Source organism: Mus musculus, chromosome 6, assembly GCF_000001635.26.
Source record: "Mus musculus strain C57BL/6J chromosome 6, GRCm38.p6 C57BL/6J".
NCBI classification, from domain to species: domain Eukaryota; kingdom Metazoa; phylum Chordata; class Mammalia; order Rodentia; family Muridae; genus Mus; species Mus musculus.
The window spans coordinates 113,507,677-113,620,164 of record NC_000072.6 but is presented as its reverse complement, the minus strand read 5'-3'; the positions used below and the strand labels follow the sequence as shown (position 1 = coordinate 113,620,164).

The following is a 112,488-nucleotide window of genomic DNA, read 5'->3' as shown; positions in this document are numbered from 1 at the left end:
GTGACCCTGTCTCAAAAAAAAAAAAAAGATCTTAAACTTCCTACACACAGTAAGGAGGTTACCTGGAGAAGCACCCGGACACCTCAAAGCACCACATGGGATGAGGAAATTGCCAGTGTAAGAGGCCAGATTCCTTAGTTTCCTACAACCAATGTTACCAACTGCTCTTTGCAACCAGGACCTTATGATATAGCAACGTGGCTCTAACCGACTTGGCATTACCACCAACACATAAACATCCTATTATCTGTAAGATAAACACTGAGCATTCAGGTATAATCCACCGAGTGCTTGCAAAGACCATCGTTTTGCCTTATTATCTTGTGGTACAGTCCCTATTCATGGCAGGAGCCACTATTAAGCCAACTGCAGAGTACAGGTAAATAACACAGCTTTAGAAGTGGTCCTTTATTCAGGACGATATGCAGATAATGAACTTGAGTGTCTGCTAAAGGCATGCTACAATGAGCTTAGTAATACTGAAAAGAGAACTTAGCCCATGAGAACATGAGATGTCTCCATTATAAGATTCTATTTTTAAATGAAAACACTGGTTCAGTATCCCTTAGGCAAAATGCCTGTGATCAGATAGGACCCAGGTTTAAACATTTCATATACCTTAACCGCAGCTTGACATTATTTACAGTATTCATGTATTTGTATGCAGGCCAGAAGTGGACCTTGGTTATCTTCCTCTCACGCTATACCTTGTTTTTTTTATGGACTCTCACTGAACCTGGAGCTGTGGTTCAGTTAAACTGATAGGCAGGAAGGCCCCAGGGATCCTCTCACCTAGGCCTCCTCAGCACAGGGAAAATAGAACCACTATTATAGTTTTTATGTGGGTGTTGGGGATCCAACTCAGGTTTCTGTTTGGATAGCAATTTTTTGTTTTGTTTTTTTAAAGATTTAATGTATGAGTACATTGTTGCTGTCTTCAAACACACCAGAAGGGGGCACCTGATCCCATTACAAATGGTTGTGAGCCACCATGTGGTTGCTGGGATTTGAACTCAGGACCTCTGGAAGAGCAGCAGTCAGTGCTCTTAACCGCTGAGCCATCTCTCCAGCCCAATAGCAAGTATTTTACCAATGAGTCTATCTTCCCAGCTCCTTTATACAGATTTTTGGGCTGCCTGTTTTGACTGCAACTTACCATGTCTCTCCCTTTTGAGCAATGGACTCCAAAACCAAGAAATCTCATGCTGGGAAAAGGATGGGTTCCTGGTGTCAGGCAGCAGGGGAGCTTGTCTCCTGGGAATATCACAGCATTCTGACTTCCAGGAGACCAAAGCCAAGACAATGACCAGCAGGAATCAGATCTTAACTTAGTTGTCTCAACCAGTGGATCAAGACCCCTGGGGTCTAACAACCCATGTCACTTATTAGATATCCTGCATATCTATCTGCACATACTATTCATAACAGTAGCAAAATTTCACTTCATCAAGGAGCAACAAAAATAATTTTATGGTTGGGGGGGGTCACCACAACACGATGGGCAAAGATGATGGGCAGGTATATCACACACAGCATTAGGAAGTTGAGAACCCCTGCTTTAACTGCGACAGTTATGGGCACCTTTTTTCCTTTCTTTTCATGTCCAAGTATCAGAGCCATGCTTTTACATTGCAGCCTGGGAGCTAGTTCCTTGGAGGTAGGAATCTGGCACAGTCACTCTTGTCTGGAAACATTTTCCTGTGAGGCCCCGGAGGTCTTGGAACTTGATGTAGACCAAGTGGCCTGACACTCAAGAGATCTACCAACCTCTGCCTCCCCAGAGCTGGAATTAAATGTATGCACCACTCTGCCTGGCCAATGTACACCCTCTTGGCTGTTTAAACTTGAGCTTCATGGAAGAATCCCCAAGATGATGGCAGCCCTATTTACTTCCTCTTCCCCAGTGTGGCCACCCTGGGGAGACCTTTTCTACTTTCACCATTACTTAATTGGCTTACTGAAGACAGGGTAACAACTCGATTGTCAGGGCTGCCAGGGCCCCAGGCTCTGACCGTAACCACTCAGGTAACAACTGTGTGAGTCAGGTGTGAAAAGGCTCACCTGTGCTGTTACTATTTAGAAGGCCTTGGATTTTGGAGAATGTTGGATAAGAGAGACTCAGGCAGTACTACTTACAGTGCCCAAGGTGTACCACATGAATACAACACAGCTTGAACCCTCCTAATCTGGCTCATCACTGACCAAGGCAACCTGCCTTCCTCAAAGCAGCCAGCTGACTTAATCCAGGGAAGGGGACGCAGGTACTTTTTAGGTTACATATGTGGTTTGACTATACTTGACCCATGTGACTGGCACTATTAGGAGGTGTAGCCTTGTGGAGGTGGGCCTTTGGGGTCTAATACATGCTGGCCAGTGTGCGGAGACGCTCCTCCTGGCTGCACGCTGAAGACAGTCTCTTCTTAGCTGCCTTCATATCATGATGTAGGACTCTTGCTTCCTCCAGCATCATGTCTGCCTGCAGGCAGCCATGTGTTCTGTAATGATAATGGACTAAACCTCTAAAACTGTAAGCCAGCTCCAATGAAATGTTTGCCTTATAAGAGTTGTCTTGGTCTTGGTGTCTCTTCACAGCAACAAAAACCCTAAGACAATATACTCTGAAAATGTTCCAAATAATTCAAGGTGAACTCTGGTGAAGATGCAAGCCAGGAAGTCTGAGAAAGGGCAGTACTGAAAGTGCTTATCTGGGAGAACAATGGGGAATTGTAACCTGAGCTGGACTTTGCATGTCAAACAGGCCTTGAATAGAGAGAAATGAGTGTCCACAGAGCATGATAAATGCTACCCTACTCAAGGGGAAGCTCTCTGTGGGGAAAAGCCTTTAGCAGTAAGTTGGCTGAAGTGTAAAGGAAGCACAGTAAGTCTTTGATTCTTCTGTATAAACTGCAGTATCTGCTTGAGAAGATTGGTGTTTACATTGTGCGCACGTGTACACCACGCACAGGAATGCCACCGCATGCCCACAGAGATCAGAGGACAGCCTCCAAGAACAGGTTCTTTCCTTCCACCATGTTGGTCCTAGAGACAGAACTCAGGGCTCCAAGTTTTGAGGCAAGCACCCCACTTGTCAGACCATCTCACAAGCCTCCGTATTTACAGTCACAGGCTGTTTACCTTATAAAACTAGTAACCTACCCTGGATACAGTTAAACTGGAAAGATGCTAGGATTGCAACAGATCATAAACATCAGGTCTGATTCAATACTGTATCTTTTATTGGAGTCTAACACACCTATATAGTAAAAGTCCTTGGTAGTTATCTGCTGAAAGACCAAGTAATTCCAGACTGAACTAGTTCAAGTGTCCAGACAGGAACACTGACTGGAGAGCCGCCTAGGCTTTGAACCAGCTAGGGCTGCAGGTTTCTTCTGCTGGAGAGCACTCTTGCCCACCAGACTCTCAACAAGGAGACCCTCTCCAGCCACTCTTGCCACCACAGTCACAGCAGTCAGACAAAGTTGAGTTTATTAGGGAAGCATGAGAGCTACTGATACCCCAAGTGACACAAAGAAAACTGAAAATGTCCCTTCAAGCCAACTGGGGGCCTGGCTTTGAGCTCCCAGAACAAGAAACTGGTGGGTTAGCAACAACATTTTCTGGCAACCACACTGCAGGGCACAAGTCTCAGCCAGGACTGCCTCCACCTCTCACAGGTGGAGAGAAGGCCGACTGTTGACAGAAATCAGTGTAGAGGCCATGGGAGCTGTAGGGAAAGTCTGAGAGAAAGAGTTTGAGAGGTGGGGAGGACCTTAGAGTCCCAGCCTTTGCCTCTCAACACCTCAAACACATTGACAAGTAGTTCCGAACAATGTTACTGAAAAGGGAAAAAGCCTAATGCTGTTTCCAAGAGGTCCCCTGGACTGCTTGCTCCCCCATGCCACGTCATACCCCAGGGCACACAGCAGAGCCCAAAGGCCACTTTTGAAAAAAGAAAAACAAGAAAAAGCCCTGTTGCTCTGTAAGGAGAGAGGAGGAGCAGGAGGCTGCTGGGCCTTTCCCACACGGCAGTGTTCTGTACAGCAACTTCCCAGCAGCAACGCGGCGGCGCACTTCTAGGTCAGAGTCTCACCCTTTGTCACCTGTGAAGGAAAAACTGACATTTAGATAAAACGCAAAGGACTAAAGCCATTAAAAAAAATCCTATCTTGGATCCTGCACAGTGAGAAACAGTAGCAAAGGCAGCTTCAGAGTCCCAGACAGCTACATCCAGGCAGAGCACTTAACCTCTGCACCGCGTTCATTCTACACAGATATTCCCTCTGGGGTAGCCTGGGACTATACTCACCCTCGCTTCAATGTACTCTATTCTCCGTTCAAGGGCTGTCAATTTCTCATTTAGTGTTGCGAGTCTTGAACGACAAGACATATCTGGTAAAAGGAGACTAATATTCAGGATTAATGCCACTCCAAACACCCACACCCACACAAACCCTCTGGGCTGAAGATGAAACATTGTTCCAAGAACATGTGGGGGCTGGGGTATGGTAAGAAGCATTTAAGAATCAACAACTCAGATGCTGTGGAACACCAGGGTGGCAGGCAGAGAAGAATCACCACAGAGGGAGATCTATATCTTGTCTTGTAGCCAAGACTAGTCTTGAACTTGCAGTGATCCTCCTGTCTCAAGCTAAATTTATGAACCTTAAAAAAGTTGCTAAATTTATAAAAAATGTTATAGCAGTAACATACAACTAATATGTAAAAGATGTGCAGATAGCTTTGTCAAGCAGCAAACTAAGAGTTTCAAGAGAAGGGACCTAATGAGGAAGGAAATGCAGAAGATCTTCAACCTACGGTATATCCCTATAACCTACGGCATATCCCTATAACCTACGGCATATCCCTATAACCTACGGCATATCCCTATAACCCCCTGGAAATTAAACTAGGGAGACGCACTAACTGCACTACACTGCGGAGCACCAGCTGTTTCCTGAGCCCACAGGGCTGAGTGGGAGCTGTGTTCCTCTGTTCCCTGGCATCAAAAGTACCACACATGTCGCTAGCTTTGGAAGAGATCAAAACTCAAAACCTGAGTATGGTTTTAGGCCAGGGTTACAGATCAGCAGAGGAGGCTTATCCTAGAGGACTCCACATTCAATGCCCAGCACTGCAGCAGTGAGGGAGTCCTGAGGGTTACAGCCGAAATTAAGGCAAGGAAGGGAGGAAGAGGAGCTCCAGAGAGAAGGGTGTCAAACGCCCACACTACTTTTAGTGTCTGTCTGTCTGTCTGTCTGTCTGCCTGTCTTTATGCCACATGCGCATAGATCAAGTTGTAACCTCTCAGCTGTATTCTTTGGCAGAGGAAATTTCAAGACAGCAAATCTGTGGTTGGATGATTAATACACAATTTGAGGAGAAAAAGATCGCTGGGAAATTCAACATTGGAGCCAAGGCTTGTGCTGAAAGAAATAAGAAGACTGATGAGAAATGGAATAAGGGGTTGAGTACCCTCAGGGCAAGACCCCACCTGAGCTAATCCTGCAATTTATGGAAGAAAAAGGCATAAGAAATTTTCTGTTCCTAAAAGGCAGTAACAACAAAATTTATAAAAATGTAGGGACCAGGCTCCGTCCCCAACAGGCAGCATAACTTGGCAGCATTGGTCTTGTGGTTCTGGCTATAGGATCATGAGGGATATATAAGAAAATGGGTTGTAGAATCTTCCTCCGGGATTGAGAGCTGCTGAGGTCAGGTGTGTGGTAGGGAGTCTGCGTAGCCCAGAGCTGCCACTGTGTGAACAGTGAAAGTGGAGCCTGGATCACACTGGCGATCCCACTGTGCCAGAGCTGTGGGATATCTGCTAGGGAGAGCTGCAGACAGGGAGCAGAAATAACCCAAGAGAGGCGTAGGCTGCAGTTACCGAGCTGTGAGGAAGAGCCACGTAAGACCTTTGGATATCAGAGATAGGATTCGGAGTTTGCCCTGCTGGGTTTCCATCTTGCTTGGTCCAGTGTTTCCTTCCTATGCCACTATTCCTCCCTGTTGGAACGGCAATGCACACTCTGTGCCTGTGTGCTCAAAGATCATAATTTGCTTTTTATGGGGGTTACAATTAAGAGATTGGACTTTTAAATTATATTGAGACCATGGAGACATTTTTCTTTCTTCTTCCTTTTGGAGACAAGAGTCTATGTAGGTAGGCATGGCTGTCCTGGAATTCTCTATGTATTAGACCAGGCTGCACCTGATCTAAGAGATCTGCCTGCCTCTGCCTCTTGAGTGTTGGGATTAAAGGTATGTCCACTACAGCTGACTATGGAAACTTTTAAAGTTAGACTAAACTCAGTTTTTGCATTATGATATGGCCACAAGCCTAGGGGTTCAGGGACTGAGTGGGATGTGGTGATTTGAATGAGAATGGCCCCTGTGGGCTCAAAACCTAGAATGGCTGGTCCCCAGTTGATGGGACTGCTTGGGAAGGATTAGGAGGTGTGGCCTTGCTGGAAGAGGCATGCCACTGGAGTTTGAGGTTTCTAAAGCCCAGGCCATTCCTAGTTATGTCTTTCTCTCTATGCCTCATGCTTGTGGATTAAGATGTAAGCTGCTGCCAGGCAGTGGTGGCGCATGCCTTTAATCCCAGCCCTTGGGAGGCAGAGGCAGGTGGATTTCTGAGTTCGAGGCCAGCCTGGTCTACAAAGTGAGTTCCAGGACAGCCAGGGCTACACAGAGAAACCCTGTCTCAGAAAAAAAAAAAAGATGTAAGCTCTCACCTACTGCTCCAGTGCCATGCCTGCCTGCCACCATGCTCCCCACCATAATGGTCACGACTCTAATCCTTTGGAACCATGAGCCCCAAACGAGCTCCAAATGAAATGCTTTTTGTTTGTTTTGTTTTTTTCGAGACAAAATTTCTCTGTATAGCCCTGGCTGTCCTGGAACTCACTCTGTAGACCACGCTGGCCTCAAACTGGTCACGGTATGGTGTTTTATCACAGTAATGAAAAGTAACATTGTCTCATCATTTGAGCTCTTGGAAGATAATCAGTTACTACCACTGGAAGACTGCTTCAACAATACCCATAGAGACCTTTTTGAACTAGAGAAAATTCAATCAGTATCAAGCACATGATAGAACCAAGATTCTATCTGTGAAAAGCAGCCTTGATTCTTTGCTCTGCTTTTTCCAATCTTTCAGTACATCCTCCAGAATGCAATCTAGACTCTTAAAATACCTTTTCTGCCTCCTTTACCTGAAACCATGAGACCTTTTTTCCTCTCAGCTGTCCTCAGCAACAGAAAAGGAGACAAATGATGGCTACTCCCTACCACCTCCTCCAACCTACGCTTCTCTCTCAGTAACCTTTATCTCTTGGGTCTAAAATAGCTCGAGCTCAATCTCCCACATGGTGAGTCAATAGCAAGCTAACAACTTTCCTTTTCATCTCTTCTCTGGCTGCTTCTACAAAAGCAGTCACTTTGACAACTCTTCCTACACTCTGATCCAGCCTCAACTCTCATCATCTTGCTTATCTAATCATTCTTTGTCACCAAAACTTGGCTAAAATTCTGCCTCTGACAGGCTTTACCAGGAAAATGCAAGTCTTTTTTTTTTTTTTTTTGGTCTGAATATATCTGAATTCCTAAGGCTGAACTTCTCGTTCTTAAGTTACTTGGGTCTCTGGCTGTCAGTGGGGGCCTGGGCTGGGCTGAGCATGCGCCTCAGTGGTTAAAGCAGCTGCCTAAGGGCAGGAGTTCAGACATCCAGCAGCTCTGTAGACACCGGGTGAGCAGGGCAGTCTGCCTGCAATTCCACCTCCAAAGGCTGAGGTGGGATCGTCCTCAGAGCAAGGAAGCTACAAAGACTAGACTTCACCGAGCTTTGGGTTTGATGGAGAGACCTGCCTCAGTGAGTACGATGGAAGAGCTATGATGATTCTCTTGTGCATCACACACACACACACACACACACACACACACACACACACACACACACACAAAGTCATTCACCCATTCTCATTAGCTTTTCAAACTTAAGTTTCACTGACACTGACATGTAATTAACATGCCATACATTCATCCATCTGTAGATGTACAACATAATGCTGGGCCCTTCTTTTTAAATCTTACTATCTGCTATTGCTGCCTCCTCTAGTTTCCAAGTCTGACTTACGATGACCACCCTAGCAACCTTACTTTAGAAACACACTATCTGACTTTTTAATTTTACATTTTTGTGTATGTGTAGACACATGCCCTGGCACACATGTGCAAGTCAAATGTAACTTCTGGGAGTGGTTCTTTCCTGTAGCCATGACTATAAGCCTGAGACTGAACTCAGGTCATCAGGCTTAACAGCAGGGACCCACGGAGCCATCTCACTGGCTCAACACTGTCACTTCTGTCAGGAGTAGCCAACATGCCCAGGGTTCATTTACTAGGATATTTTGAAGCTCAAAAGCAATCAATCTCTCTAACGGTTGTATTTGTCAGGAACCCAGAAACCACGGGGAAGAGAGGACCAGGGAGGGCTCTTTCTTAAAGAGCTGTGTTGCTCTACCTGTCTACCTGTAAACCAATCAGAACCCTAGAATGTTACTCTGGAACTGGCTTTATGGATTAACACTGCTGAGGAAGACAAAAATGCCCAACTCTAGACACAGGCTCCAGACTGTGCCTAAAGTTAAATATGTTTGGGTCATTGGCCAGGTGTAGCCCAAGGGTAGAATGCCACCTCCCTCACATGCTTAAGGCCACACCAGAACCTGCTATAATAGAAATAACAGGAGAGCATCCAGCAACTGGGCAACTCTGGACCCTACATTAAAGCGCACTGTGTCAGCACTCAATAAAAGCAGTTCCTATCAGGGTGCTTGCTTGTACAGCCACAGCATCACTGCCAACAATACTAACATGAGTCCCTCTCTACATTTATTATTATTTTTTAAAGATTTAATTTTATGTATATGAGCACACTGTTGCTGTCCTCAGACACACCAGAAGAAGGCATCGGATCCCATTACTGATGGTTGTGAGCCACCATGTGGTTGCTGGAAATTGAACTCAGGTCCTCTGGAAGAGCAGTCAGTGCTCTTAACCGCTGAGCGGTCTCTCCAGCGCCTACATTTATTTTTTAGGTAAGATCTTCTCTACATAGCCTGGCCTCGCCTGAGACTAAAACTTAACAGTCCTCCTACCTGTTGCTTCCCAAGAGCTAGGATTACTGTAATGTTTCACTACACTTGGCTTTCTTTCTCTGAATTATTTCATATACTACCTTATCACAACCAAAATTAGTACTAGCTATATCTTCTGGGCTTATTTCGTGGGGGGGGTGTGAGGGTGTCTAGACTATTTCCAGACAATGGTTCCTTATGTAGTTCAGGCTAGACTGGAACTCACATCTTTTTTTTTCTTTTCTTTTTTTCTGGTTTTTCGAGACAGGGTTTCTCTGCGTATCCCTGGTTGTCCTTTGTAGACCAGGTGGCCTTGAACTCAGAAATCCACCTGCCTCTGCCTCCCGAGTGCTGGATTAAAGGTGTGTGCCACCACGCCCAGCTCTGGAACTCACATCTTATCTCAGCCTTCTGAGTTCTAGGACTGCAGGTGACTGTCAAGCTTTGGCTTGTTTCTGAAGTCAAGTTTTAGTTCCTGGATGCATCTTGGTAGGGAAAAGGCCGAGATCTGCAAAGGAGAAATGTTCCTTTTCCTGCGTTACAAGGGAGAAGACTGCGGAGATGTCTGTATCACATGTGTACGAATCACATTTTACAGAAGACAAAATTGATTTGGGGTTTTCTGCTGCATCCTAGATTGAGGAAATGAGCAGGATTCTAATTCTTTAGGAGCAACAAGAAATGGACAACATGGCTGCTTCTTTTCCCTGAAGATATTAAAGACCTATGTCTGGAGTCATTACTAGGTGGTTTTTTAAATAGTTGAAATTAATAAAGAATTAGAAGGCAGAACCTCATTATGATACACAATTAAAAGCTAAGGCAATTTAACTGTTAGCTGAGCCTTTAGGCAAGTTCCTGGTTGACAATCATGCATGATACATGAACTCACAGAGACATCATTAGGCTGAGAAGCCCTGAGTCCTAAGGAGAAACTAGTGTGGTGGTGTGGCATGGATGACTTAGTAAGAATTGCATGGGGTTAATGCAATTGGGTGTACCCTAAGTTCTGGTATGTATCTATGAGGTTTGTACGATTTATGAATATCTAACTCAGAGGTACAAAGATTCTATAGTTGAGTTTGAAGAGGTATTTGGAGTTCTTTGAAAATTACAACAAATGCAAATCCCTACCCTGACTCAGGGTACGTAAGCAGATTCTCTAAAGGGAGAATGTATTCTTTCTAGATGGCTAATAGCTGTATAAACAACTTCTACTCTTGCAATTCCAGCATGTGAGAGGACAGTTACAATCTGTGGTTCCAGTTCAGTGTCAGACAACTGCCTGAACCACATGGACGATGACACAGTCACACCTAACACTGCTCTGTATTGTGGGTTGGGTGAACTTTCAAAAAAACATTATCACAGACTTTACTGGTCTGCATTTTTAGACTCTGTCCTGATTCTGAAGCTAATGTGTGCAAAGAAGTTTAAAGGAAGAGGTGTTATTTTAAACTCTATTTTTATACTTAATTAACAAATTCAGCATGCATGTTGTAACCCAGCTGTGTCAGATGGTGTAAAAATATGTAGAGAAATGTTGGAAGGCTGAGCTGGAAGAATCGTGTGATCCTTCAAGTTGGAGAGCCTAATCCTAAGCACCAAGGTGACACGTTTTCTCAAAAAGAGGAGGAAAAAATAAAAAGAGCAGGACGCAATGGTGCAAGACTTTAATGCCAGAACTCAGGAGGCGGAGGGCCAGACCAGCCTACATAGCAAGCTCGACGCCGTCCAAAGCCAGCCTTGTATCAAAAGGTCTCACAGCAAAACCTTGTCTCAACCTCCACCTCCCAAAACCCTAACAGCAGCTTTCAGATGACGGTCCCTCAGCAATTATGTAATTATCCAAGGAACGGGAAAGCTTACTAACAGATATGGAGACCTTGTCTCAAACCTCACCCCCAGAACAAAAACAAACAAGAAGGTAATAAACTAAGCAGGGTCACGTGCACGTCTGCAACCTAGTCAGCAGAGCTGATGGAGGAGGGCAAGGTCGAGGCCATGTGCGATCACCAGCCTGGCCACACCATGGCACCCTATGTCAAAAAACACACACACAAAAGAGGACAGGATGAAGGAAGGAGAGAAGAAAGAGGAGTGAGGATAGAAAGATGAGGAAGAGGAGAAAATAAACAGTACTCCTAAGAGATTTAGAATTATGAAATAGGTGTGATAATACCTATTATGTAGCCCTCTAAGGAAGATTCAAAGCTCTCCATCATCCTGGAAAATTAGTTGAGACCCTGTCTGACAAATTTTGTCAGTAATAAGACATACTTTCTAGGCTGTACATATCAAAGGTAAAATATATGTGGACTAAAGTTTAATGTAGCCAGGCCTGTATAAAGACAAAGGCCTATAGTCTGTGACATAGATGACGCAGGACTTGAGCCTGGCCAGGAGTTAGCAGCCAACTTGTGGCAGAGAAACCACAACTCAAAACCAAAATGGTGTTTATTAGTACAGGTTGGTAGTACAGATTGAGTAGGATTTATCAACAAACCAACCTGATGTGTTCCTCAGTTTAAGGCAACCCTGGTGTACACATTATGAGTTCCTGGTCAGCCAAACCTATATAGCAAGTCCTGGCCTCAAAAAACAGAAACAAACCTAGAACTCTTCAGATTTTGATTGTTCTCAAGGCAGTTAGGCAACGTCTGAGGGAACAGCTTCCTGATGCAGTTCAGTCAGAATGAAGTTGCTGTCACTAAGACCCAGATTTGGAACAGTGAGATGTTACATTAACGGGATTTTTGGTGCTTTGCCGACTGAAATGCCATCTCTGATATTAGCGGCTACCAGACAAATGAAGTCTGGTAATTTTGCTTGCTAGAACATTCTTTGAGAGTGATGTCTCCAGCTTCTTCCCACTGCTCTCCCACCTAGGCCAAAGTCTCAGACCTAGGATCTATTCAGTCTATCCTGGCCCCACCCAGCACAGACACTTAGGTTTTTGGTTTTTTTCTGAGCCAGGGTCTTATTCTTTAGCTAGACTGGCCTGAACTCATGGCAAGTCTCTTGCCTCAGCAAGGTAGGTTCACAGGTATAAACCACCACATAAGCTTGTTTAATTTCTTCTGTTCCATTCTTACTGGAGGGGATGTTTTTCAGTAAAGAATGTTGTTTAAAGAAAAAAGAGTGGGGGATAGTGAAATGGTTCAGCGGGTAAGAGCACTGACTGCTCTTCCAAAGGTCCTGAGTTCAAATCCCAACAACCACATGGTGGCTCACAACCATCTGTAATGAAATCTGACGCCCTCTTCTTGGGTGTCTGAAGCTACAGTGTACTTATTTATAATAATAAATAAATCTTTGGGCTGGAGAGGGGTTGACTGGAGCGAGCAGAGGTCCTAAAATTCAATTTCCAACAATCACATGATGGCTCACAACCATCTGTACAGCTACAGTGTACTCATATACATAAAATAAATAAATCTTTAAAAACATTTTTTACAAGAGTTTAAAAAAAAGAAAAAAAAGTGAAATATTTCAGTTCTCTGGCAAAGTAGGAGAAAACTATGTGAACCAACACTGAAATAGTTTACACAAAAGGTACACACTCAATAAGCACAATTGTTGGAGTGCTCAAAAGATTCTGAGCCAAAACCAAAACCCTCGGCAGGAAAACTTGACTATGAGTAGCAAGACAAATGATCAGTTCTGGAAAATGCTTTAATTCAGTAAAAAGCCATCTAAAGCCATCAGGTCTACCTGCGAACATACCTGCCTTTGTCATTGAATCACATTCCTTTAATACTCCTTAAATCTAATTCTTCTGGGGACACATGAACTCTTTACTGACTACAGTTCTCTACTATAACCTCCACAGAAACTTACGGGCGTGAAGCTGTACCACTGACATATACATTTATGCTGGCCTCTCATTAGTTGGTATCTTTAACCTCCGCTCCCTGTTAAGAAAATCCATGTAAGATTATACAGAATCCTACACACTTTGTGAGCATACTTCTTTTTCCCCACGTGTAAGAGGTTTATTGGGGGGGGGGGCAAGGAAGGTGGCGGCAGAGAGAGAAGGGTGGGGGAGAGAGAGAATTCGTGAGGGTGCGTAAGGACACTTCTAATCCAGCACTTGGGAAGCAGAGCCAAAGGGCCATCACAAACTAGAGGACATCCTGATCTGTAGAGCTGCAGGCCAGCACAGAGCGACAGACAGTAATAATCTCAGGAGGGGGAGGGAAAAAATAGTTGAGGAAGGAGAACCATGAGTTGTACCAATTTACAAGACTCAAAACCAAAATGCAAAATGGAGTAGGGGACATGGAGCATGGATGGACAGATTAAGATCTCTTATTTATTGTATTTGAAGGTGGGTGTGGGCATGCACTATGTGGGGCCAGAAGACAACTTGTGACAGCTGGTTCTCTCCTTTCACCTTGTGGACCCTGAGGATTGTATTCAGGTTGGTGGCCTTTACCTGCCAAGCCATCTCAACAGCCTGAAAGAACTCTACATACAGAAAATGGATTAGTATTATTATTTACACTGATAGTCTCCCTTTATGTGTGTGTGTCATATCCCCTGGGACTAGAGCTATGGACCACTGTGAACTGCAACGTGGGTCCTGGGATTTGTACCTGGGTTCTTTGGAACTGCTTTTAACAGCTGAGCAATCTCTCGAGCCCTAGAAAATGGCTCATTTCTGTGGCTGTTCTGAGGACCAGGCTGGCCTCAAATGCATAGCACTCTTCCAGCCCTTGTCTCTCCAGTGCTAAGAGTACAGGTATGAGCCACCACATATAACAGGGAAGGGTTACCATGTTCCTCACTGCCAGCAGACCTGTGTAAGAACCAATTACGCCTGCTGATGTTTGCTTTGCTCTACCAGGCTGGACTCAAAACTCTCTATGAAGCAGATGACTTGGGAGTTCCTCCTGGTCCTCCTGCCTCTGCATCCTGAGTGCTGCTATTAAAGGCATGGTGTGTGGGTGCTAGGCCAATACTCTACAGACTAGGCATCCCCTGCCCCTTAATGATGCATTTCCAATTTCCTTTTTGTTCTCTTTTCTCAAAAAACAAAAACAAAACAAAACAAAAAACCCCCAACCAACCAAAAAACAAAACAAAACACAAAAAAAGGAGGAAAAAAAAGGAGAGAGAGAAAGAAAACTCTAAGAAGTGGGGGATGCCGGGGTCTTGTGCTTACCACTCAGGAGCCCAATCCCTGAACTACACCCCGTAATTGAAGCTACTGTTCGGTTACCTTCTATCATACTACTTAGGACTCATCGGGTCTTTAGCTAGAAAATATACGATTCACTTTAATTTTTTTCAAAATACAGCACTTTCTCCCCAAGATGCTGAAAGTTGCTAATTAGTAGAACCAAAGCACTCTAGTGAAAAAGATCACTGGATGCCATCTGCACGTCTTGTATTGTGTAAGAAGGTCCCTGAAAGAACCCTTCCGGAGACCATAAGAAGTCTGTAACAGGTTTTCAGTCCAGAAGGCTAGGAACGCACGCAGAAAGAAATCAAGACTGTCACTAGCCGGCCACACCTAGGAATAGTTTTTTGGAAAAGTGGACTCTGCTGAAACCATCTGCCCTGTAAAATCCGAGGAGCCAGACAGAAGCATCCAGAGCACCTACCATGAAGCAGATACAGGGCTAGAAAAGCCATTCCCAAGGCCCGAGCGGGCCCCATCCCTTACAACCCTCAGCACTAGCACCAAATCGAGCCGGGGATGAATGAACCTGCCGGGAGTGGTTAAACGGGAGCAATAGAAGGCATGACATCAAAGGGGTTCGGACTTCTTCCTGAAGGAGATGGACAACGAGCAGGAGTCTCTCAACAGTAAGCGCGACCGTGACCGTGACACGGCTGCGCACTGCCTGCCAAGTGAAGACTGGCACGGAAGCGCGGCGCAAACCGGGGCGGATGATGGATGGGCCTAAGAGGCTGGACAGTGGGCGTGCTGACGAGCGCAAGTGGGGCATGGCAACGGGCAGGGTAGACCCTCGGAAACGGCCCAGTGAGGCTCGGGGTGAGGGCACTGGGGCCGGCGGGCAGCCAAAGAGGAAGCGAGTAGCCAGGGCGGCGCGCCTCTCCTCCCCGCCGCCGGCCGCCTCCCAGGCCTCCCTCCTCCCAGCCTCCCCTGCTCGCCCGCTGACCGAAAGAGTTGAGAAAGTCTGAGATTTTCTTGATGCTGCTGGTGATGATCTCAATGTACTCCCGGTTCGCCCAGTCCTGGTGAATCTCCCGCTGCACCGGATCCTCTTGTCCCGCCATGGCGGCCGCCTGAGGAAGAGTGACTGCGCAGGCGCCGCGACCTCTACAGGCCTCCAGCGCGCCTGCGCCGCCAGCCAGTACCCGAGTGTTCGAGCCCCAGAAAGGGCTGGCAGAGCGACGCGCGTGCGCACTCTAATCCCTGCGCTCTAGCTTGGCTCCCACGCTGGGGTAAACAAGATTCCTCCACTCGCGATGTGAAGACTAAGAGCTACCCTGTCCCCGGTTACAAGCACCCGCTGACCACTAGCGGATCTTGTCGTTAGGGGGCGCCCACACATTCCCACCTCCGCCTAAGGGTTGCTCCAAGCTCTCTTGCACCTTGTTAGCTGTGATGGGCACAGTCCACGAATCCCGTTTATTCAGAATGCTTGTCATGCTTGGGTCACAACTCTGTTCATTCTCGTTTTCTTTTAAAATTTGTTGTTGTTGTTGTTTTTCGAGACAGGGTCTCTCTGTGTAGTCTTGGCTGTCCTTGTACTCCCTCTGTAGACCAGGCTGGCCTCGAACTCACAGAGATCAGCCTGCCTTTCCCTCCGGAGTGCTGAGATTAAAAATGTGGCCACCACCGCCAGGTTAAAATTATTTTATTCGTATTATATGTGAGCGCTTACGTGGCACAACACGCGGGCGGAAGTTACAGGACAACTTGCAGGAGTGGGTTCCTCACCTTCCATCTTGTGGGACTGAACACTCAGATCATCAGCTTCAGTGTCTTTATTGTTCGAGGTGTCCCACCAACTCTGAATCTCCATATTTACCAAATGAGCAAAATACTTTTCTTTCTTTCTTTCTCTTCTCTCTCTTTCTCTCTCTTTCTCTCTCTTTCTCTCTCTTTCTCTCTCTTTCTCTCTCTTTCTCTCTCTTTCTCTCTCTTTCTCTCTCTTTCTCTCTCTTTCTCTCTTTCTCTCTCTTTCTCTCTCTTTCTCTCTCTCTTTCTCTCTCTTTCTCTCTCTTTCTCTCTTTCTCTCTCTTTCTCTCTCTTTCTCTCTCTTTCTCTCTCTTTCTCTCTCTTTCTCTCTCTTTCTCTCTCTTTCTCTCTCTTTCTCTCTCTTTCTCTCTCTTTCTCTCTCTTTCTCTCTCTTTCTCTCTCTTTCTCTCTCTTTCTCTCTCTTTCTCTCTCTTTCTCTCTCTTTCTCTCTCTCTCTCTCTCTTTCTCTCTCTCTTTCTCTCTCTCTTTCTTTCTCTCTTTCTTTCTTTCTTTCTTTCTTTCTTTCTTTCTTTCTTTCTTTCTTTCTTTCTTTCTTTCTTTCTTTCTTTCTTTCTTTCTTTCTTTTTCCAAATCAGGGTTTGTCTGTGTAGCCCTGGCTGTCCTAGAACTCACTTTGTAGACCAGGCTGGCCTCGAACTCAGATATCCGCCTGTCTCTGCCTCCCGAGTGCTGGCATGCGCCACCACGCCAAGCTGCCAAATACATTTTTAATGCTAATACCCAATGATGGACCGGCTGAAGCAAAATGGTAAGTCACAGTGTAAACTCATTCCATTTCTATCAAGAACTGCAAAAATAATCTCCAACCTTTTTACCTAATCGTTTCATTAAAAAAAAATCGTTAAAGGAACGTAGTCGTACATGCTTATAATTTCAGCACTCAAGAGACTAAGGCAGAAGAAGGCTTGTCCAAACAATGGTCTAGTCAGTCCATGTGTGGTGGTTTGAATAGGTCTGGCCTGAATAAAAGTTTGAATGCTAGGCCCATGGGGGAGAGGCTCTGTTAGAAGGTGTGGCCTTGTTGGAGTGGGTGTGTCACTGTGGGCGTGGGCTTTGAGGTTTCATAGTGTTCCAAGTCTACCCAGTGTGGAATCAGAGCCTCCTCCTGGCTGCCTTCAGATCAAGATATAGAACTCTTGGCTCATCCAACACCAACTTGGCCTGCTGGATACCGTGCTTTACCACCGTGATGATAATGGGCTGAACCTTTGAAATCGTAAGACAGCCCTGATTAAATGTTTGCCTTTGTAAGAGTTGCCTTGGTCATGGTGCCTCTTCACAGCAACGGAAACCTAAAACACCGTGGCACTTTATCTTTGTAGGTCAGGCTGGCCTCCAACTCAGAGATCTACCTGCCTCTGCTTCTAGAGTGCTGAGATTAAAGGCATGCCCCACAACCACTCAGTACCAAGGTATAAAATTTTTACATTTTTAACTTATGCATCTCTTTGGGGGTAGCACCTTGAGAACAGAATGTCAGCTCCTGGAGTTGGTTTTCCAGAACCAGAGGTTCCAAAAGCCTGAACCCAGCCCAGCCCAGCCCAGCCTTTCTGCTTTTGTTCCCTGTGTGACTTCTTTCTCCCTACACATGCTCTTGCCATTTTCTGGGACCAGGGCTAGTGTTTTGTTGTACAGTGTGTGTGTGTGTGTGTGTGTGTGTGTGTGTGTGTGTGTGTGTGTGTGTGTGTTTCTTCCTAGGAAGGCTGGCTCAGGTATTCCCCTGCAATTGGGTAATGTAAGGAGATTCTGGCTCTGCTGGATCCCAGTGGTGCTAATAGCAAATCATGCCTCCCAAAACATGTCTCCCAGATCTGGGCAGATTGCACAGAGGACTGTGGACAGATTGTCACAACAGTACGAATACCTCTTTAAAAAAAAAGGGGGGGGGTGCTGGCGAGATGGTTCAGCAGGTAAGAGCACTGACTGCTCTTCTGGAGGTCCTGAGTTTCCTGAGTTAAATCTTAAAAAAAAATTATTTATTTTATGTATTTGAGTAAAATTATAGCTGTCTCCAGACACACCAGAAGAGGGCATCAGATCCCATTACAGATGGTTGTGAGCCACCATGTGGTTGCTGAGAATTGAACTCAGGACCTCTGGAAGAGCAGTTAGTGCTCTTAACAGCTGAGTCATCTCTCCAGCCCACAAATAACTCTCTCTCTCTCTTTTTTTTTTTTTTTTTTTTTTTGGGTTTTTTGAGACAGGGTTTCTCTATGTAGCCCTGGCTGTCCTGGAACTCACTCTGTAGACCAGACTGGCCTCGAACTCAGAAATCCGCCTGTCTCTGCCTCCCGAGTGCTGGGATTAAAGGCGTGTGCCACCAACGCCCGGCTCACAAATAACTCTTTATCCAATAATTCTAATCATCTGACCTTGGCTTTGGGGACTTCCATATTTGAAATGATGTGCAGTGACTACAGTTTCATTTGCCTTTTAAATAGCAGCCATCTCTTAATCAGGAGGAAAATAACAGACCAAGAAAAGTTATAAGTTCAAAAGCACTCACCTGTCTTCCAAATGTCATACTTTTCTACTCTTTCTGGTTTCTGATTCCCCTCCAAATTCTTTTTTGTTTACTCCTTCTGTAATGAATATACATGTATACACAGTGGGCACTGGACAGACACCTGAAGGCTCTGTAGGTCTTCTAAACCCAGATCTCTGCCTTACCCCAATCCTTCAGTTCTCAGTCTCAGCAAACATTACCTCCTCATGGTCAGGGTTTTGCCCATTGTGCTTTTTTGTGTATCTCAGCTGGCTTTAAACTCGGGCCAGGCATCCTGCTTAGTATCACGAGTGGTGAGATTACAAGTGTGCACCGAAATTCCCAGTTTGTCCAACACTTTTTGTTTGTTTGTTTGTTTGTTTGTTTGTTTGGGACAGGGTTTCTCTGTATAGCCCTGGCTGTCCTGGAACTCACTTTGTAGATCAGGCTGGCCTCGAAACTCAGAAATCTGCCTGCCTCTGCCTCCCAAGTGCTGGGATTAAAGGCGTGCGCTTTTCTTAACAGGTGAACGTCTCTTTATACGTCTCTTTTCTTGCACTGGAGTCCTTCCAGTGCAGTAATAAAACCTTTCCAAACACTGGAGCACAGTTTGAGGCAGGGTATAATGAATAAAGGTTAACTTAACACTAACTACAGGTCTTGGAACCGGACCACACACAGCCTTTGACATGGGGGAAGGGGAGTTGTCCTCTATGCCCCTGTCAAAAGCACACAAGTGTAAAGCAGGGGCAGGGAGGAACTGAAGGTGTGGCTGGAGCTGTCTTCCATCAGAGGCCTTCCAGAAGGGCGCCTCGAGCCATATCCCCACCTCACGCCCTCCCCCACCCAGCCCCTGCCTCTGGGATCCTGAGTCACAAAGGCGGTTGCTAGGCGCCGAATGGAGGAAAAAAAGCGGCAGCTACCCGGGAGCGTGCAATCTGCGTGGAGTTTAGTAGGTGAGCCCCTGGCCGGGATAGTAATGGTGGGTCCGGGCCCGGGATCCAACCGACGCCCAGGCCTTGGCCAGGGCCGTGTGTCCCGCTCCGGGAGAGGGACTTCCAGGGCGACAAGCCTGTTCTCCAAACACTGCAGCCTCTCAGAATCTTTTCACAGTTCAGGAGGACTTCAGCTGCACTTTGGCACTGCCGTCCCCTTTCCCAGGTGGGGAAATCAAGGATCCAGGTTCCTTAGAAGGAAGGTGCCAATAAAAATGATGCCTTTTTGGACAGGGGAACCAAGTGTTCCCTGTGTGGGGATTAACCAGCAGCTTGTATAGAATCCCTAGTTCACCCCCTACCCTTACTCCCGGTGATGCTGGGGACTGGGGCAGAACCGTTTTTATTTAAACCTTGTGTGAAGGGTGGAAAGACCCGGAGTCTAAAGCCTCCCAGCCCTATTGGTTCATGCTGGACATTTGACAAAGCTCTGCTTCCGTTTGCTGTTTTTAAGATGAGTCTATACATGGATTTAAAAATATATTTAGAGGCATTAATACTCTCCATCCACTTTGCCATGGCGGGGTGCCAGACACTCCCTCTAGGTTTTTATTTTTTCAGACAAGGTCTTACCCTCAGCAGCCCAGGCAGTTACTGAACTCAGCAATCCTGCTTCAGCCTCTCAAGGCCTGAGATGACAGCATTGGCTACGTGCTCTTACATTCAAGGTCTCTAGCACTGGGTGCCTTTCATAAGCAGTTTGGAATAGACAGCTGTACTCCGTGTCAGTGTCTCTCCCTAAGGCAGCCCAGATATATGAAACATAGCAGCTTGCAAAAGGACTGCATAGACTGAGAAACGCTATCTGCTGGAGGAAATCAGCAAATTAACTTCGTCAAAGGGCATTTTCATTTTGAAATGTTACGTGTGTGTGTATTTGTGTGTGTGTGTGTATTGAATCTCACTGTGGAGGTGTCAGCCTTTTGGTGACAGTAACTACTGGACAGTCTGTGTTGCTGCTGAGGGGACAAAGACTTACTTAGCTGAAAAAAAGGACGTACTTGATGAGGGCAGAGGGGTGAGATGGATCAGAGCATACAACTTATACAGAAATGGCACTTGTAATGGCCTCCACATAAGAGGAAGGTGCTAAAAACAAACAAACAAACAAACAAACCAACCAACCAACCAATCTCTGCTTCTCCTGAATTCAGTAGACCGTGTCAATTTGGAAGTAGAACGTCAGAAAATCAAAATTTTGCTTGGATAAATATTGAGTTAAAATATGCTTCCAATATGTAAGGAGAATTTAAGGTATTATCCAGTTGGTATCTTACATATAAAAGCATATATACCTTTATATGGGGGAGTAAGTGAATAAATTTTAAAGGTTACCCTCAAACTCTCACCTATGAGATGTATCTCATCCATGGGGCTGTGTAAGTCGCCCAGTGTTCTAGAGTTCTCTTCCATGAGAATGCTTTTAGGGACTTTTGGGCCAGTAAGATTTTTGTTTGAGGCTTTTTTTTTTTCTGCTGTTGTTAAGTCTTTGTTTTTTGTTCCGTTTTGTTTTGGACAGGGTCTCCTTATGTAACCCTGGCTGTCCTTGAATTCAGAGATCACCTGCTTGCCTGAGACCTATTATATGTATATATCTGTATGCTCAGGTACTGGTAGAAGACAGAAAATCCCCTGTTGGATGCCTGGAGCTGTAGTTAATAGACAGATGTAAGACGTCCCACATGGGAGCTGGGAACCAAATTCAGGTTCCCTGAAACAGTAGCAAGTATCCTTAACTGTTGGTCCAGCTCTCCAGTACTTTTTGGGGAGAGGTTTAGGGGGCTGGGTCTCACCATGTATGCAGTTCTGGCAGGCTTGGAGCTCACTATGTAAAAGTCTTGCCTCCAACTTGTAATGATGCTCCTCCCTTTACCTTTCAGGTTAAGAATATAGTAGGCATAAACCACCAGTCCAGGCACTGTTTTATGCTGGATGTCTCCATAGCTGTAGTGAAAACTGGAGGTTACTAAAAAGTCACACTGTAAGTAGTCTGCAAACTTTAAGGCGGAACACAATCTTTGGGGGATTTGTGTGTGTTCAAACTTCTGGACCCCACCTCGCATTTCTAATTCAGAAGGTCTGAGAAGGGGCCCCAAGAACTTGCATTTTTATCAAATCCTTAATGATGATGTTAAAACTGCTAGTTCAAGGGTTATACTTTGAGAGCTCTGATGAAGTACCAATTATAAATACTTGTAAAACAAGGGTGGTTTTCTTCTCCTCAACTAATGTCTCATCATGAAGTCCAGCCACTTTCGACCCCCAGCCTCCATTTCAGACAAATACATATCATCTGTAGAATGGGATAATTTTCTTACAGGAGCTTGGAACAGTTTAATGAAGTTTTAGTATGCACAGCAGTTGCCAAACTCAGTGTCTTGCCCTTTATAGACCTCCTGACCCGTCAGGTACTGGCATCTGCTGTGCAACAACCACTAAGGTTGTCAGTTATGAGACAGCTGGGAATTTGCACAGCCATGCCTCTCCCCTCCCCGAAAGCACAGCAGGGAAATTCCATGTCTGATTCCTTTCCTTTAGGACTGTCAATGGCAGGCTACCAGCTCTGGTCACCATGGACCCCACTGGATGAGAGCTTCCAATGGCTGCGGCACACTACACCTACCCCTTCCTCCAAACACCCTTTTAGGGCCTCTCCTTGCTTCCCCCACACCCCCTCTGACCTTGAAGTGCAGTTGTGCCTTCAAGAAGTCACGCTTGTCCTAGACAGACCACTTGTGGAACCTGGAGAGAGCCCCAAGTTACCCTGCCACACATCAGAGCTCCGAGCCGTGAGTAACAAGAAAGGGGTGGTGAGGAAGCCGCAGCCAGTCCGCCTCAGTGGAGTGGATTCTGTTTTCGGTAGGGTCATCACAGCCCAGCCACCCAAGTGGACTGGAACCTTCAGAGTTTCAGACAAGTCAGCCTTCTGCAAAATAATCAGCAGGGAGCACCAGTGGCCTACAGGGCTCAAGGAGCCTCAGGTCCAAATGACAGTGACTATGTGCAAACAGATGCTACGCTCAATCCTCTTGCTGTATGCGACTTACAAGAAGTGCACCTTCGCCTTGCAGCACTCCAAGTAAAGGGTCCCCACTGGACCTCCACACCAGCTCTCTGGTATGTACCCAAAGCTCGCACAGACCTATCCACATAAACCAAGCTGACAGCACACCAGATCTTTTGCCTTTAGGTCAAGCTCTGGCAACTCAGGAGCTCCCCCTCTCCCTTTCTCTTCAGAAACAGGACCAACGATACTGAGCGAGGAGGAGCAGTTCTACTCTAAAGCTGGATGGCCGTTTCAAAGTTAACCTAACTTTGATGTGCATGTGCGAAAATGATTACCTTATCATAGAAATAAGCCAGCCTAGTTGAGCACACCTTAAATGCCAAAGACAATGATGAACTGGTGAAGAAAGAGATGCCAAGAAAAGACAGGTATGGATCTCTGGATACCAGAGGATGAAGGGGTCAAAAAAATCTATAAATGGGTTAAGGACTAATTTAAAAACAGCATTCCCTCCTCAAATCAATGTGAACAAGTAAAACAAAAACAAAAAACCAACAACAACAACCCAACAAAACATAACTTTAATACCGGTATGAGTAAAAATATTAACAAAAATTAAATAATCTTAATGGCACAGCGAGGAAGAGCCTGGCAGCATCTCTGAGACTGGGCTTCCTGGCAGAAGACAGAAGAATCCCCTATTTTAACTCCTGATGTTCTATTTCTAATAAATTACAATTATTTTGTATGATTATTACAAATATATTATAGGCATAATTCAAATTAATGTGGAAATAAAAACTATATATACATACAAAGCCAGCACATGTTTGATGTTGTCTTCCTTCCTTTTATATATTAATAACCAAACATTTTAAAAGGGTAAGGTGGCTGAGCAGGTGAAGGTCTAGAGTTTGAACCCTGGAACCCACATGGTGGAAGGAGAGAGCTCACTCCCATAAGCTATCCTCTGACCTACACATATGCACAGTGGCACATATATGCCCATACACATATGTACAAAAATGTTTAAAATTCAAAAGTAATGTTCAAGACCCTCCTGGTCAACATATCTAATACCACAACAGCCAGGACTATGTAAAGAGACCCTGACACAGACCAAACCAAACACTGATCATTGATAAGAAAGTTGGGTCATTCCTCCAGGAAGATAACAGTACGGAACATACTTTTAGGCCACCAGTACGATTGCACAAACCTCAACTCAATATTACCTAATCCTTGAATAATGAGATCCTTGAATAATCACATCTAAAGTGAGGAAAAAGGTAGCTGAGGCAAAACTCTGAAACAGATTTATTTACAAAGCTATTATAAGCCTAAATTTTAGTTTCAAAACCCCAAGGCCCAGCTAGGGCACCTGCACTGCACTGCACTGCAGCCCAGCCATGTTCATCCTAGTCAACGATGGATGCTACACTGGACTCCTGAACCAGGGACCTGGAGGTTAGACAACCTGTGAAACCCACTGGGGAATTAAATAAACACCCCTTCTTGATGGACAAACAGGATGCTTCTGACTAGAAAAACAGACATCTGACTTCAAACCCCAAAGAGATGAGAGTCTGTCAGAGGTGAGCAGGGCAGCCATGCCACTCGGCTCTAACTGGAGCTGTCGTCACTTTCATCACTGTCCTGGTCCTTCTGTTCATCACTTGCTTCATCTTCCCCATCCTAAGGGAAAGGAAGAAAAAGGTACTTTAGGCCAGTGCTCGAGACACTGCTCTCACAGATGTACACTATACCACTTTTGTTCTTACAAGCAGTGAAATTTAAAATGTTCTAAGCTAAAGCAGATGCCCGCTTCCTGTTTTCTTTTTTTTTTTTTTTAAGATTTATTTATTATATGTAAGTACACTGTAGCTGTTCTCAGATACTCCAAAAGAGGGCATCAGATTTCATTACGGATGGTTGTGAGCCATCATGTGGTTGCTGGGATTTGAACTCGGGACCTTCGGAAGAGCAGTCGGGTGCTCTTACCCACTGAGCCATCTCACCAGTCCTCTTTTTGTTTTGAGACAAGATCTCACATAGCTCAAGGCCTCTTACACTTGTGTTGCCAGGAAGGACCTTGAGTTTGTGAGCTTTCTCCACCTCCACCTTCTAGTGCCTCCAAGGGCTGGGATTACAGGCACATTCTACCATACTTAGCCCCCCTTTAAAATCTAAAGTCTAATTTTTTTTTTTTCCAGACAGGGTTTCTCTTCTCTGTATAGCCTTGGCTGTCCTAGAACTCACTTTGTAGACCAGGGTGGCCTCGAACCCAGAAATCTGCCTGCCTCTGCCTCCTGAATGCTGGGATTAAAGATGTGTGCCACCACACCCAAAATCTGATTTTTTGAGATGGGCTCTCATGTGGCTCTTGACTGGTCTCATGTGGCTCTCATCTGGCTCTTGACCTGCCTCTGCCTCCCTTGTGCTGGGACTATAGGCATGAGCCACCATGCATACTTAGTCCCCTCATACTCCATAGTTCCTGACATGAATTATAGCCCAACGCCATGGAGAAAGGTTTTGGTTTGTTGAAACAGGGTCTCACTGTGTAACTCTAACTCAAAATTTGCTAAGCAGGCCAGGATGGCCTTGAACCCACCAAGATCCATCTACCTCTGCTTCCCTAGTGCTGTGATTAAAGGTGTAAACCACCACATTCAGCCCCAAAGATAATTTTAATACTAAACTATTTACAACTGAAGCAAATCTGTATGTTCTTTAAATAAACCAAAGCTCTCTAGCAGTTCAGGCATAAACCATTGAAACAAAGTCACATTATCAATTCAATATGTAGAGCAAGCCTTCATATGGTACAACTCTGAAAGATTGTGAGTTCAAGGCCAGCCTTGGTTACATAGCAAGATTGTGCATACATACATAAAAGGAGTAGACAGGCAATATGCTTATGTGTTGTGTGTACGAAGCAAAGGTTATCACGAGTTCTGGCGTGTACCAGCAGGAGCCCAGGGTGAAACTGATTTGCTCCTCCACGAGGACACATTATTATGTAGTAGAAGCCTAGCACACTGAGTACCTCAGATCCCTATGAGAGCAAGCAGAGAGGCCCATTATAGGACGAAAATAGAGCCTTAGAGGCAGACTTCAGAATGCACAGTCTTTCTGTGCACAGCTTCTAGCTAACCTGCCTGGTATGCAATACTAATGCAAAACCTGATGCACACATTCTCTGTAGCTCACTTTAAATCTGCAGTAGCGTATGTCCACAGGGGGAAAGGTGCATTTATATGGTTTTATTTCTGTTTTGGCAGCTTGGCTCTAGGCTTCTGCTTTCATGTTTCTATTTTATTTATTTTTTTTTTTCATTTTTTTTTTTATTAGGTATTTAGCTCATTTACATTTCCAATGCTTCATGTTTCTATTTTATATGTTAAGACAAGTTGAGGGGCTGGAGAGATGGGTCAGTGTTATTAAGAGCACTGGCTATTCTTCCAGAGGATGTAAGTTCAACATCTAAAACCACATGGTGGCTTGCAGCTCTAATTCCAGTCCCAGGGGGCCTAACAACCTTCTTCTGGCACCCACAGGTACTGCATGCACACAGTGCATAGAAAAACACGTATAAAAATACTCATAATCATTCAAAAAACAGAAACACACAAAGAGACACAGACAGGCAGACAGACAGACAGACAGACAGACAGACAGACAGACACACACACACACCCTCTGAAATGCCCTGGCATGGTAGTTCATGTCTTTAATCTCAGCCTTTGGGAGGCACAGGCAGGCAGGCAGGCAGGTCTCTGTGATTTTAAAGCTACTCTGATTTACACAGTTCCAGGTCAGCCAAGACTGCCAAACTAACAAAAGTTAAGACGGTTCAACTCATTCTTAACAGTCAACATTCTCATCACTTCTCCATTCTACAACACTTTCATATACAAGATCACAGAATGCAGGGTGCTAGATTGTTTGTACCACTTTGGTTTTGGTACAGAGGATTGAATGCACAAGACTGCAAATGCTAAGCACATACTCTACCACTGAGCTATAACTGCCCTTAGGTTGCAAATTTTCACCATACTTTGAGAGGATGTAACTGAATTTTATGGATCCCAAAGCATTCATGTAAGCTTTTTTTTTTTTTTGGTAGGGAATGGAGATGGGCACAGAGTTATTTAACAACGGATACATAGAGAAAAATCCTGTACTTTCTGCTAACAAAGACTACTTAATAAAATGGTCCACCAATGCTAGACCAGCCTGTGTAGATACCTCTGTTGCTCTGTTCCTGGAGACGTGAGATGTCACGCCATCCTCACTGTCCTCTGCATTGCTCTCTGAGGAAGAGGGATCCTGGGAAATAATTTCTTCACCCTAATCATAGAAGAAGCAAAACAAACAGTGGATCGTAATAAGCACCTTTATGGCTGGGGTTGGCTGAGTTTCTAGGTATTAGAGAAGCAATATTCTAGCCCTTCAACCTCTGACCTATCATTCAGGGAAGAACCATTCAGTTCCAGCTTTTTGAGATGCCCATGGAAATGATACATAATTCTCCGTCCATTTTTGTATTCTAGTGTTACGCTAGATTTTATACTACATGTTGTGTTGGTGACTCTGTTAATGCCAAATATGCATCTAAATTGCCCCAAAGGCTAAGTCAGAACTTAGAAGAGAATCAAAGTTTGTGGTTAATGTGGGTTACATAGCAAGATCTTTTTGCCAAAACTGTATTTCTCAGTGCCTCACATACCACACACCAACCACAGAAGCCAGGCAGAGTCTGAGGAGTTGTCTGGACTCAGATCCTGGCTCCACTAACTCAGTGCTAAATGGTCTGTGAAAGTTACTATCCTGAGCTTCAGTTTTCTCCAAGAAAACAACAGAATTGACGTCATAAATTTGATTTGAAGAAAGAAAACCACTCTTCTATTCTTTGTCATACAATCATCATACAACTCAAAGAGGCTGGAGAGATGGCTCGGCAGCTGAGCGTTAGTTACTGTTTTACATGAGACCCAGGTTTAGTGGTAGCTCACAACTGCTTATAACTCCAGTTCCAAGGAACTTGACACTTTCTTTTGGCCTGCTTTAGATCCTGCATACATGGTGGTACACATAAACTCATAGAGGCACACATACATACACACTTTTAAAAGTTAAATTAAGCCTAGCAGTGGTGGCACACAACTTTAATCCCAGCACCTGGGAGGCAGAGGCAGGAGGATTTCTGAGTTCGAGGCCACCCTGGTCTACAGAGAGAGTTCCAGGACAGCCAGGGCAACACAGAGAAAACCTGCCTTGAAAAAAACAAAACAAAAAAAGAAACGTTAAATTAAAAACAACCCTTGGCTAGTATGTAGAAGGACTTGGACCTTGGAAGTTAGTGGTGTTGAAATCCCACAGCAGTGTCTCATACACACAGGTCCAGATGAGCTTTTTCAGTAATAAGATAGACTCCTTTACGAGAAAAATTCAAAAGAAGTTTGTTCATGTAGGTAAATGTTATAACTCTGCTCTCTGTGGGGCTTACAGGTGTAACCCTGGCACAGAGAAAGGGCTGTGCTGACCTGCCTCCTTGGTTTTGATTTTTTGAGACAGGGCCTCACTATGTAGCCCTTGGCTGTCCTATAACTCACTCTGTAGACCAGGCTGCCTCTGCCTCCCATGTGCTGGGATTAGAGGCTTGTGTCACGACTGCTCAGTTAAATGGTATTTTGAAAATTTTTACCTTTATTTTTGTGTTATGTCTATTAGCGTACTGCCTGCATGTGTATCTATGTACCATATGCATGCAGGCCCATGGAGGAGTTTGGATCCCCTGAACTGGGGTTATATTTGTAAGCCACCATGTAAGTGCTGGGAATGGAACCTAAGTTCTCTGAAAGAGTGGCTAGTGCGCTTATGTTGTGCTGTCTCTCCAGCCTTAGAGTCTTAAACAACCACAGATGGATAAGAGTGTTTTTCCCCACTAATAGGAATGGCACCTAGTTCCTTACACAAGTATTCTACCCCTGAACTGTAGCTCCAGCCTCCTCTATTTACTTCCAATTTTGTGACAGCTTTGCTAAATTGCCCAGGCTGATCTTGAACTCACACTGTAGTTGGGCAAACCTTGAACTTGTGATCTTTCTGCATCAGCCTCAAAAGTAGCTGAGATTATAAGCCTGTGCCACCAGGCCAAGCTAAAAGCAGTCTTCTTAGAACAGTGCTTGGGTAGCTTCTTGTATTTCTCCTGATGCTCTTACAAAACCCGGGACTGGGAGCGCATAACTGATTGTTTAAACTTGAGGCTTACCTGTAAGTCTCGGTTTTTGAGAGTACCCAACCAGAAAGCCTCTCTACAGTTGTTGAGGACAAGCATGGCTTTGACTCTGCAAACTAACAGTTCCAGTGACTTTTTGAGTAAAGGCACATGCTTGGTGAGTCTTGTGTCCTGGCGAATCTGAAGAGAAAGAAATCATCCAGGTTTATCATCATGTATCTATTTCTTGTACAGAAATGTTTGAAGTTCTCGTAACTGAACAGAAAGATGACATGACCAGTCAATGATGAACATACATGTTCAATCAAAAAAGTAACAGTTTGATGAATATGCCAAAAAGAATGTTAGATTAAAAACTTAAGACTAGAAGACAAACCATCAACACCTCTAGTGCCTCCTTTTTTTAAAAAAAATATTTATTTATTTATTATATGTAAGTACACTGTCGTGTGTCTTCAGACACTCCAGAAGAGAGCATCAGATTTCGTTATGGATGGTTGTGAGCCACCATGTGGTTGCTGGGATTTGAACTCAGGACCTTTGGAAGAGCAGTCGGCGCTCTTAACCACTGAGCCAGCTCACCAACCCTCTAGTGCCTCTTATAGGCTCTGTTGATAATGATCAGCAAATCACCCCAAGGCGTTTTAATGATATGAAACAAAAAAATTAGGTCTCATCAGCTTTAAGCCCCAGAAATTCCAGCTTGGTTTTTTCTAAACATAAAACCAGGGAAGAAATGAGTGGCAAAAGAATCCGGTGTTTTCCCAGGGACCACAAGCCAGTTTCTAGGTTCCTTCAGACAAATGTTCAAGAGCTTCCATCAGAGGGGTTCTTGTTGTCATGTTCTCCCTCGGCCACCCCAGTCAGGGTCTCATTGTGCATCTCTGACTACCCTGGAACTCACTGTTGACCAGGCTAGCCTTGATCTACTCACCTAGACCCACCTGATTCTGCCTCCCAAGTGCTGGGATTAAGGGCATGTGCCATGATGCCTGGCTTATGGAAGTCTTTTAATAAATACTTAGATATTCCCACAAGAGACAACCAAGTCCTGAGGCTGACAAGCTCTCAGATGGCTGGCTAGGAACACATCCAGGCAGCAGTAGTTACCTGCTACATAACAGTCCTCCCACCACAGTCTGTGTGTGCCAGCTAATTTTACATCAGCTTGACACAGCTAGGGTCATCTGAAAGGAGGACCTCAATTGAGAAAATGCCTCTATAAGTCTGAGCTGCAGGTAAGCCATTAGGACATTTTCTTAATTAGTAACTGAGGTGGGAGGGTCCAGCCCATGGCTGCTGGGGCCACTTCTGAGCTGGTAGTTTTGGGTTCTACAAAAAAGGAGGCTGAGCAAGCTATAAGGAATAAACCAGTAAGCTGCACTCCTCCATGGCCTCTGTGTCAGCTATTGCATCCAGGTTCCCACAGGGCATTAGTTCCTACCATGGTGTCTCCCAAAGGATATGTAAGCTAATAAAACTCTTTCCTCCCTGAGTTGCTTTTGGTCAATGTTTCATCACAGGATTAGAAACCCTAATAGAGACTGAAGGAAAAGCCATCCATCCACCTGGGGATCCATCCCATATACAGTCACCAAACCCAGACACTATTGTGGATGCCAACAAGTGTTTGCTGACAGGGTCCTGATATAGCTGTCTCCTGAGAGTTCTGCCAGTGCCTGACAAATACAGAGGTGGATGCTCTCAGCCATTCACTGGACAGAGCACAGGGTCCCTGTACTGGCTAGTTTTGTGTCAACTTGACAACAGTCTGGAGTTATCACAGAGAAAAGAACTTCAGTTGGGGAAATGCCTCCAATAGATCCAGCTGTAAGGCATTTTCTCAATTAGTGATCAAGGGGGGAGGTCCCTTGTGGGTGGTGCTTTCCCTGGGCTAGTAGTCTTGGGTTCTATAAGAGAGCAGGCTGAGCAAGTCAGGGGAAGCAAGCCAGTAAAGAACATCCCTCCATGGCCTCTGCATCAGCTCCTGCTTCCTGACCTATTTGAGTTCCAGTCCTGACTTCCTTGGTGATGAACAGCAATGTGGAAGTGTAAGCTGAATAAACCCTTTCCTCCCCAACTTGCTGCTTGGTCATGATGTTTGTGCAGGAATAGAAACCCTGACTAAGACAGTCCCCAATGGAGGAATTAGAGAAAGATCTGAAGGAGCTGAAGGGGTTTGCAGTCCCATAGGCAGAACAACAATATCAACCAACCAGACCCCCAGAGCTCCCAGGGACTAAACCACCAACTAAAGAGTACACATGGAGGGATCTATGGCTCCAGCTGCATATATAGCAGAGGATGGCCTTTTTGGACATCAGTGGGAGGAGAGGCCTTTGGTCTTGTGAAGGCTCGATGCCCCAGTGTAGGGGAACGTCAGGACAGGGAAGTGGGAATGAGTGGGTTAGTGAGCAGGGGGAGGGGGATGGGATAGGGAGTTTTCTGAGGGGAAACCAGGAAAGGGGATAACATTTGAAAGGTAAATAAAGAAAATATCTAAAAAAGAAAAAACAAGCAAACAAAAAACAACCCAAAAACCCTAACTCTAGGACACTGTAACAGTAAGTCATCTAGGAGTGTTCTATCCTCTCTCTCCTCTCTTCCCTCTTCTGGGCTGTCCTGAAACAGTATCATGCATGTGGCCTAGGCCAGCCAGCTGTAGTGCTAGGATTATACATGGGCACAATGACACTCGGGTCCTCAGAGGCGTTGCAACAGGAAACAGCTAGAAAATTTGAGTGCAAATATAAAGCTCTCCTTTTTGATCCCTTCTAGTCTCATCCAGCAACAAAGGATTTGCTTAATCTAAATAAACTAACTGCCTTTGGACATGGAGTTCAAAGCAGGGAGACTGAGTGTAACGAATTTCAGGCCATGGCTGGTTATGCTTCATAGTGAGACCTGTTCCTCTCTTACCTTGGAGTGTCCACAAAGGTGATGAAGTAGCCTCGTGTTCAACTGAAGGGTTTGCAGCAAGCTCAGAACATCTTCCTAAAAATAACAGAATTCAAAAGTGGCCTGGTATACTGTTATTTCAAATGCAAGCTGTTCTTGCAACCAGGGCTCCAGGGAGGGCAAACTCTGCAGGTTCCAGTCTGCGTTATACTCATCCTGGCCCTCAGATAGGAGCCCTGAGTCAGCTACTGATCTGCAGCTTCTCAACCTGGCCCTAGGATCTATTAACCCGTTAGCTAGCAAGAGCTGGACAGGCTTCTCTGTGGAGCACTGGCTGCCCTGGGACTGGCTCTCCAGACCAGGCTGGTAACAAACTCTAAGTAGGGAGCCACGTCTCAAGCTTGTATATCAGGATACGATGCCGCCCCTCTCTTCTTTTTCTAACTCATACTGCCAGTGTTTTGTAAAGCTCACTTTCTAGACGTGTAAGAAATTCTGTATCAGGGAGATCATGGGGGATGGGAAAAGGATGAGAAGGAAATGGGGTGTGTGTGTGTGATCAAATCATCTTACACACAAACATATATGATGTTATAAAATAAATTTACACATAAACCCCTTTTTATTCTCACCATGCCAGTTCCAAGTACCACTTGGCTCTAAAGGCATATATCAAGCATGATTTAGAGCCCAGTGGTTTCTAAAGTGTTTGCAGAGACACTGCTGCAGAAAAGCCAAGTGTGCAACAGCACAATGAAGTGCCGATTAAATGGAGCAAGCCCAAAGATTGGGAAGAAGGAGAGGGGGTCTGAACAGAGTGATGTGAGAGGCTCAGTATACCTGGGCACTTCTGGCTATAGCTGGCATGCTGTTTCTTAGAATTGGTGCTCAAAGCATAGACAACAGGACCCTGAATCCCCAGCCCAATCCCAGCTCAGAAATACCCACAGACATCCTGGCAACGGCTCTGTTGTCAGTTCTTACCCGATGCTTTCTAAAGCTGAAGTCGAGGAGTGGCATACATTGCTTCAGAAATGCCTCCACAAAGCGACGGCCATACTGAAGGGAGAGACAGCGGTGCTGAACTACAGCTGAGGACTTTTACTGAAAAGCTCCCAGACAAAGCAGCATAGGCCACCTAGCCCAAGGGTTTATATTATCACTGTGTGCATTCAAATAAATTGGAAGTGGTCCAGAAAGTTAATTTGGTGGCTCTAACTAAAGTTGAAAAGCAAACAGACCTGCTACTTACATAAATAAGCTCCAGAATTAGGCAGAGTCAGAAATCTGGACAGACAACGGCCAGAGCCCTTGTCCAGCTTAGAGAACACAGTGCCTCACCTGCACTGAAGCCTCTCAGCACGACTCAGTCTCAAAGGGAGACATGAGAGGACCAAGGCAACACATGGCCATCTCCAACCAAATTGCTCCTCCAAGCCACTCATCTCCTAAGCTGTACAGGATAGAGTGAGGGGAAGCGACCAAGGACAGTACCATACGCTGGAGGGAGACACCAGGAGGACAGAAGAAGCATAACTCTTTAGTTTTACCATCAAATCCAGGGCCAGATAGGAAATCCCCATAGGAGAAGGGAAGGGCTCTGCAATTGTCAGAATATCAATCTGACATTCATAGACCATTCCAAGGTTTTTCCATTTGTCTCGTGGTGCAAAGGATTGAACCTGGGAAATCCCACACACTAAGCAGGTTCCCATCCTGGAGCAATGCCCAGCCCTGGCCCTGTCCCAAGGGAAACCATCCATCACTTGTCCTCTGCTGCCTGGAAACCTGCTAGGGAGTGCAGGGGTGACTGCTGCTATTTCTCCTTTGTCTGTGGTAGGGTCTACCCTAGCAGCCCTAGCTGACTGTGTAGACCAGGCTGGCCTCAAGCTCACAGATCCACTTGCTTCTGACTCTAAAGGTATGCATCACCATGGGCTTCATGAACATTATTCTTAAACTCAGCTGCTCTGTAGCATTCAACCCAGTCCTAATATTCTGACCAAAAATTCTACAAAGCATGAGAAAACTGCCTCCAACTACTGTAGAAAATGCTAGCCACCGTCTTCCTTACCTATTAGCATAGCCTCTGGCACATAAACGAGGTAAAAAGCAATTCCATCTAGCTGAGGCCCCTCGGAAATGACCCACAGGAAGAAAACACCTCAAACAAAGCCTAGGAAATCTTTTACCTTTAAACACACATGCAGAACAGGATAACTGTCAAATACCTGGTCAGGAGAAAGACAAGAAACCAGACTTAAGGCGGTTCCTTTGAGTACCACCTCCGCCCCACTGCACACAGCATGGCTGTGAGGGACACAGAAGACTGTAATATGAAGAAGGTACACAACAGAGCAGCAGAACGCAGCAGAACATCAGTTACAGAAGAAGGAAGCTCGTAACCCAAATCCAAGACAAGCCAGAAAGGAGCACAGGGGAGGAAGAAATTGATTCCAGCTAGGGATGTGGAGAAGACAGCATGGCTAGAGGACTGCCTCTCTGATCTGAAACCTTAGGAGAGACTGAGATGGAGAGGGGAGGGAGTGACAGCTCCCTGACAGCAGCTTAAGCATAACCCAGCAGCAGAGAACACAGAGCCTCGGGGACAATGATGACAGGCGGGGATGGAAGTGCTCAGACCAGAGGATCCGAGGTAAGATGGGGGCAGAAAACGGGGCTGTGTCAGGGAGTAAATTTTGTAGTGCAGGTGGGAGGCAAAAAAGAAAAGGTGAAACCCCACAGTAGCCAGAAGGGGTTACCCAAAATGAACAGGGGTCATGGGAGGGAGTTAACAGGGCCCGAGGAAGGGTGAGGAGAACAGCAGGTGGGTGAGTTCTGGAAATCAGAACCCTGGTGTCTAGGTTAGCTAGCGAGGCAGGTCAGGGGCCCCATACTTTCATCAGATTGAGAAGGATGCTGAAATCTCGGACAGCCATGTTCCAATAGAGGAGCTTCTCTTCGTGAACCTGGGGACAGTCAAACACAGGCAGAGTTCTGAGCCACAGCCCAATGCAAACAGAAGCTGCCCTCCCACTACCACAGTCTGTCCACTGTCTCTTCTGAGGAGATGTGGCAGCTAGTGTATGCATCGGCAAGCTCACACACTGTGGGAACACCAGTGTACACACAGGGACACAGTTACTTCCACGTAGCTACAAGCCTCTGCTGCCATCACATCTCTGAGGCTGCTGAATCTCTCAGTAGCCCACGTCTACCTCAGCTCTGACTGGGAGGCTGCCAAGGCCCATAGCATCTCAAATAAGCTTGGTGTTCTTCAAGCCAGGTAGTGGCAAACTGGGCAGAAACAAGGGGAAACGGCTCAGTTCTCACCTCCAGCTGGAGGGAAAAGCAATCAAAGCGGAGCTTTCTGAAAGAACTCCTAGGTCTTGGCAATGGAAAGAAAATAGCTTAGGAGAAACTCTAGACCCAAGAGACAAAAGCATCAATGCCCATGTAATCCAAGTGTACTTCCTTTTGAGGGGACCCTTGAGTCACCTGCTGCGAATCTGCTGCTGTGCCAGCCTGAAGACCCTTCACCGTCTTCTCGAGTTCAGCCATCATCACACGGAAGAATATGACAAAGGTGTGCCTATAAGGGGGAAAGGCATGAATACTCACATGATGCACAGCTTACAAAACACTCCCAGAAAGTTCCCTGTAGGAAGAAGCCAGAAGACCAACAGTCACTTCTACCTCTGTCTCTGAATGATTAAGTAGGGTCTACTGAAAGAAGGGAGTGGAAAGAAGCAAGAAAGGAGCCCAGAAGATAACAGTGAGTCCCGAGCATGTACTGGGTTCAGCATAAATCAGATGAGCATCATGGTGCATGTCTGCAGTCCTAGCAGTAAGGAGGAAGAGCACGGCTAAGAGAAGTTTAAGGTCATCTTGACTACAAACGTAAGGCTAGCCTAGACTAGATGAGAACAGGGAGAGAGAAAGAGAGAGAGAGAGAGAGAGAGAGAGAGAGAGAGAGAGAGAGAGAGAGAGAGAGAGAGAGAGAGAGAGAGAGAGAGAACATACACACGGAAGCCCAAGCTAAAGCAAATGGCCAGTCAAACAGTGAGGCTAGCTTGAGAAGTGGTACCACAGTGCAGGAAGCAGCCATGATACAGTGGGGAAGCCATATTTATATTTAAGTTCTCTTCACTGATTTTAAGTGCAAAGATTCTAACCTTCATTTTCCTCAACAGTAAAACAGTGGTAACGATATCTCTACCTTACAGGAATCAAGATCAAGGAAAAAGTAACTATTGATATTGTAAGATACAAAGGCATAGAGACAAACATCAGATACAATAATCAACCCTTTCAAGTTGGCTAAAATATTAGAAAGATGGTCTTTAGCTTTGTGTGTGTGTGTGTGTTGGGAGATGAACCCAGGCCTTAAATATGCTAAGCAGTCAAACAATAGTTCCTTATCTGTGAAAAGTGTTAGTGACATTACATTCCTACATGAGGTCCTTTTACACCATATGACATAGTTTGCATCTGAAAGACTCAGAGGCTCATGATTTGAGCATGGCCCTTAGCTAGCTTACAGTGCTATTTTGAAGGCTACAGAGCCTTTGGGAAGTAGGCCAGGCTTTTGAAGGTAACACCTGCCTGGTTCTGGGTTCTGGCCTGTTTACTCTAGTTCCTGTTCTGAGTCATGTGAGCATGCTGCAGCCTCAGACTCTTGCCAGTGATGGTGGGGCAGCTCCTGACACCATACTTGGCTGTCACACTGGGCTGAAAGTGCCCTAAAACCAGTACGTCCGCCTCAGACTGCATCTGTCAGATACTTCATCAGCGATGAGATAAGGATTGAGGGCATTTTAGAAAGAGCACACAGTACGATTTATACTGCAAAGGATCGGAGAGTTTTCCCTCAAGATGGAGGACAGTGGAGCAAGAAATCCCTTACCTGGTCAACGTAGGGAATGTAGAGGAGGCGGCGTCTTTCGGAGCACTGACCAGTTCTGGGACACCAACACCAGTGATCTCCTCTATGGCCTTCAGAACATTGTCTGTGTGCTCCAAGTAGATGCTTTACAAAGTGTCAGAAGAATAGGGACACACATTATAGGATTCCAAAATCTGCCCTGCTTCCTGGCTACCATGCAAGCATGTGTGCTTCCTGACAAGCCCCCTCTCTGACAGACAATGGAGGCGAATGACCAGGAAGCCAGACAAACCTCCCCTCCTTAAAGCTCATTTTCTCAGGAATCTTGCCAGTGGAGGAAAGCTGACTAACACAGTTGCCACCTACAAGCATATTCAGCATCTCTAGTTACCCTGTGGGAATCTGTGAAGGAAAGAGAGAAAAAGCAGCCAGGAGATCAGTGGTGAGCGGTCAATTTCTCACAAATACCTGACCAAGTTTCGAACGTTCAAGACTTGGAGCCAAGCCTGGTAGCACAGGCCTGTACTCTGTCCAAACTACCTGGAAGGGTAGAGGCAAAGGGATCATAGTGCAAGGCCAGCTTGAGACACAGGTGTGTGTGTGTGTGTGTGTGTGTGTGTGTGTGTGTGTGTGTGTGTGAGAGAGAGAGAGAGAGAGAGAGACAGAGAGACAGAGAGACAGAGAGAGAGACAGAGAGAAGGAAATTCAAGATATGCCGTAGGAACTCAGGTATAGCACTGTTAAGTATATTAGAACACGAGTGCTAATAATCACCAACAATAATAAATGTTTCTCTTTTAAAAGTTTTTTATTTTATGTGTATTGGTGTCTTGCCTGTGTGTGTGTGAGGGCTCCAGATTCCCTAGAACTGGAGTCACAGGCAGTTGTGACCGCCATGTGGGTGCTAAGAATTGAAACCCGGTCCTCTGGAGGAGCAGCCAGTGCTCTTAACTGCTTAGCCATCTCTCTAGACCCAAGAGTAAATCTTTCTAAAGCCAAAAAAAAAAAAAAAAAGTCTTTCATGAGATGCTACCATGTAGCTCTGGCTATACTAGTGACATTCACTTTTTTGTTATTTTTAATTTTCAAGATAGGGCTTCTGGCTGTCCTGGAACTCACTCTGTAGACCAGGCTGGCCTTGAACTCAGAGATCTTCCTGCCTCCACCTCCTGAGCGCTGGGATTAAAGGCGTGCACTTTAATCATTCACTTTACTAACAACAAAGATCCCAAATGATTGTCAAGAAATAAGTAAATAAAGTTAAACACTGTCAAAGGCTGGAGATGGCTCAGCTGCTCGCCCAGAGGACTTGGAGCAATTCTCAGCACTTGGTGGCTCACCGACATCTGAAACTCCAGTTCCAGGGGATATGATGCCCTCTTTTTTTTTTTTTTTTTTTTTTTTTTATAGACAGGGTTTCTCTGTGAAGCCCTGGCTGTCCTGGAACTCACTCTGTAGACCAGGCTGGCCTCGAACTCAGAAATCTGCCTGCCTCTGCCTCCCAAGTGCTGGGATTAAAGGCATGCGCCACCACGCCCAGCTTGATGCCCTCTTTCAACGTGAGGGCAGAGTATACGCATGGTACATAAACACGCAGCCAAACACCCACATACATAAATTAATAAAATGGAAACACCAAGAGCCAGGTGGATGGTGCACATCTGTAACTCCAGCACTCACGAGGTGTAGGCAGAAGAACAGAAGCTCAAGGCTCTCCTTAGTAACATGGTGAGTTTACCTCAACAAGCCAAAAATAAACAAAAATATGCTTAGGTACCCTGGGAGTAATGGATGTGTCTTAGACACAGTGGGCAGTAAGTGTATTTGACTCACTATTCATATGTAGGACACAACTGTAGACCTAATTGGATTTTCAATAAGGAATTAGTTGACAGCAGCCAACAGAAGGAAAAGCTTTCTTAGGATCCAAACTCCAAACTGTGCTCCTTTTAGAACATCAGCTGCTTTCACGTTCTCCTCTCAGAGGTCACGGCTCAGTCCCTAACTAGATGAGAGATCCCAGCAACAGCAAAATGGGAAAATGCAATCCGGCTCCCGGAAGAAAGTAAATAACTCACTAAAGCACATCATGCAGGTGGTCATTAAAAGTGGGGTTCTTCTCTTTTTCCCCATGAGGCCATGCTCGGCAAAGCAGCTGTTTGGCCAGAGAGGCTGTTGGAAAACAAAACAAAAAACATTTCACTCACGCGAAACTGACCCCATTCTTTTAAAAACTGCACTTAAGAACACTGTTGTTAACTGAGTGTCGTTGTTCACTTACATTGCTAGCACTTGGGAGACCGAGGCAGGGAAGATTACAGTGAGTGCGGGTTAGATGGGGCTTCACAGACACTGACAACCCTCTCCTCCCAATTCACTGTCATGATCGTATGTGTTAATAGGGTGTAGTGTGACATGTCAGTGTGTAGTGTGAGCGATCAGAGAAGCACACTCTTATGTTTCAGACGCTGGGGAAAGGAAGAGTAGTGATCAAAAGGATTATTACTTTACTTTTAGAAGGTTTAAAGCATATTTTAAAGGGAGTTTTAAGAGCTATGTGTGGGTGCAAGTATCTGGTATAACCATGTGCATCTGACTGTGGGGCCTTCAGAGGCCAGCAGAGGCCTGGAGCCTCTGAAGATGGAACTGCACGCAGTTGTTAGTTGTCTGCAGTAATGTTGGGAATTGAATTCAGGTCCCCAATGAGAGCAGTAAACATTCTTAACCGTTGAGCCATCTCAGCCCTAACAAGCACTTTTGTTTTTAGGACAGTGTTTCATGTGGGTGCTTGTCTAGTTTGCAGAAAACTCTGGGTTCTTTGCCCAGCACCATATAAAACCAGGCACGGTGACCCATGCCTACAATACCAGCACGTAGAAGATAGAGGAGCTTAGGAAAGGGAGGCTCAGAAGTTTGGGTGCATCTTTAGCACAGACAGCAAATCTGAGCCAACCCAGGCTTCAAGAGACTGTTACTACAAAAAAACAAAAATGAGAGCATTTCACTGGGTAGCATAGGCTAGCCTCAAACTCACAATTCTCCTTCAGTCTCCTGGGTAATGGGATTATAGGCAGACAGTACCAGCCCTGGCCTAGCAGTCAATCATTTAGAAAGTCAATTTGTTCTTGTTCCATTAACTCAACTGCCATAAGTGAAACCATGTGTCTAAGACTTAAGTAAACCCTATTTACTTACCCTGTCCTGAAGGTCCTGTTTAAGACCAAAATCCTACTTTATTAATATAAATATAGGAAAGATTTCTTTCACACATTAATCTTGCTTTTTGTTGTACCAAAACTGAGAAAGATAGTTAGTGATTTTGCATTTTAAGAGCTCTCACGCTAAAGGATAAAGAAAAAGGTCACAAGTTCCAGATCCCTAGAGAAGGGTGACAGGTGACACATGATCTGTACTCTCAGAACTGGAAAGCCCAAGGCAGGAAGATGTGGAGTTCAAAGCCAACTTAGCTACATAGTAAGATGATCTCAGAGATGGGGAGAGAAGTTTGGAGAGAGAGAGAGAATATGAATATCTCAGTGGATAAGCATGAAAATGGAACAATGCACACATGCTTTGAAAAGGCCAGCACTCATTTCCTTGATGCTTGTGATTTCTTTTTCTTCTACTTTTATCCACTTCATGGTGTGTGTGTGTGTGTGTGTGTGTGTGTGTGTGTGTGTGTGTGTGTGTATACCTAGCATATGAGAACAGCCCCCCACAGGCTCATATTATTAAATATTTGGTTCACAGCTGGTGAACTGTTTGGGAAGGATTAGAGAGTGTGGCCTTGTTGGAAGAGGTGTGTCACTTGTGGGCATGGAGGTTTCCAAGCCCATGCCATATGCCCAGGTAGCTTTCTTGGTGGCCTATCTGTGGATCAATGTGTGAGCTCTCAACTACTGCTCCAGTGTGTGCCACATCTGTCTGCCCGCTGCCGTGCTTCCCATTATGATAGCCATGGATCCCAAGCCTCTGAAAGTGCAAGCCTGATAAACTCTTCTATAAGCTGTCTTGGTCCTGCAACCCTCCCAGCATTAGAAAAGTGCATAAGTAGCTAAGTAGCTAAGACAAGGAGGAAGCCGATTAGGAAGACTTATGCAGGGGATGATTCTAGTACTTGGGAGTAAGAAGAGGTAGGATTGCTACAAGGCCAAGCTTAGCCTGGTCTACACAGAGTTCCACACTGACCATAAATAGATAAGAAACCTTAAAAGAAAAAGGTGAAAGATTAAAAAAATATTAAACAGAAAATTACTAAGGATGGAGGGCAGAGCTCAATAGTTTAGAATAGTTTGGGTTTAATTCCTAGTACAAAAGAAGAAGGAGGAGGAGGAGGAGGAAGGGGGAAGGGGAAGGGGAGGGGGAGGGGGAGGGGGTAAGAAGGAGGGGAAGAAGGGGAAGGGGAAGGAGAAAGGTGGAGGAGGAGGAGGAGGAGGAGGAGGAGGAGGAGGAGGAGGAGAAGGAGAAGGAGAAGGAGAAGGAGAAGGAGAAGGAGAAGGAGAAGGAGAAGGAGAAGAAGAAGAAGAAGAAGAAGAAGAAGAAGAAGAAGAAGAAGAAGAAGAAGAAGAAGACGACAACAACTTGGGGCTGGACAGATGGCTCAATGATTAAGAGCACTTGCTGGTTTTCCAGAGAACTTGGTTTTTCCCAGCATTCATTGGGCGACTCATAAATGTAACTCCAGTTATAGTGGATCAAATGCCTACTTTTGGTCTCCAACATGTATGGCATACATATACACAAAACACTTATACACATAAAATAAAAACAAAATATATACATCTTATTAATTAAAAAAAACTGAACAAACAAAAACAAAAAACAAACAAACAAAAAAAGAAAACTGTCCAGTCAATTAATCTAACCACAGGTACACTAAGCTGTGTCATAGCCTGCTCTGTAAACATGGTCTCCTTGGTGGAGCAAGAAGGCACGCTTGTGATTTTGTGGGATTTACATGTAAAAATGCTCAAAATTCTAAGAAAACACAAATTTTGCAAATGTAAGACATCAATCCTATTCACATATTCCCCTTCCCCCGAAAAAGGGATCAAGGCTCATCACCAAGTTTTTCTTTCTTCTGGTTAGGTACTGCAGACTTCTCCAGAAGGGCCATCAGAAGTCTGAGAAGGTAGAGACCACACTGGAAACTGGGAACACTATGGTGGAAGTTCTGCAAGTAACTGAAGCTCTGGCTGTAAAGAAGCAAGAAACAAAAGAACCCGCATAGCATCACATGCATTAAAGATGTTTTCACATGCACACAAGCTGCCTAAGTTGTCTCTTTATAAAGAAAGCTGGGTAGACAAAAGCTACATGGACAAAATTATTTGCTATTTTGGGCTGTTATGGGGTGGGGTGAGGAAGACCTCATAAAGAATAAGCTGGCCTGGAACTCGACAGGATAATATGGAATGGGATGTGACAGGATGGGATAGGACTGGCAATTAGTGTCAACTAGTTGCTCCCTACAGAGTCTCCCTGAGAGAAGACTGAGAGGTCCTCAGATAATCTAGTGTCAGCTGAGTTTTAGGGAGTGGGAGTGGTGGCTCGTGTCTGGACTCATAACAGTAAGTTGAAGTAAGTAAGTTGAAGGCTGAGGCAGGAGAAAGCTGCATTTGGGGCCAGACAAGGATATGTACCATGGCCTGTTTCAAAAAATTCAAAATGAGGGGCTAGAAAAATGGCTGAGCAGTTAAGACACTTGCTTCTTTTCCAGAGGACATGGACACACACACAAATAAAACATAATATAAGAAATAGGGCTGAGTATGGTATTGTATGCCATTAATTCCAGCACTTTGGAGACAGAGGCAGGTGGATCTCTGTGAGTTTAAGGACTGAGGACAGCCAAGTTTACATCATGAGTTCCAGGCTAACAGTTACATAATGAGACCCAGTCTCAACCACCCCCCCCAAAACAAACAAACAAACAAAAAACCTTTAAAACATGAAAAAACATGGTAAGGGGATGTCAACATAGTATAGATTTTTTTCTGAGAGAGTGAATGTTTTCCAAAAATATTCTGCCAATCCAGTTCGAGGATTTCTTAAGGACATCCTAGGATGTTCAGACCCACCTGACCAGTTCCTCCAAGGGCTGGTCCTGTTCCATCTGCTTTAGTCGGTTCGAGAGGACCTCAAGGGCTGAGTGCAGGAGGCGGTGCTTTGATTGGTGAGTAAATCCCTTCCTAAAGCAAAGTTGAAAGCAGTGGGTCAGCCTGTCTCAGGAGGATCACTCGGGTACCAACTGAGGACAAAGCAAATACTAAAAACTAAAAAATAATTTAAAAATGTTAATGGGGGCTGGAGAGATGGCTCAGCAGTTGAGAGTACTGACTGCTCTTCCAGAGGTCCTGAGCTCAATTCCCAGCAACTATATAGTGACTCATAACCATCAGTAATGGGATCTGATGCCCTCTTCTGGTGTGTCTGAAGATAGTTAGAGTGTGCTCACATATACAGTTAAAATCTTCTGCCTGCCTTTCAAGAGTCTACATAATCTGACCCCTGCATCCTTCCTACCAACATCTTCCTTTTCCTTTCATCCATTCTATGTGCCTGTGCCTGCTCGTGTGTGTGTGTGTGTGTGTGTGTGTGTGTACCATTAAAGAACACGCCTTGATGAACTGTCAATGCAAATCTATCATCAGGCATTGCTTTTTAAGTACTGAAAATATAAAAATGACTAGCACCTGCCATGTGGAGAATGTTATAAGTCTAACAAGGAAGAAAATTTAACGCGCAATTTTAACAAAATGTGTGAAAGCTAGACCAGGAGAGAATGGCAGAGTGTTAGAAGGGAGCTGAGGGCCAGGAAAGAGGGTTACCTAGTAAGGTTAGAGAAGCTGAAGAGACTCAGTTGGAGGGTATGGATCAAGTAGCCAGGGGTCCTGTAGAAGGATGCGTGTATCTGAAGGGTTCTGGGTTACAGTTAAGTAGGATGCTGAATAACTCAGTCCAGCTGTGAGACTGGGTGCAAGACAGACGCCAGACAACAGGAGGTGGGAAAAGGCAGGCCAAAGGGTCAGAGTCAGGAAAGCCTAGCAGCTGTCAGCCATCACAACCGAGATGGACAGAGACCAACTGTGAAACTAGGTCAGATACGGTGGAAGGCTGGAAGTAGACAGAGATGTCTAGTTAGATAATGCAATCAATAGAATTTAGGGTTACATGTGGGAAAGAGTAGAAAGATGGAGCCAAAAGAATAACTCCTCGTTTTGGCGAACAAGAGTGATGATGGCATTTTCATGCGAGGCGAAGCCGGAGGAACAGTGAGATTATGCGCAGAACTGGATGTGATGAGTCTGAGGTGTCAATCACATCCAAGGGGGTGTTGAGTAGGCAGATGGATACAATCTTGCTCATGGCTCAAAAGAGAAGATTTAGCATAAGTTTAAGCTTGAGTAAAATTCTCCAGAAAACCTGTTGGAAGAGGACAGATGGGATAAGGCATGGCTGAGGAACAGCAATACTCAGGGAAATGCCTTTATTTCTCCTTTCACCCATGCTATGCCTCCAACTCTTTATGTCACTAAACCCAACTCCTGGGGTTCAATGGAGTGCTCAGCAGGTGAAGGCCCTTGCTGCCAAGCCTGACACAACTCGGCTCTGATCCCTGGATCCACTTGGTGGAAGGAGAACATGTTAGTGTTCACACACACACACACACACACACACACACTACAATATAAAAACAGATTGTGGCCCGGTAATGGCACACGCCTTTAATCCCAGCACTCGGGAGGCAGAGGCAGGGGGATTTCTGAGTTCAAGGCCAGCCTGGTCTACAGAGTGAATTCCAGGACAGCCAGGGCTATACAGAGAAACCCTATCTCGAAAAAACCGAAAAAAAAATAGTAATAATAAAAAATTTTAAAAAATAAAAACAAAAACAGGGCTGGTGAGATGGCTCAGTGGGTAAGAGCACCCGACTGCTCTTCCGAAGGTCCGGAGTTCAAATCCCAGCAACCACATGGTGGCTCACAACCATCCGTAACGAGATCTGACTCCCTCTTCTGGAGTGTCTGAGAACAGCTACAGTGTACTTACATATAACCAATAAATAAATCTTTAAAAAAAAAAAACAAAAAAAACAAAAAAAAACAAAAACAGATTGTGTTATATTTCTATCCTTATTTTAAGAACCAGGTTGAAGAGAAGGCTCAGCAGCTAAGAGCATGCTCTGCTCTTGCAGACAAACTGAGTTTGGTTCCTAGCACCCTCATCAGGCTGTTCACAACCACCTGCAACTCCAGCTCCGGAAGATCCAATGCCCACTTCTAAACTCTGAGGGCACAGACAGAGATATACATAATTTTTAAAATGTAAGAAGCAAAATAAAAGGACCACTGATTCTTTAAAGGCCGATCAAGGGCGTGGATGTAGCTCAGTTGGTAGAGTGCTTGCCTATCCCGCATGAAGCTCTAGGTTTCATCCCCAGAAGCAGGTCTAGAGGCCCAGGTCTGTAATGCTAGTACTCAGGAAGTAGGGGAAGGGTGATGAGCCACACTCGCAGCGCGTGTTCAAGGCACATCTATGAGATCCTGTTTAAAAGCCTCACCAAATGCTATAGCTTCCATGGTATCCCCAATATTCCAGTTCACAGTGTGCTCACTTTTAACCACATAAAGAGACTTCAGATTTGTTCTGTTAGCTAATCAGTGAGCCCCTAATTTTTCAAACTGCTCAGTAACAGTGGCTCTGTAAGAGTCAGTGGGCTTACAAGAAAATAGAAAAGAAGAAAGCACCCAGGAAGGGCTGTATCCATTTCCTTCCCTTCTTCCCTTCGGGAATACTCAGAAGTGAATGCAAGCACGCACTCATTGCACACACTCCCACGACACCACCTCCCCACACTCACCACGCAAAGAGCGCGTGCAAGACCTGCAGCAGCTTCTGGTAGCAGCAGGCCATGGTGTGCTGCTCCTGAGCTGTCGCTCTCGCCTTGTCATCTGCACTGAGATGCTCAGCACCTAAGCACTAAATAGAAAAGCGGTTTAGTCCAGTTGCTGTGCAAGTGCTCTCACTCCCCCTCAGTCCTCCTCAGTTAAGGGACTCTTGGCAGTTATTGACAGACCCACAAACACAAGCCTGCCTGTAAGTTAACAATTCTTTTCTTTTTGTCCTCTCTCTTCCTAAAAGTCCCAAGGCCTGCTTGTCCAGCCACCCTGAAGACCACGTTCAAGCTATGAGGTCGTTCGTACATTTGTACTACCCCGTCTGCCTGCTCTCCTGACCTCTCACGCAGAAGGTGTAATTCTCCTCCTCTGGCCTCTTCCCATGCTCTGCCCACCACAGCTTGCCTGCCCGTGCTCACACGGTCTCTCAGTCTTCTCACCTGAAAGAAGTTGTGAATGTTCTCCAGATGGTTACACATCGGGGTTAGCAGCTGAACCACACAGTGCACAATGTCCTGGACAGATCTCTGATGAAGATGTGAGAAGCCAATATTCTGCCTTCCTTTATTCTACAATAAATTTCAGAGTTATAAGAGAAAAAAATGGATAAATTATTTCAATTAATCATTAGCTAAGAGTTCAAAGTTGGGGAGGGGGGATGGCTGGAGAGATGTCTCAGCGGTTAAGAGCACTGAGTTCAATTCTCAGCAACCACAGGGTGGCTCATAACCACCTGTGATGGGATCTGATGTCCTCTTCTGGCCTGCAGGCATACATGCAGGCAGAACACTGTATACATAACAAATAAATAAATCAAACCCCACAGTTGTGACTCTAGGTGGGAGTCGGCAACAGAGGTGATTTACTTTCCTAACTTAGTTAAGATGATATTATAACAATGAAGTAAACACGATAGCAAAAGAAAAAAATCTTCCTTTAGTTTTAAATACCTGAGAGGATGGATACTGTAGAGTTAGAACAGGGTCTGATTAAAAAGTACAGACACAGCTGGGTGTGGTGGCGCACGCCTTTAATCCCAGCACTCGGGAGGCAGAGGCAGGCGGATTTCTGAGTTTGAGGCCAGCCTGGTCTACAGAGTGAGTTCCAGGACAGCCAGGGCTACACAGAGAAACCCTGTCTCCAAAAAAAAAAAAAAAAAAGTACAGACACGGGGCTGGAGAGAAGGCTCAGCAGGTAAGAGCACTTGCTGCTGCTGAAGAGGACCTGGTTTGTTTCTTAGCACCCACAGGGTGCTCACAACTGTCTGTAATTCTAGTTCCAGGAGATCTGACACCCTCTTCTGACCAGGCAGAGATATATGCCTTTAATCTCAGAAGGGAGACGGTGATAGGAAGATCAGAACTTTAAGGCAATTTTCAGCTGCATAGTGAGCTCAAGTCTAGCCTTGGCTCTGAGAGACTGTCTCAAAACGCCAAAAGTACAGACCATCATAACTAATGAATTTGGGCGCATGCATACAGAACAAACAACACACACATACACACACACACACACACACACACACACACACACACACACTCGCATGTGCTACCATCTGCAGTGTCCAAGTCCTTCCCCATATGCTCAGCACTTTTGTACTTTCTATGTCTCTATGTTTAGGACACTTAGAAATAAATTTATTGTATTAGGATCTCTTCAATTTTTTTTTGAGAAATACACACAGACACACACACACACACACTTGGTGTGAGGGATCCAGCCTGGACTTTTAGTATGTTAGGCTACAGCCCAGTCTATACAGGGCAAGGCAACTATGCAGGAATGCCACTGTGTTACCTAGTAAATCAAACATAGCACCACGTTACTCTCAGCCGACACCCGCTTGTTTCCAAGTTTCCTGGGAAGCCTAGGCCTATGCTCGCGCCACTACTTACCTTAAAGCAGCAGATTCTCTTGGCAAAAGGAGCAGTCAGCATATTCTCTAGCTTCTGGGAAAGATCTTCCAGCAAGAAGAGCAGCTCAGCAGGCCCCAGCTGTACGACCTCTGTAGCCTGAGGTGTGGAATGTGGAGAACAACTTCAATCATGTCCTACTTATAGTTATCTTCAGTGTATTTGATGCTCGTCTCTCCCATTGGGTGAAGGACTGAATTGGACTTTTAATTTAAAAAAGAGGAAATGAGGGCTAGAACAAAGGTTCAGTGGACAAAGCACTTGCCACACAGGCAGAACGTGTGGGGTGTAGACCCCAGACCCATGTAAAAGGTGGCAGGTACTCTAAGCGCTTCCCCACCCAGTCCTCTCCCCAGTTTCTGCAGGGCATATTTCGTTCCACCTCTTCACTCCTGCTCACTGTGGCGAATCATTCGGTAAGAGCACAGCAAGAGACGGAATGGGGGAAATGTCCCACCTGCACTGCTCATTCAATACACTTTTATGGACTCTTCTATGAGCAGATTGATGAAGAAAAACTTCAAAAAATTAAAGAAAAGCACACACACACACACACACATACACACACACTCACACACACATACACACACACTCACACACACATACACACACACACACACATACATACAGACACTACTGATTCCATTCTAAAAATGCCTACATTTTTCCAACTATTAGTTAAAAAATCAATTCCATTTTAAATATCTTAGTCTGCGGAAATTTCCTTCTCTAGTGAAAATCCTTATCAAAGGTCACCTTCTCTGTGAAAATATTCTCTATTCTCAACTTTATTAGAATGAACACTCTTTTTTTTAAAGATTTATTTATTATTATATGTAAGTACACTGTAGCTGTCTTCAGACACACCAGAAGAGGGCGTCAGATCTCATTACAGATGGTTGTGAGCTACCATGTGGTTACTGGGATTTGAACTCAGGACCTTCGGAAGAGCAGTCAGTGCTCTTAACCACTGAGCCATCTCGCCAGCCCCCAAGAATGAACACTCTTACTGAAGTTCAGATATTAATACAGTTTTGGGCAGTCATCTCCACCTCCTGTTCACTTGACCAGCTGAAGGGAAGCAGCAAACTGCGCATGCGACTGCACGGCCAGGTCTAGGTGAGTAGTCAACACAAACATGGCATCTAGAATTATCTGTTCAGTGCTGAACAAAGGTCATGAAAATGGAAAGACAATACTGACTTCTCTATGCCTCAATAGTCCTCCGCCATCTAAGTTCACTCAGTGCTTTTACCTGGTAACCTGTAGGGAAGGATCATGTCACCAGTACTGTGATTCATAACCTGACACACTGAGAACACCTGTGACCTGTGAACAACCAGGGTGATAAGGATGACTGCTCACTCAGAATTCATACGGAGGCCTCTGCGGTCAGAAACCATCCTTCCCTTCACTGTGGCCCCTTCGTCCTGTCTGTCATCCCTCTCACAAACAGCTCCCACTGCTCTCCACTCGACAACAACAGTCCCATCTTTCAAATCCATTCTTTGTTGAGGCAAAGTCTCTGTGTTAGCCCCGACTGTCCTTGAACTTACTCTGTAGACCAGGCTGGTCTTGTATCTGCTTTCCTCTGCCTCCCGAGTGCTGGCCTTAAAGTCACCATGACACGGGGCCCAAAGGCTTGAAATATCTGTGTTCTTGGAACATGAACAGAACGAGGACCTTCCTAAAAGGTTAGGTTCTGGGACCCCAGACTGTCACTTACTTCAGTGTGCATTTCAGTGTCTAAGATGAACTTGGTCACAAGTCCAGAATGTAGAATAGAGAAGACCTCAATGTCCAGCTCTCGGAAAAAAGCGCGGTAATTCTGCAGTGACACAAACGTCTTTCCTTCCTTCCCTGTGGACTCCTGGAGGAAGAGGACGGGCATACAAAAGAACAACTCAATAGAACTAAAGTCTCAGATATTAGCCTAATTAAAAAAATATTTTGTTGGGCTTGGTGGCGCATGCCTTTAATCCCAGCACTCGGGAGGCAGAGGATTTCTGAGTTCGAGGCCAGCCTGGTCTACAGAGTGAGTTCCAGGACAGCCAGGGCTACAGAGAAACCCTGTCTCAAAAAAAAAAAAAAAAAAAAAAAAAAAACCCAAAATTTTAATCTGATATTATTTTAAAACTGTGTGTGTGCACTTGTGAGTGCAGAGGCACTGGATCCTGCTCAAGCTGGCATTACAGGGGAGTTACTAAACACGGGTGCTGGAAACTGAAATCCTATCCTCTGGAAGAGCAGTAAGTCCTCTTAACCACATGTCCTCAGCCCCTCAAATCTAATTTTAATTAACATTCTAAAGTCCAATACACATTCATGTTTGGTAAAAACATTCTAATTTCCTTCTATCACCTCATTCCTTTCACCCAATTGTCCAATCACTGCCAAGCCACAGCACTAGATGTAGTGTAGCAGTTTACACCAACACTGTTGGGTGCTTCTACTTACGGATGAACTATTAGGTAAATAAAAGCGTGTGGAGTGTCCAGAAAGCTGTGATCTTAAAGGCTAGGACAATCTGATTTCAAGCCTTAGCTCAAGTGCACATAGTATGTCTGTGAGCAAGTCTTTCACTTACCCTCTCTGTTTATAAACTGCCTAGTGAATTAATATAGCTATGAACATTAGCACCAACCTTGGACTTTTAGGATGTTAGTGGAGCTACACATAACGAATTAAAAGAATGCATGGTAGGTGTAAAACAAACTGACATCCACGCATCCAGGAAACTTCTCAAACATGGCACTTCCTCTGTGAATGCCACAGGGCAGCAACTCATCGACTACCAGAAACCATAGTAAGCGCTTCAAAACCATTCACCGCGTGGCCACTCAGTCACCGCGTGGTCACTCAGTTGCTATGCCTTTGTGGCTTTATAGTTTCTGTTACATTTTATTTATTCTCTCTGTGTGCCCCCCACAGCCCACGTGGGAACTGGCTCTCTGTCTACCATGTGCGTTCTCAACACTGAAGTCAGGTCTCAGGCCTGCCAGCCGTTGCCTCTGCTGCTTGAATCATCTTGCTAACTATATTTTGTTTTGTTTTGGTTTTGTTTTGTTTTGAGACAAGGTCTTGCATATAGCTTAGCCAGCCTCAAATGCATGATCATCTTCCTGCCATCCTCCCAAATGCTGAGATTATAGGCATGCACAACATCTAGGTCACTAAGTTTATGGTCTGGGGTAAAAAGGGGGAAAGCCAAAAGCAGTATATATAAAAGAATGCCACCCTGGGCGTGGAAGTTCATGACTGCAGTCCCAACACAAAAGACACTAAGACAGAAGGATCATGAGTCTGAGGTCAGGCTCTGCTACCCAGTGAGACCCTGTCTGAAAAACCTAAGGCAGGGGACAGTGTATCCTAAGATTCAATGAGATAACTATTATAACAGAGTCCAAAGTAGTACAGGGGAGTAAAACACAGGGGTAAAGTCTACAGAAGATAGAGAAAAAGCGCCACCCACACAGCAGCAGTAAGGACTGTTCTTTGACTTCTGTGGCTATGATCAAACACCCTGATCAAATTAACTTGGGGAGAAAAGGGCTCACTTGGCTGTGGGTCTCCAGGCCATTCTCCATCATTGAGAAAAATCAGGGCAGGAACTGAAGCAGAGGCCTCAGAGGAGCACTCTTGCTGGCTTGCTCTCTGGCTTGCTTCCTATCACACTCAACTAGCTTCCTTAAAGGGCCCAGCACACTTGCCTAGGGATGGTGCCACTCATAGTGGACCCATCAGTCATCAATTAAGACAATTTCTCACAAAACAGCTGCAGGCCAATCTGATCTGAGCAATTTGTCAACCGAGGTTGCCTCTGCCTAAGGGACCGTACTAGTTTCTAGTGGGAAACAACAACCAAGAGTTTAGAGATCAGTAAGAACTGTTACTCGAGGGTCATCCTGAGGCCCAGGAGACGTCATTTGCCTCCCTTCCCATTTTTTTCTCTTAAAAGCGTGCAGAGTATAAGGCTAGCCTCATTCTCACTGAGCAGTCATAAACCTTTGTCACACACTCCAATACCTTGTCTACGTGGCTTCTCCCAGATGGCGCCATGTCACACTCTGAAGTGTCTTCTGTTAGAAGTGTGTCCGAACAGGATGCTTTGTTGCTATCAGCTTTTTGTTTCTTTCCCCCTATGTTGCAAAGAGAGAAATGACTCAAGTAATTAACAAGCACATGTTGCCAAATAGGGCCCTGCAAGAAAGGAGGAGGAAAAGTTTTATGATTCAAGCTACACAGCATTGCCCATAAAGAAACCTTTCTAAAGAAAAGTTTGACAGCAGATCTTGCTAGTCACCACTCACCAACCAACTGTGCCACCAGCCCTCTATCTTTTCAAATACGAATGCTATGATACGTATAACCCGTGAGGTTAATTCAGTGTGGCGCAGATGAGGACAGGAAAGGAATATACTCACCCGTCTTTCCCTTGTTTCTGTTTTTTGCTGCAACAGCAGAACTGCTCCTAGGCATCATATCTAAAGTGTCCAAGTCAACGCTTGCGAAAGGCGGAACATAGTCTGGGATGACTGAAACAGAGTAGGAGGACTGAACCCAACCACAGTGATCCAAATACCCAAACCCCCAGAAACAGGTCTTCAAAATCACCACCCGCAGCAGCGAAGCCTGTGATGCCTACGCTCCAGTGATTCACCTGATGTGGTTTGGGCACAGCAAAATGCAGAGCTTAGAGAAATTCTATATTATAGTGACTGATAATGATTAATTAATACAAAGTTATTTTCAATAAGGACATGAAATAACCAACCAAGCAAAAAGAAGCTGAAATATCACTTAAAAATCCAAAGATATTGGCATATGGTCACACATCTTTCTGTTTTATATTCCATTATTTAAGATGAGAGCCTCAGGAAAGCTTCTTATTTTCGCTACAGAATGAAACTGGCATTTTTGGCTTCTTTGTTTTTGTGTCTGTCTATCTGTCTCTCTAGGACAGGATCTCACACTGAGCCCTGGCTGGTAGTGAACACATAGAGATCACCTGCCTCTGCATACAATGTGCTGAGATGAGAAGTTTAACACACACTCAGCCCTAAGCTAGCATTAAAAAAAATTTATTAATGTGTATGAGTATTTTGCCTGAGCATATATCTGTGTGCCATGTGCATGCTTGGTACTCCGAGAGGCCAGAAAATGGTACTGCATACTGTGGGGGTGGAGTTGCAGACAGTTGTGAGCTGCTACATGGGTACTTGGGATGAAACTCCTCTAGAAGAGCAGCCAGTGCTCCTAACTGCTGAGCCACCTCCTCGGCCCCATAAACTAGCATTTTGTTGTTGTTGTTTTGTTTTTTTGGTTTTTTGAGACAGGGTTTCTCTGTATAGCACTGGTTGTCCTGGAACTCACTCTGTAGACCAGGCTGGCCTGGAACTAAGAAATTTGCCTGCCTCTGCCTCCCAAGTGCTGGAATTAAAGGCATGCGCCACCACTGCCCGGCTAAACAAACATTTTAAAACAACCAGTTAAGTTAATGGTCAGAGGAATGAAAAGGCCTTTATCTTTACTGCTGGTTCATGGCTATATTTAAGAAGAAAAGGGTACCTGGTCCTGGAGGCAGGCAGATCTCTGTGAGTTAGAGGCCAGCCAAGTCTACAAAGTGAGTTCTAGACAGCCAGGGCTTCAGAGACACCCTGTCTATAAATAAATACATAAATAAATAAACAGATAGATAGATAGATAGATAGATAGATAGATAGATAGATAGATAGATAGATAGATAGGTAGATAGGTAGATAAATGTATGTGACTGCTCATCTCCTCAGCAGGACACCGAGGCTTGCAGCATGGCCCTTCTTACCTGCCAAGTACTTCTCTAGGATTCCCTGAAGTTCTACAAGGTCCTTTAGCCGACTAAGAACCTTGCCCTTCATCTCAGGAGATGTTTGTTGGCAGAAGGCATTCACAACCTGCAAAGCACAACTTCTCTTCATGTGTGGACACTAACCTCACTCGCTTTACTTCCCCAGGGATGAAAGGGTCTTACGCCACACTAGGTAACTTTTAATATAAAGCTTATGAGCCTGGTGTGGTGGTTTCTGTCTATAAAATTCCAATAGTGGGGATGCTGAGGGGCATTGCCATGAATCTGAGGCCAATCCAGTCTACACAGGGTGATGTAGGCCAACCAATGAGACAGTCTCAAAGAAACAAAGATACAGTGCAGCAGCTAGATCTGTAAGTGAAATGGTAGCTCATACACAGTGCTAATCGTCACGAGAAGAACAGTCTCATAGAACAGACAGGCGTTAAACTCCATGTGAGGCTGAGGACGACTCCTGACCAACCTGTCTCAACCTCCCAAGGTGGTGGAGCTAGAGACAGGTATGAGTCACCACACCCAGGTATGTGGTACGGGGACAGAGGCTAAGGCTTCATGCATTACTGTGTAGCTGACAATCCGCAGCTGTCTATGTCCTAGCATTCTCGGGAAAAGAAGAGTTACAGATGGAGCACTTGTTTAAAAACTACCTAAAAATTCATCTAAATTCAGAAAGTCAAAGTTTAGGAGAAAATCTGAATTTGTGTGTGTGTATGTGTGTGTGTGTGTGTGTGTGTGTGTGTGTGTGTGTGTGTGTTTGCATGTGCACATGAACATAGGTGACCTCACAGACCAGGAAAGCATGGTGTTGGAGTGATTGTCAGCTGAGCCTCCAATGCCAACAGTAGGAACCAAACTCTGGCCCAGAAGAGCAGCAAAGCAGCCTCGGCCACTGGCTACCACTCTAGTCCCATAAAGTTTAAAGGACAAACTGACAAGAAAACCCTGTTACAATCCTGGTGGAAAGTATGACTGAGTGATGGAGAGCTAATGCAGACTGTCATGTAGCAGTGTTCTCCCTGGCAGACGTAAGACACCTGAGTTTTACCCCTCTGCTACTCACCACTCACTATGCACTTAGGCAGAATATCAGAGAGCGCGTATGTTAGCAGATCAAGTCTTAGTCTACTATTTATTTCTCACGATGCTTTGGCAGGGTCGGTAGCCTTTCTAAGCTTTTGCGTCTTTACCTATAAAGTGGGAGCTGAATAAGTGTGAAGTACAACACAGCCAAAGCGCAGGGAGGCAGCAATGAGGCGCTGCCATGACCGACGTCCTCAAAAACACTCCGAAGGAAGGAAACTATACCCATTTCTCCCTGCGAGCAAAAAGCAAGCAGGGGCCTGTAGCAACAGAGTGGGACTCCCAGCACAGAAGAGAGGCCACTGTCTGCAGAAGTGGGAGTGCAGGGGGCCTGACGAGTCAGCTCTACAGTGAGGGTCTAAGTACTCTGACGGGGACAGCAGCAGGTACCAATGGGCAGCAGTGGTGGGATCTCTGCTTCGGCCAGAGAAGCACAGGCATTGGTGCATCGGAGAGATGTTTATGGCGTTTATGGGAGCCAAGAAATAGTTTTCTTTTGAGAGAAACTACAGACATAGTGAAACATTGCAGTAACTGCTCACCTCTCGGAACCAGTTGAAAGTTAGGAATGTGAGCGAACACATAAGCGAACGGTCTTTAGCAGACATGGACTCCAGTTTCTCTCCAGGTTCCAGGTCAGGGAGGAACAGGGGACAATCTGAGAAAGAACAAATGTCCCACCCACATTTAGCTCAAGGCAGAAGAACACGGGTCCTAGCTCCTCAGCTACCGACCTGTCCCTTAAGCTCTTATGAGAGTCAAGCTTTGTTTTATTTCAAAACGCCTTCCACTTTGGTGTCAAAAGAATACATCTACACTCTTTACCCCATCTTGGCACCTGGAAGCCTGATGGAACAGGACTTCTAAAAGGCAAGTATGTCTGGAAGGCTATGGTGCAAGGCCCTTTTTGCTGGCTAAGACCAGGGTCCCTGGAACCAAAGAAAGCACATGGCTCTTCTTAAGACTAAAGGTGTTTATGCCCAAGATAAACTGAATTCCTCTATGACCTTATGTATACAAATCAAAAACAGCACAGTGACTCCTGGAGGCAAGCCAAACAAAACCAGAGTAATTCAGGAAACAGACACACAGTTCATGCCAAATTCCTAAGCGGTCTTCCTGCAAAGGCCATTGGTCACAAAATTTGTGTCATGATGCTGTACCCCTCCCAGATTTAAGTAATAAAAAGTAAGTACATACAAGTGGGTAAAAATAATAAAAGAATCTGCCCATTAACCAGCATTCATCAACAACTACAAAGAAGATGCTGGCTCCACACAAGCTCACTTGACTGGCATGCCATTATTGCTGTAATTTTCACGTGAGGTGAGAAATTCCATCTTACACGTCCAAGGTGCAGGCCTGGTCCTTGCCTGCTTTTACCAAAAGAGCACAAAGTCTCGGAGAACTGTGTGCATACCTAAGAGACCATCGATCTCATCCAAGTTTCCATCATGTTGTCTTGCCACGCAAAGTCTCAGCAGCCGGAAATGGGAAGCCAGGCACAAAGAAGACATTGATCTGGGAAGGGAGAATCCACCTCAGGAACCACACTTAGTACCACAGTCAAATTAATCCAAAACTACAGGCACTCACTCTTGTAATTAAAGAAAAACAGCAGGGAGCTCAGTGCTGCCCAGCAGGTAGAGAGCATCACAGTTCAGGAAGGCAGAGGGTGTGTGCAGCTGGTGTGAAGCTTGAGAGGGAAGGAGAGGAAGAGAGGCAGGGCAGCCAGGGAGGCTCAGGAAAAGAACGAAAGGACAAATAGTCTAGGGTAGTGTGTGCTGACTCTCATGGGCAATGCAAATCTCAATCCCAGGGAGCAAGAGAAAGAGAGGAGCCTGACTGCGCCCTTCTAACAGCTCTGGATGCAACCTTTCCTGAAAGAATCACTGTGCTGCAAAGACCCTGTACATTAAAAGAACTATGAAATGCAGTTGGAGAGATGGCTCAGGAGTAAAGAGGGCTTACCGCTCTAAAAGAGAACCCAGGTTCAGTTTCCAAAGCCTATGTGGTGGCTCACAAACCACCTATAACCCTAGTTCCAGGGAGCCAACACATTCTTCTAACCTTCATGAGCTCTAGAATGCATGTGGTGCGGATACACGCACTTGGGTGCGCACACACACACATTAAATAAATAGTTCATTCATTCATTAATATTAAGAGATTAAAAAAAATTTCCCCATGAACATTCAGAATACCAACAGATGGAAAACAGCTCACCTCTGGCTCGATTCTTGTGATGTCGCTCGACTGGCATCTTTTGCACATTCCTGATAGAACAGCGGCAGGAGGTTGATGACAATGCCGTCTTGAGTGCTGTACTCTTCCAGTCCATAGAGCGCTTTCACAGGAAATGGAAAGTCACTGTGAAGAGAACCCAAAATCTGATGTCCCCACTCGGGGGAAAACAAGGCCATGCTGGAAATCACTAGAACAAACCAACTTCAGGCAAAACAAATTTAGGAAGAAGCTATAAACAGAGAGAGCAGGTGGGGACCTTTATAGCAACTCTACAGCTGGGATACAGGATGTTGGGGCTGGGGGGCGGGTGAGGTATGGTGGGCAGACTTGAGGGTAAAAGTAATGTGAAGTTTGTATCCGCTTCCTCCACAGTGGAGCCAGCTGAGGTGGGCAGCACTTACCCCTCTGGAGCAGCACAGAAGTCTACCACAAAGGCATCTTGGAAATCATTGAAGATGGTCTGCCCAACCCACTCCTTCCAGGTACAAACAAGAACAGGGTTGTGAGGGGCATATTTGCTATATAGCCCTGAATAAACTGCCCCTAACCTTTCTAAACTACAGGCTTCTCATTTCTAAAACAGAAATAGTAACAGACTTCCAATGCTGTGAAGAAAGAAGATAATGCACAAAAAGTGCCTCACTCGGTGCTTGGCACAGAATAGGGCTGTCGAACAAATGGTGCCTATCACCAACAACATTCTCGCCTTTAACATTATAATCATTATTAAGTACAGGAGCCTCAGGAGAGTCCAGAAACTAGGTAGGGTGAAACAGCCTTCCAGCTAGAATTTGGGGACACCCAGGAAGGTCTGTTGTACTCCACAATAGCGAGAAAGACAAAATGTGTCCCAAGGAAGCTCTGATGCTTTGTCACTTTAATGGGGCACTTGGAATGGGGTTTTGGCAGCTCACACCAGTCATCCCAAAACTGGAATGGAGAGGCAGGAGGACTACAGCTAGTTCAAGGGCAGACTAGTCTTTATGAAAGTTCTAGTCAGACCCAGCTATACAGTGAGACCTGCCTCAAGAACTGGTTCCCACCTGCCACCCCCGAAACAAGACATTGTCCTTACCAAGGTTTTTGGAGCCAACTTCCTTTCTTGGATCAGGTTGGCAAATTCATCATAATACAGAGAAGAGGCCCAAGGAGAGTGCTCAGTGCAAGAATGAACTAGTTGTAGCAAAGAAGTCACCTGGAAGAGATAGAAAGAGCTGTGACCTTTGGGCTGCCAACTCTAAATTCATCTCCACGCTCAGTAGTAGTTTCTTTCTCAAGTCTCACTGCCAGAAGTCAAGAGAGGCATTCCAGAGCCTCTTTTCTAGTCTGTCTCTTTCCAAGCATATAGAATATCCAAAGCCAAAAACCAAAGCTGGAGTGACACCCTTGGGTTTGGACATTAAGAGAGAGGAGAGACAAGCAAAATGAATAACACTGCTCTGTGTCCTAGAATGAACTTCTGAGGAGTTACCAGGACAAGATGGGCATGGTGTCTCATGCCTATAATCCTGGCACTTGGGAGGCAGAGACAGGAGGATCCCAGAAAATTCATGGCCAGCCTGGTCTACATAGTCAGTTCCAGGCCTGGGGCTACATAGCAAGATAGTTGAAGGTGTTTTTGAAACAAGATACACAAAATACTCCAGTCACAGACGTAGCTCAGTGGTAGTGCACCCAAGGCCCCTGTTCCATCCGAGCATTGTGAAAGAAAAGAAAACTCACACCACTGCCTGGGAAAACAACAGTGAGAAGCTGTAAGCCCGAGCAATGGCACACATCTAACCACGCTACAGAAACCTACCTGTGTGCGCTGCTCACTGCTCACATTGGCGCTCCTCTGGGATGAGTTAGATGGTACACTTCTATGAACAAGAAATTTTAGTTTAATCTTGTAATATTTTATAATAAGTCTAACAGTCTTCTTTCAGATAGAACTAGAGGTAGAGTTTGATGACGGCATGGAAGAGTATTTACGTTGTTCAGCATAGTGAGCATGATTAGTCCCTCTTTTTCTGAGACAGTCACACTAGGTTACCAGCCTTATGTCAAATTCTTGTGTGCAAGTGATCATTCTGCCTTTGTCCCTGGAATTCTGAGGCTTTTGCAAATCAGTCAGACCACTGATACATATTTTGAAGGGCATACTAAATGAGTAATGATAGGAGAGTCTCTTTTGTTTTTCTGAGACAATAGTCTGACCATGCTACCCAAGGCAGCTTTGAACTCCTGGCATTAGGTGAGTCTCTTTCCATGTGCCCAGCTAAAGAAAACATCAATAAGTAGAGTGTTCTGGGCATTGTCCTAGCCACTGAATGCCCTTAATAAATCTACAGCGTAAGTACAATTAGCATTTTACAGTTGCAAAAGTACAAAGGCAGAGGCAGAGTATTAGGTAAGGGTATTAGGTAAGAACGGAGCTAGGACTGGACTCCAGACAGACAGTATGGATCGCAAATATATTCTTAACCAGAACACAAAAGGCTCTTCAGATTTCCCCTGATTCCTTTCTTCTAGCTATTATGCTGACTCTAAGAATGTTTCCTGAGCTCTTAGAATTCCTGCAAGTGATTTCCAAGAAGCAGAAACTGCACTGTCAGTTTACAATGGCTTCTCATGGAACCACTGCTCTGATACTTTTTCAGATGCTATGACTGAGGCAGGCATCCAGGAGTAAGTGAGGATCCACACAGAAAATGTATTGCTACTAAACACGAAGCACCAGACAGAATAAGTGCAGCTACAGAGAGCTTAGGTCAGAAGCAAATTCTAGAAAAATTAATTTCCGGAGGACCAAGATTATCCTCTGTGAAAAATTTCCAGCACTGTCCCTCCAGGCAACATTATGATTAAAAATTATAATGTAATTCTATAAAAATTGTACATGGTATATACAGTCAAGAATGGAAAAGATTGAGTTGGAGAAAGGACTAAAAGTATGCTCTTGCAGAGGACCTGAGTTCAATTCCCGAGACCCACATCAGGCAGCTGACATCTGCCTGCAACTCCAGCTCCTCTGACCTCTGTAACCGGCACCTCTGACTTCCACAGGTACTGGCACTCATGTGCATATACCAGCTTACAAAAACATAATTAAAAATGACAAAGACAAATCCTAAAAAGGATTAGAAGAGAACATGGGAAAGAAGCAAGATATGCTTACTTCTTCTCCTGCAGTTTTAATGTCGTTATTAAAATATAAAGTGTGTAAGGTGAATGGGGATCTCCCAAGTTGCAAAGTAGACTTGTACCCCCAAATGAATTGAGGAAATACAAGAGAAAATCAAGTGCAAAAAAATAAATAAATAAATAAAGTGTGTAAGGCAGCACCCTGCCTAGCTGACTGAGACACAGGGGCAGACTCTGCGTGAGTACCTGTCTTCCGCCATGATGCCGGCCATGGTGACTGCACCAATGATCCCAATGAGCTTGTACTTGAACACAGTGCTAGAGAGCTGCTTCCGGATCACCAGGTGCATGTCGTCCTGCAATGCGATAATGAGGTGAGAACAGAGAGACTGTTCTGGAGTGACTCGAAAGGACAAATCACTGCTGGAGCCAAATCCCATTCTCTAAGTCTCACGCAGAAGATGGTTGTTCTGAAATCCACAGACCAATTATACAAAGCTCCTAGAACAAGGCACACGTTCCACAACAGCTCTCAGTGTTGTCATGGCAACTGCTCTAGGACTTGAGAATCACTGTGGAATGGTGGTGTAGCTAGAATAATGAGATACAATAAACTATTCTTAAATATATTGACTTTGGGGGTGTATGCTATGTGCAGGGCAGAGGGCAATTTTTAGGAGTAGATGATATCATTTCAAAATGAGGAAGTGCCGATTAATCTCAGGTTTTCACACTGGACTGCAAGTTACCATGCAATTTTGACAGACCCACTATGCCACACTATGAAATTTTGGCAGACCACAATAAACCATTTAGAATTAAATTTAAGTTGGTCAGTGGTAGTGTATACCTTTAATCTCAGCACTTGGGAGGCAGAGGCAAGCGGATCTCTGTAAGTTTGAGGCCAACCTGGTCTACAGAGCAAATTCAAGGACAGCCAAGGCTACACAGAGAAATCCCGTCTTCAAACACCAAAAACCAACCCCTCCCCCCTAGAAAAAGAAAGAAGAAAGAAAGAAAAAGAAAGATTTATATGGTAAAATCTATAAAACACTGCAAGCTGGATATGGAGCATAACTCTATAAACAGAACTTGAGTTTGCAGCCAGCCTCAGTTATATACTGAAAATACTGCTGAGAAGAACTAAGTAATGCAGATGTCCTATGTTCTTGGGTTGGAAACTTAATATTGAAAGATGATAGCATTGCTCAAGGACTGAATGCAATCCTTACCAAAACTGCAGCACCCGGAAATGCCCTGCTTTCCAAGTAAGAATGAGGTGCCGAGCAGCTGTTCTGAACAATGTTGGTGGCTCCTCAACTGTTAAACCCCAGAACGTCTAATACTTCAGCAATGCCATCTCTAGCTATAACTCTAGAGCTGGGAGCGAGGCTCAGACAGGACCTGCACATGAACACTCAAACAGCATCGTCCAACAGCTGAGGGTAAATAAAAACAACCCACCGCCATCCTTGGACAGTGAGAGAGAGATGGACATGAAGTGGTCATTCAGCTACGATGAGAAACAATGTCTGACACACCCGTGACACTGACAATACTGACTGAGAAAAGATGACAAGCAATCACAACATGAGCCTACATGTCTTTACCTAGGAGGCCCCAGGGAGTGGGTGGCGTGGAATTACTGCCATATTGGGTACTTTTCTGTTCAGAATGAACACCATTCTGAAAAAGAATGGTGATTATACTTGCAATTTGTGGATGTTCTCCATGCCACTGATATACTTAAAAATAATTAAAATAGTAAGTTCTGTATATATTTTGCCACAATTCAAAAACAAAATAACGAAGTAACTTTGTATTATTGATACGAAAAAATTTGCAAATACTCTGCTAAATGAGAAAACAGGGTACAGCCCCAGAAAGAAAAGCCCAATGGATGTAACAACAAATCTGTAAATGCTCCAGACTGGGGCACCGATGGCCTCAGAGGAGGCCAGCCAGATGCCTAGAGAGCAGGGACTGTTCACTGCACACCTCTCCACACACCGAATTCTATTCATGTGTGTGCACCACCTGGCTACGACAACATTTAAATTAAACAAGGCCCTGGATTCCCAAAGCCACAGCCCAGTATGAATTAGGGCCACAAGGTGTCCCGACAGCTACAGGAGGTGATAGTTACGACCCCAATTCAGTAAGCTTTGCTCATATTTTATGTCCTTTGTTAGCTTTCTTCAGTGATTAGTGACTCCAGGAGAAAGCAAGACGAGGAGGAGTTCAGCTTAGACATCCGCTATCGCCATAGTACGCCATGCAGAATCTGAAAACCATGGCTTATTTAGTCTCGTGGTTGGCCTACCACAGGCTCAGACTCATCTTTAGTCCAACAGACTAAGATTTCCTTGCTGTTTTTATTTTGAGACAGGGTCTCACTGGCAGGCTGGGAATTGCTGTCCGACTGAACTGGTTCAAACTCACAGAAACCCACCTGCTTCCGGGTACTGGGATTAAAGACATGAACATCCATGACTCTGCTGTTAATTTTATTATTTAGACAGGGTCTTGTTCAAAACCAGGTTTGACACCACAGGGTAAATCAAGGCAGGGAGGAGCAAAGGAGTATGGCGTTGGCAATTGGGGTCATGCTGATAGCATCCAACTGTGTCAAGGCTGACAGTGATGGGTAATTTACATGGTCAGCACTACTGATGGAATAAAACTATTTATCTGAGGCTGGCAAGAGTGGCCAGTGAAAAAGAAAAGGATAGGGAGAAGGTCATGCATGCACACACACACACACACACACACACACACACACACACACTGGCCAGACCCAACCACATGTTTCATCGAGTTCACAAGTGCACACGCATACCTACACATATACCTGCATATGTATGTATGCATACACACACACATACAGACAGACAGCAGAGCCCCAACAGCCACACTTTATTTTTTTCTCTCAGCCTTTTTATACCTTCTTAGACAAAAGCTCTTTATAAAATTACCTCACAGATAAAATGTTACACAAAAGGGAGTTACAGAAGGATGTCAATAATAAGTTCAAAGCAGATTCCATAAGCTCACTGTAAGTTCAAAGCAACAGTTTCACATGGTCTTGCTTTAGCACAGTGCACACCTGCGGCTTCACCCTTGACCCTGACCTAGAATGAATGTTTTTTCTTTTCTTTTTTTTTTTTTTTAAAGATTTATTTATTTATTATATGTAAGTATACTGTAGCTGTCTTCAGACACTCCAGAAGAGGGCGTCAGATCTTGTTACAGATGGTTGTGAGCCACCATGTGGTTGCTGGGATTTGAACTCTGGACCTTCAGAAGAGCAGTCGGGTGCTCTTACCCACTGAGCCATCTCACCAGCCCGAATGTTTTTTCTTGATCACAAATCTGTCCCAAGTTTATTTTCTTTTTAGTGCAATTTATGCAAGCTCCTTGTATTGCTTATTATGTTGTCTTTACTTATTATTCTGAGGAAGGGGCACATTCTATTCTTGATTCTAAGTTTCTTACATCTTTCTGGCTAAACAACTAACTCCTAGCTAAACACCATCTCCTCCTTAAACTTTCTTCCTAAAATTATTTGCGTCAAATCAAGAATGCTATAAAGTCATTAATTCATCTAAACAGCACTAATTCATGAAAGTTCATCTTCATATTGAGCTGCAGGGATTTGCCCTATAGGGTAGGCTGATGGCCAGGAATCATTAGGCTAAGTTACAGTGGCAGGAAAGGCATATCAGAAGACAAGGTTTCTGGGGCCATGCCTCTCTAGAGTACACCTATTGCAGGCATGCGAACAGTGGGCCATCTCCAGGAAACACACCTGCTTGCCATAGCCTTTCTTGGATAGTTTCTGTAAACTACCTGGAACTATGTATGTGGCTACGTAGCCCAGGCTGGCCTGGCACTCAGCATCATGTTACCGATATTTTGAGTTTGAGACAGGGTTTCTTTATTTTGTAGCTGTAGCTGTCCTGGAACTCCCTACATTGACCAGGTAGTTTCTACGACTCCACAGGCTTAGTCTGGCAAATTTCAAATGAAGAGGTTTAAAATATTCCTTCTCAATACATGTCCTCTTACCTGGATATGGTTGCTGGTTCCGGGCTGTTGGCTAAATGCAAGAGTGCTGAGAATACAGAAGATTTTTCGTATTTGCTGAGGGGACATATTTTCCAAATAATCTAAGATGCCCTATGAAGGGGAAAAAGGTCCAAAAATGAGGTAATTAGCTAATATTTTTCTCTATTTAAATTAAAATACTTCTGTTTAAATTTAAATTTTTCTCTATTTAAATTTTAAAACATTTTTCATGTTTTTAAAATTAGATATATTCATTTTATGTGTGAATGTTTTGCCTGCATGTATGATACGTGCTGCATGCATGGTTGGTGTCCAAGGGGTTTAGAGAAGGGCAGTGGGTTCCCTGGAACTAGAGTTATGGGTAGTTGTGAACCAATATGTGGGTGCTGGGGGTCAAACCGGATCCTTGGCAAATGTAACAAATGCTTTTAACTGCTGAGCCATCTCTCCAGCCCTACTCTCTCCTGCCCCCATTTTAAAGAGAACAATTACCCAGCTACTTCAATTACCAGGTCAACATCACCGAGTCACTTGCACTGCACATACATAGCAGCTAAGTCTTGCAAACAACCTAGATGCTCGTCAACAGTGAGAAATGTGGTTCACGTGTAATGAAAATGTCTCAGCCATACGGAAGAACAAAGCTATGCTGTTTGCAGGAAAACGAAAACCAATATTAATGTTGTGAAAGTGGGTTAAGGCAGGTCAGACAAATACTGCAAGTTCTCTTTCGTTTTGGTTCCTAGAGTTTCCACAGCTATGTAAGCCATGTATGTAAGACGACTTGCAGCTATGTAAGCCATGTATGTAAGACGACTTGCTCATGCTTCTTGCTCTCTTAACGCCCAAGGCCACGGCCAGCCCCTGCCCACAGCGCGTTAACGCTGCCTGGCACGCGCATAGAGAAGTGATCCTGAGTCAGTACAGATGTGCTGCAGCTTTCCATCACAGGCTTCTCTTTACGTTACCCATCTTCCCACACGTCCCTCTCACATTTATAGTGCTCAACAGCTAAAGATACAAAATATGTTTTTGCTAACTTACAGCAGTAACACTGAGATACATGCAACAGAAAAATGAGTCGGTATTTGTCAGGACAGACAGTACCTTAACAAAAGCAGCATTGAGCCTCATAGCAGAGGCGTTTAGCACAATCAGCTCCAGGAGGACATCCAGTGCAGTGTCGACTTCAGCCTCAGTCCCACTGCAGACATGGGTGACTAGGGCACCAACCACTTCCTATACAGGGAGGCGACAGGACAGTATGAAACAAAACTGACACGCCCATTCTCCGGTGTTCACGCCCAAGGCCTTCTTACCCTCCACCTTACTGTCTATTAGCTGCCACACACTCTGGCTTTAGGAAGCCTGTAACCACACAGCACAACCACACCATCACACAGTTATCCTGGCTCCATGGACCTCACTATCCCATGCTGGCCTCAAACTTGTGACTCTCCTGTCTCTCAAGTATTGGGATGACAGGGATGACCACTCCGTCTTGACCATCAGTAATAGGTCAGTGGACAGTATCAAAACTTCCCGATTTTGTTCCTTGGTGTGGTCATCTGAATATTTATCCATGAGTTAAATTTTACACAAGTTGTGACTGGACTTAGTGTGCACTGAGATTTCTTGGTTAGACCATACTTGAGGAGCTTAAGACTTTACAGGTTTTGTGAACTGAGAACAGGTAAGACTAGATGATTCTAAAAATATATGGCCTCCTCAGGAACATCACTCAGGTACAAAACCTTGCATTCATATGCATGCAATAAAAAATAAAATCTAAGTCCAGTTGTTTGAACTGCTACATTTGAGCAAGATCTTAATGATTTTAAAGCAACTATCAGCTCTCACAGTTGGATCCTCTAAGGAATCTTATCACTTCAGGACAGACTAGAAATGAGTATTTTCTTTTTTTTTTTTTTTTTAAAGATTTATTTATTAGCCGGGCGTGGTGGCGCACGCCTTTAATCCCAGCACTCGGGAGGCAGAGGCAGGCAGATTTCTGAGTTCGAGGCCAGCCTGGTCTACAAAGTGAGTTTCAGGACAGCCAAGGCTATACAGAGAAACCCTGTCTCGAAGAAAAAACAAAAAACAACAACAACAAAAAGATTTATTTATTATATGTAAGTACACTGTAGCTGTCTTCAGACACTCCAGAAGAGGACATCAGATCTAATCAGGATGGTTGTGAGCCACCATGTGTTTGCTGGGATTTGAACTCAGGAAGAACAGTCAATATTCTTAACCACTGAGCCATCTCTCCAGCCCAGAAATGAGTGTTTTCTTTGTTTATGAAGCAAGATCCTGCACTGAAGGCCAGTCAGGCTTCAAACTTTTGTTTATTGCCCTGCCTGTTTCCCGAGGACTGATTAAAGATGTGCATCTCTATGACTGGCTTAGTACTGAGTTTTCCAAGCTATTAGCCAAAGTTATTTCCCCTTCAATGTCATCTAACCACCCAGAATATACCTCAGAATACATCCAATTTATTTGAAATTAAACCTTTCCATATCCTGTTTCTTCCTTATCCAAATAAATGTCTCAACATACCTGCTGGCAGTAAGTATCAAAAAACTTAAAAGCATATTTGTACAGAAGACTGCCAAACAAAATGATCCTCTGGTCTTGAGAGTGAAACAAAGTCTGAGCCAGCAAAAGAATAGATGGGCAAATATCCTTAAGAACCTGGAAGAGGAAAAGAGAAAAGACTAGGAAACGGTGTTGTAGACCAAATGTGCTAATATCCATATCCACAACTGCCACCAAAGAGAACAAGTTGTCGGACCTCACATCATCGCGTGGACACACAGCATCCTGCTCTCAGACGCTGCTCTCTAGCTTTTACACTAAGCAGAGCCCACAGCCTGGTCCATGGTTGACAGACACTTGACCACTGAGTTACGGCTCCAACCCCTGCTCTCACTTAATTGAAACAACAAGACAGTTTCTTTGTTTTTGTTTCTTTCTGGTGGCCTCTAGATGGCCTCAAACTTTGTAATCACAAGATGGCCTTGGGCTCTGACCCTTGTGCTTCCATGTCCCAATCTAGTGAGGGCCTAATGTACTGCTGTTTTATAAAAGGAGTCTTAATTATACCCAAAATAATCCTTCACCATTATGATTTTTCTCAAAGAATCATAAACAGATTAAAAACTAGCCTCGGAGTTCAAAAAAACGTAAATGATAAGCTTAACACACAGTTCCTACATGTTCAATTAGGAACTACAAACTAGACTGAATAGATTCTAGTTTCTTCACTCAGTCACATACCTCCCTGGGTAGGCTGCTCTGTTCCAGTTATGATTTCAGTTCAGTCTATAACGTTCAATGCTACCCAAACTGAGTTTGTGTGCGTGTGTGTGCTCGCGTGCTGGTGACCATACATATGACCATGCATGTGGAGGGCAGAGGTCACCCTCAGGAGTTGTTTTCAGAAGCCATATTCACTTCTTTTTTCTTTTTTGAGACAGGGCCCCTCACTGGGACCTGGGGCTCAACAAATGCTGGCTGACCAGAGCCCCAGGGACCTGCATATTTCCACCTGCCCAGTACTGTGATTGCGAATGTGTGTCACCATGCTCAGCATTTATATGGGTGCTGGGAATAGAATTCAGGTCTTTGTGAGTGTATAGCAAGCACTTTAACAACTGAGCTAGGTCCCCAGACTTCCAAACTAAGTTCGTTAAATAATTGTTATAAAAGAAGTGACCAGGTTCCACAAATAATGTAATATAGACAAGATGTTGAGGGATCCAAAATAAATTACATTAGTAATTCCATCTTCATTACTTATATTGTCATTTTCAAAACAAAACCAAAAAACCCAGCAAATGGACCTCTATGAGTTCAACACTAGCCTAGTCTACATACCAAGTTTCAGGCCAGCCAAGATAACATAGTGAGACTCTCGGAAAAAAAAAAAAAAAATCAAAACACATTTTAAAAAGTTATGTTGCTAGAGAGATAACTCAGCAGTTAAGCATGCTTGCCGTTCCTCTAAAAACTCAAGTTGGGTTCCCAGCACCCATGTCAGGTGACTCACAACCACCTGTAACTCCAGGTCCAAAGAATCTAGTCCTCTTCCAGCCTTCAAGAGCATGTACACACATGTGGCATATACACACAGGGACATGGCACAAACACAAAATAAATGCAAAATAAATCTTTTTGAAAAAAAATCCAAAAGGCAAAAGAACTTGTGTTAGAGATTTCAAGATAAACTAACTCTGTTAACATCTTCCTGAGAGGATGAAAGGCCATCTTAGGCTGGCTCATTAATATCATCATCCGAACCCAACCAAGCCATTAACCTACTGCTCTGAGACGTGCTGGGCTCCCTGTCAAAGATCAATAGTAGACAAAGGTATTGTGAGATTTCCAATGGTGAAGAAAATATCAATCTATTATCTTCTCGGCATGTCTCCACCTGCACCCACTACTTCCCGTACCTCTCACACTTACCAGGTAATGTGTAGAGAACGCACTGTCAAGCAGCTGTTCTTGAATGCAGTCTGACTGAATCTTGTTTCTCAGCAGCTTCTCCACGCCCTTCTTGGTCTGCGTGCTGGTGCTGTAGATGATGAGCAGCATGACCACGTCCAAAGCCTGTCAGAGAGCAGCACACCAGAGCTCTTATTCTCTCCTAAGACACACGATGACACTCGCTGGCCCACTCCACACCCACGGAGCTCCCATGCCATTACAAAACCCAGAAACACTTATCAGAGAAATAAAGTGCAACAACTATTATCATTTGGTAGTTCCTGAAAAAAAAATCAAAATATTGAGAAAAATGATATTGAAATAGAATGTTGAACATTTTTACATTTGTAAAAAAAAAGAAATAGATGGAATCACTTGACAACTAAATTGTATACTTTCAAAATTAGGAAAGGTGCTTTAAGAAAAGTTACAAAGACTATAAATGTTCATCAATATAAGGTTAAATAATTTATGATAATTGTTTTTGAAATATAACAGAGGTACAAAAAAACAGTATAAGTCAACCCATTTTTGCCTGTTTGTTTGTTTGTTTGTTTGTTTGTTTGTTTTGACACAGGGTTTCTCTGTATAGCCCTGGCTGCACCGGAACTCACTTTGTAGACCAGGCTGGTCTTGAACTCAGAGATCCACCTGCCTCTGCCTCCTAAGTGCTGGGATTAAGGAACATGCCACCATTTCTGGCTCAGCTAACCCGCTTTTAAACAGAGTAAGTCATTTCTGATACCTGGTGATAATGGTGAAGAAAATAAGCAACCTGCACTACACTAACCACAGTAGGATTGTACTTCCTAAGGACAGAGTGAAAACCATACACACATGCGTATGCACACGTCTGCTCTTACAGGAGTGCGCCTGTCTTTATACACACACAGCTTTCACAAAAAGAAACAACATTTACAAAGGGGAGATAGAGGCGGCTCAGTGGTTACAAGGATTTGCTACAGCTCTAGGGGACCAGGGCTCTCGGTTCACAGCCCCATGTGGGATGGCTCACAACACCTATGATACCATCTTCGAGGAGACCCACTACACCACGCCTTAAATCCCAGCACTGCGGAGACAGAGGCAGGTTGATCTCTGTGCGTCTGAGGCAAGCCTAGTCTATGAACGAGTTCTAGGACAACCAGCGCTGTTACACAGAAAACTGACCTTGAAAAAAAAACCAAAAACAAACAAAAAAACTGTTCAAAGAATATATAGCTTATGTTTATACCATGTTCTTGTCTGCAAGTCTATAAAAATTAGGTATAAAGGCATCAAAGAGTATGAATTTACTTTCTGTGTAAAAACAAACAATTAGATTATCATTTGCTCCAACATTATATTCAAGTAATCATGGTAGCAAATGCCTGACACCATAGCCCTTGGGAGTAGAGGTAGGAGGATCAGGGGCTCAAGGTCAATTTCACAGCTATCCAGTGAGTCTGAAGGCAGTGGGACGAGACCCTGTCTCAAGAAACTTCCTTATTTTCACTGTTTACTCTATATCATAGAAACTTTTAAGACTGTCATCTAATAACTGCACACTCAACTAATAAAAATCCCACAAAACAAAAGATTACAACTAAAGCAAAGCCTTCAGAAGAAACAACTGGTACACAGAAGGACAGACATCCAGATTCCTCACAGAAGTCAGACATGGTGACTCCAACACATGGAAGCTGAGGCAGGAGAATCATCTTCAGTTTAAAACAACCACAGTGAGTTCTAAGCTATCCTGGAGTGCAGTGTTACAACATACACCCACACACAAACTAACACCCCCACACACGAACACACATATACAGACATAGACAGACCAACAGACAGACAGACACATATCAGAATCAGAGAGAGACAGAGAAAGTCACAGTACCACTGTTTGTCCTACAGTGGAAAGACTAACCAGCTCAGGTCAGGACTACATGGGCAAAGTAAAATCAAAAAGACAATTGCACCTGATGGGAGGAAGGCTAACCATAGACTCAGGACCTGAACTCATGACCTCGGTAGGGTACTGCTGCTCGGACTATAACTTCATGTGGATGAAACAATCTCCTAGTCCCTACTGAACATTGTAGACTAAAGTCATTTCCAGAATTAGTAGGTAAGAGCAGTCACAGGCAAGTCACCCCTCTCGGGTTGCCTTCTCCACACATCTAACATTATCAGAGCAGCTATGGAAGGACAGCTGCAGGAGCACAGGAAGAAGGCAGGAGAGCACAGTAGCCAAGGCAAAGCACAAGAGCATTACCTTATGTTCAGCCGCGGACTCAATGCGTTCAATTGCCTAGGAAAACAAGGGCCACAATGTGATAGCACATCAATGGAGCATGCGACACTTGCTTCATCCCACACATCCGGCTCACTGGCCCAGCATCATCATTCACACTTGAATGACAATCTCACCTCACACAGCAGCCACTGACTGACACTCAGGAACCACCTTGACGATCAAAGTTACCTTACTCACCTTAAACCAGGCCTCTGAAATGGTTTTCTCATATCTAATGGCTGACTTTATTACATCAAAGACAAGAACAATACAGTCTTTATCACTGTTCTCTTGATTTCCTGAAGAGCTACAAACAACAAAGCAGGAAACATTATTTTTGCTATTTACCAGAAAAAGATCCAAGTTTCTGATTAATAACCAGAGGTTCTGGAGCATGTCCCAACTTATTATGCAAAATATTGAAAAACTTGCACTATAGACTGTGTGGATTTGAATGGCTAAGAAAATGTTTACATAACAATACAGAGCCAAACCTCAACACACACACACTTGAAAATCCCTGTTGTGCTGTACGTGCACATAGCCTTGCTATCAGCACTTGTGGTTTATTATGCTCTCATAACTATCCTACCTTCAGGATAAAAGTAGACTATGATTATGCAAAAAAAGAAATGGCAATTGCAAACGGCTCCATACCTTGCTAGTCCTTTACTTTTCAATTTGCTTTGGGAAGCCTGAATTCGTGACGGCAAAATAAACTGCTGGACGTTCAAGTTCTCCCGAAGCTCGGCAATGACCTATGATAAATCACTATCGTCATGTATTCTGCTCAGCCTCAGTGGACGGGCACAGGCCACTCTCTCACTGGAACCTTAACAACTCAAAACACTGAGGAAAACACCTGACCAAACAAAAGGCATGTCAGCAGCCTGGATGAGAACAGTTCGAGTTCCTCAGAATGCCACACCCTGAACCCTAGAATCACTTGAGACACAACCACAGGGAAATAGAAAATGTCAGCCTGCAGCAGCTTCTGCTGAGTACTTAACAGACCGAGCTGTGTTCTCTCCCAACAGCTATCTGGAACAGTCAGCACTATCAATTCATCTAAGGCCAGAAAACAGCAACTTGAAGTACTTATTTAAACCATTTACCCAGGTATCTGAATGTAGGTAGGCTTGGTAGGAAATAATAGCATACCTCAAGGGAAGTGGTGTCTGTTACAGAATGAAGAAGGAACTTTACAATCACAGGGAAATCCTCTAGACGGACAGATGACAGCTTGCCCATCACCAACTGGCGGATCTAAATATAAAAAGCACAAAGTTCTTCACTACTCAAACCCAATATAGACCTACCAGCAAAATTGGAAGCTTCATTTTGCTCATTTGATTTTCCTAATGGTAGTTTAGGAAAAAAATTCTTTTTTTCCCCAAATTACAGGCGTTTACAATTATAAATGTCAAAGACTTTTCTAACATAGACAAGTGATGAATGTCAAGCATCTTTAGTCTTACATTTCATTCAGGGCCTGAGTTCACAATGGAAAACAGGAGCGCTCCCTCCTGCTTCCCTCACCACTGACCCCAGGGATGACCAACATTGGATTGTGAATGTTTATGGACCTCTTTGGATGTTACTCAGTCAGAAAGAACGATGAAAAGCCAGCTCTTTTCCAGAATAAAAGTATGTTATTTAGAAGAGAACCAAAGCCAAGTGAAGTTACTGCCAAATAAAAACCAGCTAAATTCCAGAACGCTTGTATGTTAAAAGTTACAAAAGAAGTAAAAATATATTGCTGTTTTCCTTGAGGGTTTAGCATCCCAGGCTCCCTATGTGGCTTAGGATAGCCTTGAACTTCTGTTCCTCCAGCCGCTACCACTTGTTTATGTGTATGCCATGATACAAAGCTTAGGTGATGCTGGGGGTCAAAGCCTTGTACACCCTAGGCAAGTACTTTATCAAAAACTATATTCCCAGTCATCACATGAGACCTGAGCTTGATCCCTAAGCTCACATAAAATAGCCAGCCATGGCTCTAAGTACTTGTAATCCCAGCATGGGTGCTTTGGAGACAACCACATCTCTGAAGGTCACTAGTAAGCTCCAAGCAGTGAGACATCCTGTCTCAAAAAAAAAAATGTTTTTTATAAGTGGACAGACCTGAAGAACACCTGAGGTTGTCATCTGGGTTCCACGTGCACACATACACACATGCATGCAGATACACACAAACACAGAAGCTTACCACTTACGAGATGAGTGTGATTCAGTGGTGAAATGTCTGCCTAGTGTTTGTGGGACCCTGGATTTGATCACCAGCAGAGTGAAAAATAAAATGAAACCCAAATAAATTGCATTGCTTAAGCCAGGCCTGGGGATGCACATGTGTTATCCCAGTACTGGGGAGCCTAAGGCAGGAAGATCTTGAGTTTGAGGCCAGTCAGGGCCACATGGTCAGACCATATGAATTGAAAGAAAGAAAAGGGGCTGATGAGATGGCTCAGCGGTTAAGAGCACCGACTGCTCTTCCAAAGGTCCTGAGTTCAAATCCCAGCAACCACATGGTGGCTCACAACCATCCGTAACAAAAATCTAAAGCCCTCTTCTGGAGTGTCTGAAGACAGCTACAGTGTACACATATATGATAAATAAATAAATAAATAAATAAATCTTTAAAAAACTATTTAAAAAAAAAAGAAAGAAAGGAAGGAAGGAAGAAAGAAAAGAAAAAAAGAAAAAGGAAAAGAAGGAGAGAGAGAGGTTAGGTTTTGGCTTAGTATTTATAAGGCCCTGGTTTTTGATCCCCGTGATGATGATGCCATGTTTTTGAGTGTGTGTGTGTGTGTGTGTGTGTGTGCGCGCGCAGGATAGTACCTTAACATTTGTGAGCATAGTTTCAAAGTGGCATTTTCTTTCATTGTATATGATTTCTTCCTATTTCTGGAAAGCAGGCTTTTTCCTACCTTGGACAGGAAGTTGGGGTCAAGTCGGAGACTGGAAAAGACATCCAAAATTGGAACAGTCAGGGAAGTATTCTGCACCAGCAGCTCGCTGTTAACAAAGAAGGAAAAGCTGAGTAATGGTTTGAATAGATCGGGGCAAGAAACAACCTGAGGAGCTACTCCCTCGCGTGGGAGGACAGGAGCAGTGATGCTGTCACAGTCAGGGTTTCTATTCCTGCACAAACATCATGACCAAGAAGCAAGTCGGGGAGGAAAGGGTTTATTTGGCTTACACTTCCACATTGCTGTTCATCACCAAAGGAAGTCAGGACTGGACTCAAACAGGTCAGGAAGCAGGAGCTGATGCAGAGGCCATGGAGGGATGTTCTTTACTGGCTTGTTTCCCCTGGCTTGCTCAGCTTGCTTTCTTATAGAACCCAAGACTACCAGCCCAGAGATGGTCCCACCCACAAGGGGCCTCTCCCCCTTGATCAGTAATTGAGAAAATGCCTTACAGCTGGATCTCATGGAGGCATTTTTGCAACCGAAACTCCTTTCTCTGTGATAACTCCAGCTTGTGTCAAGCTGACACAAAACCAGTCAGTACAGATGTCTTGGACCTGCAGTGGATGCTCAAGTCCCTTCTAGGAAATGGCATGGCTATCAGCACACAACTCATCCATCTTCCCACATACTCCAGTTACCTCTAGGAGACTTACAATACCTGAGACTATGTAAAAGCTATGCAAGTTGTCATGCTATATTGCTTGAGGAATAATAACCAGAAAATCTGTATGTTATTGCATGTGCACCTCTGTGTAGCTCTGCCTGTCCAGAAACTCACTCTATATACCAGGCTGGCCTCGAACTCACAGAGACCAGTGCCTGACATTGACCTTGAACTCCTGACCTTTACTTCCAAATACTGAGATTAAAGGCATTATTGACTAGTGCCCAAATAATTTTTACATTTTGAGGCAGGATTTAGTGTATCCCAGGCTGGCCTCAAACTCACAATGTAGACAAGAATGAGTGTGACTTCTGTTCCTCCTGCTTCCTACCTTCTGCCCTCACACCTGGTTCATGTAATGTTAGGGAATTAACATACTTGGTACATGTCAGGTAAATACTCAACTGAGTCATATACCCAACCACCTTTTGTGTGTGATTCTGAGCTTCATGTAGCCCAGACTGGCTATGAACTTCCTACAAAACTGAAGAGGAACTTAAACACCTGTGTCCCAGCCTTTATGTTCCAAATGCATGTGTGTATATATGTATGTACATCTGTGGGGGTGTACACGTGTGTGTGAGTGCGTGTGTGTATGTCAGACATATACCAATGTGTGCCACAGTACAAATATGGAAGTCAGAGAAAAACTTGGCAAGTCAGTTCTCTTCTACTATGTGGGTTCCAGTATAAAACTTACATCATCAGAGATGAAAGAAAGGTAAGCCCCTTTAGCCAGAGTTACCACATTAGCCCTAAGCTTAGCTCTTTTTACATTGCAATGAACAAGTTCCCCTGGTGGAGGCTCCATGAGACAGTCCCACAGTGTTTACCCACCCAAGCTCTTTCCCCACATTAGCATGCTGGGAATCCCCTAGGATTTCAGGAAGGCTCGTGATGAAGTCATGCTGTAAGTTCACGGGAGCAACACTGATCAACTGCATCATCTGGGCCGTGAGGTCCTGCAGGGAGAACATTATTAGAACTGTAACACATTATTCAAAATAAAAACTACTTATTCATGAACATACAGACCTGAAATTATCATGACCATAACAGACTCAACCTCAAAATTTAAAGTGAGAGGCTAAAGGGAGCTGGGGAGAGAGCACGCTCAATAATAAAGTGCTTTTCTTCCATGAGAACCTGAGTTCAATTTCCACAACCTAGGTAAAGAAGCCAGGCACACCGGCACGCACTTGTGACCCCAGGTCTGAAGCAAAGACAGGTAGACTCCTGGGAAGCACTGGCAGCCAGTCTATATTAGGCTACTTGGCAAGTCCCAGAACACTGAAAGACTGTTTCAAAACAAAAGGAGTAACATCCAAGGTTGTTCTCTGATCTCCAGATACCAGCACACAGGCACTCATGTGAGTGTGAGTTCAGGGGCGCGTGTGCACACACACACACACACACACACACTCGTACCTACCCATAAACATATGCACATAAAAGAGGCCAGTACCTCTCCTCGACATTCACATAACAGAGTAGACTGAATACATTAAAATTTAGTCCAGACTCCAAATTCCAGCCCAGATGAGACTCTAAAAACACCTGTTTTTCTAAAAAAGATGTAGTTTGAAAATGTCTGTCAAAACCTAAAAGAATGGCTGTAAGAACCTCTGAAGTGAAGACAGGCCTGGTAGTGTACACTGACAATCCGAGCACTTGAGAGGCAGAGGCAGAAAGATCGAGCAAGATTCTAGGCAGCCTGAACTACACAGCAAGTTCCAGGCCTGCCAGAGCTAGATAGTAAGGGCCTGTAAAAACAAAAACAAAACAAAACACAAACACAAACAAACAAGCAAGGCTTCTGGAAAGAAGCAAGACTGCAGGCAGTGCCTCAAGTGGACTACTCAGCACTGAAACGGGGTTTGGCTAACGGATTATGAGAACAGCTTTCCTGTTATCTGTGGGGAGCCGCCCTCACATTCGCCGTTGCAAGATGGCGCTGACATCCTGTGTTCTAAGTGGTAAACAAATAATCTGCGCATGTGCCAAGGGTAGTTTTCCACCCCATGTGCTCTGCCTTCCCCGTGACGACAACTCGGCCAATGGGCTGCAGCCAATCAGGGAGTAATACGTCCTAGGCGGAGAATAATTCTCCTTAAAAAGGGACAGGGTTTCGCCATTCTCTCTCTTGCTCTTGCTCTCTTGCACTCTTGCGCTCTTGCTCTGGCTCTTGCTCTCGTGCTCCTAAAGATGTAAGCAATAGAGCTCTTGCTCTCTTGCTCTCTGGCTCCTGAAGATGTAAGCAATAAAGCTTTGCCGCAGAAGATTCTGGTTTGCTGCGTTCTTCCTGGCCGGTCGCGAGAACGCGTGTAAGAGTTATCATAACAAGAAATGCTCATTCCTTGTATTTCTAAAATTCAGTGAGGTACAACATATTCAATTTCTTGCCCAATAACCAACCCTAAGAAAAACTTGAACTTCTATTTATTTAAGTGTTCAACTTTTCCAATGCACTTACATAAATTACATACTTGCAAAAACTACAAATTGAATCATTTATAGTAAAATAAGATGGCCTGGGATCTTCCCACCTTTCAGAAATAAAAAGTAATCTACAGATTGTGTAACACGAACACCCTCACCTTCTGTTTTTGTTCTCATTTTGTTGTTGTGGAGATAGGGTTTCTGGCTGTCCTGGAACTTGCTCTGTAGACCAGGGAGTCCTCAGAGGTCTCAAAGGTCCAGAACGAGAGACCCACCTGCCTCTTCCTCTCAAGTGCTGAGATTAAAAGCCTGTGCCACCATGCCCAGCTCTTACCAGTGTTTTAAAAACGATTTATTTATTTTACACTTTGTGGGGTATGTTCTCTCTCTCTCTCTCTCTCTCTCTCTCTCTCTCTGTGTGTGTATGTGTGTGCATCATGTTTATGTTTGCGTTACAGATAGTTGTGAACTACCATGGAGATGCTGGGAACTAAACCGGGGTCTTCTACAGGAGCAACAAATGCTCATAGCTTCTGAGCCATGTCTCTAGACCAGTGGTTCACCCTTTAATACAGTTCCTCATGTTGTGGGGACCCTCAACCATAAATTATTTTTATTGCTTCCTCATATCTTCCTTTTTGCAATTTTCCTACTGTTATGAACTGTAATGTAAATAACTGATATTTCCAATGGTCTTAGGTGACCCCTGAGAAAGGGTCATTCAACTCCCAAAGGGTTCACAGCCACAGGTTAAAAACCACCGCTCAGCCGGGCATGGTGGTGCACGCCTTTAATCCCAGCACTTGGGAGGCAGAGGCAGGCGGATTTCTGAGTTCCAGGCCAGCCTGGTCTACAGAGTGAGTTCCAGGACAGCCAGGGCTACACAAAGAAACCCTGTCTCGAAAAACAAAAACAAAACAAAAAATTAAGTATAGTTTATTATATGTTAAATATTTGGGAAGGCACTAGAGCAGTGTTTTTTTATTTTTTATTTTTATTTTTTACTTTTTTGGTTATTTTGAGACAGGGTTTCTCTGTGTAGCCCTGGCTGTCCTGGAACTCACTCTGTAGACCAGGCTGGCCTGGAACTCAGAAATCTGCCTGCCTCTGCCTCCCGAGTGCTGGGATTGTAGGCACGCACTAATTGAGAAAATGCCTTACAGCTGCATCTCATGGAGGCATTTTTTGGCATGCACAACTCTGCCCAGGTGTAAAACACTTTGTAAATGGATAAAGCCCCCACCTACCTTGCCATCCACAATTCTATCCAGCCATTTTAGTTGATTGATAATGAGTCTGGCCATGTTGATTCCATCTCTGTTCTCACTGAAATGTCAGAATGAAAAGGGGTTGGTTTGCTTGTCCTCCCCTCCCTCTGTGCCTCTCTCTCCCCATGTCATTTGTTTTCTTTTTGGTTCTAGAGGACTCACATGATGGACAGGTGCTCTACTATAAGCTGTATCACCAACTCCTGACTACAAGACAGAAAACTTTACTGTATAGAGTACTTCAGCCAGTCAGTTAAAGCCACTAACTATATAGTTAGTAGTCATGGGGCACAATGCTAAACACAAACGTGGTTATTAAAAACAGAGAGGCTGAAAAGACAGCTTGGGCAGTTAAGAGCACTGGCTGCTCTTCCAAATGATCCAGATTCAATTCCCAGCAATCCATGTGGCGACTCACAGCCATCTGTAACTCCACTCCCAAGGGATCTGGCACCCTCTTCTGGCCTTTGCAGATACCAGGCATGCATGTGCAAACGCATAAAATAACTGAATAAATAACCCAGACATGAGTATATATTGTGGAAAAGACGACTGGAAGAAAACACTGCTAGTTCTTCTGTCTGCCTCCAGCTTTCTGAGAAGGATGTAAGCTCTCAGCTACTGCTCTAACACCCCGCCTGCCTACCGGCTGCCATGCTCCCGTCCATGATGGTTATAGACGCATCACTGTCTCTGAAACTGTTAAGTCACAAATTCTTCGATAAGTTGCCTCAGTAATAGTGCTTTGTCACGAAGAAAAAAACAACCCATCACTAAAATAGTGGCTATATAGCTGGGGAGAAGGGAAAAGTGACAGGTTGGAATGTATGGCTCAGTTGTTGAGAGCACCTGTTGATCTTCCAGAGGGCCTGAGTTTGATCCCCAAAAACCACATAGAAGCTTACAACCAATTACATCTCCAGTTTCAGGCAACAGAATGCACTCTTTTGGCCTCCTTGGGCCCCGGGAACTTACGCAGTGCACAGGCATATATGAAGGCAAAGGCAACCATATACATAAAACATAGCAAAAATAATTTGGTTGGAGGTGGTGGCATGAGCCTTTAATCCCAGAACCTGAGAGGCAGAAGCAAAGGCAGAACTCTGTGAGTTCAAGGCCAGCCTGAAATCTACAAAGTGAGTTCCAGAACAGCTGGGGCTACAAGGGAGAACCCTGTCTTGAAAAAACAAAATAAATAAATGAAGTTACTAAATCTACCAGCCATGATGGCACATCCGTAATGGAAGCACTTGGGAGGTGGGAGCAGGGTTGAGTGTGAGACAAGTCTTAACCATATGGCCACCTGTAGGCCAGTGTGGGCCTCAAACAAGACAGAAACTTTAAAGTAAAAGAATGAGATGTGGCTTTTATTTTTGAAACATAGATTCATTACGTAGCTCTGGCCAGCTTTGAACACACAGAGATCCACCTACCTCTGCCTCTCAAATGCTGGGGCTGAGAAAGTTTGGGTTTTTTATTACTTTGCAATAGGGTCTCAGAGCATCGCCCACACTGGCCTGGAGCTCACTATGTATCTGAGGATGACTCTGAATCCTTCATCGTCCTGCCTCCTCTTCCTAAGACTTGGGATTCTAAGCACGAGCCACCATGTCTAGCAACCAGATGCAAATCTAAGGTTTTGAGACATACAACTTGACTGCTTCGCACAATGATTGATTTATGCTCATTTACAACAAATCCAGTAACTGTTCTTCATATTTAACAAAGGCTTTTTGGGTGTAGGGAAAACACTCAATATTTTATCCTTTTATTTTTCCTATTTTCTTTTTGGAGGCAGGGTCTTCTGTGTCTTTCGTTGAACTCAAACTTTCTGTGTAACTGAGGATTTCTTTGAGTCTCTGTTTCTCCTGCCTTTATCACTGGAGTGTTGAAATTTATGTTGTCATAGGAATCAAACTCAGGTCTTCAGGTTAGGTAAGGATTCTACCAACTGGGCTACAACACCCAGCTTGCATTGCTTTTTTTTTTTTTTTTTTAGTATTCATTTATTTATTTATGTATATGAGTATGTATCTACATGTACACCTGCATGCAAGAAGAGGGCATCAGCCACGATGTGGTTGCTGAGGATTGAACTCAGGACCTCAGGAAGAGCAGACAGTAACTTAACTGCTGAGCCATCTCTCCAGCCCCACCCCAGGCCATTTTTTTTTAGATTTATTTGCATTGAATTTTTTTATTTAATTAAATTAAATTAAATAAATTAATTTATTTGTTTTGTTTTTTCAAGACAGGGTTTCATTGTGTAGCCCTGGATGTCATGGAACTCACTCTATAGACCAGCCTGGCCTTGAACTCAAAAATCCACATGCTTCTGCCTCCTTAGTACTGGAATTAAAGGCAAGTGCTACCACGCCCAGAACTATTTTTTATTTTAAGTTTCTGTCTTTGCTAATGAAACTCAAATATTTGATGTTTCTATACTTGAGGCTTTATATGTCATTATTAATCAGGCAGGTCTTTTTCCTTTCTGACACAGTTGTTGTTTTTTTAAAAATATTTATTATTTTATGTATATGGGTGTTTTATCTGTGTTGGTGTCTGAGAATTCAACTCTAGTATTCTGAAGGAGCGAGCAGCCTGTGCTCTTTACCACGGAGCCATCTCTCCAGCCCCTGACACAGTAATTTTGAAATAAAAGCAGTGGAAACATACTTCAAAATAAAAGGCAAAGACTGACAACTGCCTCCGTCCTAGGAAACAGGCCACTGCTGCCAGAGTGTTATGTACTCTTCTAGAATAACCATCCTACATACAATATGTGTGATAGTTATTTTAACAATGACTTAGTATTTATAAAGGATCAGAAGAAATGTTATCCCTCACTCAGGACCCTGACTTGTTAAACATGGCCATAGGACATTGCAGAAGTGACATTCCAGAGAGTCCAAAAGCATTGAAACTCAAGGTTTCAGAGCAATTCCACTTACCTTTCAAAAAGAAACTGAGGCACTTTTTCAAATAACATTTTGATAATGGCAGGCTAAAAGATAAAACACTCACAGTCAGGAGATGGTATCAAAATACACAACAGAGTTACATTAGTTAACAGGTGGAAATGACCAGCATCAGGCCAGTGGCTGTGTGGTACTCTAAAAAGGGACTAAAGTGCTGAAGAGCTCAGTACACGAGGTTTAACGGAGATGACTTCACAGAAGGCTTCCAGAGAGGTTTATAACAACAGTTGCCTCTAAGTAAGACAGTACTGCACCTAACCACAGAGCATTAGACTGTGCCTGGGAGGGCTGGAAAAAATACAAAGTGGACAAATTCTACTGTCAATCACTTCTGGGGGAAAAAAAAAGCAGAGAAAGCAAAAAGAAGTTGTGATTTTTGGATATACCTCCTCTCAATGTATTTTTATGAAACTAGTTAAACCTGAGAGTTATTTGATCTGTAGATGGCTTACTTTAATATCTATAATAATAATCATTAAATGAACATGTACAATTAGTCATAAGTTTCTTCCACCAGAGCTCTTGAGGAAACATCTTAATATAACTGACATCCTCTAAGAATATTCACATGGATACTGCCTGTATTTTAATATAAATGCTTAGATATAAAATACATTGATAATTTGCATTCCCAAACATTAAGGAAGATTAATCAGATACTAAAAATACTATTAAACATGGTGACTCTTAGTCTATGAAATGCAGATTTTAAAAGATTGTTTTCAAAAGAAGTCTACTCTTCAGATGAAAATGCAGGTCTCTGATATGAGTTAACTAAATTATAGTCAAGATTTCCAAAGAAAAATAAGAGATTAAAAATTATATGAAGAAGCTAAGGAAGAAGAAAAGGGAGGATGGGTGGGAAAGACATTTTTTACTCTACAGCTGTGTTCAATTGACACATGAAACATGTCAATGTCCTGGCTAGAGAGAAGGCTCGGAGACCATGATTGTGTCCTGATCTCCAGAGGACTGAAGTCTGAGTCCCAGAAGCCACGTCCTACAGTTTACAACTGCCTTTAACTTCAGATCCAGTGCTCCAAGGCCTCTGCCTCCCCAGGCACCTTCACCACCGGCGCTTACACACCCCACTCCTGCCACACATACACCTTTTTTTTTTTGAAGTGAGATAGAGGAGAATGAAGTAAAGAGCAAACTCAAGTTACTAGGTGATGGTGCAGGTGAAAATTCAGCAGTAAGTACAAAATTTTCAGAGCACACAGCACGGAGCTGTAAGGAAGAGGACTCGGGACTGGCAGGATGGCTCAGCTGTTAGGAATGTGTACTGTTCTTACAGAGAACCCAAGTCTGGTTTCCAGAACTCATATCTGGTAGTTGAAAACTGTGACTCCAGCACCAGGGGATCTGATGCCTTTGGCCCGTGCAGGGACCAGAACACCTGTACCAATTTACAATGTTTTTAAATAAACCAGACTCATATGCTGAAGAAATGAATAGGACTGGCAGATCAACCAGCCTAATAAGAAGTCAAAGACAGACATGACTTAGAGACTAATCTCAAGTGCTGTACAGTGCTGCTGCCAGCTAAAAGTCACCCCGCTCTGCTAGGTACCCCACTTCACATCCATCACACTCTGGGGAAAGTGCTGTGGTCTCACCTGTAAAATGTCAATCCCCAGAAGTAGCTTGATCAGACTCTTGGAGTAAAATGTGCCCATGCTGGAAAACAGAGAGGTGTTTGGATCTTATTTTGTTCATTTTGTTTTAATGTTTGACTATCTTTTCTACCTGAAACTGATTAAATGCACAATCCTTAAAGATCATCTCAAAGCCCGGCTAGAAAGCAAAGGCCTTTAGTCTCTGCATTCAGAGGAGGAAAAAGCAAGCAGCCCGCTATGAGTTTAAAGATAGCCTGGTCTGCATAAGGAGTTCTAGTATAGGCAGGGCTGCATAATTGAGAACATGATTCTATATAGACAGGCAGACAAACAGATAGACAAAAGTTAAGTCTTATTAGAAAAAAACATACAGACATGAGAAGATAGCTCTTGGTAAGGGAGACACAGGATGTCAATTCTTATTAGTACAGGTAAGACATGTTTCATAAAACATGTTCCAGTTCTTTGCAATCCAGCCTCACATTGAATTAAATAATTTTAAAGTTACACTTAAATTCTGAGTAAGAAAAAAAAAGTTATAAATCAAAAGCAAAACTGTAAAACAAAGACAACTGCACTTCCTGTGTCCAGTCCAGTTACTGCCAGACTGAGCTTCTAGAAGGCAGCTTCTTCTCCACACCTGGCTTCCTCATCCTGCAGGCGCTCACAAGACAGCAGGCAGTTCCTGAGACTCTCACTGTCCTCAGTGTAGGACTCCAGGCCATTAACAAACTCTTCTATTACCTAAATAGTAGAACCAAGAGGAGAGAAGGGAAGCTCTGTGGCTGAACGTCTGTTAGCTGCCACTCAGCTGTTGCCAGGGACTCAGTCCTCAGGCGATGCACTTCTTGCAGAAGCAGAAGCACCACAGAGAGAGAGGACTTACTTTGGGATAAGCAGGATGCTTCCTCAAGGCCTGAAAGAGCTTCCTTTGGAAGATTACCTGATCCACACCTATGAGGAAGGAAGAAAAGCCTCTCAACATGATGTGTAATGTCTACTACAGCCTCCTTCCTTAAATACAGGCTTCACATCTGATGACGCCACTAAGAATATCTTCTTTCTTCTTCTTCTTCTTCTTTTCTTAAAAGTCTATTTGTTTGTTTGTTTATATATACTATTTTCATGTGAAAATCTGTGCAGAGGGTCTGGCCAGGAACTAGAGTTACAGACACCTAGTGTGGCTGCTGGGAATCAAACTCTGGTCCTCTGAAGGAACAGTATATACTCTTAACCACTGAGTCATCTCTACATCCCTACTAAGAATATTTTTCGCCAAAACTTCTAAATCTAGAGTAAAACACTTAAACTTAGATGTTGACACCAAGTGTTATACAAATCATCCACCTTACTTGTAGATATAAAGATAACCTATCTTACTTAGTAAAACAAAATATGATCTATGCTTTAGAAACATGTCTCCAGCCTTATATGGCTTGCCATATTTTCTTCTGATACAGATCTACTTGCTTCCTGGGTATCTACACACACACACACACACACACACACACACACACACACACACACCAACTAGTAATATACTACTTTTTCTAGAAAAAGAATTAGAGGTATCTAACTTGAGATGTTATTTATCAAGCCTTAAAACAGTAAGATTATGATCATAAGCAGTTTCTACAGAGCGGCCTCACTCTTCTCTTGGGACAGAGGCCTTCCTTCCCTACTCTCCGTCAGCCTCCCTATTCTGGACCCATGGTCTGGTCCTGAGCACTTTCACCGAACTCAGAAACATATTTTGAGCTTTACCTAGCTGATTTTGGTTCTCTCCAGTTTTAAGAGTGAGTCCTGAAGCCTTAAGAAGCTTTACAAAGACACTGCCATTTTCTTCAACTTCATGAGAATTGTGAGACTTCTTTGCCAGCTTGGAAAGGGGCATGGTTTCTGGAAAAACAAATAAATACACAAACATAAACCCTTCAAGAATATGATCATAAAAACAAGAAGACGAGTACAACAGCTAAAACAAAAACCCAGGTCCAAATGTTCTGAGAGGCCATCTGCTGTGTTCCTGAAGAACCCCACTGACTCTGTAGTCAAACTGTCTTCAGAGGTGGTCAGCAACAGTGGCTTACCCACAAACAAAACAGCCACCGAATAAGATAACATTCATTCAGTGAGGTTTCAGTGGAGAGTATATAATGTGCCACTTGAGCACAATAACCACGGAAACATTTCACCTAAGTCTAAAGTAGTCCCCGCCTCGCAGGTCCTCACTGTTTTTAAAAATGTGTATTCTTGAGCCGGGCGTGGTGGCGCACGCCTTTAATCCCAGCACTCGGGAGGCAGAGGCAGGCGGATTTCTGAGTTCGAGGCCAGCCTGGTCTACAAAGTGAATTCCAGGACAGCCAGGGCTACACAGAGAAACCCTGTCTCGAAAAACCAAAAAAAAACAAAACAAAACAAAAAAAACAAAAAAAAAAAACCAAAAACGTGTATTCTTTACTGAGCTATCTCTGTGTTTCTAAAACATGTGTAGACACGTACGCTACAGCAGAGAATGAGGTCGGAGGGCAGCTGTGGAGGATGTTCGTTCTTTCCTACCTGAACTCAGGCTGCCAAGCCTGCCCAGCAAGTTACCAGGTTAGCAACTGCAACAGCCTCACCTTGATTTCTGAAACAAAGTCTCTCACTGGGGCTCACAGAGTACACTAGGCTGACTGACCAGCAAGCCAGAGAAGTCCTGCTGACTCCACCTCCTCACCACTGGAACTCATATTCACCATTTTTGCAGTGGTCCTGGGGATGACACTCAAGTCTTCACACGTCCCTGGCTGAGCCATCCCGCAGCCCCCTTTTCAGAACTCTTAGGACCTTTGTTAACTGAGTTCTCACTATTTCTTTGCTTGTGGCTTACTTTTCTTTCTATATCACTACCATTTATTTACCCGTTACTTTTTTAGGAATAAAAGGAGACAAGTTACTATTTTTTTCTCTTCTGTTTTTTGTTTTTGAAACAAGGTCTCTCCTTGTAGTTCTGACTATCCTGGACCTCACTATATAGACCAGGCTGACATCAAACCCACAGCAATCCCCTCCTTCTGCTGGGATTAAAGGTGTGTCTCACCACACCCAGACCACTTGTTGTTCAAAAGGATGAATATTTCTTATTTTTGTGTTCTAGGATCTAGATAATATTGATAATGTATAAGAATTTTTACAAAGATTTATTTCTGGTCTAGAGAGATGGCTCACCGGTTAAGAGTACTGACTGCTCTTCCAGAGGTCCTGAGTTCAATCCCCAGCAACTACATGGTGGCTCACAACCATCTGTAATGGGATCCAATGCCCTCTTCTGGTTTGTGTCTGAAGACAGCTAAAGTGTACTCATATAAATAAAATAAGTAAATCTTTAAAAAAAAAGATTTATTTCTATTCTGTATGGATAGCTGTTTGCCTGCCGGAACCTAAATGTACCACATGAATGTACCGTGTCCTCTGGGACCAGAAGAGGACACTGAATCCCTGGAACTGAAATTACAGGTGATTGTGGGTGCCATGTGGGAGCTGGAAATGAAAGCAGCAAGTACTCTTAACCACTGCATCATCCACCCAGCTTAATAGTAATTATTTTTATGAAGGTGGAGAGTGAAGTTCAGAAGGTATCCAAAAGCCCTAAGTGGCATTTGAGGCAGACACTCAATCCTTAAGCTCCTAGGATCTCTGTATTCTCTCCAGTAATCCATAACAGATGTCAGCACTTGAGAAGCAAGAGTTCTGCATCTTTTCCTGTCTCATGCATCTGTGATTCACATATAACAACAAAAGGGTAGATACTTACTGGAGGCATCTTCTGTCAGGTTTTCTTTATCCTCAGAATCTAGCCGACGTCTTTTGGAAATCATTTTGACTAACGTCTTCTGCCACTTATATTACTTCCTTAAAAAAACACCCAGGAGTTGGAAATTTAGCTCAGTGATATACACACTGCTTACCTCCACCACCAAAAGAACCAGCATAATCGGAGACTAGGAGTCATTCTAAAAACTATTCTCTCTACAAGCAGAGGGTTTGAGTCTTCACATTAACGCTGTCCAAACCACCCAAATGCTGAGCACATTTCAACTCCTACAACTGGCCAAGTTGCTTCTTTCACCAGGCTACTTCTCTGTTGCTAAAGGAGAAAGCCCATAACTCGTCTTCTGAGACTCAAGACCATCACCTAAGCTGCTCTCTAACAGGTTACTTCAGTACTGTGTCATGGTGGTGCTAAGGACTGAAGGTATAAGACAAGACAAACATCAAACATTGCAAAACAAGACAGACATCATTCCAGCGTGCAGGAGGCGTACAGCATTACAAGGTCTTAATGTATTGAACTACGTCTGTGTGACTGCAATCGAAGAGAAGCCAGGGAATTGAGTGAGAGCTTATGAGGACCGTTAGTCTACCTGTAGGTGGAGCAGTGAAGAAAAGCAGGAACAATTTTTCTGAACACGTTTTCCGTTTCAACATCATAGCTTTGTGTGTGCTAGGACAGTCATTTTTATTTTTAAAATATCTAAATCTTAGGTGTATGATGATTTGCCTGTGCATACGACTGTGGACCATGTACACACTGGATGCCTGCATAGGCCAGAAGAGAGTATTAGAGCCCCCAGAAGTGAAGTTACAGATAGTTATGAGCCACTATGTGGGTGCTGGGAAAGGAGCCGAGATTCTCTGCAGAGCAGCAAGTGTTCTTAACCACTGAGCTATTTTTCTAGTACGTATTTATTTTTAAGACAGGATTCCACCATGTAAATTGGACTGGCTGGTCTACATAGTTACCAGTTACATTCTAGGCCAGCTTCAGATATACAGTGAGGCCCTATCTCAATAACCAACAAACAAACAACCTTGTCTTATATGCTCTAATTATAATCTACATATTTCTCACATGCTAACTTAAGAAAGATACCATTACTAGTCTCCTAATCAGGGGAAGGGCTGAGGTTCTAACTCTAAAAAGTCTGGTTCCAGAATCTGTACTCCTTGTTTTGTTCATTTATTTTTGGTTCTTAGACAGGCCAGAATCTGTGGGTTTTGTCTTACTTTCAACTTCTAGGGTCTTGTGTAGCTGTTTGGTCTTGAACTCATACATAGCCAAAGGCAACTTCTCCTGCCTCCACCTCCTAAAAGCCAAGACTATGGGCTATTATTATTATTACTGTTTTTTATTTGGTTGGTTTTGTTTTTTTGTTTTGCTTTCTTTTGTTTGAGACAGGGTTTCTCTCACTCTGAGGACTGGCTGACCTTGATCGAACTCAGAGATCCAACTTCCTCTGTCTCTCAAGTGACACCACCACCCAGCTTCTCTCTCTCTCTCTTTATTTTTCTGTGTATACAATGTTCTGTCTGCACATCAGAAAAGGGTATCAGATTTCATTATACATGGTTATGAGCCACCATGTGGTTAAGGGGAATTGAACTCAGGACCTTTGGAGAAGCAGCCAGTGCTCTTAACCTCCAAACCATCTCTCCAGACTAGGGCAATGGTTTCTATTAAGGATTAACGTTCCTGGGCTGGTGAGACAGCTCTGGGATTAAGAGCGTTTACTGCTCTTGCAGAGGACCCAGGTTCAGTTCCCATTCAAACATGCGGCTCAAAACTGCCTGTAACTCCAGTTCTAGGGAATCCTGCGCCCCTTCGGGTTCCTATATGCATGTGGTGCACATAAACACAGAAGGTCAAATCATACATATACATTAAATAAGTCTTGCCAAAAAAAAAAAAAAAAAAGCCTCAAAAACTAAAAACAGGTTCAAATTTCTTATTATACGAGATTTCTTATTATGCGTTTCCTACAATAATATGTAATCACTGACAGCCACTTTTCAGAGGGAAACACTAGAACAAGTCAGGGCCGTCTGACTTCGGAGAGATACCATCTCGCTCCCAGGAAAGCCTAAAAAGCCACTAACCTGGGGACCCGCCAGTTGCTTCCCTTCGTTTTCGACTTTCCCGCTAGAAGAACGGCGCTCTGACGCCATCAAAGCCGCGCCGTGGCGTGACGTTACTCGCCCGCACCGGAAGTTGACGGCCTGGCGGCCCAGCTGGAAACAGTGCGCGGAGAAAGCTAGGCTGCCCCAGATTCCACGCCAGCCAGACTGAGGGGCGGGTGAAGGCCCGGAGCCGAAAGCCGGGAGGAACCCAACTCCTCCCGACCCGCAGCGAACTCTCAGCGAAGATGGCGGGGCCCGAGCTGCTGCTTGACTCCAACATCCGCCTCTGGGTGGTCCTGCCCATCGTTATCATCACTTTCTTCGTGGGCATGATCCGCCACTACGTGTCAATCCTACTGCAGAGCGACAAGAAGCTCACCCAGGAACAAGTGTCTGACAGGTCAGTACCCTCACCCTATCCTGCTGACCTCACTCCCGGGTGACCTTGGTCAAGAAAGTGCAGGGATTGATTGTATCACTTTAACTGAGTTTTCATCGCGCCCCTACGGGTTGACCTTGGCGGTTAGCTGTGTTTCATTTTTGTCAGTAAAATGGGAATAATCTCAGTACCTACCTAATAGAGAGAGCAGGCATGTAGATGTTAGATTGGATGATACCTAAAAGCCTTTAGCCCAGGGCCTTGCATGTACTAAGTGTTTAAGAAAACGTTCTTAATATTGTTAGGCTAGTTGCCAACCGTCAGTGAGGTTCTCTCTGAACTATCCTGCTCCATTCCGTTATTAAGAGTACCCACTGAGAGTCAGATGCAATATTCCCTTGAGTCCTGCTAACATCCAGGCAAGTGAATTTCATAATCTACACTACCAAAGAACTGTAGTGATCTGCTGAGATGCTAAGGTATAAAGTGCCTCCAAAGCTTGGAGACTACCACAGAGACGTGTGAGGAGTTGCGATGGACCATTCCACCTGCCTCCTCTCCTCACTTGCCTTCTTACAGTGCTTTTCTGTGGGAGACAGAACTTTGACATAACTTCAGCCACTTCACATTAAAATCAGTAACAGTTTTCAATCACTTATTCTAGTCATTTTCAGAGACTAGCTGAAGACAGTGCTGCTGGTTCCTTGACTTGTCCAGATCACATAGGAATCACTTTAATGAAGAGAAACGTTTCAAACGTTTCTGCAGAGAACAGAAAACAAAAACCAAAACAAAACAAAAACCTCATTTTGCCGGGCGTGGTGGCACACACCTTTAATCCCAGCACTTGGGAGGCAGAGGCAGGTGGATTTCTGAGTTCAAGGCCAGCCTGGTCTACAGAGTGAGTTCCAGGACAGCCAGAGCTATACAGAGGAACCCTGTCTCGAAAAACCAAAAAAAAAGAAGAAGAAGAAAAAAAAAAAAAAAACCTCATTTTATCGTATTTAAAAGTTACTTTCTTTTTGTGGCAAGTAATACTGGATTTCCATTTGCTGGTGATTTAAAGATCACCTTAAATTAAAAACACTTTAAAAAAAAAAAGATTTATTTTATGTATGTGAGCACACTGTTGCTGTGTTCAGGCACACCAGAAGAGGGCATCAGATCTCACTATAGATGGTTGCAGCCACCATGTGGTTGCTGGGATTTGAACTCAGAACCTCTGGAAGAGCAGTCAGTGCTCTTAATGGCTGAACCATCTCTCCAGCCCTAAAAACACTTCTTCTGCAATGAGGCTGTGATGTAACTCAGTTGGGTACAGTGCTTGGACAGCTGGCTTTGAAGCCCTGGGTTCCTTACCCCAGCATAAGCCAGCTATGGCAGTGTAAGCCTGTAATGCCAGGACTCAAAGATGGAGGTAGGAAGATCAGAAGCTCAAGCAAGCTACCTATAGACTGGAGGTCAGGCTGGTGCACATGAGAGTCTGTCCCCCAAAATGTCCAGCTTGGGTATTTTCGATTGTCTTTTTTTTTTTTTTTTTTTTTGTCTTTCCTTATTCTGCTGCTGATAATAATAATAACAACAGCAATAATAATAATAAGCCAGCTTTATGAAACATTCTAAGCAGGTACAATGATAAGGACTTAACATTTGTTAATTTATTTAAAACCAAAAAGCAACTCAATGTGGTTGATACTGTCCTCATTTTATAGAAACTGAGACTTTAACAGAGTTCCGTAATAGTAATGGATGATGACAATTCATGACTTTAAGCTAAATCTCGTGGTTCCCAAGCCTAGGTTCTTTCTTTTTCCCAACAGTGCCCACTATGACTATTTTGTGTGCCATTAGTTTCAGAGCTGACTAGAGACAGCCCCCTGAAGCAAGCCTTAGGAAGTTAGCTTAGTACAGACTTGAAAACTACAAGAAGATGGGGAGTGGAGAAAACTCAGTAATTTAAATTTTATTTAGTTTTTTTTTAAGTATCTACTTTTGCTAGCATGGTGGTGCATGCCTTTCATCCCAGCACTCAGGAAGCAGAAGCAGGTAGATATGTGAGAGTTCCAGGGCAACCTGGTCTCTTTAGAATGTTCCAGAACAGCCAGAGCTACATAACAGAGAGACCCTGTCTCAAAAAAAAAATGTATTTTTGTTTTGTTCTTTGTGATTGAGCGTTTGCCTGCATGTATGAATTGTGTATGTACTGTATGTGTCGTGCCTGCGGAGGCTAGAGGAGGGGGGTGGATCCACTGGAGTTGGAGTTATAGAAAACTAGTTGTGAGCGGCCATGTGGGAGCTAGGAACTGAACCAGGCTCCTCTACAAGAACAACAAGTGGGTTAACTGCTCAGCCATTGCTCCAGCCTCATTCAACAGTTTCTGATTCCTGTAAAATAATTGTCATTTTATCCTCACAACGAAGCATGCTATCCTAACCCCGCTTTTATAACTAAAAGGAAAATCAGAGAAATCAAACAGCCTTTCCAAAGTCATCAGGGTAATAGAGCATTGCATTTGTACAGATTGAGTGTAACTATGTGATGCAGTTTTCTGCCCTGGTTCACCTCACAGTTTTAGAGTGATGATTCTAAATGACATCAGACCCTCAGCTCTTTTAGTATTCTTTTTTTTGTTGTTGTTTGTTTTTTTTTGGTTTTTTGTTTTTTTTGAGACAGGGTTTCTCTGTGTAGCCTTGGCTGTCCTGGAACTCACTCTGTAGACCAGGCTGGCCTTGAACTCAGAAATCCACCTGCCTCTGCCTCCCGAGTGCTGGGATTAAAGGCGTGCGCCACCACTCCCGGCTCTTTTAGTATTCTACAGATGAATTATACAGTTTATATATAAGAAGGTTGGTTGGTTTGTTGGTTTGTTTTTCAAGAACTTTTAAAAGGTAACACAGTGTCCGAGGTGTAATAATCAGAAATAAAGGAAAGAGATTTTTAGTATGCATTTCATACATGCATATTTGTGCACAGCTATCTTACAAGATGTCATATGCATACATCTAGCTATAAAATCACAACTAGGACAGATCAATTGTGGGCTAAAGCAGATGATGTCACAGAGGCAGTACTGTCTATAAATGGTATACTAAGTCTACCCAGAACCTGTTTATAAACTTAGTAGCTAGAAAGCCTGTGCTCCTTCCACACTGGAGTTAGGTTTGCACCTTAGATAACTAGAATAGTTGAGTGAGGTATACAGAAGTAGTGTAGGACATAGGACCATTCCTTGTTACATAACTACCTAGCATTGAGGATATCATAACATCTCTAAATCCATGACAAGTGACAGTTATATGGCATTTCTCCTCCACACTGTCATTACGACAATCAAAAAAGTTCCAGATATGTCAAACAGGGTAGCTTACACCTAGACTCCTAGAGCAGGGGAAGCTTACGTAGGATCACCATGGGTTTGAGATCAGATAGGGTAAGGGCTATAGTGTAAGACATTGTCTCACACCAACCCTTTCCCTTGAAATAGCCAGGGATAATGGTACACAACTATAATCCCAGCACATGGAAGGATGAGGCAGGAGAATTGAGACGTCATGGCCAGCCTGGGCTCAGTGAAACACCTTCTCAAAAGAAACAAAAAGTTGCCCAGATTTCCATAAGGCCTCTAGAGGGTGGTACTATCCCTGTGGAGAGTCATGCTATGGGGAACATCTCTAGTCGTAATCTCTCCATCTCTGAGTGAGGTGTTTAGGTCATGCCCACTCTGACATGGTGCAACTTTACCCCACCAAAAACTGTTCTTGGGGCTGCTAATGTTAAAAGTACTTATTGCTCTTTCAGAGGACCTGAGTTCAGTTCCTAGCACCTGTGTTAGGCAGCTCACATCTGCCAATAACCTCAACTCCAGAGGAGCTGACTCTCAATTTCAAAGGCACACAAAGCATGTATTCACAGACATACACAAAAATAAAATAATTTTTAAAAGATGTCCTTTATTGTAAAGCATTTTTTTGATACAGCACGAATTAACATTAGCCTGAATAGTCACAAAAATGGAAATGTGCTATTTTACATTATTTAACTTTTACTGGGTTGAAATTTAGCTGTGGACCAGATACAGTGGCATATGACTTTAGTCTCAGCACTTGAGAGGCAGAGGCAGATGGGTCTCTTAAATTTGAAGCTAGCCAGGTCTAAATAGTGAGTTCTAATCCAACCAGGACTATAAAGTGAGACCTTCCCTTAAAAATGAGAAAATTAACTGTAACTCTTTTGTAAAATGTATAAACCAGAAATGAAATATACATGAATAGAATTATCCTACAGCTGGAGACTATATGTGTATGTGTGTGTGAGTATATATATGTGTGTGTGTGTGTGTATGTATGTGTGTATGTGTGTGTATATATATATATATATATATACTCACATTTCTCAAACTCAGAATATATTGATTTGTTAGAGAGAAAAAAAAACAAAACAGATTCTTGAGGATTGGGTGAAATATACTAAAAGCTAAGCTGTGGGCGTGAGAAGTACAGCTGGTACCTACCCAACACTGAGTTCAATACCTACAACCTATGTGGTAGAATGAGAAAACCAACTTCTGCAGGCTGTCCTCTGACCTCCAGATGTACCCCATGATGTGTGCAACACCCTATCCTAAATAAATGTATATATGTATTTTTTAAAAACTAAAGTTTTGCTACATATAATGGTATGCGCTTTAATCCCAGTATTCAGAAGGCTGAGGCATAAAGATCATAAATTCAAGAGCAGTGTGGTGGTTCGAATAGGCGTGACCCTAGTAGACTCGTGTGAATGCTTAGCCCATAGAGAGTAGTGCTGTTAGGAGGCGTAGCCTTGTTAGTGTAGGTATGGGCTTGTTGGAAGAGGTTTGTCACTGGGTAATTAGGCTTTAAGGTTTCCTAATTTCAAGCTACACCTAGTGTGGCATACAGTCTCCTTCTGCTGCCTTTGGGTCAAAATATAGAACTGTTTGCTTCTCCAACACCATGCCTGCCTGGACACCTCCATGGTTGTGATGGTAATGGACTAAACCGCAGAAACTCTAAGCTAGCCCTCAGTAAATGTTTTTCTTTATAAGAGTTGCCTCACTGGGCAGTGGTGGTGCACACCTTTAATCCCAGCACTTGGGAGGCAGAGGCAGGTGGGTTTCTGAGCTCAAGGCCAACCTGATCTACAGAATGAGTTTCAGGTCAGCCTGGGCTACACAGAGAAACCCTGTCTCAGGAAAAAAAAAAAAAAAGAGTTGCCTCGGTCATGGTACCTCAAAAACCCTAACTAAGACAAGCAGCCTATGAAATTTAAAAACAAAAACAAAAAACAGTACAGCACTACATAGTGGGTTTTTTTTTTTCCTATCCTAAAATAATGTCTTTTAATTTCAAATTACCAAGCCTACCCAGTACAAAGACTTAGTTACTCTTAGATATTTATAAAAAATAAAATGCAAAACTAGTGTTTTTGTGTGGAATTTTTACACTCAGGAGAATACAGTCATGGCTGTCAGCTTCAGAACTCAAGCATCAGGAGTACACAGCTAAGTCAGCCTTCCCCTGATCACCACCCTCAGCCTCAACTCTACAGCTCCTCAGTAGTGTCAGTGTAAGAGCTTAGCTGGGGTCTTGCCATCTGAGTGTCTGGGAAAGCCCTGACTTACCACGCAGTGAAGAAGCCTACAGGTGGCTAGCGCTGTGCCCTACACTCTGGGGAGGTACAAAACAAGGCAGTGGCAAGCCTCTGCTCTAATAAGAGTTTCAGTCCAAGTGATAAAACAGGCAAAAAGAAAAATAATAGATGCCACCAACCCAGGATGTGCCCGGTCCAACTGTGAACACTTCACATGAGATGAGAATGCCAGCAAGCTGGCTCAGTGTTGGGTAAATGTGGTCACCAAGCCTAACCAATGACCTGAGCTTGATCCCGAGTACACATGGTAGCAAGAGAGACCCGATTCCTGCGAGTTGTCCTCTGACATGCACAATAGCATGCGTGCACGTGGACACACACATTAAATAAATGTTAAAAATAAACTCACTGAGATGGTGTAGACAGACTCAGCTTAAATTCCTTTAAACTTCTTACAAGATCATGGCCTTATATCATGGGTCCCACATTGCCTTGAATAGTTCGTTTTTGTTTGTTTTTAATGTGCCTGAGTGTTTTGCCTACATGTATGTAATGTGTACCACGGGTGTGCCTAGTGCCCTCAGAGTTCAGAAGCGGAAGTTGAAACTGGAATTACAGATGATTGAAAGACAACATGTAGGTGCTGGCAACCAAACCCAAATCCTCTACAAGAGCAGGAAGTTCTCTTAACCACTGAGCCATCTCTTCAGCCCTCACTCTGCATCTTGCCCACCTCTTCTTGCTCATTTCCTCTCGTGTATGGCCTGTCCTCAGCCAGAGTGTTGATTTTGTTACAGCGCCCATACCTGTGACATGCCGTGGTGCTTTGGCAAGGTAATTCCCACTCATCCTTAAGATTCCTACCTATGGGACTGGCAAGATGGCTCAGTGGTTAAGAACATGTGTTGTTCTTGCAGAGGATCAATGCCCAGCACCCACATGGTAGCACAGCATGTGTTACAACCTTACATACAAGGAGATCTTCTGGCTTCCAAGGGCACAAGGCACACAGGTAGTATACAGATATATAGTCAAACAAAACATGCATATACGTAAAATAAAATAAAAAGAAATAAAATAAAACAACAAAAGATTCCTACTTAATCCTACATTCTAAGTAGGGATTCCTCTTGTACAGCATCCTCTATCATACACTCCCATAATGCCACCTCGTTCTCCAGGATGTGATGGCTCAATTTCACATTTGTTCCTATAGTTAGGATCTTCTTTTTTTAGGTAATATGTCATGTAGCTCAAGCAGTCCTCAAACTTGCTATATACTGAAGGACGCTGCCACCTCCCAGGACGGGGATTATAGTGGTGTGCAATCACACTGTTTGTTGAATTTCTTCCTTTAAACATCAGGGGAATGTACATTTTTATCGTTGTTTATGGTACTCACATGGTATCGGACAGAAGGTTAAGAAATTTGTATGCAGTAAAAGCCAGATTGGACAGATTGTGAAGGGCAGTTTAGGGAATTAACATGACTTGCCCAAGATCACAGTTTATAAGTCACAGAAGGCCAGGCACAGTGGCACACACCTTTACTCCCAGTTTTTGAAAGGTAGAAGCAGGCAGATTTCTGTGAGTTCGAGCCCAGCCAGGGCTCCATAGTGAGACTGTATAAAACCGTATAAAACTAGCAGAGACAGAATCTGAATAAGGACAAATGATTATAAAAGTCTCCAAATTTTTAATATTTTTATTACTGGTTTATGTGTGTGGGTATTGTGCTTGCTTGTATGTCTGTGTGCACGCAGTGCCTGAGGAGTCCATAAAAGAGCACTGGACTCCCTGGAACTAGAGTTAGATAGTTGTGTGCTGCCATGTGGGTGCTAGGACTTCGACTCAGGTCCTCTGGAAGAGTAGTCAAAGTGCTTAACTATGAGCCATCTCTCCAGCCCCAAGCCCATATTCTTACTCTCTGTCTGAACTTAGCTTTTCACAGAATAGACTTGGTCCAGAGTTCATTCATGGACTATTTGTAGCCGACTCCCAGGAAACAGAACATATCACACCTCTTTCCTGTAGGCCTGTGTAAGGCAGACAGCTGTGGACAATCACGAGGCTGAGAGGAGGGAACGCAGGTGGAGTTCTTGGGAAGAGTTTGTGTGGAAGATGACTCAAGGAAGGAAGTGAGGTGGGTGGGGTGGGACTGGCAGGAAAGGCTGGCATCTGGGCATGTGGAAGGTGCCAGCCGACCCCACTGGCTCTGACGACTTGGAGCATGTGGCTCGTGCTGAGCAGGAGCGAGAAAGCTTAGCGTGGCTTTCTTGTATGCATTTCTGCCTACAGTTTTCTCACTTCTCAAGACTTTCCATTGACCCAAGGGCTCTTCCCCTCTCCCTCCATTAAATAACTTTTGAAAACCCAGGGGAAAGTATGGTATTTTTATTTCTGTTGCATATTATTTGTTCTAAAAAATCACCAATAATGTATTCAGTAACTGTTAAAGAGTGAGAAGGAAGCTGGTCTGGGCCCTGGGTAGAATTTCTCTCTGTTATCTGTCAGGTAACTCAGAAATGAGGCCTGTCCTCATTTCTCTGAATGAATGAGGAAGTTCCTCTTTTACCTTCACCTTCCTCCTAACCCTGCCTCCAATCTCAGAGCACTCTCCAGCTACTCTTTCCTTACAAGGAGAGTTCCTTTGTGTCTCCCGTCAAATCCAGAAAGGCCAAGTGTAATGTCCCCAATTGCCTTCCTCAGAAACCTTTATTTGTTCAGAGCCCAGTCACTCTGGAAGACTGCCTTTGTGAAAACCTGTGTGGCAAGTTGAATATGTTTCATTGATTTTTAGGGTTTTTGGAAAGTTTCCACACCCAGCTTTTGCCAACCAGGTCCTCCCTTATGTCTGAGTGGGCCTTCTACTTTACGCTTGCTTTCTTTGCGTTTCACATTTTAACATCTCTTTGTCTTGTGTTTTTCAGTCAGGTCCTAATTCGAAGCAGAGTCCTCAGGGAAAATGGAAAATACATTCCCAAGCAGGTACTCACTGATATTTTATTTAGAGGCTCCACCATTCACCTGTAAGGGCAGTAAAAACCTAAATGTTTTTTTATAAGAGGATGCCAGAGAAAACTGGAGGTGGCCATCCAGTTATTAAGCTGCAGCCTGGTGGTGTTTGCTGTCATTTGCCCTCACCCTTCTTAGGAAATTGTTTTTAAATGTGACTCAGCTAAAGTGTCAGATTGGCTGCCAAGGAGCCTGACAGCTCAGAGTGTATAAGTGTATTCCAAGGGCCTTTAGTCAGTTCCCTGGGGGATAATTTGGCAATTTACTATGTCACAACTCTCATATTTAAAAAAGGTTTTCTTTTTTTTCTGCTAGTCTTTCTTAACACGAAAATATTACTTCAACAACCCAGAGGATGGATTTTTCAAAAAAACAAAAAGGAAGGTTGTGCCACCTTCCCCCATGACAGGTATGTTTATTCACCATGGGTGGTTGAGTATGAAGTCCCAGGAGACAGTCATGTAAAGGACTTGGAAACCATCTAACTATCTCTGGGCTGTGAGGGAGTGTTGATTTTTTGAGGCTTCGTGCAGTGTCCAGGATGGAAGCCAAGGCCTAATACATGCAAGCACTCTCCCGCTTAGGTGCATCCCCAGCCCCTAATATAGGAGTCCTTGAAAGTGGGGCTCGGTTTTTCCAATCAATCCACAAATCCTAGTTTATCGAACTCTTTGTTCGGTGCTGTAGGAACTTGGGAGCAGTTCCTACCCAGTGTCTAGATCGTTGCTGGAAGCTTGTGCCCAAATGAAGAGCAGTTGCCCCTTGATTGCCCACACCAACATACAGTTTGTGACCTAGCTGATATATGACTGCTGCCACCCCCGTTTTGTGAAAAGTGACTATGTAAAGTGGACAAAAGCAGTGTTGGCCTTCTCTCTTTCCAGTCTCTTCCTTCTAGGTGAGATAATCAGCCCTTCTGATCCTACAGAAGATACTAGTGTTAACACTTAGGGGCAACAAAATGTCCGTGTACATATGAAAAAGATGGTCGCCTCACTAGTCCAGGGGTGCAAATCAAAGCAAGATTTAGTCCTTTTAGTCTGTTAAACCAAAGAGTAAAGCTGTTCAAAGCCATGGTTGTCAAGGCCTTGTTATGACTTGAAACTCTACCCCTACTCCAACCCCCCAAAAAGAATTACTCTTTAGAAACACATAAATAAGACATTGGTCTGTTACCTCTTACAAGGTAGGTAGCAGCAGCACTCCCTGGTGGAAAGGCTGAGAATGAAAATATTGAGAGATCTGGGGCTGGAGGGGTGACTCGCACTTAAAAGCACTTGCTGTTTTTGCAGAGGACCCAGGTTCAGTTCCAGGCTCCCATATGACAGCTCACAACTGTCTATAACTCCAGTCCCAGAGAATCTGATGCCTTTTCTGGCCTTTGCAAGAGGCCATGATGCACAGATAGATATATGTAGGCAAAACAACAACGGGTATTTTTTTAATCTTTAAAAAATATGTATGTATCTTGAGAGATTGGTACCATGACAATGTGAAAATGTCATCAAAAATTATTTTTTCTTTTTTGGTATTGAGAACTGCTCTGCACACTCCTGCATGGTAAGCAGTGCTCTGCCCCTGAGCTACATCGTCAGCCTTTCTTCATAAAATTAATTTTCAAAAACAGATTGAAAGGTAGAAAGATATGGAACAGGGCTGGAGAGATGGAGAGAGCAGTTAAGAGCACTGACTACTCTTCCGAAGGTCCTGAGTTCAAATCCCAGCAACCACATGGTGGCTCACAACCATCTGTAATGAGATCGGATGCCCTCTTCTGGTGTGTCTGAAGACAGCTACATTGCACTCCTATACATAAAATAAATCTTTTTTTTAAAAAAGAAAGAAAGAAAGATATGCTACAGAGAACTCAAAGGATTTCAGGAGAGGGTAGAGAGGAATTGTCTGCATCTTATGTTCTGAGATCATTTGAACTTGTACAGTAAACCTGACGGCTGGCCCGCTATGCTGGCACATGCCTCTTTCACCCTACAGTCAGAAAGCAGTGACAGGCAAACCTCTGTTAGTCAAGGCCAGCTGGGCTACACAGTAAGATCCTGTCTTAAAAACAACTGTCTGCCTTAAATTTGTGAAGTCTCTGCCAACAAAGGGAAACGTGGTGTTTTCTTCTGTGTTTGTCTCAGACCCCACCATGCTCACAGACATGATGAAAGGGAATGTCACAAATGTCCTCCCAATGATTCTTATCGGCGGATGGATCAACATGACGTTTTCAGGCTTTGTCACAAGTAAGTCTCAGGTCTGGGAGACCTCCTACGTCCTTCACCCAGGTCCCTTTCTCAGTGCTACTGAGAACCTAATGTCACCTCGCGGGTAGTATGTTTTCTTGTGAAAATAACATCTTTTTGAACAAAAATCTTGAGTTCTAACCTGACTCAGAGTTCCCAGGGTGATGCTTTGTAAGTAGGGTGACACAGGAGGCTTTAGTGCACGCTTCTCCCAAATGTCAGGTCATGCTTCATCCTGGGTACCTGCTTGCTCCATGGTCTAGAAACTGTCATCCCTCAGGGAAATCAGAGCAGAGTGACATTTTAGCTGTTCTGGTCTCCCTACGCTGCTACCAATTTCCTTGTGAAAATCATTTTCCAGAAGCCAGTGGCACAGAGTTCCCACCTCCTCTGGGAAAGAATGTGTGTTCACACTTCAGCTGGCTCAGGTACCTACCATGGTTTGAGGCAAACACTTGGTGTTTTTTTCTTTGCCTACAGCTAAGGTCCCGTTTCCACTGACACTTCGCTTCAAGCCTATGCTTCAGCAAGGAATAGAGCTGCTCACACTAGACGCATCCTGGTAAGCGTGGTGTCTAAAGAGGCCGCTGGCCCCACAGTTCTAGTTTCCATTCCACTAGAATGAGGTTGTTTCTGTTTGAGAAATCTTGACTCTTCTTTCTTCTCTCCCTCTCTCTCTCTCTCTCTCTCTCTCTCTCTCTTTCTCTCTCTTAAATGAAAGCTCTATTTGAAATGCCACTGCTAGACTAAAACAGTTTTACAGGAGTCTTGCCAAAAGAAGGTTTGTTAGCCTCTCTTCTTAGATCTTAACAATGTAGGAGTGAAGGTATGGAAAGGTTAAGTAGTCTGGCCAAGCAGAGCTTCTTAACAATGCCCTACAGCTTATGAGAATGGAGCCTGTGTTTGTCAGCTCTCTGTCACTGAAACACTGAGAGCATCACCTTGCGAAGAAGAGTATTTTGTATTTTGGCTCACCGTTTTGGAGGCTCGTGTCACGAACCTGTAGTCTCAGTGCTTTGGATCTGTGATGCAGCAGGGTGTGGCAGTGCCATATAATGAAGGTGAATGCTCCCCATAGGGTCAGAACAAGAGAGAAAGATGAAGTATTCAGACTCCTACAATCTCCTCCAAGAACACCTCCACCCCTGTGACCTAAAACTGCCCAATAGGCATCCATCTCCTAAAGGTCCCCCCACTGTCCATTAGTACCACAGACTGGGGCCCAAGCCTTTAGTACATGAGCTTGTTTGTTTGCTTGTTTTGCTTTTTGTGAGACAGACTCTACATAGTCCTGGCTGTCTTGGAACTCATGTGGACCAGGCTGGCCTGGAAATCACAGCAATCTATATGCCTCTGTTCTGCCTCCCAAGTGATGGAATTAAAGGCATGTGCCATCATATCAGGCTAACACATGGGCTTTTAAAAAGAACATTCTAGATCCAAATTATAGAAAAGTTTGTACTGTCATTTTCCTTAGTTCCAGTTAGCCTCACAGCAACCCTGTGAGGTCTGCAAATGTAATGGTGGTCCACACACAACTTTTCCATAACCAGTACTTGCACCTCTTTCTACTCCAGTGACTTAGAGCAGAACACCCAGCTGGAATCTAAAAGCCCTCTTGAGAAACACTGGCATGATACCCAAAGTACAGTAACACTGACTCCTGTGGTCCTTCCGGGCTGTTCTGTCTGTAGCTTCTCAAGAACTGGCCTGAAACAAACTCGAACAAGAAGAAGAAGAGGAGGGTCTGGTGGCAATTTAGACTTCTCTGGTTTGAGTAGAGCCATCTCTGGTTGTATGAACCCAGGGCAAAGAAAATGCCTCACCCTGCTCTGTGTGAGAAGAAAAGCTACCTGTGAGCTTTGTGACTCCGTGAAACTATTCCCTGCCAGGCTCACTGGCTAAGCATAAATGCCAGGGCTGGAGAAAAGCGTATCTTTTCTCAGCATTTGCACAGGTATGCACCTCACGTCTGTGGGCAGACAGGGGAGCCAGGCAACGTTCCAGTGGGGCTCAGTGCTTGCTTCAGCAGACACGCAGTAGAGTAACTGTTGTGGATAGATCACTGGCACTGCAGGACCGATGCACCCTTACAGTCTATGGCAGTAGCCAGAGCAGACGCAGTGAAGCGTCGGTCGCTCTTCCCATGTGGGTAGCACTCTTCATTGCCCTTTGGTTTCTATTACATGTAAGCACATTTATGGCTTCCCAAGTCGGGTGGTGAGATAAAGGCTAGACGATCAAGTTCCAAATTTGTTCAGGTAGCCTTCACCCTCATCATTGCAAATGCTTCCCAAAGGTCATGCCTGGTCCTCTCCACTAAGTGGGGAACACACAAACACACCAACACTCCTAGGGGATGAGGTTCACAGTAGATGGCCTCTTTCAGTGTCACCCACTGTGCAGTGTGTCAGAAGACAGCCTTACTGTGCTACTGAGCAGCTGTGGGTAGTGCAGATGTGAGCGCCGTTCACCTCCCTAATAACCCACCGCACTCTCCCGGTTGCTTTGCTAGGGTGAGTTCTGCATCCTGGTACTTCCTCAATGTGTTTGGGCTCCGGAGCATTTACTCTCTAATCCTGGGCCAAGATAACGGTAAGAAGCAGAGTGGGTTAGTGAGCAGCTGCTGCCTGCTGGGTGGGGTAGTCACCTGTTTCCTGCTGTTGGTTAGCGCAGCCCCACATAGTGCTTTGGTTGGTGAGTTTCTGAGGATGGTCTTAACAGATGCAAAGCTCAGACTGAACATGGGCATCTCTCCAGCAGTCACTGAGCAGTACTTGCTCAGGGTCTGACACCTTTCTGTAAAGACCCAGCACTCCGTTAAGCCTCTGACCCTGAAGCCTAAGGAAGGACCTGGCTAGATCAGTTCCTGTTTTGAGCAGCTTCCTCAGCAGTGCTAAACTTGGCTCTTGTTCAGTGATGAGGACCTTGGACACTGTTAACCACTGATTGTTTTTCTCTACAGTAGGTCTTAATAGTTACCTTATGGGGTTAAGTGCAGATAGAGGATAAAACAGAGAAATACCTGGGCACATAGCCCTGCTCAGTAATTGGTGTCTAGTGTCATATTGACATTTAAGATAAAGTTTGGAGCACTTTAGTTTTGTCTGTATTCCACTTATAATCACCCTCATTTTCCTGGACTTTCTCAGAATCACATACCAGGGTGACCAGGCTAGTGAGGTGTCCCAATTCTCAAACCCACCACCAAGCATCTATAAGTCATGCCTATTCTCCCATAAGGGTGCTGGGTGGTTATGGAGCCTTGGTACTCACTGGGCCTGTCTTATGCTGCAGCCGCCGACCAGTCACGAATGATGCAGGAGCAGATGACAGGAGCAGCGATGGCCATGCCTGCAGACACCAACAAAGCTTTCAAGGTACATGCCAGAGACTGTTCAGAACTGCAGGGGTATCTCAGACTTACACCAGTCCTCCCTCAACCACAGCTCACAGTTGCTTCTGTTCAAGTGCAATCCAAATGAACAGTATGATGAAATATGCTGTCCTGCCCCACCCTATCCAGGACATAAATGATCACTTTGTCCAGTGTATCCACACTGTATGTGCTGGATGCCTCATGACAGTGAGAGAGAGAAACCATATTCCCATTACTTTCATTACAGTTTACTCATGTTCTAGTTTTGAAAGTTTTTTTTTTTTAATTTTATCTGCCTGTTTGTGCACCTAAGATTATGTATATCTGTGGACCACGTGCATGCAGGTGCTTATAGAGGTCAGAAGAGGCATTGCATACCCTAGAACTTGAGTTATAGGTGGTTACGAGCTGCCGTGTAGGTGCTAGGAACTGAACCCAGGTCCTCTACAAGAGCACTTAACAGCAGAGCCACCCCTCCAGCCCCTCTGTATAATGTTTATACAGCAAAGTCTCACTTGATTAAAAGTAAATTAAGGGAAGTTCTTCATTCTGGTTCACAGGAATATAGAAAGACCTCTTAGAGTTTGAGGCTAGCCTATACTACATGAGACCTTACCTCAAAAAACAGCAAAACAACAAAATTCTAAAACATGGACATAAAATTAAAACACGTCTTTGTGATCTTGTACAGGACAGTTTTGTTTTAGTTTGAGGGTTGTTGTTTTTTAATTTATATATGTGGGTATTGTATATGTTTTAACTGCTGAGCCCCCTCTCCATGGTTTTTGACTTTTTGAGACCGTCTCCTGCCTTTGCTTCTCAAGTGCTGAAATTGTAGACATGTTCCACCATGCCTGGCCTTAGTAAGCTTTTAAAGATTGCTTTATGAGTATTTGTATATCTGGGAGGCATATGGACATCTCTGCTTCACACGATCCAATGAGCTCATACACAGAACAGCCTTGCTTAGCTGCTGGTCAGAGAGGTGGTCACTCCATGCTGTCCCCAGCTGTCAGCTCAGTGGCAAGCATCCCTCTTAGCATCCCTGTGTTCTCTTCCTGTGCAGACAGAGTGGGAAGCTTTGGAACTGACAGATCACCAGTGGGCGCTCGATGATGTGGAAGAAGAACTCATGGCCAGAGACCTCCACTTTGAAGGCATGTTCAAAAAGGAACTACAGACGTCCATATTCTAACCACATGCGGGGTCAGCTGTGTCCGGAACTTGCAGTAGCACTTAACCTTGTAACTTCCGTGGAGCTGGAGCCTCTGAGAATAAAAAGGAGGGTGCAGGGGCTGGCGGGTGCAGCAAGGCTCATTCTTGTCTGAGCTGGGTTCCCCTTTATGTTGGAAACTAGAGGAAAAGGAGTTGTGGGTGACTGCTGTCTTAAAGTTTGTGATTGTTCCTTCAGGTGACTCTAGTAAGGACGTCAGAGAAAGGGGAGACCCCATGCTACTGAGAATAGCTCAACCCTTAGCAAAAACTCCGTGCTTGGAAAGAGCATTGTCAGTTATAGCAGTTACTATGTTCGGTCAGCCTGACTTCCAGCCACAGTAAACTCCTGTTTTCTTAGGATCCAAACACCCTGCATTTTACCTTGAATTTCTTGTTTGTATTTTTAACTTTCTTTACACACGTAATATACTTTTCTCTACCACAATTTAGAAACTATGGCTGAGCAGCACAGCGCTCCCCGCACTGTTCACTTGAGCCTACAAAGGACGCAGAGAACTGGTGTGGCCCAACATTGCTGAAATAAACTCTTTGCAGAGTGGATCCCCAGGGCCGGGGCAGACTCAGCAAACTTTTCATATCTCTTCATACTTAGTCCAGTGAAAACAGGTGACCCTGAGGCACAGCCAGACTCTCAAGTGCCTTTGGGCTCATCAGAGACAGGTTACATATACAAGTTCTTGATTGGAACTTGAGGAAATATCAACTCTATCGGCCAGTCAATGGTGCTGTGCTGTAAATGGCTACTCATTTGAACGAATGACCTCATCCCAGTTCCTCTGGGCAGGAGAGAACTTACCACTGTTGGGGCAAGAGGACAGTTTCTGGTGGATATGTAGATTAAGGTGCCCAGGAGTCCTCTGACCAGGGAAGTGTTAGGGTGCCATTTCTGTACCAAAAGCTGGGTGTGTTGCATGTTAAGCACTGTAGCCAAGAACAAGCGACTCTTGACTCTTAATTAAACAGCCCTGTTTTCTCTTTGCCTGTGAAAGTGTTGCTTCTGTGGGTTCTGAAGGGGAAAGAGATAAGAGCCTTTGCCCTCAACAAACTCATAGAGGGGGGCGGGGGATCTGTGGATGTAGCCTAGTGATGTCAGTTAAGAGTACATTATCCCCAGAACACACACAAAAGACCTCATCTGAGAGAACTGCTTATTTTCTTTTATCTGTATGAGTGTTTGGCTTGTATCAGGTCTGTGCCCCACATGTGTCAGCGCCTGCAGAGGCTAGAGAGGGTGGTGAGTTCCCTGGAACTGGAGTTATCATGGGTTGTAAGCTACCGTGAGGGTGCTGGGAACCAAACCCTGGTCCTCCACAAGAGCAACCAGTGCTCTTAAGCACGTCTCTGCATCCCCAAGAGAGATCTATTTTGAGGTCATAGAACCTCTGAATCTGATGGTCCAAAGCCAGGGTGACTTGTGAGCCATCTCAGAAGCAAACTTGATCCTGAAAGTGGGGGGAGGGACTAAGGGTCAGGGCTTGCAGCTGGGGTAGGCGTTGGTAAGTAACTGCTGTGTAGAATGCTGGGGGTGGGACAGGGTGGCAGCGCAGAGCTCATGGTCATGGTCTGGTCCTGTCCTGTGTCCTCGTGCCTGCCTCTGAAAAGGCATTTCCCCTGTCCGGGCCTCTTGGAAAAGTCCTCAGAAGGTTAAATGCTTTTGCCGAATGACAGAGAAAGGACACAACCCATTAGAGAATTGGGAAAGAAAAGTGACACATGCAGAGCTTAGACACAGTCACAGCAGCAGCATTTAGTCACAGTGGGAGGCCACACAGCTGTCCATCATGAATAACTGTCATATTCATGTGAAAGATTACTAAGCAATAAAACGAACGATGTACTGCCACTACAGCAGAGCTGGTCTCTCAAACAAAGAACCCAGTGTCAATGAATCAGTGCCCTTCCCAGTTTTGTGTGTGCTGAAGACAGAACCCAGGACCTTTGTACACTAGTCAAGTGTTCTACCACTGAGCTGCATACCCAGCCCTTCCAGGGTCTTTTTTTCCCCTCCTTATTTTGGGGCCTTATTATGTAGCCCTACCTGGCTTAGAACTTATTATGTAATCCAATCTGGCCTTGGATTCAGAGATCCACCTGCCTCTGCCTCTGCCTTCTCAGTGCCAGGACTAAAGATGGCACCACCACAGTCAACTCCCATCCCATCCCATCCCATGTTTTAATGCAACCTCCAGAATTAACAAATCCATAGAAATAAAGGTAGATTAGTCGTTACCAGGGCTTGGGGAAGCAGAACGGGAAATGCCTCCTTAAGGGTCCTGTGAATTTGTTCACAGGGTAATGTGATAGATGACCTGTTATCACTGATAAAATACCTAACAATAATCAAGGAAACAGAAAATCTGGGCTCACAGTTTCAGATGTTTCGCTCCATGGTTTGTTGCCTCTGGTTTCTAGACCTGTGGGGAGGAGCCAGAACGCACAGAGTATATGACAGGGTCTTGACATCTTGAGGGGCATGCCCTGCCAACCTAGTTTGCTGCAATGAGGCCTTTCATCTGAAAAGTTACATCACAGTATTTGCACAAACTGGAGACTAAGCCTTCCACATGTGAACCTTTAGGGAAGTTCCAGATCCAAACTAGAGAGTGATGTTCTAAAGCTGGATATGACAGGAGCTAGGAGTACCCCCTTTGACTTGTCTAGGAAATGTGTGACTTTATCCCATTCAGGAAGAATGGCTCCCTACAGCAGGGATGGTCTGAAAATGGGTTAGGCACAGCACACTTTCAGGGTTCCCTATGACACATTTAGGGCTACATACGGAGCTCAGTTTATAAAGTGCTTGCTTAGCATACAGGAGGGCCTTGGGTTCAATGCTAGCACTCCCTAAGCCCAGCATGATGGCACTCTCCTGTAATAGTAGCATTCAAGGGGAATGAAAGGTGATCTGAAGTTCAAGGTCATCCTTAGTTACATACTGTGTTCAAAGCCAGCCTGGGCTTAGTAAGACCCTCTCTTATGTAAGCTGAGTAGATGATTTGTATGGATGAGGTCTCAACCCCGCTGTGCTGACTAGTTTTATGGCCACTTGATACAAGCTACATCTGTGAGAAGGGAATCTCACTGAGGAAATGCCTCCATAAGTCAGGCTGTAGGCAAGTCTGTAGAGCATTTTTTAAAATATTTTTTAAATTTAATTGATGTATATGAGTACACTGTAGCTGTCTTCAGACACACCAGAAGAGGGGATGGGATCCCATTACAGATGGCTGTGAGCCACCATGTGGTTGCTGGGAATTGAACTCAGAACCTCTGGAAGAACAATCAGTGCTCTTAATCGCTGAGCCAATCTCTCCAGCCCATTGTAGATGGGGCCACTCCTGGGCTGCTAGAGCCATTATGGACTGAGCTGGCTAGGTTCTGTAAGTAGGCTGAGCAAGCCAGTAAGTAACAATCCTCTTATTTCCTCTGCATCAGCCCCTGCTTCCAAGTTCCTGCCCAGTTTGAGTTCCTGCCTTGGCTTTCTTCAGTGGACTGATTCAGGGTATTTAAGACAAATAAACCCCTTTCTCCCCAAGGTGCTTTTGGTCATGGTTTTTGACCACAGCAATAATCACCCTAACTAAAACACCTGTCAAGAACATAAGAAGAAGGGAGAAAGGATGTTCCTCTAGAGAACCCTGATTAATACAAGGAGGGAAGGAACTATTTGGTTTACAGGATACATCACAGAGGAAAGCTAAGACAGGATCTGAAGCAGAGATCATGAAGGAATGCTGCTTACTGGCTTGCTTCCAATGTTGGAGTTCATCAAAAGACCCTCACTCACAAAGACCACAGAGACTGCCATCGCTGCAAACTGCAAAAATCCTGCATGAGGATTTTTTATTATTCCAACATGTTGGGGACTCCCCTCTCAGCACACAGGCCAGAGGAGAGACCCAGAACAAAGAAAGAGCACACTTTTTATACTTTTGTAAGGGGCAGATATGGGCAACAGGGTAGCTGGCTTAGTCTCATTGGTGTAGCACCACCAGCTTGCTTTCTTATAGATAGAACCCAGGCTCTGCTGCCCAGAGACTACACTGCCCACAGTGGGCTGGGCCCTCCCACATCAAACAGCAATCAAACTGTCCCCACAGTGATAGAGGCAACTTCTCAACTGAAATTCCCTCTTCTAAGGTATGCCTAGGTTTGTGTCAGATTGACAAAAACTATGACTAGTCCTTAATAAAATGTTGCATAGTTCCATTCTGTGTGCATACACATACATGCTGTGAGCTGAATCTAGGGCCTTGAACACACTAAGCACATTGTACATATATCTCCAACCATTGTACATATATCTCCAACATACACCATTTTTTGAGGGAGTTGGGACTGGACTGTTTTAAAAGTAAATCCCATCAGAAAGATGGGTAAATCCTGAGCAATTTAGTAAGACAGTGTCTCAAAAATAAATAAAGATATGAAAAGAGGAAGGTGGGGTGGTGGGACAGCTGGCTGGCTGGAGGACAAGCACCTGTAATCCATCACTTTGGAAGCTGAAGCAGGAGGGCTAGAACATCAAAGCCAGCCTCTGCCATGAAGTGAGGTTGAGACCGGCCAAAGCTACCTGAGAACCTGTCTTTAAAAGGTTGCTGCTGAAGACATGAGGAATAGCTCAATTGTGGAACATTTGCCTGTGTGCAAGGCTCTAGATTCAATTTGTAGTACCAAGTAAATAGATCCTGGTGGATCATTTCACACACATTCTTGTGAGCATCTCTAACAGGTAAAGCTTTGTTTGTTTATGGTTTTTGAGACAGGTCTACTTAGCCAAGACATCCCTGGAACGGTCCATCTTTCTCCCTCTACTTCCCAGTGCTAGGGCTGCCTCAAAAGATATCCAGCTAGCATGGCTCATACGCGGAGTACGTGCTTAAGAGTCCAGAAACTTAGAATACCCAAGATATAAGATACAATTTGCTAAACATATGAAACTCAAGAAGAACGAAGACCAAAGTGTGGACACTTTGCCCCTTCTTAGAATTGGAAACAAAACACCATGGAAGGAGTTTCAGAGACACAGTTTGGAGCTGAGACGAAAGGATGGACCATCTAGAGACTGCCATATCCGGGGATCCATCTCATTATCAGCCTCCAAACGCTGACACCATTGCATACACTAGCAAGATTTTGCTGAAAGGACCCAGATATAGCTGTCTCTTGTGAGACTATGCCGGGGCCTAGCAAACACAGAAGTGGATGCTCACAGTCAGCTATTGGATGGATCACAGGGCCCCCAGTGGAGGAGCTAGAGAAAGTAACCAAGGAGCTAAAGGGATCTGCAACCCTATAGGTGGAACAACAATATGAACTACCCAGTACCCTCCCCCCCCCCCCCAGCTCATGTCTCTAGCTGCATATGTATCAGAAGATGGCCTAGTCGGCCATCAGTGGAAAGAGAGGCCCATTGGTTTTGCAAACTTTATCTGCCTCAGTACAGGGGAATGCCAGGGCCAAGAAGTGGGAGTGATTGGGTGTGGGAGCGGGTGGGGGACTTTTGGGATAGCATTGGAAATGTAAATGAAATAAATACCTAATTTAAAAAAAAACAAAAACACTGCTTTAGCTAAGATTTTCTTGGTAGCAATTTAGAATAAAATAGTAACATATGTCCTTAAAATTTACTCACAGTGTTAGTGAAGTTAGAAAATCTGATTTAAAATACTAACAAATCTGACAATAACAACTTAGGTTAACTTAAAAACAGGAACACTTCATAAAAGTATTGTTGGGAAAAAAAAGAGTTCACTATGAGGGGAAACATTTCATTCTCAAAACAAAAAAATTGTTTTTCCTCTTCTTCCTGTTAGCAGTAGTTCTGAATGTTAGATATTTTTTCCATGGGGTCAAAGGTACCTAAGTATATGATTGCGAGTGGAAACATAGGGGACAGAATCAAGTATTGGCATTTCTCCACGTTCATTTGTGTGAGAATTTTTAATATAAATGCAAGATGTAAAGCATTAATGCAAGCAAAATGTTTCAGTGAACACATTTCAACAGTTCAACTTTATAACAATTATAAATAAACTTGTTAAAATTCTCCGGACAATGCCAGCATTTGGACTTTTTAAAAATAAGTAAATTTCTTATTGACGGCAACTAAATGGTGTTTGTAGCATTTTTATCACACAGTAGATTCCATCCATTCACTATACTTTTCTAACTGAGTTGTCCTACATACAAGTACATGTTTTTAATGTTGTCCGTCTTCTGTGCTGTTCCTGTAAGTTTGCTATTAAAATACATTAAACTATTAAAAAAAAAAAAAGAGTAATAGGCTGGGCTGTAGTGGTGCACACCTTTAGTGCCGAGTACTCGGGAGGCAGAGGCAGGTGAATCTCTGAGTTCGAGGCCAGCCTGGTCTACAGAGTGAGTCCAGAACAGCCAGGGCTACACAGAGAAACCCTGTCTCAAAAAAAACAACCAAACCACAACAAAAATGAGTAATATCTAAAACCGAAACAACTCACATAAGCAACCAAAGTCTAATACTTGTGAAAGAGATACAGATGCCAAAGAGTCAGGGAGAGCGGACAGCTGGGAATGGTTGGGTCTGAGAAATGGGGATTGGAGAGAGAAGGAGCAGGGCTGAGAAACTTTGGGTTTTAAAAGCAGGACTTAACAACTGGCTGTCTTACAGGATCAGAGTTGTTTGGTTGGTACCACCACCAGGGAGGTTGAAATCTGAGAAGCAGTTCAGGCTGTAGCCAGGTTGGTGAATGAGCAGCATGCCCTCAGAGCTGAGGACAGCTGGCAGGGCACCGAGCAGCCTCTCCAGCCCGCCCCAGCTCCCACCTGCTCTGCCTTTCATTTGTGTTGTCTTGCCAAAGCGGCCAGCCAGAGTCAAGATGTCAGCCCATGGCTCCCGGCATTGTCTACTCGGGGAAGCTTCATCCCTGCCAGCCACACCTCTTGGGCCTTCTCGTTCTCTCTGGAAGTTTCCAGTGCTCGGCTCCCATAGGTGACAGTCTGCAGCCCTCTCTACAGTTGGAGGGACTAACTCCTCCCAGCAGAGCCCACATGGGAGGCCTGCTGTGTTCTTTTCCCCTCCCCTGCTATGGAAGGCAGGACATTGTTATCACTACTCAGAGCCTGGCCCTGAACTCAGTCTTGTGACTTGGTAGTTGCTGTGTGACCTTTAACAAGTTCCTTTGCCTTTCTGAGACACTGGTTACCAGCTTCCAGATGAAGACCACAGCACTACAAAGAGCTGCTGTGAGACTCAGAAAGAATGGCACAGGCAGGTGTGTGGTAGGCATACTTGTCACAAACCAAGTGCAGAGTGACGGTAGAGTCCCCCAACCCAAGATAGCCAGGATGATGACAGATTCTGGACTGAGACTATTCCAGTGTGCACCTGGCAGCCAGTGTTCCCTACTTGACAGCGCTTCTGTGCCCTGGTCTCCTCTTTCCCTCCCATGGTCAGCTTTCATCCTGGCCTCCGGCCAAAGGGATCAAAACGTCCTGTCTTTGTCTGGAGTCTCAAGCTTAGAAACCTCATGGGACCAAACTCCCCACTCCAAAGAGGGCAGCCAGTGAATAGTGCTGTGGAGGGGGCAGGGTGAACACGCCTTGAGGAGGGAAGGCAGGCCAGCGCTGAGTGGTGTGTCTGCTCAAGGGGTGCTAACATTTTAACAGGCCCACCGGAGAGTTGGGAAGAGAGTTCAGTCTGTAAAATGCACTCCACATAAGCACAAGGACCCAAGTTGGATCCGTAGAGGGCATGTAAAAATTGAGGCATGGTAGCACTTTGCCTGCGATACCAGTCCTGCGGAGGCAGAGACAGGTAGATTCCTGGGGTTCTTGGTCTATCCAGTCCTGTATCATCAGCAGGTCTCAGAGCACTAAGAGATTCTGTCTCGAATAAGGGAGACATTGGGACTAGAGAGATGGCTCAGCAGTTAAAGCATTGGCTGCCCCTGCAGAGAACCTGGGTTCAATTCCCAGGACACACTCGGCAGCACACAGCCATCTGTAACTCCAGTTCCAGGAGACCTGATGCCCTCTTCCAGCCTCAGAGGGCATGCATATGGTGCACAAACACACTCAGGCAAAACACTCATACACATAAAATAAAAACAAAGAGAGTGGGGCAGTGGTGGTGCACGCCTTCAACCCCATACCTGGGGAAGCACAAGCAAAGGCAGGCAGATCTCTGAGTTCGAGGCCAACCTGG

The 112,488-nt window shown here is 44.3% G+C and overlaps 4 protein-coding genes and 1 long non-coding RNA gene across 13 annotated transcripts; 2 read left to right on the top strand and 3 right to left on the bottom strand.

Moving 5' to 3' along the window:
• Positions 1-3,213: 3,213 nt before the first annotated feature.
• On the bottom strand, positions 3,214-15,393 carry Brk1 (BRICK1, SCAR/WAVE actin-nucleating complex subunit). Its single transcript, NM_133937.1, has 3 exons — positions 15,269-15,393; positions 4,307-4,389; positions 3,214-4,100 (listed from the first exon to the last, which is right to left on the bottom strand). Exons 1-3 carry the CDS (start codon positions 15,384-15,386, stop codon positions 4,074-4,076), a joined length of 228 nt encoding a protein of 75 aa, NP_598698.1. The 5' UTR covers positions 15,387-15,393; the 3' UTR covers positions 3,214-4,073.
• A 4,056-nt stretch (positions 15,394-19,449) lies between these two features.
• Positions 19,450-23,404, top strand: Fancd2os (Fancd2 opposite strand). Of its 5 annotated transcripts, none has more exons than NM_027633.3 (4): positions 19,450-19,536; positions 21,456-21,556; positions 22,114-22,692; positions 22,813-23,403. In NM_027633.3, exon 3 carries the CDS (start codon positions 22,122-22,124, stop codon positions 22,656-22,658), a length of 537 nt encoding a protein of 178 aa, NP_081909.2. In that variant the 5' UTR covers positions 19,450-19,536; positions 21,456-21,556; positions 22,114-22,121; the 3' UTR covers positions 22,659-22,692; positions 22,813-23,403. The 5 variants fall into 5 exon arrangements, with proteins under 5 accessions (NP_081909.2, XP_006506671.1, XP_006506673.1 ...); XM_006506609.4 differs by having other exon boundaries at positions 19,472-19,741; positions 22,813-23,404; XM_006506608.4 differs by lacking the exon at positions 21,456-21,556 and having other exon boundaries at positions 19,459-19,536; positions 22,813-23,404.
• Positions 23,145-88,525, bottom strand: Fancd2 (Fanconi anemia, complementation group D2). 5 transcript variants are annotated; one of them, NM_001033244.3, is made up of 44 exons: positions 88,417-88,483; positions 86,294-86,391; positions 84,262-84,396; positions 83,384-83,451; positions 83,138-83,241; positions 82,498-82,558; positions 80,852-80,904; positions 77,880-77,958; positions 75,031-75,155; positions 73,485-73,572; positions 71,719-71,823; positions 71,215-71,315; positions 70,756-70,864; positions 70,537-70,572; positions 68,262-68,405; positions 66,351-66,485; positions 64,899-65,030; positions 63,792-63,902; positions 59,970-60,079; positions 58,399-58,459; positions 57,673-57,792; positions 56,999-57,072; positions 56,577-56,720; positions 55,771-55,871; positions 54,893-55,008; positions 53,247-53,355; positions 51,847-51,957; positions 51,449-51,561; positions 49,149-49,292; positions 47,405-47,521; positions 45,950-46,078; positions 45,473-45,591; positions 42,690-42,800; positions 41,674-41,804; positions 38,688-38,781; positions 36,631-36,753; positions 35,223-35,316; positions 34,622-34,693; positions 33,917-33,955; positions 32,709-32,783; positions 31,746-31,820; positions 28,860-29,006; positions 26,834-26,935; positions 23,880-24,277 (listed from the first exon to the last, which is right to left on the bottom strand). In NM_001033244.3, exons 2-44 carry the CDS (start codon positions 86,355-86,357, stop codon positions 24,206-24,208), a joined length of 4,353 nt encoding a protein of 1,450 aa, NP_001028416.2. In that variant the 5' UTR covers positions 86,358-86,391; positions 88,417-88,483; the 3' UTR covers positions 23,880-24,205. The 5 variants fall into 5 exon arrangements, 4 of the variants coding, with proteins under 4 accessions (NP_001334279.1, XP_017176979.1, XP_017176980.1 ...); NM_001347350.1 differs by lacking the exon at positions 33,917-33,955 and having other exon boundaries at positions 23,145-24,277; XM_017321490.2 differs by lacking the exons at positions 32,709-32,783; positions 33,917-33,955 and having other exon boundaries at positions 23,145-24,277; positions 88,417-88,525.
• On the bottom strand, positions 43,152-44,395 carry Gm46971. The gene is made up of 2 exons (XR_001785351.1): positions 43,966-44,395; positions 43,152-43,532 (listed from the first exon to the last, which is right to left on the bottom strand). It is a non-coding gene; the product is annotated as a predicted gene, 46971 (long non-coding RNA).
• Position 88,526: 1 nt separating the features above from the next.
• On the top strand, positions 88,527-105,278 carry Emc3 (ER membrane protein complex subunit 3). The gene is made up of 8 exons (NM_175101.3): positions 88,527-88,837; positions 97,358-97,415; positions 97,758-97,851; positions 99,584-99,688; positions 100,169-100,250; positions 102,204-102,283; positions 102,986-103,068; positions 104,134-105,278. The coding sequence occupies exons 1-8, from the start codon at positions 88,683-88,685 to the stop codon at positions 104,260-104,262; spliced, it is 786 nt and encodes a 261-aa protein (NP_780310.1). The 5' UTR covers positions 88,527-88,682; the 3' UTR covers positions 104,263-105,278.
• Positions 105,279-112,488: the final 7,210 nt, after the last annotated feature.

What these genes read in the sequence shown, in the direction of transcription:
- Brk1 (NM_133937.1), bottom strand. Translation starts at nt 15,386, where the DNA reads ATGGCGGGACAAGAGGATCCGGTGCAGCGGGAGATTCACCAGGACTGG. An exon ending in AGACTTTCTCAACTCTTTCG is followed by an intron (nt 4,390 to 15,268) that starts GTCAGCGGGCGA and finishes TCCTTTTACCAG; the next exon opens with ATATGTCTTGTCGTTCAAGA. An exon ending in TAGAGTACATTGAAGCGAGG is followed by an intron (nt 4,101 to 4,306) that starts GTGAGTATAGTC and finishes TTTCCTTCACAG; the next exon opens with GTGACAAAGGGTGAGACTCT.
- Fancd2os (XM_017321739.2), top strand. Translation starts at nt 22,026, where the DNA reads ATGAGACAGCTGGGAATTTGCACAGCCATGCCTCTCCCCTCCCCGAAA.
- Fancd2 (NM_001033244.3), bottom strand. Translation starts at nt 86,357, where the DNA reads ATGATTTCCAAAAGACGTCGGCTAGATTCTGAGGATAAAGAAAACCTG. An exon ending in TTCTGTGCTGCTCCAGAGGG is followed by an intron (nt 56,721 to 56,998) that starts GTAAGTGCTGCC and finishes TTCTCTTCACAG; the next exon opens with TGACTTTCCATTTCCTGTGA. An exon ending in CCTAGAGAAGTACTTGGCAG is followed by an intron (nt 51,958 to 53,246) that starts GTAAGAAGGGCC and finishes ACTCTGTTTCAG; the next exon opens with TCATCCCAGACTATGTTCCG.
- Emc3 (NM_175101.3), top strand. Translation starts at nt 88,683, where the DNA reads ATGGCGGGGCCCGAGCTGCTGCTTGACTCCAACATCCGCCTCTGGGTG. An exon ending in GCCACCTTCCCCCATGACAG is followed by an intron (nt 97,852 to 99,583) that starts GTATGTTTATTC and finishes TGTTTGTCTCAG; the next exon opens with ACCCCACCATGCTCACAGAC. An exon ending in ACACCAACAAAGCTTTCAAG is followed by an intron (nt 103,069 to 104,133) that starts GTACATGCCAGA and finishes CTTCCTGTGCAG; the next exon opens with ACAGAGTGGGAAGCTTTGGA.